This window comes from Delphinapterus leucas, chromosome 11 (genome assembly GCF_059928025.1).
Source record: "Delphinapterus leucas isolate spDelLeu-1000000601 "Yukka" chromosome 11, BTC_Dleu_Yukka2, whole genome shotgun sequence".
Classification (NCBI taxonomy): Eukaryota; Metazoa; Chordata; class Mammalia; order Artiodactyla; family Monodontidae; genus Delphinapterus; species Delphinapterus leucas.
In genome coordinates, this window is record NC_143139.1 from 12116963 (window position 1) to 12261141 (window position 144179).

The 144179-nt window shown below is 38.7% G+C and overlaps 1 protein-coding gene across 1 annotated transcript; it reads right to left on the reverse strand.

The window, feature by feature from the left end:
• Nucleotides 1-4866: 4866 nt before the first annotated feature.
• On the reverse strand, nt 4867-107640 carry RERG (RAS like estrogen regulated growth inhibitor). The gene is made up of 4 exons (XM_089920352.1): nt 107170-107640; nt 16968-17024; nt 8208-8281; nt 4867-6657 (listed from the first exon to the last, which is right to left on the reverse strand). Exons 1-4 carry the CDS (start codon nt 107228-107230, stop codon nt 6250-6252), a joined length of 600 nt encoding a protein of 199 aa, XP_089776478.1. The 5' UTR covers nt 107231-107640; the 3' UTR covers nt 4867-6249.
• Nucleotides 107641-144179: the final 36539 nt, after the last annotated feature.

Here is a 144179-nt window from a genome sequence, read left to right on the forward strand (position 1 = left end):
TGTTTGCAAACCTTTCCTCCTTCACAGCTCCCTCCCGCTGGTGCGGGTACCGTCCCTATTCTTTTCTCTCTGTTTATTCTTTTTTCTTTTGCCCTATCCAAGTACGTGGGGGAGTTTCTTGCCTTTTGGGAGGTCTGAGGTCTTTTGCCAGCGTTCAGTAGGTGTTCTGTAGGAGTTGTTCCATGTGTAGATGTATTTCTGATGTGTTTGTGGGGAGGAAGGTGATTTCCACGTCTTAGTCCTCTGCCATCTTGGTCTCCCCTGAACATTTGTTTTAAATAGTTTTCAGGATGGCTTTCTTTGATGTGCCCTCCTTGCTGAATTCCCAGCTGAAAGATATATTTCTTTTTCTGCTCAACATTTTTGAGGTATAATTCACATACAATAAAGAAGCTAATTTTAAGTTTACAAATTGACGAGCTTTAGAAAATGTATGTAGTCATATAACTACCACAGCAATCATAATATAGGCTAGTTCTGTCATCCTAGAAATGTTCCCTTGAGACCCTCTGTGGTCTATTCCCACTTGTTACAATTAATGTAGTTAAAAATATGATTACGTTTAAAGCCACCATCTAGCTCTTATTTTCTATTTATCCCATCTGTTATTTGTTCCTTTATTTCCTCTTTTTTCTGCCTTCTTTTGAATTGTGTATTTCTTATGAGTCCATTCTATAAACACTATTGACCTATTAGCTACATCTCTCTCTGTTTTTGTTCTTGCTTTTGTTTTTAATGGTCATTCTAAGATTTATAATATACTCATTCAACTTATCACTGCCTACCTTCAAATAATATAATTACATTTTATCAGCCTTTGTTCCACTGTACATATGTGTTTCCATCCAGTACGCCCTACCCTTGGCTGCTTTTAAAATGTTCTCTTTTGCATTATTTTTCAGGAATTTGATTTTGATGTTCCTTGGTGTGTTTCCTCTGCTTTTTTTACTTGGTGTCTACTGAGTTTCTTGGAGCTGTGAGCTTATAATTTGAGAAAGTTTTCACTGTTATTTATTCAAATACTTTCTTCTATCCCACCATCCCTTTCCTTTATTTCTGGGACTATAATTATATGTATGTTAGATTGCTTGATTTTGTTTCAGATGTCACCGATTCTTTGTTTATTATTGTCTTTTTTCCTCTCTTTGCTTCATTTTGGATTGTTTCAAGTACTATGTCGTTAAGTTCACTGGTAATATTTTTTAGGATCTCATCTGATGTTAATCCTACTCAGTGTTTTATTATTTCAGATATTGTATTTTCCATCTCTAGAAGTGACAATTAGGCCTTGTTTATAGCTTTCATTTCTGTCCTTATAATGTTCATGTCTCTTTCTACCTTCTTAGGCATATGTAGCATATTTATAATAACTGTCCTAAGTTCCTTGTTTGTTATGCTGTCATCTAGCATTTCCTGGTATGTTTCTATTGGTTGATTTTTCTCCTATTTATGGGTCATATTTTCCTATTTCCAACATTCATGGTAATTTTTGACTAGATGCCAGACATTGCAATTTTTGTTTTGTTGGGTGCTGACACCACTTGTTTTATATATTTGAAAGTTGCTAAGACAGTAAACCTTAAGCAGTCTCACCACAGAAAAGAAAAGGTAATTATGTGAGGTGATGAACATGTTAACAGACCTTATTGTGGTCATCATTTGACAATACACACATGTATCAAATATCATGTTGTACACCTTAAACTTGCACGATGTATTGTCTGTTATATCTCAATAAGGCTTGGGAAAAAATAGACACTGGGTTCTAAGCACTAACAGAAAATCTTCCTTCTGATTCTATTTTTAGACCCAACAGTTATACAGTCCCAGAGTACAGTAATGTCCAAACCAAAAAATTTATTCTTAATTTTGATCACCCCTGGGAGTATCATTATTCCAGTCACAAAGAAGCAAGTTTACCACCCTTACTACATGGTAATGCAGGGTGAACATGAACTTTACATGAAAATAAAGAGCAAATGCTCTCTGACCAAAAAAAACACAAACATGTTATAACAGGAGTAATTATATTACCAGGCTCAAATTTTAAAATACCATGGTTCTAGAGCATGAACAAACAAACAGACCAATGAAACAGAACAAACAGTCTCAAAATAGACCCATATATGTGGGAATACAGAATTTGCTAAATGTAGCATGTCAAACCTATGGAGAAAAAAATATTTGTCTTTATTTTTTCTCAGACTGTCCCAATAAGTTATTAGCTCAGGACAACTTTACTCTGAATTCAACTTTACTCTGATTAAATTTGGCCAAGTGAACTGACGAGTTCCTTATCCTCAAAGTGAGCATAGGCTGTTTTAATAAGAAAGCTTGTTTGGTATCATACTTAGAATGCAAGATGTTGTGTTTATCTTTGTATATGTACGTATTACATATATTATTTAAAAGAAAGGTCCTGACTAATTGGTCTCTTCTTTCTGTGCTGTGAGGCACATGAGTACAAACACAATATATAGAAAAAAGTCTTTTGACTCTTGAAAGAAAAGCAATTACCAAAAAGCAAACGTTGGTAGTGGTAGTGTGATGATAACAACTTATCATTATTGTTCAAGAACACACGTTTCCATCATTAAAATACTGTGTGAAAAAAACCGACTTGTTTATAATCTTCATTTGTGGATAAACCTGAGGCATGAGAGGAATAACTAATTTATATTTGTGCAATCTCATGTTCTTCTGTAATTACCACTTGGTACTTTTGCCAGTGGTTCTATGTTTTAACAGGTCTGGATTTGTATGCATATGTCTAAGGAAGATGCTGGTGTTGGTGACTGTGAATTTCACTTCCTTAGTGTTTGACTTAAGGTAGCATCCAGGTATCACACTAGGCCTCCTTAGGAGCGTGCTGTTAATGGGCACTGGCTGAGCTTCATCTCCAAGTATAGTACGAGAGAATGAAAGAGACTATGTTTCTAGAAGAGGACATTTTAAAAACAATTTTACTCTGCTCTCATTTTCCCTACCCTTGTCTAAATGGACTGAAAATGAATTACAGCTAAGTTACCTACTTGGTCCTTTAAGATGCAATTACCTAAACTTGTAGCTCTATGAATTTTTGATATTCTTTCTTACTTCCAAATCCTTTATCCTTTTTCTTTCTCTTATCCCTTCTCTCTGCTTCCCTTCCCTTTTCTTCCTGAAGAATGATACACGTGGCTCTCCAAACTCTTTTAATTACTATACTTACCATCACCTTTCATGTCTCCATCTTTTGGTTCCACGCTATTCTTTTTGCCTAGATATTTTCACCATCTTTCTTTCCTGGATAACTTGTACATACAGTTGGCCCTTGCACAACATAGATTTGAACAGCATGGGTCACTTCTATGTGGATTTTTGTTTTCAACAAACATACTGGAAAGATTTTTGGAGATTTGTGATAATATGAAAAAACCTGCCGACAAAACTCATAGCCTAGAAATATCGAAATAATTAAGAAAAAGGTATGTCATGAATGCATAACACATGTAGATACTAGTCTATCCTTACATAGGCATAAGGTGAGCGATATTTAACATAAAATTAATAATGTGTTAGTTTTCTTACCATTTTATAACATTGTGTTCAAAAAATTACATTACAGTACAGTATACTGCTCTCTCCTAATTGAAGAAATTACCTGTCAGCCTATCGTCATGGGTAAGTGTTTTTTTAAAAAATGTAAATGTTTCCAATACTGTATTATGAATATGACTGTAATGCTGTATGCCATACTGTTATAACCATTCATTCATTAGTGTATAGGCTAGGCTATCGTGAAGTAATCATTTTGATGACACTAGGCTACCATAAAGCATTCTTATTGCAGCTTCCTCGTTATCCATGCATGAAGTAAGTATGAATTTCTTTTTCACATGGTCTTTCCATTTTTGACATTTAGCGTTAGTAATACGTATTACATCTACAGCGTTTTGTATCATATAAGACAATGTTGCTGTAGGTGCTGACAGATGATTCATCTTGTAAACCGATGATGTAAACTTACGGTATTGATAAGTACCGTACAGTATTGTAAAAGTATTTTCTCTTCCTTATGATTTTCTTAATCACAATTTCTTTTCTCTAGCTTAATTTATGTAAGAATACAGTATATAATGCATATAACATACAAAATATGTGTCAGTCGACTGTTTATTTTATTGGTAAGGCTTCTGGTCAACGGTAGGCCATTAGTAATTAAGTTTTGGAGGGAGTCAAAAATTCCACACAGATTTTCAACTGTGTGGAGAGTCGGCGCCCCTAATCCCCGCCATTGTTCAAGGGTCAACTGTATTCTTCAAGGTTCAGCTCAGAAACCATCAAATGGACTAACATGTCAAGTTACATGCCCAGTTTATCTGTAAATATTTGTTCATGAATGAATGAAAGCATAAATGAAACAAGTCTTCCCTACATTTTATCCTTCCTGTGTCTTCATTCCACAGCTCAAGAACAAGAGCCATATCTCAGCCTACTAATATACCATAGTGGATCATAGTATGGGCTCTACTGTCTGACTTTGCCTCTCTGGGTTCAAATCCCGGCTCTGCCCACTAAATAGCTGTGCAAACTTGTTTTCCCTTGTGGCTCAGTATCTTTATCCTTACAACTGTGATCATAATACTATCTCTTGCATAGGGGTATTGTGAGAATATGATGAGATAATACATAAGGCGCCTAAAGTAGCACCTAAGCACTCTAAAAATGTAGCTATTATTATATTCAAGTGGTTCCAATTTCCTGACCCACCTCCACAGGACCTTCACAAGAACAGAGCTGTTCAGGTGCTTCTTTTCTGTATCACGTTCACTGATTCGTCAGCTCTGCAATCCAACAATCTCTTGAAGTCTCTCCTAAAACTACAAACTTTTTATGTTATCACAAGAAAGACTGCCTGAAGGTGACAGAATGTGAAAGTTATGCTTTTTATTATATTCACGTAAAATAGTCAGTTACACTGAGTTGTCCAAATGCATTGGTGAATTAAAGCCTCCAACTCTTACAAATTTTTATACATATATCTATGCATTTATAAATACACACATATGTAAAAGATATATATTTTCTTCTAAAGTAAAGTGCCCAAATCTTGATATATGGGGGCATAATAGGGAAAAAAGAATCATAAAGCTTTATCAATTATAGACTGTACTTTCTCAATATAAGAATCTGTTTTATACGCATTTATTCAGGTATAGGGAACTCTAATCACTCATTCTTTTCTGAATTCTCCTAAGTGAATTAATTTATCTGAAATATTAGAAGCCACGTAGCCAACTTAATGAATCAGAGGCTGGTTCTTCTTACTGTGCCTGCCACAAAGCCTGGGCTCCCCAACGGAAGAGTAGTTAAGCCTCATTCTTAATTTTCCTGTTGTTTTGAATGTTGTCTTTCTTCTAAGATGATAAGCAGAGGGAGAAATGAACCAGACACCTCTAATTCCAAATCCTCTATTAGCATTCAATAAAGTCAGGGCTTGGTGAAAAGATTCCTTTCGTCTTTACATCGCCCTGGGCGTGGTGAGAAATGGTCCAGGAGGATTTGAATTGAGGGGTCCTGCTGCCTTTGTTATAATTAAATCTTGTTGGAGCCACAGAAGAAGAATTAGGGTGCAATGATCAATAGATCAAGGAGAGAACCAACTCAAATTGAAATGAAACTCTCTATGACAATGGAAAACTTTGTGAGAGCATGTTTGAATTTAAGAACAAAACAAGGGTTAAAGAAAAACTAGATGATTTAAGATAATTCAGAAAAATCCTCACTTCAAATAGAAACTAAGGCTCTATTCCCTGGTCCAACATCTTAAGTACTCTTCCTGTGTTTTCACTGTATTTTCTATTGTCTTAGACTTTTAGGGTGATCATTTGTAGACTTTGACAAGGAATGGAATTTACAAATGCCTTGGAAAAGACTTCCACCTATCGAAGCAAGGTGAAGATGCCTAAAAATAGCTTAATGCGAACACAGCCATTGCAGAATCTGGTGATTACATGTTCAAACTGCAAAAGAGCATATTTTATTCAAGCAGGCAAAAGAGAGATTGTCAGCACTGAAATTGCATTAAAACACTCTATAACTTCCCAACATATGGGAGGCTGGGACCAGTGGGAAGCCCAGATGTTTCCCAGAGTCAGAACAAGGAATGGAGTATTTTATTTGGGGGGAGAAAAAGGGAAAAAGGGCAAGAAAGTGTTTCCATTTACCCAACCCACCTGAGCAGGGCCTTCACAAGAACAGAGCTGCCTAACTGCTGATTTTGGTGAGCATCTTGTTAATGGCTTGCTTGACGTGCGTGGTGGAGCTGCGTCGCCTCGTCTTGCCCTGGACCATCCTCCGGCGACGTACCTCTCTACACAGCTCGTAGAATATCTCGGTGATGTTCCCTTCCCCGGTACAGGCAGAACACTCATAAAAAGCACATGCCAATTCTGTGGCCAGCTTCTCCCCTTCTTCTGTACTAACCTGTCTGGAGTGGTCCAAGTCAGCTTTGTTTCCAACCAAGATGAGAGTCACATTCTTGGGCTTTTTGATCTCATCCAGGATGTTCTTAAGTGGCAGCACTTCCTCAAAACTTCCTCGGTCAGTAACGTCATAGACCAGCACAAAGCCTTCCCCCCATCGCATGTGTCCTTCCCTCTGAATGGTGTCTTCCTGTTGGCAAGGAAAATACGGCAGTCGGGAGACCTGGCAGTAATTGCCCTGTATAGATGCTGCAAATGCTAACGGTGATCCCTTAATGACTATTCCTTATGTTCAGTGTCATTAAAATTTCTTGGTAGTCTGCCTGAACAAGCTGACCTTCTCAGTCAGTTTGGAGTGGAAGCATTACTTAGGGAACGAAACATTTTCTAACTGCATAGAACCTAACTTTCGGCTTCTGATTTTTTTCTTGCCACATCATTAAGTGTGTAATCCCAAGAATTATAAAGAAATTATACTCTTAGTTGAGCATATTGCCTCTGAGACTTTTCATCACAAATAAAGAATTGGCCGGTAGGCAACAGACAAGTAGACCTTATCCCATCCTTTGAGATCAGGATTAGAGGCACGGCATAGTGAACTGGTTTTGATTTTTTTTAAAAATTTTTTTCTCTCTTCAGGTTAGAGACAATTAGCCCCCAGGACAGAAAAACAGTGAAAACTTGTATAGAGAGTCAAATTCAAAGTCTGGGGATTTCGGCTTCTTTTTCTATCTCAACACCCTCCAAATATTATGCAGTCCCAATAATGACAGAACCTCATTTGCAGTGATTCTCAAAGTGGGTGATCCCTGCTTCCTAAGAAGGCAGCATGTGTGATTTGAAAATGCATTGCCTTTATAGGCTCAAATGATTTCTGCAGGCAAGTATTTCCCTGCTGCCTCTCTTTAGAATCAGTGCTGGAAGGTGAGAGCATATATAGGGAGCAGGTAGTGATGAGAAGGAAAACTGTATAATTAGCTGCAAGCATATTTCTTGAATTAAATACTTTAATTCAAGTCTTCTTGGGATCCCAAGTAACTGAAAAGCACCATGAAATCCTTCAGCTGCCTAACCCTCATTCTTAGTGGTCATGCCTAATCTTGGGAACCAAACCTACCTATGAACTTGTTTATAATTTCAGAACGACTGGCTACAAAACAAATTTATATTAGTTTCATTTTAAAATAAATTACTATTGTTCAGTGATGTGGCTCAAATTTTCAATCGGATGTGCTAAGGTCTGAAAAGAATATTACAGAAGGGATTCTTAAAATGAAGTATTCCAAAAAAAGATTCTAAGGTCATATAAGTTTAGAATATAATATATAGTAAATTTCTTAAAGATTCACCTTATACATAAGCATATTAAGGCTCTGAGAACTTCTCCAGTAATGATATCTGTTTAACTTTATCACAGCATTCCAATGGGAGTTTTGGGAGATCTCTCCAACTCCACAAAATATAGGTGGGCAATTCTATTCTAGATGATATTATGTGAATGTTATGATATTTTCAAAACCCCTTTGGAATACTGGGTAATTTACATAAGGATGCATATGCAAATAAGTTAATACTGTTGCAAATAAGTTAATATTGTATTTAAAATAACTAGATAATTAAATTTAAAAAGTCTTTAGGCATCATTAGCTAATTATAGGAAAGTATCTTAATTTTGTTCATATTATGCACATCTCATTTTTTATTTGATCCAGAAAATATTTTAGCTTATTCCTCATTCACCTGGCCAGCAGTATCCAGTATCTCCATGGTGACAACTTCATCATCAATGGTTGCTTGGTGTCGGTAGGTTGATTCTGATGAAAGGTGAAAAAGAAGGTGAAAAGGTAAATAAGTGCATGATTTAATTTGATGCTTAGACTTACCAATTATTGACAGGAGTATGTCTGTTTTTATAGCATAAGGGAATGTGCATCCCAGGAAGTCTTTGCCTCTTATTTTATTCTCCTATGAGGCCAGCTTCCTGATGCTCTCTTCCTTCTAGAATGAGGCCTCTACATCCTAAAATGAGAACGTGATTCCCACAAGTGCATTCTACCTTCATACTCCTAAAACTCCAGTTTCTGGAATCATGTTAATTCCTGTTCCAGACAAGATGGCATATAGACAGAAGCTGTTCATTTCTATCTAGACCTCAACCCTAGGAATGTAATAAACATTAGAGGGAAGTGGATGGCTATCCATGTAAAAAATGACTGTGTAAAGCTATGAGGGACCCTTGGGGCAGTAGAAGGTGGTTGGACCCCAGTGACTGGGGGTTGGTGAAGAACAGTTACCCAACATGGAGGAGGGCTGGGCAGCATGGAGGGGAGAGGGAACAAAGCAGAGTTCATGTTGCCTCTTCAAGGTAGAAAAATGGCAGCAGTTCAATACCAGCCGGAGGCTGGTAGGATGATACCAGAGTAGTCCCCAAGCTCTGCTGGAGTCAGGAGAAGTTAGCAGGGCCAAGGGCACCAGATGGCTGAGTGTGCCCCTGAACGTGAAATGGAAACCAGAAGTTAAAATGGTGCTGCTGTATATGAAAACTAGAACAACTGTCATAAAGCACTCAATAACTGATTAAGTTGATGAAGTTCAGGTTGAAGAACTCTCCCTGAAAGCAGGGAGTAAATGATAAGTAAATGATAAGAAGGGAGTAAATGATAAGTAAATGATAAGTAAATGATAAGAAGGGAGTAAATGATAAGTAAATGATAAGTAAATGATAAGAAGGCAAATGTGAAAGTAAAATATAAGAGATATGGATAATAGAAATAGACATGTTATTTTCTACTATAAAATCAGCCTCAAAGAGAGAATAAAATCCATAGAAGAATGGAAAATATTCGAGGTTGTAGTGACTGAGAATTTCCCAGGATGAGAGGCATTGAACAACTTCATATCAAAAGGACTGACAGTATAGAATAGATAAACAACAAGGCCCTACTATATAGCACAGGGAACTATATTCAATATCCTGTGATAAACCATCATGGAAGAGAACATGAAAAAGCATGTATATATGTATAACTGAATCACTTCACTGGACAGCAGAAATTAACACAATATTGTAAACCAACTATACTTCAATAAAATAAGTTTTAAAAAAGAACTAACAGGACACACAAGGAAAAAAGTCCCATGTCTCAACCTGTTACAACAAAATGTAAGGATATCAATGACAAAGAGGAAAATTTTAAAGGATCTAAAGGAAAAAAGCACATCACCTACAAAAGCATGTGATTCAGATTGACCCTGGGCTTCTCCTCAGCAAAACTGAATTCAGGATCCTAATGGAGTCAAGCAAAGCAATGAAACTACAACGAAAGCAATCCAGAATTACAGTTCTAGATAACAACAATATATCAGGTTGGAGGTGGGGGAAGAGACCAGAGGCAGGTTTGAGTGAGCTAATATACTTGTCTTACTCCAAATGATGACATGACAAAAAGGAAGAACTGAAAAAAGTGAGCAAATTATTCAACTCAACTGTTAGAAGAGGAAAACAGAATAAATCCAAGAAGATATGAGGAAAGAAGTAAAAGAGAAAACATTAGATAAGGTTGACAAAACCAAAGCACGGTGCTTGAAAAATTTAAAGAAAAAAGGGTGGAGGAAAGGTAAAAATCTGGCAATGTTGACTAATAAATTAAGAGAGAAAGTGCGATCAAACAAAATTTAGCATAAAAAGGGGAAATAATTACACATTCTGGTGAAATAGTAATAAAAATAAAATAATATTATGAACTGTATACCAAACAAATTTCAAACACTTGATAAATTTTGTGAGAGAAAAAAATACACAGATTGTTGCAATGAGAAATAGAACACAAGTAGATCAATAGTGGGTAAAGAAATTTAAATGCTGATTGTAGATTTCTCTTTGTCATAATGAAATAACTACACTCAATTGGCTTTATAGGAGATTGCTATTAAACATTAAAGAAGCTGTTCTAGAAAAACAAAAAAAAAGAATAGCTACCCATTACACAAACTCCAACAAGAAGTATTGCAAAAGTAATACGAAGAGAAAAGAGAAAAAATTGTAGCCTAATTTTATTCTTAAACATAGATTCAAAAATTCTAAATAAAATATTACCCAGTTGAATCCAACAGTGTAATAAGAAAAGTACATCATAAACTAGTAGAGTTTATTTCAGTAATGCAAAGTGTTTATAACTATTAGTGCAATTAACACATTAAAGGACTAAAGAAAAAAAACCACATGATTACTTCTATAGGTAGATCTACAGCATGATAAAATGTATATAAACTTAAAGTATATGCATATATAGAAAAATACTTTTTTCAAAAAATATGTAATAGCTAGCACATACCGCTTATCATTTGAACACGAATGGTTCTAAACGCTTTACTTATGTTAACTCATTTACTCCTTACAAATATTTCATGCAGTATGTATTACTATCAGATCCATTTTATGTGAAGAAACTGAGGCACAACAACATTTAATAAGTTGCTGAAGGTGACACAGGTGTTAAGTGGTAGGTACAGTTGAGACTGGAACCCAGAAGATTGGCTTTGGGAATTTAGGCTTTGAACCACCGTGCTAAGTGGCAACCATATTAGATTATGTACCTATGGGAAAGAGGAGGGCAGTGAATGTCAGAAGAGGGGATGCAGGAAAAATAAAGTGAAATAATATAAAGGCTTCACATACACATGACACGGTGCCAGGAAAACAGCAGCATGATTAACTGAAGTATTAATTAACTCAATTATTTGCACTTCAGGTACCCAAATCACTAACCAAGCAACTAACTAAAACTTAGAAGTTTCTTTCTCATCAGGGTAGCCAGTAAACCAGTGTTTTTATTTCATTTCCTCTCTATCTGTCTCATGTTTCTGACTTTCATTTCTTCTGCTCATCAACTATTTTACAGTTCTTTTCTGACCACGGTTTTAAGTAACTTTGTTGTAAATCAAGTCTCCTACTCAAAATAGAAGCCACAGAAAGGAAACTTAGCTAAGCAGCGCTATAGCCAAGCTAGCCTTCGACCTGCCATCAGTCGCGTGTAATGATCATTGCCATAGGCATGGCCCATTGCGAATGTATTTTCTGAAAAATAAAATTTTAAAATGAAGTTTTGTTTTGTTTTGTTTTGTTTTAGACTCCACATATAAATGATAACCTGGCCATGGACATTTAGGGTGCTTCTATATTTTGGCTATTGTAAATAAATGTACAGTTCAGGGAATATAGCCAATAGCTTATAATAACTTTATATAGTGTGTAATCTATAAAAAATTGAATCACGATGTTGTACACCTGAAACTAATATACTATTGTGAATCACTATTCCTCCATTTTAAAAAATGAAAATGGGATTATGTTCAATAGATTTTAACAAGTGTATTTTACGTTACTGTCATTTTCCTATAATACGTAATCCCTATGTGGTATGTACAATGATTCTCAATTCTAGATCACTCCATCCCCCTACTCTTCTATGTTAAATGGGAGATTATTGTTTTGTCTAATTGAATGCTCTAAAATACCATTTACAGTAGCTACTCATCTAGAAGTTTTCTCTCAGTTATTTCCTTTTCATCTTCAGTGCTCCAGCCTGAAGAGGAGAGGCCAGAGGGCAGCACACAGCTAGGATCCATGCCCTTTTTGTTTCTCTCTCCACTGCTCTGCAGTGACCTTTGCGCTGCCTTCCCTTTTGAAAGGACTGGCATCAGCCCTGGAGCCTGGAAAACAAGAGTTCTGGGCTCTAGCCCATCTCTTTGCACCAAAAGTTGTCTGACAGGGACATTTTTCTCAGTTGCCCCCATGATAAATAGGATATGTATTTCAACCACAGAAGGTCACAGTAGGGGGGGAATAAAATATAATGAAAATGGTATGAAGTTGTGCGATTCTTTGGCTGTTTGTTAACCGAAACGGAAACGTTGAAAGGCAGGAAATGAGGGAATGTTAGCCACAGACAGAGCAGCGGGTGGTAGCAGTGATTTCATCTAAGCTGAACACTGGTTTCATGCCATTTGAAGCATTTTTTTCTTTAAGCCCCTTCTCTCTCTCATTAGGAACCCATGTCTACATGTAAAACAGTGGAAACATTGCTTACAGAGGCAAAACCTTGTACATCGTGTGCTAGAATTATCCGAAGATAATTCTAAAAAATGTACTAAGTACTTTGGAGTGAAATTCTACTATTCATTCTAAAACATGAGAATAAATGTGTATGTGTTTGGAGGGTGGAAACACTTTTCTTTTTTTCATACTAACAGAGAATGATAATTTTTAGTCTTTTTTCTTGAATGTTAGGGAGAATGATTGTTTAAGAGATACTTTGAAGTGAACCAAATATTGTATACTGTAAGGTCAATATTAGTTTCAAGATGGAATTAGGCATATTAAATATATATATATATTAAACATATATCTGAAGTTCGCTGTATATGAGAGATACATGATTTATAACCTATATTCATTACCATTTTATAAACAGAAGTATATTTTGTATACTAAAAGAAGCTGATGCTCAAAGGGATGTTTTGTGTGATTAATCCTTTCACTAATTTAGCTCTTCTGCAAATTTCAACATATTAATATGGACACTTGGCTAGTACAGTAACAATGACAGTAATGTTTATTTATGCTATAGTGGGAATTGTACTAACTGGAGTTCTATTGCTGGTCTAACCACAAACTAGCCACGTAATCTTGGATAAATTTACTTCTTTGGACTTGCTTCCTTATTTGCCAAATGACGATCTCAAAGTTCCTTGCTGTGCCAATATTAAATAGTTCTGTGAGTTGTCTGAGCACCTCTGCTTTAGTATCCAGTTGAGAGCATTTGTTCCGGGTGTGTCTCTCTCTTAGAATGAGCCTTTCCAAGCAGAGGGAATTGTAATGCAGGCAGGAAGAACCAATCTCAAAATCAGAGTGTCAGTGTGTCCAATATGTCTCCCACTTCCTACCCTCACTCTTGTCTGAGCCTTTACTAACCAAGTAGAGACACCATAATCCATTCAAACACAGAGTAGGGTGCCTCCTAGGTAGTAGTAGTCTCTCTCTCTCTCTCCAACTGCCCCCAACAAGCATAAGTACACGTACACACACAACTGTACACGATCTAAGCCTTTGTCTGTGTTCTCTACCATGATCAGCATTTTCTGAAGGTAATATGACTCTCAGAGGTAGAGATTCAGTTCTTTTTTTGGAATCTAATCAGAACACAGAAGCTGTCCTGCACCCAGAACACTGCTGCCACCTCCATCAATCAGGGGTTTTTCCTGGTTAGGTGGTCCAAGTCCCAAATCCTATAGGCTCCAGCGGTGGTTTTCGAATGCAATTCACAGACCAGCTCTGGCCTCTGACAAAGATTTCACTGGTCCGTGGCGAAATGAGAAAAATTTAAGGAAAACTAAAATTGTCCAATGTAAGGGATTGAATTTTTTCTTAGATTATATCCTTCAAAACACTTGGAGGCTAATAATATTTCCTTCTTTTATGAAATGTAAGTGCCACCAGAATGTTTAATTTTCCCTCAGCCTCTGAGCCTCCATCCCTAATTGGAATTCCTGTGATAGTTCCTCTCCTTAAAAAAAAAATATCTAAATTTTGGGAATCACTTGCTATTTTCTTTATAGAATTATCTGAAGCAAGAATTATCTGTAGCAAGCATTTGCTTTATAGAATTATCTCAGAGCAATAGATATTCCAGTGTTGTTAACATGTTGAATGGTGTTCATCATCTTCAGCATCTCATGGAGCAATAATTCTGTTACAGGTTGAAAAAAGGCCCCATGTTTTGGAGGAAGGCTGTGCATTCAGAATTCAAAACTGTCCTTTGCAAATATGCCATTTTACTTTCTAGGTAGCTTTCCCTTTGGATGGTGGTTTTGAAACTCTATAATAATAGTATGAAGTTACATACAGGAAATTCTTGGTTCATCTTGAATCAGATGGATTGGAAACTCCTGTAGGCTAGAACATTAGTGACTTCTAGTACATGAGTGTACACACACACACACACACACACACACACACACACACATCCAGTTTCCAGGGTGACTGAATGAAAGCCTCACCTGGGAGTGAGCCATCTATCTGATACTCCTGAAGTCAGATGAGCACTCTTGTTGCCTAGCAACTGCAATCCTTTTGGAGCAGCACGGTACAAGGTCACTCAATAAAATTTCATTCTTCTTTTTTTTTTTTTTTGCGCTACGCGGGCCTCTCACGGTTGTGGCCTCACCCGTTGAGGAGCACAGGCTCCGGAAGCGCAGGCTCAGCGGCCATGGCTCACGGGCCCAGCCGCTCCGCGGCATGTGGGATCCTCCCGGACCGGGAAGCAAACCCGTGTCCCCTGCATCGGCAGGAGGACTCTCAACCACTGTGCCACCAGGGAAGCCCAAAATTTCATTATTCTTAGTGAAGGAATCCCGAGTTACAGATAACTGATGCAGGAGATTTCTATTAATAGCTGTCGTTTTTCAGAAGGAATAAAACCAAAGGGAAAATGGTTCCAAGACTAATTAAAAAGTAACATTAGTTACTAGAACATATTCAGAGAGAGCTCAAAAATTTTATGAGATCATTTTTTAGAAGCTTCATCTTTCATTGAGATGTACTGGTACAGTTAAATAAAATTAGTATTTTTCTATTAAACTCCCATAAATTATCAAGATTCTCAGGGACTATAATCTTTATAAAACTTAGATAAGTAATAAAAATATAAGAGGAGAGTAAGCATTTACTTAGGTGGGGCAAACAATAGATAATGAATGATTTTTTCAAACCAAGTGCATTTTTAGATCCACATATATCATCTTAAGATTAGATTGTGGCTATATTAAAACATGTCAAAAATTATTGATGTTGAAAAACATTTTATTTAAAAGCAGAAACAGAGATGATTAATGAATGTAGAGACATGCTGTTCTCTTAGATTCAAAGATTAAATATCTTAAAGCTGTGAATCTTCTCAAAGTAATTTATAGTTTTAATGCAATTCCAATAAAAATTATGTCATGTTATGATAGAGTTTTAAAAATTGACCTGGAAGAATAAACTAGAGATAGTAGCCAAGATAATTCTGTAAAAAAGTAAAGAAGGAAGGCTTTCTCTACTGGGTTTCACCATGTTCTCAGGAACATACAATTATCAAAAGAGTGTGGTAGTGGCATTGGATGTGAAAAGCAAATCTAGAACTGCCTCCTCACATGCATGATCCCATGTATGAAAAAAAGGCAGCATTGGAAGCAGTGGGGAAAGGTGGGGATGGTTAAGTAAATAATAGGAAGACAGTTGGTCAACTATTTGGAAAAGATGTTGGGTCTTCACCTTTTACTTCTCAGTAAAATAAATTCTATAGATGAAAAAGTTAAAGATTAGATAAAATATAAGATCACTCTCTACCCCCTTCCCTGTTCAGTTTCCCTTTGTAATGCTTATCACTATTTGACATGTATATATTTGTTTTTTGACTCTTCTCTCTTCATTAGACTGTAAGTTCAACCAAAGCCCATGTTTTCTCCCTCTGCCTATTGATTTATCCTCAGCACCTAGAATCATCATAGGAGGCATTTAATACATACTTGTCAGATGAATGAGTAAAAGCAATGAAAGGAGTCACAAGAGGAAAGAAAGCCCCCTTTTAAACTGAATGTGTGTAACCTTGTAGTGATAAACACAAAAACAAAAAACAAACCAGGAATCACCTTGCCCCACTTCATCATTCTGAGTAAGGCCAGCTCCGTCTGGGACACTGTGCCTGGTAATGAAACGATGTATGCCTCTCTCTCTTCATATGGATTTCAAAGACGTTGACCTTTACAAAACCAACTGAGGTCCCGAAGCATAACAAACAAAAACTCAAAGGCTTAATTCAGAGTCAAATCGTAGCTTATTTGGAACCCATGGATTTTCAGTGTTATTCTGAAGATGAGAACTAAATAGATTACGAATAAGTACTCTGCTTTGGACTATGAAAAATACATGTGACGAATACCTCATCCATCCACTGCTACTTTCAAGATCCAGAGATATCAATTTTTGCTGCTTTTTTATTTTTTAAATAGGCTTAAATCAGATTCATTGGATAGAAGAGGGGGAGAAACATAGATTATTTATACATTTTCCCAAAATGAGCATTCACAAGTTTTATATTACTGTTATCCTTTCCTCCCCATGCCATTCTCTCCCACACCCAATTAGCCACGACCGCTGCATCCTCTTTCTCCCACTAGAATGACGCTACATTTACTGATGGAAGAGCATCAAGTTGTACCCATTTCCTCCTTGTCTCTGGTTTGACCTGATTTCATTCTATGCATTAAAATTCCACAGGGTTCTAAGCACAGATGGCATGCAACGAACATCCATCTTCTTACAGGGCTTCTTCGCATGATTTGATAAAGCACTTCCCAAATAGCTGCAAGATGCTTAAAAACGTTGCAACAGAAAATGTCATTCTCTCTTTTGGGTCAAAACTTTGATCAGAGAGAAGGATGAAACAAAATTTGACCTACCGAGGGTGGGATCATATTCCCAGATGAACCGTTTGGTCAGAAATCTCACTACAAGAGCTGTGGAAAAAAAGAACAACATTTCAATCAAATTTGTTAATTTTCTTATAGTTCTTACCCTCATCAGGAAAGAGAAATAGCCCATACAACTATATGTGTTTTATGTTTCCTGGGCATATAAACCCAATATAAACCCGATATATCGATTTATGTTTATACAGATATTTTTAAACTTTCATATTGTGGCCTAAAAATTGGTGTAATGTTTTAATGGTTTGTTGTGCATTAATGAACATCTTAGATTTGTTCCTTTAGTCACGGAGTTAAAAACATCACAATGTGAAAATGCGCACATATACAGTTTTTAGCAAAACAATGAATGTAGCCGTAAAGCATTACAATATGGATGTCTAAAGTTTGAATACTGATAATGATTGATAAAGACCAGTTAAAATGTGATGATTTTTACTGTAATGAAAAGATATTTGTATTATAAAAAATATTCAAAATTACAGACTTTATTAGTGAATCACTAAAGCTTCTCAAAAGTAAGGTCAATGAAGTACTTACTGTCAGGATCTGGAACTATTCTATTCACTTCACTTGCATGATCTCCTCGACCAGCGCTTCACCCCTGAGAGGCAGGTACTAGGATTGACCCCATTTTTCAGATAAGGAAACTGAGGCTCTGAGAGGTTAACTCATTTAACTAAGCTCACCTAGCTAGTTAGTGGCTGAGTCAGGATGTGAATTCAAGAGGCTGTTTCCAAAGCCTGTACTTTCTCCATTGTCTAAACTGAATTTAAGGCCAAGGCCATCTGGCTAATATTTAACTAGAAGGTGAGTCAGAAAAAGAGCGATGCTTGAGAGAGGTGGATTCTATTGTCCTTAAAAAACCGATGGGACACATGCTGAACATTTTCTTATTCTTGTATTATAGTTGAAAACAATGGTTTTTAATCTTAAAAAAAACTTTTTTTGGAGGAGAGTATCACAGACAGTTTAAAAATAGAATGTAAACTTTGGACCCTTTCCCTGGAAAAATGTATATACACACAGTCTAGTATATAATTTCAGCAGGCTCACCAGCCCTTTGAATACCCTTGATGGTCTTTCTGGGATCCCACTGACCCTAACTAAAGAATCAATGTCTACTGTATTTTATCATTTAAAAATGTCTATTATGGTAGTTTTACTGAAATGCCTTTTATGTAGTAGTCTATAAAGATAATCCTTGGAGAAAAAAGACTATTTAGTTGAAAGTCACCGTCAGTCTCTCCTTTGTCCATTGCCTCTGTTAAGATCAACAGGGTATATACCCTCCTACCGCAGTGGTTTATATGAGAGATCCCAGTGCAAATTGCAATGAAAACCTCATAAAACAGACTACAAGTAAACGTGCCTTGGCTGGAGACTGAAAGCAGCAATGTTCTTTCTAATTACAGAGTGTGAGGCCGAATTTGAGCCAAAATATTTGCAGTGCCTAAAGTAGCAAGGCCACTGACCTTATAATACTTCCCACGGTGAGTGTACGTGTGGTTTGATCTTCAACTTGCAGAGTCTGTCACTGTCCACTCTCTTGAGACTGTCTTTTTTTTTTTTCATGTAAGAAACTGTAAGCCCTAGACAGATATTCTTCTGTTTTTCAATTGTCAGTGTTAGTCAACATAACTGCTTACAGTATTCAAAGAGTTTCACATTTTGTCAGAACATGGAGTTTTAACTCAAAATGTTGTGACCTAGAAAAATTCATTTATCTGGCATTTCAAGCCATGAGCTATTAAAATTAACAAAATTTTTTACATAACTGAAGTTTGAAGTACCCCAGTTCCCAGACCATTTAAATTTAATCATTTCGCAAAGAAATCTTTATAAAATGTTTTAGACAGGCCATTGCCTTTCAAAACCAAGTATACCGAGTAGAACTAAATCACTCTTAAACGTCCGGATCTTAGTTAAGAATCTTGATTAGTGCCCTGTGTAGTTATGTGGCGATACTTTTAGAAGCTGTAGAGTCATTGAGGCAAAGCAATTCTAAAGCGCTAGGGCTTTTGCATATTTTTAATTTTTGGTTATATAAATATAATTTTTCATATACACGCATATATAATATTTTCCTCCCTGAAATACCATGGCTTTCTCTCTCTTTTTTTTTTTTTTGGCGGTACGCGGGCCTCTCACTGCTGTGGCCTCTCCCGTTGCGGAGCACAGGCTGCGGACGCGCAGGCTCAGAGACCATGGCTCACGGGCCCAGCTGCTCCGCGGCATGTGGGATCTTCCCGGACTGGGGCACGAACCCGCGTCCCCTGCATCGGCAGGCGGACTCTCAACCACTGTGCCACCAGGAAAGCCCCATGGCTTTATCTTTTTGCTACGGTTTCCGAGACTACCTTTAATAACCTATCTATAAATGTACTTTGTTACTTTTATCATTCCAAAGATGGATAAGCCATATTAACAAGCTTGTTAGAATTTTGCCTAATATTGGAGTAAATCAGTTCTGGGGTTTGGTTTTAAACAATTTGTTCCAAGAATATAAAAATGATTCTGGTGCACCTTTGAGTTATCATTTTGTTGTTGATAACGTCATACCTGCTGACTCCTGGGTTTTGGGCTTAGTTTCAGATTGTCACCTTGCAATGGGCAGTGCTGCTCGGCTTAATCAATGAAATCAGTCTACACATTTTTAAAGGGATCTACATCTTTATGTCATGGTTATTTTAACAAAAGAATCATACATTTAAAAAAAATTCAATCTACTTCAAATGCAGTAAAAATCATCAAAAGCCATTTTGAAAAATGGACATGTCATATATTCATTTTTTGAAAACATGTTTTCATCTCTCACAGATTATTCATGGAAAAGACAAATGCATTTTAGATATTATTAAGTTTTCAATAATATCATAATGTAAAATTATTAGTCAAAAGAATGCAAATAATTTTACATCTTTGGAAATGATATCTGCTAAAGGCTTTATTGTTATTTAAATTGTCTGAGGTGCTTAAGTGACATTCACCATTTATTGATGCAATTACAAAACTTCACCAGTATTATTTCATCCCTAGTTTTATTATAATTTTATTATGAAATATAATTTTCGTATGGGATATATCTTACCAAGTCTCACCTCCTCCACCATGACTACTCTCATCACATGGTTTTACCTCTTAACGATAATACAATTGCTTTCTCAGTGGTGTCCCTATTTTAACTGCACCCCCAGTACTCCCTTAAACTACTCTCCACACAGCAGCCAATGACTCTGTTAAAACTTGAACGAACTCTCACATCTTTTCCCCAAACGTTCGCTGACCTCATCTCATTGAATAAGTATTTTTCGAGTGACTTCTCTGTGCCAGGTTCTGTTTTAGGTGTTTGCAATAATCCAGTAAACAATTGAGACAAAGATCTCTGAACTTACCAAGCTTATATTCTTCTAGGAGGAGACAGATAAAAAATAAAAATAATAAATAAATTACAATAGTCTGTTAGAGGTGTTAAGTGCTATCAGATAAAATAGGAAGAGCAAGGTAAGGGGGATTCAGTATTGGGAGATGAGGGTGTGAGAGTTATTATTTAAGATTGGGTGACCAGGGTAATTCTCGGTGAGAAGGTGATAGAAGAAAGAGATGAGGGAAGATATGTGGGGGGAACAGTGCTTCAGGAAGAGGGAACAGCCAGTGCAAAGGCCCTACAGCAGGAATGTGTGCTTGATATGCTCAAGGAATATTAAGCAAGCCAGTATGGCTAAAGCAGAATGAGCAATAATAAGTATAGTAGTTGATTAGGTTATTTCCTGTCTGTCATGATTATCAATATAAGCTAGTTCCCAACAAAACGGAAAATTCACTAAGTAGAACTTAATCGAAAGAAATATTATTAAAAGCGACATCAAGATAATAAATAAATAGGATAAAATTCTGTTTATAAGCAAGAGTTAGATGGGAAAGTTTCTATATTAAAATAGCCATACTATTTCTAAAGGTTAACAAGACTGGGATAGTTTTTCAAAATAATTGCTGATGTCATTATCACGATGAGGCAGACATCTGAAGTACCAGCTTTAATGACTAGAATGATATTTTTAAATGAAAATTGATTGGATGTAATCTGTGCAATAAACCAACTCTTAGAAAGAAGTGAACTTTTCAAGGTAAATGAAAACTAACACACATGATATTCTTATACTTTAAAAAAATTTAAGAGATAAATTCAAGAGAGATTCAGACAGAACTTTCAAAGGTTACTTTTTAGACTCATATTCTTAAAAAAAATCCTGTTATAGATGTCATTATTTTTCACTTATACAATCATGAAATAACTTGATTAACAATCTGTATAATACAACTGTGTTGTAAGATACTTAAGCATATGAGACCCCCTAAATATTTGTGATCATTGTCTTTTCTCTAGGTCTCTTAAAGATGTATCCTTATTATTAAAAATCTAGTCTTTTTGTCTGAAAGGAACTTTTATCTCTTTACTGATGCATATTGAATGTGTTCTCAGTTAAAACAGTCTCCAATTACCTGTCCTTTCCAAACTCTGGCTTTCTCATCTATAATATATGGATAGCAATATCACCTTGTGGCTCATAGTTGATTCTTTTGCTTCTCCTGGATCCTCATATACCTCTGCAACATGAATTTCAATCATTTCCCATAGCACTCCTTACATCACCCCACCAGACTGATTGTACTCCTTACTAACATCACGCATATTCATCTCTTAATGCCTCTAATCACATTGTTACTGCTGCCTTGAAAGTCCTTATCTAATAAAATCCTAATCATCCTTCAAAATCTAGTTCAAATATAACCTCCTTTATGAAACCTTTCCTTTCTTTCTGTATCAGTTAGCAATTGCCATGTAACAAATACAACCCCAAACTCAGTAGCATACAACAATAAGCATTTATTATGGGAAAATTATCATGTGCTTATAGAATCGTGGTCAATTGATTATCTTGGGAAAAAATCCAGCTGAAAAGTGTTTAAAATAGTTAGGTCCGAATTTTTAGGATAGGAAAAGAATTTCTGCTTCAATTGAGAGTACTTCAAGGAACATTAACTTTCACCTGCCCATTTCGACTAACTTTTGAACTTGCCTTTGATCCTGGTAACACACCCAGTGAAAACCCTTAATTTCATATTATGCTAAGATGGTGCTCATTATCTCCTACATTCATATCGTAATGAAAAGTTATTATGAATATGTATTAAGTGATGTATATGGTTTTTATTCGGTAACCTGCAGGACTTTCATACAAAATATATTTATTTTTAAATTGTAAGACCAGGTAACTTTTAAATACTTTTAAATGACCTTCCACAAGAGTCTATTAAATTGAGAGCAATTATTTCATGAAGAGTTTTAATTATGCTATGAAAAACAAACAAAAACTTTTGTTATAGGAAAAGAAAGCAGATATGGATAATACTAGCATAATCAGAGTCCATTCTGGGTTGTAAGTATATTTACTGCCTGTTATCTGAATTATTTTTCCTATTTTTTTACAACCAAACTTCTCAATGTTTAATACACATGTTAAAGCTTAAAAACCATGAAAAAACATTATAGTAAACTTACACAGTATCCCAAATGTGAAACTTCTCAAAATTATGATGCATAGAAGATAGAATGTCTCTCTTTTCCTCTTCTTCCCGTTTCTACTTCATTACACTACTTACAGTGTAACTACTTGGCCAGCAAAAAATGTGAAACAATGGTATACATTACCAAGCTTAAATGGGCAGCAAGAGTCAACACTAAATTGCTTTCAGTTTGAATTTTATGAGTGATAGGGAAAATGTCACAATAAGTAAAATATGTGAAAAATCATGAAAAAGAGAAAGAGGAAAGAGTTTAATACCACTTGGGAATGGTTTCCTCACTTCACTAAGCACAGCCTCAATTTAAACAATATCATAAAAATTATAATGGGAAAACAGTAAGAAAAAAATCGTGCAGTTTTGTCGGTATTGTTATCCACCTTCCTTTATTGAGTGTGTGCTATCAGGTCAGGTGCTGTGCTATATCTTTACATGTATATGTTTACTCTTCATTGCCCCATAGCATGGAATCTATGCATGTGATTATGTATATGGATACACATATTATAGGTATGTGTGTACCTCAAGGAAGAAATTGAGGCTCAGATTATTTACATTTCTTCCTGAAATATGTGCCCACTCTTGTCTGACACCAGTGTGTCACCCTCTCTCTTTTAGTGGAAGCCCCTCTTTTTACAGATGAGGAATTTGCCACTAGAAAGCTGACAAGTCTTATTGGTATACTCCTCTATTGTTACTAGACTCTTAATTTGAAAAATTTCAGGGAGAAAGTTGTATGTACTTTAGAAACAGGGTCTATTTTGAAGAAAATATATTGTTTAGTCACCCAACACTGCTTTTGTGACCAAAAAAGGGATCAAAACCCTGGTGAAAATAAAGCCTTGAAATGTCTCTAGAAAAAAAGTGAGTTTCTAGACGCTTCTGAACACTCCTGGGCTTCTTTTCTTGCCTTCGTGTGGGGCACTGACCCTACTCCTTTCATTCTGTAATGCGTGGTGTTCTAACACACAGGGAGAAAATGTAATCATCCTGATGGTATCATTTGGCTTCATCGGAACGTGGTTTGCTGTATGTTTTTTCAAGGTTGCTTTCAAGGTTAATAATTATTATTTTAAATACAATGCAGAGATCCTTACTCATTTCGAGTGTCCCATAAATAATTTCAGGCTGATTTCTTTTTTAACTTTGCACCCAGGAAAGTCCAAAGAAGCTAAAAACTAGTCAGCATATTAAGTAGGTAACCCAGAATGGAACTAAATCAATGAAAGGGAAAAAGAAAGATGTATTTAGAAAGCAATAGACTCATAGATAATGTTACTATTCACCAGAGCATTTCTACTTGTGGTAACCAGTGAAGGATCACCTCCTCTTTCAAGCCTTCCCTGGCCTTCCCAAGCCGTTAATCACTCCCTCTGTGATGTGAAATTGTCACTTGTTTCTTCTCTATTATAAAACGTGCACAGCTGCCTTGTAAATTATTCACTTATACTACCTTATGTGTTACAAATTGTGAGTGACCTGAGATCAGAGATTAAGCCTTGTTCACCTTTATCTCCCATGGCTGGCATACTGCCTGATACATGATATGTGCTCAATAAATATTTGAAGAAACCAATGAGGAAACAATTAAAATCTGGATAAATTATTTGGCCCCCGTATTACTACTGTACTCAGGTTGGTACTCTAGTGTGCTTTTATTATCTGAAAACATCTTCTTTACAGCAGAACTTCCAGTGAATATATGGCACCACTTCTCAGGTTCAATGCCTACTTCAGATGTCTATTGAAAACCTGATTCGTCAACCTACAGGACCCTCCAGGCCCCTTCTCTCGGGCCAGAGGAAACCACAGCCCCAGACCTCATACTACTATCAGCTCTAAGTTTAACTCCAAACCTTCAGTGTTCATAAGCGTCAGGGAAATAAAAATGAGCTTACTTACAGAAATAGAGCGAATTCTACCTTAGACCTGTGGAGATAGTTTATTGCTGAATACATTAATTTTGTAGAACTAAGTACCTATTTAATAACTATATGAGCTGTTGGATTAAAGTATATACACTCTTAGAAAATACCATTAAGTAGATTTTAGTTGTGATTTAAATAAAGACACTAATGGAACTTCTGGAATGCTAACTCTCAAAAGGGTAGTTTGTATTGAATATGGACTACAAGCTTATTTATTTCTCATAAACACTCTCAAAAGTAGGAATTAATGTTCCTATTTTACACATAAGAAACCTGAACTGAAAAGTAAATAAACTTGTCTATTTTGCAGAGCAGTCAAGTGACAGAACTGATTGAACCCAGGTTTGTTTACTTTAAAATGCATGCTTTTTCTAATGTCCAATATTTACCACTGTATTTTAATATTTCTATGGATATGATTTAATTCTGAATGGTTGGAATTGTTTTCCCTATGAGCTTACATCTGACAAAGAGGCATGCTTTGAAGAGTGCATTTTTTGTTCATGACTAGATTTCTTCATCCTCAGTGGAGGGAATATCCATGACCAGAAACCATGGCAACACAGAAAGAGAATATGAATTTCAAGATGCAAGAAGGAAATTTTATATAAATAAGATTTGTGTTTTTCTCTTGAAAAGGTCTTTAAAAGATGGAGCAAAAGAAAAAAACAAGTGTGCAATGATACAGACATAAAGTAGTATATGATAAGCAACTGTTTTCTTACTAGTTTCCTCAGTCATTAACAAGTTCCTTCTTTCAACAACACAGAATAGAATGTCAGGAAACATTTTAGGCAGTGAAGAAGACAGCACAGAAAATAAGACACGGTTCCTATTTTCGAGGAGCTGAGAATTTGCACTTTTGCATGTTCCAGGAAAAATCAAAAGACATGTGGGTAATTTAGAATGTTGTCTAAGTCCTGTTATGATGCCTGGGTAAAAGAAGGAAGGCCAGAGTGAGGTGAGTCTAACCGACTTAAGTGCCTCAAAGCGAGAAAACCTTCTTGTGTTTTCCAGAAGAGAAAGTGTAATAGACAAAATCAGAGTAATATGTATAAAGTGTCAATCCTATGATTGCTTCTGTTCCATCTTTCAGATGGATGGGGTTTGGCTAAAATACAAGAGGAAGTTCAGTTTTACCTTTTTCCTTCCCTCACCCTGACCTCAATCATCCTCCTGTCAAATCAAGCCTCCAGATAAAATTTCCCTATTCCCCACCCCCTGGATCTGACACTTCTGGTCTTTTGTACTTTATTCCTGGGTCTCTCTTCAACCACCAAGCCCCAAGTTCATGTTCTTCCTTTTAGCAGGCTTCTCTTTCTCTGACTACACTAGCCTCCCCCAAGAAACTTGGGCCATTGTGCCTCAAATCAAGGACTGAACTATGGAAATCTCAGCACAAAGATTTGATCTAGAAGGACCTGTGGGGGACAGCACAGCTCTTTGAAGTTTGGGCTTAACAGCTGCAAGTATGGCTGAAACCAAGAATGTGGCACTTTGGAATCTCAGGACCCCTAGTCAAAGCAGACTAAAAGCCCTTTCTTCACTGAAAGGTTATGGAAATAGGCTGCCCTGGAAATGAGATGACAAAAAAAGCACCCGGAAATTGTGTGACTTGAAATGTCAGATCTTTTTTTTTTTTAATTTTTAATTTTTAAACATTTTATTGAAGAGTAGTTGATTTACAATGGGCTAATTGTTGCTGCACAGCGAGGTGATTCAATTATACATATATATTCTTTTTCATCCTCTGAAATGTCAGATCTTAAGGAGAGGGGCTCAGAGCAAAGATGTGTGCACAGAAATCAGATGTCAGATTTACTGATATCTAAATTTAATATTTTCAAATGCTTCTTGTATGGCTCTCTCATTAAGTCTTTCTCTCCTCCCCACATATATGAGATTTACACACATTTATTTAATCATTAAATATTTATTTATCACTGTGCTAGACATGAAAGAAAGCAAGACAGAGGATTCCCTAAGCAAGATCTTTGCAATGACTTCATATTAGACCTAAATTGTGAGCTAGGTCTTGGATGAGTTGAAATTGCTAACTTAGGGAGAGTACTGTAAGCAAAGAGCATCATGTTCAAAGGCCTCCCATGAGTCATGGGAGACCCTGGTTCATTTAGGAATCACAAGCCGTTCAGCGTAGGTTGAGTGGTGTGTGGATGGAACTATGTAGGGGGTAGGCTGTGAGGTTCTTCACAGCCCAGACTTTGAAGGAGCTTATATGTCACATTGACGAGCTTGGATTTTACAGTGAAATCTATGGGCACACACAGGTTCTGAGTAGGGAGATGGCTCAATTTGAGCTGGTTACCTATGGAAATTGTTGTACAAAGTGTGAGAGAGGGATTGGTCTATATGGAATAAAAGTCTGAGCTATTCTCTGAGGCAGAATATAATGGAGAAATTAGTTAAGTGCAAGTGAGGTTGGATTTGAACACGTTGAACATGAGACATTAATGAAAACATCCAGGTAGAGAAGTCTCATCTCTCCATCCATCCACCCATCCACCCATCCACCCATCCATCCATCCATCCATCCATCCATCTTCTATGCTTCTATTTATCTACCCATCTATCATACATTCAACATTTATTTATTAAATGCCTGTCATGTCCCAGTCACTGCTAAGCACTGTCCCATAGGCAGCTGACATCATAGCATGAAGCTGGAGAGAGTTGATAATTGCTAGAATGATACTTTCTAGTGATTGGCAAATGCAATGGGCATAGTTAAGATGCTCAATGTAGATAAAGAAAAGAGGACTTAGCACAGAAGTGCTATCTATCTTCAATGTCATCTCATGGTGACTTCTCTTGATTCTTATGTTCTCCTCCTTCTCAACTCCTAAAATTTCTAGCTGAACTAAAAAATTTAACAGATCTAGTCAGGGGACAAAAATTTGTTCATGTAGCCATAGTTTCTGAAGCAGTCCCATCCCCCATCCCCTACTCCCTGCTCTATTTCCTGTGATGGTCAAAATAAATTGACATAAAAAACATTTAAGCCCCATAAAAACATGGAGATTGAGCAATTTAATGGGAATTTTAAATTAATGCAGTATCAAAGTGGTTGCTTTATAATGCCAGAAGTTCAAATGAGATGTAAATTAGTTCCAGATGGGGGTCTAAGGATTGCTTTTAAATTATTGTTTATTTAAGCCTGAACATTTTGACTTGTCCTGCATTCTGACAAAAATATCACTCTGAGAAAGAGTTACAGAATTAAAGTCAGTTCTCTGTGCAGGAAATTTTTAAAGATAAATGGTGTAATCTCCAAGAATTATTAGGGAGATGCTTTTGTATCTGAAAACCTAGCCTTGGAGTCTAGCTTCAGCGCATTTCAAGTCTTGAAAATTGACTTACTTTGGTATGGAATGGTAAGGTAAGGATTTGGTACTGACAACAGTGCTTTAGGATGACAAATGAGAATGGGAAAAAAGCAGGACCATGACTTATAATTCTTAACGTGTTTGATAGGGAGTAGAGATTTGAGAATGCTTATAGAGTATGTAAAATCAAGAAAAAACTTTATATTAAATTAAAAATTAGCTTGTATGTTTGAATAACAATAAATTTTCCAGAATTTAAATTGAAAGTAGAAACAAGAGAAATTAACTTTGAAATATGGTAATCAGCTGATTTGGCTTTGTCTCTTCATTTGTTTTTGAAGGTTAATAAGTCAAAAGCTATGGATTCTGTGCCCAGGAATTCGAACCAGTTTTATATAAGTTGGAAATTATTATTCATTTTAATTATAATTCAATTTAATTATAAGTGATCCTTAAGAAATAAATTACCAGATTTCCTAAGCCAGAGTTTTAAATTTAATAATTTATAATTATTTTCATTAAAATAATATTTTATACCAAGCCATTATATTTAAGAAGAATTACCTGTCTTGTATTAAGTATTTTTCTAAATTTTTCAAGAGATTTGGATATAAAATTCTAATTTTTAATTTTTACTCTTTTTTGGAAGAGGAACGTGTATGGTGTTAATGTCTGAATTTCTTTTCCTAGGCTTATATTACGAGAACACACAAGAAATTGGCAACTGGAAACATATGGAATTTGTTGGAGCATAAAACTGATTCAGAATGACTAAATATCCCAGACAAGCAGAGGAATATCTCATATGATCCCCACTGAATGCCTTCTTTTACAAAGAACCAAGGATCTTATAAGTTATTCCTCTCACACATGGCCTCTGCTCCAGACTTATTTTGGTTCCTGCCTATATGGGCACAAATGGATTTAAGAGGCTGTGTCTATGACTCTGGTCTTGAAGACTTAGCTCTAGCAACTGCGTGTCTCCATTTGTAGCCCCATCACCACTCCTATTGCTATCTTCATAACCTCATAAGATAAAAACAAAACATGGAGCCTTAAAAAAGTCAGAGTTTGTATGGAGAACTAGAGCTTGGCAAAATAAGACTGTAAGTGAGAGGAATTGTCAGAGATTGGGTTGGAAAAGGGCCCACACTATGAACAACCTATAAGCCAAGCTAAGATATTTCTACTTATGCTTAAGATGGTGAGAAGCCATTAAGGTATTATAAACACAAAGATGACATGATCATCTTTTTGTTTTATAAAGGCCACTGCTATTTCAGTGCCAAGGTAAGGCTGGAGACAGGGGGACTAGTTAAGGAGCTATTCCAGTACTACAGAAGGAAAAATTCACTCCTACCCACCAGTAAATGTGTCAAGTCATAATTGGAATTATACAGTATATAGTCTTTTCAGTCTGACATCTTTCACTTAGCAATATGCATCTTAATTTCTTCCATGTCATGTCCTGCCTTGAGAACTTATTTCTATTTATTGCTGAATATTCCATTGTATGGGTATACTACAGTGTATACAGTCACCAACTGAAGAACATCTTGGATGCTTCCAATTTGGGGCAATTATGTTTTGGCCATAAATATTCACATGAAGGTATTTATGTAGACATAAGTTATCAGATAGTTTGGGTAAATATTTAGGAGTACAATTGCTGGATTATAGTGAGACTGCATTTAGCTTTATAAGAAACTGCCAAACTGTTTTCCAAAGTGGCTGTACCATTTTGCATTCCCATCAGAAATGAACGACAGTTTCTGTTGCTCTGTATCCTTGTCAGCATTTAGTATTGTCAATTTTCTTTTGATGTTTTTTTTTTTTTTTGCCATCCTATTAAGTGGGCATTGTTATCTCACTGTTGTTTTCTTACAATTCTCTAATGACAGATAAGGTTGGGAATAATCTTTCATGTAATTGTTTGCTATCCATATATCTTCTTTGGCGAGGCATCTGTTCAGATCTTTTATCCCTTTGAAAAAAATAGACTTTATTTTTTAGAGCAGTTTTAGGTGTTCTGCCTTGCCATCCCTCCCTCTCTCCTAACTCCTGGCTACCACTAATCTTTTTATTGTCTCCATAGTTTTGCCTTTTCCCAGAATGTCATATAGTATGAGAGTTCCTGTTGCTCCACATCATTGCCAGCATTTGGTGTTGTCACTGAGATTTTGGCCATTCTAATAGGTGTGAATGGTTTATCATTGTTGTTTTCATTTTCAAATCTGTAATGACATATGATGTGTAACATCTTTTTATATAATTATTTGGCTTCTGTGTTTTTTCTTTGGTGAGGTATCTTCAGATATTCGGACCATTTTTTAATTGTGTCGTTGTTTTATTTTTGAGTTTTAAGAGTTCTTTGTGTATTCTGGATAGCAGTCCTTTATCAAAATATCCTTTGCAAATATTTTTGCTCAGGCTGTGCCTTGTCTTCTCATTCTCTTGACAGCGTCCTTCACAGAGCAGAAGTTTTTAATTTAGAAGTTTTTAATGATTTTCATCAATCATTTCTTTCATGGATTGTGCCTTTGTTATTGTATCTAAAAAGTCATTGCTATACCCAAGGTCACCTAGATTTTCTCCTATGATATATTCTAGGAGTTTTATAGTTTTTCATTTTATATTTAGGTCTATGATCCATTTTGACTTAATTTTTGTGACGGGTATAAGGTCTGTATATAGATTTTTTTTTATGTGGATATTCAGTTGTTTCAGTACCATTTGTTGAAAGACTATCTTTGCTCCATTGTATTGTCTTTGCTTCTTTGTCAAAGATAGTTGGCATTATTTATGTGAGTTTATTTCTGGTCTTTATTGTGTTCCATTGATCTATTTGTCTATACTTCACCAATACCACACTGTCTTGATTACTGTAGCTTATAGTAAATCTTGAAGTCAGGTAGTATCAGCTCAACTTTGTTCTTCTCTTTCAATATTGTGTTGGTTATTCTGGGTCCTTTCCCTCTCCATATAAACTTTAGGATTAGTTTGTCTATGTTCACAAAATAACTTGCAAGGACTTTGATTGGGATTGTAGTGAATCTTTAGGTCAAGTTGGGGAACGTTGTCATCTTGACAATATTGAGTCTTCCTATATATAAACATGGAATTTTTTAGTTCTTGGATTTTTAATATCAGAGTTTGGTAGTTTTCCTCATATACATCTTATACATATTTTATTAAATTTGTATAGAATCAATTCATTTTGGGGGTGCTAATAAAAATGATATTATGGGGACTTCCCTGGTGGCGCAGTGGTTGAGAGTCCGCCTGCCGATGCAGGGGACATGGGTTTGTGCCCCGGTCCGGGAAGATCCCACATGCTGCGGAGTGACTGGGCCCGTGAGCCATGGCCACTGAGCCTGTGCGTCCGGAGCCTGTGCTCTGCAATGGGAGAGGCCACAACAGTGAGAGGCCCACATACCGCAAAAAAAAAAATTATATTATGGGCTTCCCTGGTGGTGCATCGGTTAAGAATCTGCCTGCCAATGCAGGGGACACGGGTTCAAGCCCTAGTCCGGGAAGATCCCACATGCCACGGAGCAACTAAGCCCGTGTGCCACAACTACTGAAGCCCGCACTCCTAGAGCCCATGCTCCGCAACAAGAGAAGCCACCGCAATGAGAAGCCCACGCACCACCATGAAGAGTAGCCCCTGCTCACTGCAATTAGAGAAAGCCCATGCGCAGCAACAAAGACCTAACTCAGCCAAAAATAAATAAATTAAAAAAAAATGATATTATGTTTTCAGTTTCAAATTCCACTTGTTCATTGCTGGTATAAAGGAAGGCAATTGACTTTTTTAAAAATTTAATTAATTTATTTTTATGCAGTATGTTCCTGTTATCTATTTTATATATATTAGTGTATACATGTCAATCCCAATTTCCCAATTCATCCCCCCCCCCCATTTTCCACTCCTTTGTGTCCATACGTTTGTTCTCTACATCTGTGTCTCTATTTCTGGGAAGGCAATTAACTTCTGTGTTTTAATCTCATGCTGCAACCTTGCTATAATCACTTATTATATCCAGGAGGTTTCTTTCTTTTTGTCTCTTCTTTTGGATTTCCTACATATATGTGATGGCATTATTTCCTTCTTTCCAATCTGTATACCTTTTATTTTCTTTCCTCGTCTTATTGCATTGGCTAGAATATCCAATACAGTGTTGAAAAGGAGTGGTGAAAAGGTCATCCTTTCCTTGTTTCTGATCTTAGCAAGAAAATTTCTAGCATCACACCATTAATTATAATGTTAGCTGTTGGGGGTTTTTTTGGTAGATATTCTTTATTAAGTTATTCCTCTCTATTCCTAGGTTGCTGAGAGTTTTCATCATGAATGAGTGCTGAATTTTGTCTAGTGCTTTTTCTGCACCTATTATTGTGATCATGTGATTTTTTTTCTCTTGCCTATTCATGTGATAGTTCCATTAGCTTATGTCTAGGTAAGCTAATCTTGGCTATAATTTTCTGTATTCACATGTCTCTCTCTAGATTTCAGGATATGGTATATTGCTCAGCAACTTCAATTTTTTTGATTGGACCAAAAAAAGTAATTGATTTTGTTTGTTCAGCTTTTTTGTTGCTGTTGTAAGGATAAGAGTGATGATTTAGAAGCTCTTTACATTTCAGGGTTGAAATTGGAAGGTTGTTTAGATATTTTACAGGATAAGTAGGTTTCAGAGCTTCTTCATCTTACTGTTATTTCTGCCTTTTCAGTATTCTCTCACTGTTCTTTCAGCTCAGCCATATGTGATATATATTCTAGTATTTTTCATGTGTGCAATGCAAAATGGATTTCACTGACCTACATTGGCATCATAGGACTTAGAAACAGAGTTCAATTAACAAGTATTTAATATTTCACCATTAGTTTTATTTAGTTTTTTCTAACTCTTTCAAGTTACTCATATTCACCTAACTTTAGACATATACACATATATATGATTACATACTCTTAATTATCCTCTACTAATAAATAAAAATGTGTTAAATTTTTTCATATACTCATAAACCTACATGTGTTATCTTTTAGTCTTAATAATCCCAGAGTCATTGTTTTCTTCAAATGAGCAAGTTATACTTCAGATTCACTTTGCTAGTCTTATTTTCTTTTCAACGCAAATGACACAAGGATATTCTCTTGCTAGCAATTTCTCTAACAGTAAATTGTGAGACAAGACCAATATCTAATATCTAGAAATTAATGAACACAGAACAATGTTTCTATGTTGCTCACTAGGGTATTTTATAAGAAGATTTCACTTTATAATTACCTTTGTTCTGAAATAAATTAATTTTAAAAGCTCACCAAATGATTGTCATGTTCATTTATTTATTATATACATGATCCTAATATGTGTGTATGGCTGATAATGCTCATGTGGTGTAATTTGAGTGTCAACTATGGATTATTTGGTGGTGAATTATCAACTAGTTCTCTTTTTCTATTTTAATTTTTCTAGTATCTTCTCTGGATAATAATAATAATATTTGGGGTCTAAAGGAGGAGAGAAGAGAGGGAGTGTGGGGGGAGAAGAAATTAAAAAATGTAATACCAGTCCCTCTTGTTAGATAAAATTAAACTACTAAAAAATTCACTGGCGTGTAAGGACATTGATTGGAGGCAGAGACACATCAGAAAAGAAGTGATATGATCTGAGTGCTCTGCAGATAATAGACTATCGGGAGTAGGGCAAGGGAAGAAGTAGGGAGAACAATTTGGAGGTTATTGTGATATCTGATATCATGACAGCTTGGACCAGGGAGGAGCCATGGAGGTGGTGGGAAATAATCAGATTTGCTTTTGGACTGGCTACAGAGTATGAGAAGGAAAGAAGGTTGGAGGATGACTCCAAGGTTTATGACCTAAGAAACTAGGAAGATGAAGTGCCCTTTCCTTACATGGGGGAAAACTATGAGTAGGGAAGATTTTAGATGAAAGATCAGGAGTCAGTTTTGAACAAGATAAGTTTGTGATATCTTTAGGACATGCAATGGAGATGTGAAGAGGTAGAGGATATCGGAATCTGGAGTTGAGGGCAGAGATACAGGCTAGAGATGTAAATTTGCAAATATGTCAATATAAAGATGGTATTTAAAGACACGAGACTGGATGAAGTCACCTGAAGACCGTATAGATATAGGAGCACCCTGAACTCTGGGGCACCTCTAACCTTTAGTAGTTGGGTTGATGAGGTAAAAGCAGTGAAGGTGACTGGGAAGGTGAAGTAGGAGGAAATCGTAAAGGGTTTAGAATCATGGAAGCTATGCAAAGAAAGTCTTTCATGAAGAAGAGACTGATCAACTGTTTCAATGTTGCAAGTAAGTAAGAGGAGGACTGAGAATTGCATTTGGCTGTGTGAAATCACAGTATGGATGGCAGCTTGATTGGAGTGGGCTCAAGAGAATACAGAGGAGAGGAAATGGAGAAGTAAATGTAGGCTTTTAAGCTATTATGAAAACGTTCTGAATCACATAAAAATCACAGAGATGGACCCATTTCAAACATTTATCAGTCATCATTTTGTTTGACGATACCATTTTTAATCACAGAAATTTAAGATGTTTATTTAGTAGTTTAAATGTGGAATGCCACAGAAAGAAGAGTAGAACAAAATGAAAGAAAGTTGTAAAATGAAAGAGGGGGACAATGTTGTGAAGCATTTACTCAAGTGGGGTTTTTTTAGAAGATTTCTTGGATTTTTTCCCCTTTAAATTAGACCTTGACCTTCACTTCCGCAAGGGAAGGTAAGACAGAGCACAAATATAATACCAAGAGAAACCAGACAGTTATTCCTGGATTTTAGCATATTCCAGTGACCAAGATTTTGGCATTAACAATTAGATTCTAGACAGAACCCCTTGTCTATCCCTTCGCCCTCCAAACACCTCCATCCTTAGATCCCTGAGATAAGCACTCTTTCTAGTCTAGGAAGAGAGAGGTCAGAGAGAAAAGTAAGTGAAAGAAGTGCTGATGTGGAGCTATATCCCTTTCCTCTTCGGCTGAGCCAGAGATGTTGCAGAAGGGGCACAGGAATTCCTGGTTAGCTTTAGGAGGTTTAGAACAAAGGGACGCCTCTCCTCCGCAACCTGTCTTGGTCCTGAGAGCCCTCTCCAGACCCTTCGTGACTAAGGAGGAACAGTAGCAGTAGCTCATGGGATGAGTGGGCAGATGCATCTCAAACAGGTTCGCAGAGCCACTGTCCAAGTAGGACCCAGAGCACATACAAAAGCTTGCTCCGTGGCTCGGAAAGTGCCACGGGTGTGTCATCAAGAGCCAGTGGACCTGAGCACATCCTATAGTCTGATGAGGGGATTTCAACAGCAGATGTGCTCAAGATCATCAGCACAGAGGGATGGCCCTGCCTGAATACCAAAGCCAGCAGACACCTTCAGGGACAAACAGTGAAGAACTTCCAATGCTTGCGGGAAGCCCCTGTAACTTCCACTTCACACAAGGGAATACATAGGCAGCAGCAAAACCCCACAGTGGACCATAAGTCCACTACACAAAATCTGAAGTTTCAGAATAAACTCATAAAAACGGACGATTTTAAGTTCATTCAGAACACAGAATATGATTAGAGATTGAAATTAGGTAGTTTTAGAAAAATGTATACCAACCACCCGAGCCCACAATTACACAGAAAGTGTGTTTACAAGCTCTTTGGGAGAAATTGCGGTATAGGGAAATACAATACACTGTACTTGAAATGGTAAGAATTAGGTTTGGGTCCCACCTCTGTAACTTTCCAAAGAATTTCAAGCAAGGTAATTATGCTCTCTGAGCTCTAGTGCTCTTATTTGTAAAAGGAGAACAAGTAAATATATCCTACAAGACTACTGTGATTATAAAATGCCACATTACATATAAAAGTGTTTTAAAAAGTATAAATGTTCCAAAATAAAGGGTAAAGAAAGTGACACCAGATTCTGCAATGTACCAGGCTCCTTGTACTGGTAAATATTATATGTATTTTGTGTTGTATTTAACATATTATATGTAGCAATTATATGTAGCTATTATATTAGTTTATATTACATTATATTTCTGGCTTGTCTGGGAGAGCCTTATTTTACTGCTATTGCCTTGGCATAATTTTTTAAAATGCAGCTTTTACACTCAAAAGTATTTTTGGTTTGGATGATAACTAACATGGTCACCCTGCATATACTTTCCAGATCCTTGCAAGGTAAAGTAGGTATTTTTATTTTCTTTTCATAGGTGAGGTGCCTAAAGTTTAAATGGCTTGAGCAGTGTATCTATGCTCTCACAGTTGGTTATGCTGCTGTATGGAAAATCAAATCTAAGCCCACCAGCTTGAAAGGTCAGTCTGTTTTTCTATCTACTGTGCCCTCATGTAAGGTACAATGTTACTCTTTTGATTTACCTAAGAACTATGTGTATGTAAACAGAGGCAATTTCTCTGAGGCACAGAGGAATGGACCCACTTAGACTGAAGCAGCAAGTCAAAAGCAGAGTGAAGGCTAATCCTTGAATTCCTGAGCAGGCAGCTTCCCAAATCCTGTTTACCTTTAGGGATTTGGCCTTTGCGTTGGATTGGCAAACCGTTCAAAAACACGCAGATTAGCTTTAAGCAAATCAACTTAAAAATATTACATTAACAACCCCTCTCTTCAGTTTTCTTTTCTTTTTTATTTTAGTCAAACATTCTTAAAAGAAAATCTCTATCTCCCTCAAATCTGCCTTTTCCTTGGTATTCTAAAGCTTTTGTGTCCAGTTTGTAAATCTAATTTAGTGAAACCTCAAAAAAAAAAAAAGGTTATGTTTACTTCAGTTAAGCCTGGAGTAAGGTTCATGCCAGATCTCATTTTAACAAAATGAATTCACTATCCCCTAGTAAACATTGGTTGAAAGTTATAATTATACTGGTGACCAGAAAGACTCTGGCTGTGGTTTACAGAATTATTTGACCTTAAGTTAATATTATAAATCAAAAAGATGAAAATCTGGGCCTGAAAATGAACATAATTCATATTGTAAACTTTGCTCAAAGAAAAAAGCCTTTTGCAACATTCTTTAACTAAACTGTGTCTTTACAAGCCAAATGAGATGAATATTTGGAGGAATGGTCTTTAGTTAATTCAAACTGAAATAATCTGAATAAAGATGGAGGAAAAGTGGAATCATTTTATAACTGTAATTGTGCAGATATATTTATTTTTCAGAATGGTGAGTGCATAAATTAGCATCCTCTTATACAGACACAAGACGGGGGAAACTGAAACTTTGAAAAAAAAAAAACATGTAAATGTAGAACCTGTATCTGAAATTATGCCCACTGACCCAGAATACCTCTATCAAAATGTGATGAACTATTTAGCAACATTCAACAGAAAACAAAGCATTGCTCCAGAATAATTAACTGAAGAAAAGATCTGAACACATTAGATGGTAGACTGTGAGAAATCCATGTATTAAAATGCTGAACAAGAGAAACCACTGAATTGTTTTTTACTTGGAAAAATGTGTGTTCATAAAATTGGGGCTGAGCCTTCTACCTTTTCTATACAAATGTGTCTCTGGAACCAGACAGCATGTCTTGGAGTTTTGATGGATAATAGTTGTCTGTGTACATGAAACATGTCAAACATATATGTAAAGTACATCAGGTTCCCTCAGAATAACGTGGAGGTGCGTCGGGATCTGAGATCTCCTCTCGAAGAGAGAGTGGTTAGGTAGATCCAAGAAAACACTGCCAAAGTTTTGTGAGTGCAATATCTTCTTAGATAATTGAACTGAGAGGAAAAAGCCAGAGGGAGCAGTTTCCAGAAGACAAGGCTACAGGTGCGTTCAAAACAAATTGCAACTGAATTGTAGGTAATAAAGTCAAAGAACACAGAAGGCTAGGCAGACTGGCCATCATGGGGACTTCGGGGGTTTCCAAAAGGACCACCAGAAATGCTAACTGGAATAAAACAAGAAGAGGTGAATAAAGAATGTAGAGACCCAAACCAAAAATGACCTAAAAAAACCCAAAACACAAAACCAGCAAATGATGGGGAATGCCAGTGATGTCAGCACAAGAAGCTTCATAAAGAATAATCTTAGCGTATTAACAATTTAAAGAAAAAGCTTTATGTGAGGTGACTTGATAAATCAGCCATTGACGCCAGGGGCAGAGGCACTGAGGGGACATGAAGTGAATTAAAGAAGGTCACTTTTATTAAAACTACCGATTCCATAGGTATTTAGAGATTTTTTAAAACTCATATATTCCTGCTCCAATATTAATGTGTCTATTTAGCTCTGAAATTTTGCTCTCTACAGTGAACATCAATGCTCTGGACAATGGTTCCATGAAACTCATTAGTGGTCCTTTAACTGTTATTATTGTCCCTAAAAGTAACTGAGAAGAACAAGGCACTGTTTGTTTATTTGCTCTATATTAAATTCTAGAAAATTTTCTCCTATTTTTTTATTAATTCATCTCAGGCTTTCCTTATGTAAGCTGAATTCTGTCACTTAATTCTTAGCATTTCATTAGAATATTAAAATGTATCATTATTATTTAAAGCAAAAAAATATGTACCCACATCTATTATAGAAAAAGGAAGCACCATGTTAGGCACTGTTAGTGGGGGAGGGGAATGAAATATAGACACACAAAACAGAACTTACACCCAGGGCTTTGCAGTTCTGATGGGGAGGTGGATGCTCACTAGTACCAATAATACAGGGCAGAATGTGACCTGTGTTACACATTGGCGGGGCAGAGTTCTCCTCTGTAGAAGAGTATGGGAGATTTAACGCTAATGCAAGAAATTCCAGTTTTAGTAATTTATCCCCAAAGATGTTTTTGACAAATACAGAAAGGTATGCGTACCTAGGTGATTCCTACGTCAGTATTTAGCCTATCTGTACTGAACATTAACCATCTTTACAGGAAATAAAATATTTAAAAGTGTGTATACATACTTATGTATATGTGTATAAATGATACCTAGGGCCAGCCTACAGACCCTTACTATCCCCTTCTGTGCCTGTGGCAGACATTACTAACTGATCATGGCATACTTTGCTAGTGCTCTCACCATGGCCTATGAGCCTTCCTTCTTGACATATTGATCCTGAGAGTTGCTACCAATTGACTGAGGTGATGCAAGATGAGTGCATTTTATCATCCAGGATATAGGCACATCCTTGTGCCATGCTCCTCGGATCTGTTGTCGTCCTAGGAAGCAATGAAGGGAAGGCAGTGCAGGTGGAGATCTGAGGTTTCTCACTTTTGCTTCTGCCACAGCAGCTCCTCTGGTTAACATTTTGCACTTCAACGTAAGATTTCTTTGGGGCAATGGACTTGTTACTAAGAATTTGAAAAATATTAAAACTTTCCAATGTGGTCCCTTTCTGTCTTCCTACAATCTTCCTAATTAATAAAGACAAGATCTCTGATATTAAACAGCTGGTTCTGTGTGGAAAACACAGTTTATGGATGACCGTATAACATGCTTCCAAGCACACCAGCAAGCGAACTATCTATTCCATCCATGAGATACTTTGCTGTAAATACCACAGCTGTGCTTACTCTTTTTATTCTTTTAATTTCTTGATATTTCATTCACATTATGGTATTTAACTATGTCAAAAATGAGTTATTTTTATTGTGTAAGTAAATTTAAACTTGTGTACTTTCATGCTGCAGCGCAACTAAGCCTGTGCGCCACAACTACTGAGCCGGTGCTCTAGAACCCACGAGCCACAACTACTGAGCTCATGTGCTGCAAATACTGAGGCCTGCGCGCCTAGAGCCCATGCTCAGCAAGAAAGAGAAGCCAGCGCAATGAGAAACCCACACACCTCAACTAAGCGTAGCCCCTGCTCACCGCAACTAGAGAAAGCCCGCACAGCAACAAAGATTCAACGCAGCCAAAAATAAATAAATAAAAATAAATTTATTAAAAAAGAAAAACTCGTGTGCTTTGCAGGAGCAACTAATTATTAACTGATCTTATTTTTTAAATCCAAAAATTATTTAGATCAAACTATCTTTTGTTCTAATGGTTTTAAAGATAAAAAGTGGCCTCTAATTCTCTTATATAGGTTAAAAGTTAACTCTCTAAAGAGTGTAAATTGCTACAATTATTTTGGAAAAGTATATGGCAATAAATACTAAAGCTAAAAATATGCTTACGCTATGACCCAACAATTCCACTCCTAGGTATTAATCCAATGGAAAGGATTAATCCTTTCCAATCCAAAAGTCATGTACAAGCATTATTTTGGTAGCAATATTCATCATATTAGTCCCAAACTGGAAATCTTCCAAATGTCCAAGAGTAGAATGGGTACATTCTGATGTGTCAATGGCTATAATGCTATATAGTAACGTGGATAAATCTTGCAAACGTAAAACTAAGTGAATGAAGTCAGACATAAAATGGGTTGTCCTGTATACTTCCATGGATGTAATGTTTAAAAACAGGCCAACCAACCTATATGTTGGAAATGAAGTTAGCAGTGACTGTTGGAGGCATTAGAGACTGGATGCAGGCACGAGGGCACTTTCCAACGTCTGGCAAAGTTACGGTGCTGACTTCCCAGGTGATTTCACTGGTGAAAATTGGCACAGCTTTAAACTTATGATTTGTGCATTTTTCTATATATAGCTTATACTTCAATAAAAATTAAAGAAGCAAAGTAATAGTTAACCCACCACTTCCAACCACATTGAAAATAAGATGGCAAGCTCAGGCTTTATAGATAGTCAGATCTGGGCTAGGATTTAGGTCTAGGGGTAACATGCCATGTGATTTGGACAAGTCACTGAGGTTCTCTGTTTCATGTTCGTTGTCTGAAACAGGGCAAGAATATCTAACTCATAGGATTGTTATGGTTACATAACAATTACAGAGTGCTTCCCAGGTACAGAGCGTTCAATGGCATAATGAATAAAGAAGAATGTAGTATAATGTCTAATATATCATCACAATATAGTAATAATAACATCTAATAATTACAGAGTGCTTCCCAGGTACCCAGATCTGTTCTAGGGACTTAATTTTCTCCTAAAAACCCTGGGGGGCAGGGCCTTTACTTGACAAAGGAGGAAACTGTAGAACAGACTTCAGACTCATCCAAGATCACACAGCTGTTAGGGGAAAAAGCCAGAATTAAAATTCAATCGGGCTACATACTTAAGCACTGTATTATCTTGTGTAATAAGAACCTAATAAATCGTAGTTATTACTATTACAAGAACAAATCCTGGCAGAGATATGGGAGGCTATAGGGAAAAATTGACTTTGGGCTAAATTGCTGTACTCCATGAGGCAAATGGTGACTCTCGGGTTAGGCTTTGAAATTCTGTGCTAACTAAATAAATAGCTTCTATTATTGTTATGCAATTAGCAGACCTAATTTGAGACAGAAAATGAAAGTAAACAAATGCCGTATTATCATTGCACTTTATGAATTGAGAAAACAGCTGCGAAGAAGGTTAATGACATGCTCATCTTCAGTCCATTAATGCCTGTTCCCCGAGGTTATACACTCCAGGGAAGCAGGATAGATACCTTGTCAGGCTACATCTAAAATCCGTCTTGGCTTTGGTGGAATTCCAGATAATTTTTTTGCCTCTGTCTTTTCAACATTTCCTATAATGAACACACTTTATTTCACTGTGGAAAACTCACTTTAAAAATAAAATGAAGTACAAACAAAGACCAATCTCTGTAAGGCAATAAGAACCACATGTCTTGTAAATGGAAAACATGCCGATTTCTCCTTTGTGTCTTGGAAGCAACTTGCCAGACACACAGTCCACAGCTTTGAACTGTTTACATAAACACACTCAAGCCAAGGGTTTGCACGCAACAGTTAAATTGCACCCACACTGGCATCTGATAGACTTGGAAGGGTAACAACTGGTATTCACTTCAGTTGAATTCACCTTAGGTGTCTCTTACAAACCACACACCAGCAATATTTGTAGTAGACTGTAACATCCCAAGTCACTGAAAGAAAAGCCTGTTCATGCTGAGGTGGGGGAGTGCTAAGTGGTAGCTAAAGGTAAAATAGAGTGTCCACGAATTGAGTGACGCAGAGGGTCGTTAATCCACCAGGGGGCACTACCAGTAAAGGCAACAATTTCTCAGGAAAAGTGTCCAGCCCTCCCACCCTCCAACTGTGTTTTTTTTTTTTTTTATAAAGATGTATGAAGTTTATTTATTTATTTTGGCCACGCGGAGTGGCTTGCAGGATCTTAGTTCCCCAACCTAGGATTGAACCCATGCCCTCAGGGCCCTCAGCAGTGAAAGGGAGGAGTCCTAACCACCGGATGCCAGGGAACTCCCTCACCCCCCAATTCTAAGCAGAGAAAGCTGATGGGATTAGGTCAACCTAATTCCATTTTATTCTGCTTGCTCTTTCTGCATGAATCAGGTGAGGTCTTTCCTCCCTGTGAAGGGATCATAGACTATGGGTTACCTTTACTCTTATGACTCAAATTGCCATCATCATTTGATTGTAAACATGTCATTTTACAATAAATGTCGAGTGTCTCCCATGGGCTAAGTCCTGAGCTTGTCACCATGACGATAATAAATTAACTACAAGACCACCCTCTTGCCTGCAGGTTGGAGAGAAATAGCTTCTGAGATAACCAAGAGGCACATGAAATAACCCAGGAACTAAAAATATTAGAAGGTTGGTGTTATTTTGTTTTGCATTGCTAATTACTGTTGTTGAGTGATGGGAAAATTGGCCACGGTCATTTTGGAAAGCCATCTGAGGAAAGCAGAGAAGGATGTACTACTAGAATAGGCAGAAAGGAAAGCAGAAACCAGCATTAGCAAAGTCACAGAAGTAGAAATTTCATTACTAATGGAAACTAATGCCTTTCGTTTAATATTTCTGGCTGTCTACATTGATTTAGAAAACTTCTAAATGCACCAATTCACCTACTTTAGAGACCAAGTGATATATCTGTCCCACCTACTGTAATAAGTGGGCTTTTCATGTTTTCTGAAGCTGTTATCTATAGTGTTTTATTTTCCCTAACAGAGTAGGCTCTGAAGCAAGCCATCTCTGGGAGAGAAACAAAGTAGGGGTTTGCTCCAAGAACAAAGAACACATGACATCACCCCATTTGTGTCACTGAAATTCAAGTCATGTAGCAGTGCCCTAGGGGTGAAGTTTTGTTTTGCGGTACGCGGGCCTCTCACTGCTGTGGCCTCTCCCTCTGCGGAGCACAGGCTCTGGACGCGCAGGCTCAGCGGCCATGGCTCACAGGCCCAGCCGCTCTGCGGCATGTGGGATCTTCCTGGACCCGGGCACAAACCTGTGCTCCCTGCACCGGCAGGCGGACTCTCAACCACTGCGCCACCAGGGAAGCCCCCTAGGGTTGAAGTTTAGCACTGACAACCTGAATTGAGAAAACCAACCCGGCTGGAACACCTCCCTGTGGTTTCCCATGTACTAGGAATAGAAATTTGCAATGAACAAATATAGTTTTTAGAATTTAATTTTCCCATAGTATTGGAAATTTAATAGAACTTTTTTTGATTGGAACCAGATTTATACACATATTCTTAGATACTAAAGCCTAATACAATTTTATTACTATTTGGAGGAGAAAAAAGGATTCTTTTGTCATAGTAACTCTTCAGAAATAACACTGCTTTTCACTTATATTAAATTCTCTACTGTTTATGTTATGCTACTTAGGAAAATGCTATTTTCTTGTTAAATTAATATGTGTGGACAAGCATTTACTCACCACACATCAACATGACCTCCTTATAAGTCATCACTCCTAATATTTATGGTCTAAGAATGAGGTAGTTTGGGTGAGTCACAGATTTATACTTAGCCCAGAGATTAAGAAAAAAATTAACACCACAATTTCCCTTAAGTAATGGAAAAAATTTGACTTGTTACACATTTATTTTCTGGGTCAGTGTTTTTCCAGCAAGTCCACAGAGCCCTAGGTTTAGCCCAGGTTTCTTTATGTTTTCTTGAAAGGAAGAAAGGGGGGAGTTGTGATGGATGCTTAATTTTAAATTTGATTACAATCGTATGCTACTTTAAGAGAACATATCTAACCGTATCTAACCATCTAATGTGACGGTTATTATTCTGAAAAATATGAAGCAGTGGTACAGACTTTGAATATTACAAATGAATGAAACTGAATTAAGTTTCCCAAGTAGCAGGGCCCCAGACATGTACTTTACTTACAAAAGAGATCCTTTACTCACTCTTTAAACATTTGCTTATCCAGTATAAAAGAGGGAGAGTCTAGTGTTTATAAAATGAAGGGAGAGCGATGAAATTCAGAAAAATGCCAACAAGGTCTATGAGAAAACAATAGGGAACCATAGTCCCTGGAAGACGTAGGAATAATTGAATAGCATTGATAATTTACAGAAAAAGAACATTCATGGTGCATTACTTTTGGCATCCTATCATCTAAATAAGATGTCTAGAATAAATAAATTCACCGAAGGCAAATTATAGGATTCCCATAAATTTTACTAATAGTTACAAATTATCGTCTCTGGTGATTTTTCGAGATAGATATTGTTATGGGTTGAATTGATATTGATATTGAAGTCCTAACCCCCAGTGCCCTTGAATATGACCTTATCTGGAAATAGGGTCTTTGCAGGTGATCAAGTTAAGATGACATCATTAGGGTGGGCCCTCATCCAATATGACTACATTCTTATAAAAAGGAGAAATCTGGACACAGAGATAGACAAATACAGAGGGAAGACAGTGTGAAGACACAGGGAGAACACCCTCTGCAAGCCAAGGAATGTCTGAAGCTACCAGAAGCTAGGAGAGAGGCAGGAATAGATTCTCCCCTGCAGCTCTCAGAAGGAAACAGCTGTGCTGCTGACACCCTGATTTGACTTGCCTCCAGAACTGTAAGATAACACAGTTCTGTTGTTTGAGCCACCTAGTTTGTGGTACTTTGTTATGGCAGCCCCTGGAAACAAATCCAGATATATATTCCTGAGCCCTGTCTTTTGGCTTGCCATTTACCACTGAGTCTCTCTGGCCATCAACAGAGCACAGAAGTTGTGTCCAGATTGCCCTTAGATTCAACCACCTGATCCGGTTCTGGAACATGTCACACCGCCATTCAGCTAAGGCAAGTTCCTTTTGGAACTGGCCAGAGCAAAGCAATTAGGAGGGCGATTCTGTTGTAAAAGCTCACATATTGCATTATGAAGCCAAACAAATTCTATTTTTATTATTATTCCTCATGAAGGAAGCAGTGGCCCCCAATAATTAGAAAAGAATCAGGGGTTGATTGTGTTTCATTTTCTTCAAGGAAAATTTGGCCAAATAGCTAGAGTAGTCTGATTTGTGAAAATTTTGCAGAATGTAAAAAACACTGGAACTGGACTTCCCTGGTGGCACAGTGGTTAAGAATCCACCTGCTAATGCAGGGGACACGGGTTCAAGCTCTGGTCCGGGAAGGTCCCACATGCCACAGAGCAACTAAGCCCGTGCACCACAACTACTGAGCCTGTGCTCTACAGCCCGCGAGCTACAACTACTGAAGCCCACGCGCCTAGAGCCTGTGCTCCACAACAAGAGAAGCCACCGCAGTGAGAAGCCCGGGCACCGCAACAAAGAGTATCCCCTACTCTCCACAACTAGAGAAAGCCCGTGCAAAGCAACGAAGACTCAACACAGCCAAAAATAAATACATAAATAAATAAACTTATAAAAAACAAAACAAAACACTGAAGCTACCATAGACATCCACTGATGGCCAGAAGTCTTCTGGTGCTTCCATAATGTGGCAGTTCATTGGTCCCCTGCCCAACAGGGTAATAATGTAGATTAAAACTTGCCTCAGTCACACTCAGAACATAAATGTTCACGTTTATGAACATTACCTCTGATATTGTTTGGGTCAGATGAAGACTTAAAAACTTGCATGCAAACAGAATTTTTACATTACCGTTTTTAAGATATATTAAACTTCAGAATGGGTCTGCCCTAATAGTTGATGAAGGAGCCTTGGAGAAGCTAATTTAAATGTGATGATAGTATCACACATTTTCCATTTTTGAAATATAAGTTACACATGCTTAGGCATTTAGACACTGATGTCACACTGTCTTGATCCTTGCTCTATAGAGACTTGGGAAAGAAACTGAATAGTATATGTATAAAATGATCGGTTATGATGAGAAACTCAGCTAAGACCTATTCAGACTGCATAAATGAATAAATAATAAAATAAAATAAAGAGACCAAATAAGGAAACCTAAATGAAGAAAATATAAAGCGAAAAGAAAAAACAAACAAACAAAAAACAAAAAGGAAAGGAAGCAGGCATTGTATTTAGAATATATAAACATCACTAAGTTTTTTCGTCCTTCATTTTCAGGAAGGGTCTATGATGCATTGTAACTATCAGAAAAATATGCACACACCTGGGGCCACTTCTGTAGGTGTGACCAGAATCTGCCTGTTGGAAAATAAAGGATGAAAAAACATGAAATTAGAGAAAATGACGCATAAAAGGACAACTTAAGTTTCCAGCAAAGTAAATATATGGCTAAGTTAATCAACCCTCCAGCAAAGTCCTCCTGGGATGCGTTTTCACAGGAAAATGAGGGTGGAGAGGATCACAAGAGTCTTGGCTCTGATCTACCCCCGTGGCCTACTGACACGGGCCCAGCTCCCCAGAGCACTGGGGTCGCACTGGAGCAGCTGCCGGAAGAGCTGCTTTCATTGAAATTGAGTAGGAAGGAGTACAGGCAGTGGGGCTGGGCAGAATAATAACTGCCCAATCTTCTGGGACCTGGAAGGGGTGAGAGCTAAAGGGAGGAGGTTCCTGAAGCACTGGGTAGGACACGCTTGGTAGGACCTAACAATCATCTTGTTCTAGCATTTAGAGCTTTTCTCCATTCCTGGGGTCACTGCAATTTTCCGGGGGACTCTGAAAGCAGCCAGTTGTTAAGCCACGGTATTCCCCACTCAGGCTATGAAGGGGTTCATGCCACAGAGCAGAATTCCTAACTATTTTCATGCCATGGACCATTTTGGCATAGCCTGTATATCGATTCTCAGAATAATATTTTATAATATATAACGTAAAAAGTGTAATTACAAATAAAACCTAGGTTGAAATACTACTATTAAAATATTGATGTACTGTTTTAAAAATATTTAAAAACACAAATTTTTGATATAGCAATTGCATGCTTCTTTGTTAACATTTTAAATAAGATCTAGTCACGAGTTTAATTAATAATTATCTACGAATTATCATAATTTCAAGTAAATTATGAGTATAGATGACATTTTGAAATTTCAGCTGCAACTGATATATATGACTGAAAATATCTGTGGTATCTATGGGTGACAGTTACCGGTATTGCTAACAACGCTGTGCTTTGTATCAACATTTGTAATGGAAGGCAAGGCTAAAGTTCGCTTAAATGAAATTTAAAGGTTAGTGAGAATGAAGATGAAATGTATTCCCATACAAGTTGACAGGCCCTCTGAAGACTGCTTGGTGGGTCTGGACCTCAAGGTTAGAAACATTGCTGTAGAGGTTTACCCATCCTGATACAGAAGTTTACCACAAATGCCACATCAGTCTTCGAGCAGTTGTATTATGATTACCTACTTCAAAAACGTGTTAACTTAATCTCTATCTTTCTGGTGATTAAGAAGTCACTTCAAAATCTTGCAGTATGGGGCTTCCCTGGTGGCACAGTGGTTGAGAGTCCGCCTGCTGATGCAGGGGACACGGGTTCGTGCCCCGGTCCGGGAAGATCCCACATGCCGCGGAGCGGCTGGACCCGTGAGCCATGGCCCCTGAACCTGCACGTCGGGAGCCTGTGCTCCGCAACGGGAGAGGCCACAACAGTGAGAGGCCCCCAAAAAATCTTGCAGTATAACCGAGAGGTAACAGTGTGAGGATCAAATACTATTGGCTTGTAGGTTGGAGGAATGTTAATGAAATCACTGGGTTCCGAAAACAGATGATAGTTTTCATATTTTCTGTCTAAACCAAGATATGCAACAAATTCTGCAGGAGTGGATGACATTATCACTGCACCATGTGTCCTCGGGGGGGGGGGGGAAGAACAAGTAGAGCAGGGTATTCATTACAGTTAATAAAACAGGATAATTAAAGCCTAATGAGACTCTGAAGTCAGGCAGCATTTCCTTCAAATCTCAACCCCACCGCTCATATTTGGCAAATGATTTTAACTCTCTAAACTTCAGTTATCTGAGCTGCCAAATGGAGATAAAAGTAGTGCCCATCTCAGAAATATTAAGGGATTACATGAGAAAATGCACGGTAATGTATTAAACCAGTGCCTGCCGTAAAGTATCCCTCGCCTGTCGTGAAATGAGAAAAGAAGGACCAGCTACAGATTAATAAACATCTCTCACCCTGTCTTTCCTTTCAGCTTCTTTTCTTGGACCTGCTCTAGGGTCTTCCCTTTAGCGGATGGGCTGTTTTTCATTCTGACCTCTGGATCTCTTCGGTTCAAGAAGGCAGGAAAAAGAAAAGAGGCCACTTAGATTGCATTTGAGAAAGATGCACAGGACATAGCAGAATAGCTTAAAAATATTTGCAGTCAGCAGATAAGAGTGTAGGTCTGGTATCAGCTCTAAAATATTTTGTAATTTGGGGAAATAGTTTACAATCCAGCCACCCCCAGTTTTGCTTTGCCAAAATGTCAGCAGGGACATGCAAGAAGCTTGAGAACTAGCAAGTAATTTTTCATACGAATTCCCACTAGCCGGGGTTGACTTGAAGGATATAATTTATGGCCATTCTTGGGAAACAACCATATTCCTGTTTCATGAAAATATGGTACTAAAACTGATCAACTGCTTCCTGTCCCTGAAGTGGTAGCTCTAAACTTACCCGGAGTGTCCCATTTTTACTCTTTTTGGCTTCCACCTTATACTTAAGGATGCAAAAAGTAAAAACAAAACCACAGAAAAGAACTCTAACTCCAAAACACACAAAGATAACTGATGACTAGGAAATGAGAACTTAGGCTGCTTATTTCTGGAAGCTGGGCTTTTCTTTCTTATCATAGTGAAATTCAAATGATGGCATCTGCTGATGGGGAAATTTTGCTTTCCAATTTTTTGGGTCACTTTTTGGGAATATATTTTCAAACCTAGAAAAAAACCTACAAAAACAGAATAAATAACCCTCATATACTCTTTATTGAGATTCACTCACTGTTTACAATTTGTTCCATTGGTTCTATCATTCTCTCTTTCTCTTTATATGATATATAATATATATAATTTGCATTTTTCTTTACCATTAGAGAGTAAATTGGAGATATTGTGCATACTTACCTCTAAGTATTTCAATATATATACTTAATAAGGATATTTTGTAATGTAACAAAATAATTACCAATATCAGAAAACTTAACAGTGACACAATAATGTTATCTAATCCACAGTCCTTATTCAAATTTCTTCAATTGTCCCCATAATGCACTTTATATTTACTTTTTTTTTTCCTGGTCCAGTATCTAATCCAGGAGCAAACATTAAAATTGTTTATTATACATCTCTACTCGCTCTTAAATTGGAAGATTTCTTTAGTCTTTAAAAAAATATATTTCAAACCTTTGACATTTTCAACGAGTACAAGGCATCTTGAAGAGTATACAGTTTTTGAATACGGACAAACTAAAATGTCCCTCAACTGGATTTGTCTAGTATTTCCTTGTGACTAGAGTCAGCTTATGCATTTGGGGGCAGAAATGCAACAGAAGTGACAGTGTGTCCTTCTCTGTAAATCATATCAGAAGACACATGTTGTTGGTTTGTCCCATCGTTGGTGAAGTTAACTTTAATCACTTGATTTAGGTGGCATTTTTCAGGGTAAAGTTGTTATTTTTCTGTTTGCAATTAATAAATAATTTGTGAGAGATCCTCTAAGACTATGTAAATACCCTGATCCTCAACAAACTTTCACCCATTACTTCCAGCATCCATGGATGACTCTTACCTTAATCAATTAGTACTACAATGGTTCCCAAGTGGTAGTTTTCTAAATCTGTCATTCTTTCTACACTTATTGGTTGGTATTCTACTGTAAGTTATTGTTTTTATCAACATAGACTCATATATTCTTATTTTATTCAAGGTTGTAATCCATTACTATCAATATTTTGTCCCAGAATTGTCCAGCAAGTGCCCTTTCAAGCTGGCTCCTGTGTCCTTTTGACAGGCCCCCATCATTTATTTGTTGAGCACAACAAAAATAGTATTTCATTCTTTTGAAAAATTTGCTGCCTTGCTATACAGAAATGAATCTTTGGTTCTTACATAAAGATGATTCATTTTACTTTTACAGAAAGGAGAATAATGATTAATGATTGATTTAACTATGTATATGTATTTTTTAAAGTACGTATTTGGCTTTTCAGGATTTGTGGTTTCTTTATGTCAGTTATTGATTTCAGGCACTTTATATTTATGGACGCAAGAATAAATCAGGCCAAAGCCAAAACAAACAACAAAAAATTCTAACCAAGTTTATCTTCCTGAGAACGGAAAAATAGAGACTTGGTGGCTTAGAGACTTAGCCGAGGCCTTAGACAGCGAAGGAAAATTGTGATAGTCCATTGTTCACATAAGAAGGAAGAGAGCAGTAGAGATTACCTTAAATGTTGGAAAACGAACAGAGAGAAAAATGCTCATAGCTATTTTTCTTTGTATAAATCTGCAAATATGTTTCATTAGAATGGCGGATGTACTCTCTGTAGTTGAGCAGGTTTTTTGGGGTGTTCTATATATATAGTAGCACATTTGTGTCATTTTTGTTTTAAATCCTTTCCTTGATACTGTACTGAAAGAAATAGTGTTAGATTGTACGGATTTCACTAATTCTCAGTCTGCAGCACTGTGATCCTTGTTGGGGAGCACAGTAGCCTTGTTGGTCCCAGGCCACTTCATGAGCTAGAATGCAGCACATGAGGACTGAAGAGATGCAAGAGATGTGCAGATACCACTGAAATATGGCTCTTTAAAGCCCACATATTTGGAAAAGTTTGTAAAGCCTCCATCCATAAAGAAAACATAAAAGAACCATACAGTAGAAGGTATGCAGAATTTGGAGTGTGACCTCAGAAATGTCTTTTAACCTTCAAACCACAGTTTCATCATCCCTAAAACAGGTATGATAATAATACTTACCTTACCTATCCCACAGGTTATTATAGTAAAAAAAAATCTGTACAATAAAATACTTGGCACGGACAAAGAGTCATATTAATTATGATCACACTTCATTCAAGGACATTTGAGGACATTATATTGAGTGTTGGAAATTAAGAATCCATTTGCCCCCATCACATGGATGATAGCATAGTGGAGATGAAAATTTAAGAACTGAGTTGGAAAAATACATCTTGAGATGCTCAGTAAGCATTAAAGCCTAAAGGAATAATGCTTCTTGCAAGTAGAAGCATCACTGAATGTTCCAGTCTATCTGGTATAAAGTATGCCACTGCATCACACAGCAAAACCTTCATATATGGGCAATTGTAAGGAAAACCTCATAGTCAATGAAAGTATATTCTTTGGAGCCCCTCTATCTCCCCTTGAAGCACTCTCTTATCTCAGGGGTAAGCTAGTTACTGAAACCCCCTTGTAAAGTGCACAGACCTGCTCTCCATACTCTGGACCTTCTTTCTGCCTTCTTCCCATTTATATCTTGCCTCTTCAGGAACTAGCCAGATTCCCTTCACTCAGTGTGAATGGCTGATGTACTCAATTAATTCTCCTAGAAATACATGCGTTTTAGAAGAGATTTTAGGGATTCATTCATTCATTCAATAGATATTTATCAAGCACCTATTCGATGTTAGGAGTTTGGACTCTGACCATGCAAGAAGAAACATACAATCTCTGCACTCTGTAGTTACAGTTTGGTGATGGAGAGAAATAAACAATCAATAATGTCAATAACAATCATAATAATAACAGCAAACCATATTGTTGAGCACTTACCAATTGCCAGCCACTGTTCTAAGTGTTTTACATAAAAAATCCTCCCCCCAAACACGGACGTATATGCAGTTATTATTCTCATTTTAGAATCTTAAAAATTGAGTCTTGTGAAGCTTAAGTAACTTTCACATGGTTATTACCTGGCAGAGGCAGAATTTAAAACCAGTCTGGCTCCAGTAGCTCTTCTCCTTGGTAAAGAGAGTAGAGGGCATCATAGAAGCAGACTCTAACCCATGCTAGAGGTAGAAATGAAAAGCTTTCCTGAGGAAGTGTTGAATAAACTGAGATTTGAAAGATGAGATACTATCTTAATCAAAATGAATCTCATGAAGCTTTAGGGGTCCTCACATAGGACAATGGCAGGGGAATGGGAAGAGGAAGGTTTGAGGGCAAAATAATCCAAATCTCATAGTTGAAATGTTTAACTACTCTGGTTATGCACAAAATGGACCAAGGCCCATACATAACCCTGAAAAGGCATTGCCACCAGGATAAAACATGGGTGGGTCAATCAGAATAAAGGAAAAATCAGGGGATCAAGTCTTCCAGTATACCAAAGCTAAGATATTCCAAGCTAAGAAGAGTGGGACAGCTTGGGTTTATGAATACTAACTACACAAACCGAACATGCAGAATCAAAAGCCCATTGGTCTTTTCTCTCACACTTAGCACTGCTTCTAGGGCAAAAGGATAATATTAAGCATGCATCACACATTAAAGGAAAAAAGGGGTAATATGGATGGGAGTATTGAAGTGGGAAAAGCCAGCAGAGAAAAGTTTTTTCTTTCTTTGCTCATGACAATCTCTTTTGTTCTCAAGGAGGGAAAATAAAGCATGAACAGTGAAAAAAAAAACAAAAAACCAAATTTACTATACAGTTATAACTTTATATTTATGGGCTCTTGGAGATTATCTAGTCCAATTACCTTATTTCACTAATGTGAAAATGAACCCAGAAATGAAAGTCTTGCTTCTGGTCACACAGCTAATTACTGGCACCATGAATAATGGAACCCAGGACTCCTTATAATGTAGTACCAGACCTTGGAGTCCTATAATATACAAATGTATTATGAAAAATTTAAATTCTACCATTAGCAGTAGCTTCACAGAATGATATTCATGGTAAGCCTAAATTTTTGCTAAGAATTTTGACAAACTTTGCTGAAACAATACAAGTTATTGTTTTCTCTTGAGCCCCTGGCTGTGTTAATGAGGATCCCTAGCTTCATGGTGACATGGCATTTCTGCCCTTTGTTGAAATATGACAGATGTAGGTGGAGATGAGTGCTTTCTTTTTGCTGTGAGCCAACAATGCCAGAAGCGCTGTAGAAACTCAAGCAGACATTACCCTTGCCAGGTGGCCTGATATTCAGATAGCAGAAAGGAATAACATAGTTGGAAAAGTGGATGACCCAGGCTGTAGGGAAGAAAGGATGGGAATTTACATTTATAATTTTATTTTGTGACTCATTGAGCCATTTTTCCTAGGTTGTATTTTAAACAATGCCAGCTAATTTTAAGTTGAATATATAGATTTGAGATGAAAAGAACACAATGACCCCAAGGAACTAAAATTCAACATGGATGTGAACAATAAGGCTAGAAAGGGGAAATGTTTCCAGTAGAGGATAGGACATAAATCTGACACAGGGGAAAGAGAGTAATTTAATAATCATATGCTCTCTGATGCAATTCCACATCTGCTCAGTGGAAGTGTACCCTAGGGTCCTGCCAGGAATACAGAAACCACCATCGATCTTTCAAACTGAAGGCACTTAATAGAGGGAAATTGTTATCCAAAACAGTGGAAGAACTGAGAAGCCGGTCAGGAGATGGGGAGGCAACAGCAGAAAGCTATAACCACAACTAGAGGTGATGGGACAGCAGGAGGAAGTGCAGGGCCTAGCGTTTGAAGACTTCCAGAAGGGGCTGGAGTCAGTGGAGACCGCCTTGTGGGAGATGGGCTCATAGAGGGAGGGGCTTTTTTGAGGTAATGAGAGCTCAAGAGGAAATGTTGATACTACAGGAAACACAGCAAGGAGCAGAGAGAGAAAGAGGGAGACATATGGTGGCTTTCCCTCCTTCCAGCCCTTCAAACTTCTGTCATTGCCTCATACTGGCCAAACATACCAGGGAGGCAAAGGACATGGGAGCCTAGGAAATGTGGTTTCATTTGAAACAGAGAAGAGCAGAAAAAGGGCAGAAATGAATCTGAAATTACTCAGTTTGTTGACCAGAACACATAGCAGAGTTAATGAAGTCTGACTCTAGCAGATCCTGTTCCATTGATCTCTGAGCCAATCCTAAGTGAAGCAAGTTTTCCATTAGGACCTCTGTTGCCATGGGGTCTGGATTTGTCCATCCTCCTCTTTAGTGCTTTTGAAGTAAGCTCCAAACTCATTGTCTATTTGCCAAACTTTAGAGTTTCCCTAAACAACCAAAGTGTTTGGTCGATTATAAAGTCAACCTCCAGCTCACCACAAGAGTCTACTCTGATCCTGAAGCATTTTTCTGAGACTCTGAAAGCCTGTTAATAAGCAGCTCTTATGAACTCGTTCTTCTAAGGGATGTGAGTAAGGCCTGAACCCTTAAATTTGGATGAAGATACTGATCCAAAACGAACAGATCATCTGGTGTCTAGGTGCAGCCACCTATGGGATGTTCTTGATCACCACCAGTGTGTCCCCAGGCTCTGTGTCCCCACCCACCAGGTTGAGTCTCTTTGATATGGTCAATAACAGAATTTCCCAAGCAGCACCATGCCTTCATCCAAAGTCTACCAACCTTGGGGGCAATACAGCCTCGATTCAGTTCTCTGCACTTGGATCACCCCTGGTCCGCTAAGCAGTCAAATTGAATTTTCCTTCTCTATCTGTCCTTCAGTAATTTGCCATCCACGAGAGAGATTAATTAGCACAAAATAGTCAAAGGTGTATGAGAATAAGATAGAAATAAAACTAAATTTCCTTGGGAAACTTGACTTCTTGTCCCTGGAGAGAATCGAAAAGGGTGTGATTGAAGTTTTCCATTGAAGTGCTCTCTTCATAAAGCCAGGGTGCCACTTTGAAAATTTAAATATAAGAGCAAATAGCAAATAATCTTCTTGGCACTGAGGATCAAGGTCTCAATCTGCTCCACCAGAGCAGACTCTGAGCTAAGTAAAGAGGGGGAATGAAGTGTCCCGAAACCCCCAGTGGATTTGAGGACACAATCAGCTCCTCAACCACTTTTCTTCTCCCTTTGGCACTTGAGAGCTGAAGATGAGAGGAAGGCTCCTTGCTTCCCTGCTGAGCCCTGGTGGCATTAGTCATGGCAGGGCAGCAGCCACTCGAAGACTGCAAATTACAGCCCTGTGCCTCTGCATGCAAACTGTCCCAGTACCACTCAAGAGACTGGATTGGAAGCCCATATACCAACCCCTTCTTCTAGCCAACAATCTTTAACTTCTGTCAAGACCTTTTTTCACTAAAATAAAGTTGCTCGGCCTCCAAAAATAACATTTTCAAACAACATAATAAACTGTACTTCCAGAAAATATACACTCTGTATCTCCCTAAGGGTCCTCGCAGAATGGATGATGTGGGATTCTGGGCTGCCTCCTTCCATGCACCGCCTGCCCTTAGGCAAATGGTTTTGCTGTCATGGGTGGTGCTAAGAGTTACCATGTGGAAGGTGCCTTCATGTGCATCATGCCGTGACCAGAGAGGCTTTAAATAACAGCCCCACCCAGATTTGCTATGCAAGCTTTCACAAGCAGAATATTTTCCTTCTAAACTGGGGTCATGGTGCCCTGAAGTTAGTACCGGGGAGACCCAAGAAGGTTAAAAAATAACAATAACCATAACACTCCCAACTTGGTACATTTTTAGATTCCCTGAAAATTAACTTTGCTTTCAGGGATCAGCTAACGCCCTCTCTCCAACATCCCAGGATTACTCTGCAATTTGCTAATCTTAGAACCATATCCTCTCCATCTCTCCCTGTCAATCTTCAGAGATAGAAGGAGGTGCTTCGATCATGGTCTGCTCCATGACTATAATAAGCTCCCCTGACCATCTCCTAGGTGTAGGTCACTAATTACAGGAGAACTGGGAGAGGATATGGTGCTGTACAGTCATGAACAGCACTGGAGATAATTCAGAACACTCATTTCTGTATGTACAGGGTGGAGAAGGACTTAGATCCATGAAAACCCATCATTTGTAATTTGGGCAATAATTCCAAAGACATCTGTATTGTTATTAACCTCTTCTGCCTTGGAAGAACCCTAACCCACCCCCAAGACAATGCCTGTCTCTTCTGGAGCAGCTGTTTTCAAAGTTCAGAATCACCTGGAGGGCTTGTAGCATAGAGATTCAGGGACCCCAGCTTCAAAGTTTCTGATTTGGTAGGTCTAGGGTGGGGCCTGAGAACTTGCATGTGCAAGATGATACTGATGCTGGTGTTCTGAGGACCACACGCTGAGATTCACATTCTGGAGGAGCCAGCATATATGCTGGCTATAAAATAACCTATAAAATAACCAGCATATATGCTGGCTATAAAATAACCTATAAAATAACCAGCATATATGCTGGCTATAAAATAACCAGCATATATGCTGGCTATAAAATAACCTATAAAATAACCAGCATATATGCTGGCTATAAAATAACCTATAAAATAACCAGCATATATGCTGGCTATAAAATAACCAGCATATATGCTGGCTATAAAATAAACTATAAAATAACCAGCATATATGCTGGCTATAAAATAACCTATAAAATAACCAGCATATATGCTGGCTATAAAATAACCTATAAAATAACCCTCTAAATGTGCCTCAGAAACAAGCAGCCTCTTGAGTTGATTCTGATGGCAGCTGGAATAGAAAAAGGTGCTTTTAAAAAGGTGGATAATGGATATAAACTTTTAAGATAGATGATATTGTTATATAAATTACATCCAAATAATATTATTTTTTTCATGTAGACTTCAATTTTTAATATTTTTATAAAGACACAAAATCACCTGGTATCTTTTGTTTGTTTGTTTAATCTTTTTACACCCCTCGGGCTATAAAAGTGAATAATGTTTTAATTGGTTCTTCACCCAAATCAAGGACAAAGCCTTTCAGACTGGCAACACAAATTTACAATTTGTCCTTTGAAAGTTGAATAAGAATTAGAAATTATGCCCTGAGAGAAGGTAAGGTCAATTTTCGACCTCATTTTCCCCCTTCATTATACTTGCAAGTTTGGTTTATGATTGCTTCTCATCTAGTTAACCAGTTAAGCTCTTAGCCCTTTTTGTTGTCACACACAGAGCTCCAAGCCTCCGCTTTAATAGTACACTGCACCTAAACAAAATGTGTACAATTCCCTGATCTCCTAAAAAGGCTACATTTCCTGAGATTTACGTGTTGTTTTCATGTTCAATATTAATGACGTGGATGTGTCCCCTCTAGCTTCAATCATCCATCACAAACCAGAATGAAGTATAAGCTCAGTCCAGCCTCTGCCTCACTCAGTCGGCTTGCCTACTTAGCAAGCAAGCAACCCAGCAGTGAACGTATCCTATTCTGAGTCTAAAGACTCAGCCTCCATCCAGCTTTAATGCTCATCGGTTCCAGAGCCTCGACAGAGCCCTTGACTCACCAGACTTTTTCCATTGTAAAATGGAGCCAATAATCAGTGCCTGGACTACTTCACTGGGTTGTTTTGATGATCAAAATAAGAATGAGATAACATGAGTGAGTGCACTTTGGAAACTTGCCTTAAAAAACAGCAAGGTTTCCATCTTCTTGGTGTCATGTTATGGGTGCCCTGTATTCGCAGTGATGGATTGTTAGTTTGCCCTGGTCCCTGTTCACAGGCTGCATTCCTGCTCCAAGTGAGTGGTTTCTCAAATGTATTCTTGGAGACTGATGTGAGAGGATGACAGCTCCACACCCACTCAACCACCACGGCAGTGCTAACATTTCACTGCTGCAGTATGGGTAATAAAGTCACTTCCAAATACGTGATCCCTCTTAACCCTTAAACCCTGTACAGTTAATATTAGTTCCCCCAGTTTACAGATGAGTAAACAAAGGTGCAGATTCTTATTGTCTTCTCAAGTACAAAGTAAGGGACAGAACCCAGCCCTATCAAAAATCCATGGTCTTACCATCACTAAGCTGCTTTTCTTCTGGGAAACCAAATTTAAATAACTAAATGAACAGGTAAGTAGATAGGTAGGTAGACAGACAGGTGATAGGCAGATAGATGATACATAGATAGATAGATAATGGATGGACAGACAGACAAGTAGACAGATGGCCAACCAAAGGGTGTGTTCTGTTGATACACTGAAGTTTCCTCCTTTGTTTGAGAAGAAAATTATTTTAATGACTTTTGGAAAGAAACGGTTTGATTTAGTTTACAAATCAAAGGGATACCAAGGCAGGGAAATAAAGCAAGAGAATGGGAGTTACCTCTGGTTTGCCAGTGAAATGAACCATAAGCCCAGACTGTAATCTATAAGGTTTGAAGTGATGAGGTTTAAATGGCTTCAGCTCATGACAGGTTCAATAAGCGCCAACCTATAGAGACAGATCTATAGCGTTCCTTCTAGCTATAAAGGGCTCCCCCTTAAATGTGTACAGAATTTTATTTTTATGAGTTTCTAGTCAGTCATTCATGTGACAGCAATTCCTGGCCTGTACTAAACTTCCTCTTTTAATGATTAATCTCACTTCTTATGGAGAACAGGAGGTGGGAACATTAACAGAAGCCAGACACCGCATAAGCAATGGAACAAGGAGGGCACACACCAACACATCATCCACTTAAAAGTATGTGTGTGTGTGTGTGTGTGCGCGTGTGTGTGTGTGTGTGTGGGTATCAGAGATCTCAGCGCAGGAATTCTGAGGGGACCAGATATTAAGACCCAGCTTGCAAAGCGTTTTGTATTTTTAATTGCTGTAAACCCCATCGAATATAAAGTGAGACATACATATACAGAAATGGCAATCATAACTGAATTCAACTACTCTAATGATAATAAGACTTAGGACCATTTTAACATAAAAATACAACTTTATTTAAATAAAATTAATGTTCTAAATCATTTAAAAATAAATATTAAAAGAGTGAACCCTAATGTAAACGTGGGTGACAATGATATATCATTGTATGTTCACTGATTGTTACAAATGAACCACTCTGGTGTAGGATGTTGAAGCTGGGGAAGGCAGAGAGGGGGTGGGGTTTAGGAGTTTATATGGGAGCTCCCCGTACTTTCCATTCAATTTAGCTGTGAACATAAAACTGCTCTAAAACATAGTCTATTTTTAAAAAGAAATATTCATAACTTTTTCAGGTCACACTTTCTGGAGTTGTAGCCTTTAGGATCACTGCTATTAAGGGCATTTCACGAACAGGCAGGGGCCAGTGATTCCAATCTCTGAGTGAAATATGTTGATCTGAAGGCTAGACTCTAGTTGAACTTTTGGTCACAGACCTTTGTTCTGAATGAATGTGTTTTGTAGAGCATACGATGGGCAGACACATTTTAAGGAAGCCTGCAGAACTCTGCAGTGTTAAGGCACTCTGGGTCAAAATGACATTTCCAGCTCTCACTGAAGGTACCAAAACTTGCCCATATGCTCTGCCTACTAACTACTTTAGCTCCCCAAAGAGAAAATGACCCTAAACAATCACTTTTTAAAAATTGAAATCACTTCCCTCACAACCAGGGGAAGTAGAACCCTATCTGACTGACTGGGAGCCTAAAGCTCTGCAGACAACTTAAGGGAGATTTAGAAAATCTCAACTATATGCATAGGTTATTATTCTCTGTGATTTACCAACACAGAGGCTTTAATTGATGTATTTATTGGTTTTATCACTGCATAACATGAATGAAGATTTGCAGGTCTCTGGCTTATGAGGATCACTGCAGTGTGATGCCACTGTCTTGCTTTGGGGTGTGTGTATCCCTCTGTTTGGGAAGCTGTAATCAGGGCTGGTGATTGGAGCTGAAGTTTGGCCTCCTTGCTGCATTTGTATGAATTGATTAATACTGTTACTTTTTACTCTGTCTTGTGGTCTTCTGATTTCTCGCCACATATAAAGACCTTGAGATCATAGTAGTTATGATACATGGTAGACATTGAGCAAATGTTTTCATTGAAAGACTAATGAAATAAATGATGAATAAATGCCAGGTGAGTTCAGAGACCAGATAATTTGAATGACTTACAGGGTTTATGTAAGAACAGCAGATAAGGCTGGCCTCTGGATTGGAGTTAGACTGTGGGAAATCCTGCATGGCCAGCAGAGAAGCCTAAGGGGAATCGATAAATCGTTCTCAGTGGGGCAGGAACACAATGAAAACAGGAAATCACGCTTTAGTAAGAATGTGGTTAGGAGCGATGATGAGTCAAAGTAAATATACAATAGACACACCTACAAAGCAATTGTTCTCTCTTTTAATTTTATATTGTTACTAAATTATTTTGAAATGCATTTTAGGTTAACCTGAAAAGGTCTTGAAATGTCAATAAAATTATTGTAAATTATTCTGTTTCCTTGAGCTCATACAAATGAGTATTTTGTAAGTGATGTATTTCCACAGGAAATAATATTAACACATTTGAAGAGTGCAACCTACCTAAAATAATGGGAGTATTGGTTAAACATCCTAACGATAAAAATTGTTAGTAATTAATAAAATAATGATTTGTAGCACTCTAATTTTCATGAAGTATTTTAACATGTATAAGACCTAACACTTTTTGTTTACATTTTTAAGCTATATAATAGCATTTTAAAATTAATTTTTATTGGGGTATAGTTGATTTACAATATTGTGTTAGTTTCTGCTGTACAGCAAAGTGAATCAGTTATACATATACATATATCCACTCTTTTTTAGATTCTTTTCCCATATAGGTTATTACAGAGTATTGAGTAGAGTTCCCTGTGCTATACGGTAGATTCTTATTAGTTATCTATTATATATATATAGCCAGGACATGGAAGCAACTTAAATGTCCATCGACAGAGGAATGGATAAAGAAGATGTGGTACATATATACAGTGGGATATTACTCAACCGTAAAAAAGAACAAAATAATGTCATTGGCAGTGACATGGATGCACCTAGAGATTGTCATAATAGCTTTTTAAAAATAGCTTTATTAGAAGATTATAATTATCACAGCACAAAATTCACCAGTCTAAAGTGTACAATTCAATGTATTTTAGTGTATTCACAGAGTTGCACAACCATCAACACAGTCTAATTTTAGAATATTTTAATCACCGGAAAAGAAAACCCATGCCCATTAGCAGTCACTCTCCACCCCACCTCACCTGCCCCCAGCCCTATGCAACCATTAATCATTCTGTATCTACAGATTTGCCTATTGCAAAAATTTCATAGAAATGATATCATACAATATGTGATCATTTGCGCCTGGCTTCTTTCACTTAATGTAATGTTTTCAAGGCTCATTCATGTTATAACATGTATTAGTACCCATTCCTTTTTATTGCTGAAACTATTCCATTATGTAGATATACCATTTTGTTTATTCACTCATCAGTTTAAGGATATTTGGGTTGTTTTCATTTTGGGGTTACTATGAATAATACTGCTGTAAACATCCATGTACACGATTCTACGTAGACATATGTTTTCTTTCTATTGGGTGGGTATATAGCTAGAAGAATTGCTTGGTCATATAGTAACTCTATGTTTAACATTTTGAGGAACTGCTATTTTTTTTCCAAAGGGCTACACCATTTTACATACCTATCAGCATTGCTTGAGAGTCCCATTTTTTTTACATCCTTGCCAATATTTATCACTATCTGTGTTTTTCTTTATAGCCATGCTAGTGAGTGCAAAGTGACATCTTATTATGGCTTTGATTTGCATTTCCTTAATGGCTAATGATGTTGAACATCTCTTCATGTGCTTATTGTTTATTGTATGTCTTCCAGGGAGAAATGTCTATTCAAACCCTCTGTCCACTTTTAAACTGGGTTATTCATCTTTTTTATCATTTAGTGTAACGTTTCTTTATAAAATTCTAGATATAAGTCCCTTATCAGATAATTTATTTGAATGTACTTTCTCATGCTCTGAGTTGTTTTTTTCACTTTCTTGATAATATCCTTTGATGCATGAAAAGTTTTTAATTTTGGTGATGTCAAATGTATCTATTTTTCCTTTTGTAGCTTGTGTTTACATGTCATATCTAACAAACTACTCCTTAACCCCAAGTCACAAATACTCCTAGTTTTTCTTTTTTCTTCTAAAAATTTATGTTTTTAGCTCTTATATTTAGATTTATGATCCATTTTGAGTTAGAAATTTTATATGGTGTGGTACATGTCCAAATTCATTCTTCTACATGTGGATGTTCAGTTGTCTCAAAACCATTTGCTGGAAAGACTATCCTTTCTCCATTAAATTGTTCTCGATACTTCTGTCAAAAATCAATTGGTCATAAATATGAGTTTATTTCTGGGCTGTCAATTCTGTTCCATTGATCTATATTTCTATCCTTATGCCAGTAGCACAATTTCTTGATTATTGTAGCTTTGTAGTTAGGGAATGTGCATCTCCAATTTTGTTCTTCTTTGTCAAGGTCATTTAGCTATTATGGATCCATTGAAGTTCTGTGTGAATTTTAGGATCAACTTATGAATTTCAGAAAAAATGTCAGATGAAATTTCAATAGGGACTGCAGTGAGTCTGAAGAACAGTTTGCGGGGTACTGCCATATTGCCATCTTAGCAATAGAAATTCTCCCAATATGTAAACAGGGGTTATCTTTCCACTTTAATTTCTTTCAGCAATATTTTGTAGTTTTCAGGGTACAAGTATGGCACTTATTTTGTGAAAGTTATACCTAGGCGTTTTATTCGTTTTATGCTATTTTAAGTAGAATTGTTTTCTTTATTTCATTTTTGAATTGTTAATTGTCAGTGTATAGAAATATAACATTTTTGTAACTTGATTTTGTATTCTGAGATCTCAATATACTCATTTAATACTTCTAGTAGATTTTTGTGTGTGTGTGAATTCCTTAGGATTTTCTGTATACAGGATCATGCCATATGCAAACAGATATTGTTTTATTTCTTCCTTTCTAATCTGGATCCTTTTACTAAAACATACCTGTAAGTTGCCTTTTATATTTATCTATGCAGTTACCTCTACTGATGCTCTTTGTTTCTTCACGTGGTATCAAGTACTCCCTTGTGCCTTTTCAATTCTTCCTGAAGGATTTCCTTTAGTATGTTTTGTAAGGCAGATATATTAGAGACAAATTCTCCCTCAGCTTCTTCTTTTGGGGGAAGTGTCTTAATCTCTATGAAGCATAGTTTTGCTGGATATTGACTTCTCTGTTGACAGCCTTTTTCTTTCAGCACTTTGGTTGTCTTTCCACTGCCTTTTGGCCTCCATAGCTTTGCAGTAAAAGTTAGTTGTTATTCTTATTGAGGATTCATTATATACAATGGATAATTTTTCTCTTGCTTCTTTCAGAATTCTCTCTTTGTCTTTGCCTTTTGAAATGTTGGCTGTGATATGTATAGAGTGGATCTCCTTGAGTTTATCCTGCTTGGAGTTTGTATCCTACCTGGATGTGGAGACTAATTTTTTTTTTTAAATAAAATTTGTGGGGTTTGGGGGCCATTATTTCTTTAAATATTTCTGCTTCTGTCTCTCTTCTACTCTGGGATTCCCATTATATGTATGTTAGTATTCTTAATTGTGTCCCACACATCCCTGAGACTCTATTTATATTTCTTCTTTCTTTTTCCTTCCTGTTCCTTACACTGGATAATCTCAACTGACCTATATTCAAGTTCACAGATTGTTTCTTCTGCCAGCTAAAATCTGCTGTTGAGTCCTGCTAGTGAATTTTTCTCATTTTAGTTCCTGTAACTTTAAAACCAGAATTTCTATTTGGCTCTTTGTTTGTAATTTCTCTTTCTTTATTGATGTTCTCTATTTGGTGAGATATCATTTTCATACTTTCCTTTAATTCTGTTGACATATTTCCTTTAGTTATTTGAACATATCTGTAAAAGCTGGTTTAAAGTTTAAACCCATGATCTGGGATCACTCAGGGACAGTTTCTATTGACTACGTGTGTCTGGATGATACTTTCTTATTCCTTTGTGTGTCTCATAATTTTTTGTTGAAAACTAGACTTCTAAAATAATATGGAAACTCTGAAGTTAGATCACTCCTTCCCAAAAAAGTATTTTTGTTGTCATTGTTGTTATTATTTTTGTGTCATTGCTGTTGTTGCTGTTTGTTTGTTTTATAACTTTCCCAGACCAATCTTGAAAAGTTTGTATTCTCTGTAGCATATAACAGCTGAAGTATCTGTTCAGTTAACTTATTGATCAGCTAGAGATTGGTCCGAGACTTCTTTAAAAGTCTTGAAAAAATAAGTCTTCCAACCTTTTTTGTCAGACTTTCCCTGTGTGTTGGGACATGATTTCAATGCCCAGGCAGTCAGTTTATATCTCTGCCTTAGACTTCATTTTCTACTTGCACAGAGCTTCAAGATTGGCTAGAGATGAGAGATTTAGGCCCTTTCACATCTTTTCTGGGCATGCATATAACTTTGTACATGAATACAACCTTCTAGATCCCCAGGAACATGTTAGAGCGTTTCAAAACCCCCTATGGATGTCACTTTTCCCTTATCTTCCTTTTAAGTCTCTAGTTGCTTGTCTGTAATGTTAAACAATCACTACTGATTTTTTTTGACAAATGCCCTGGGGATAGGGTTTTTCCTCCAGCAGCTGTTCTGAGTCAGATCAAATAACAACACCCTGAATGGGCTTTTCCCCAGGCTGTGAGATAAATCAAATGATGACAATGCTCCATAGGTAGAACTTTTTGAGGAGCTCCAAACCCAACCTGACGGCCCCTGCATTGACTCCAAGGCTGCCATTTTTCACAGCTATGTGGTTGTGAGGCTGGTTTTCAAGGTTACTGTGCAGAGTTGGGAAGAGAGTAACAATAGCAGATCAAGTTAAAATGCCACAAACCCTATAGTTCTTAATGAGGTTCAGCAGTTTTTCCCAAATAAACTATTACCAGATTGTTACAAGACTTCAGTTAATTTCCTGTGGTCTAAAAAGTTGATTTTGATGGTTTTGCCATTGTTTTCTTTGCTTTTATGGGAGGGTGAATTTACAGATCTCCTCATTCAGCCATTCCAGAAGCCTCCTACCATTATTTATTCTTAAAGAGAAATGTAATTTGATTGAAACTTTTCATATATTATAAGTGATTCTTGATCTTTGTTTTCATCTAATTTATTTAGGTGATTACACATTTTAGTTCAAAGTTCATGAATTTATGACATGTGGCGGAAACCTAAATTTTCCTACTTTTTTCCAGTCCCTTCTTTATATCACATAGTTCCTCATATTATAAATAATATTAAATCTCCTAAGTGATCCTCCTTTCTTTCCCCTTATTTTGACTGTGTTTCTTATCACTGGTACCCAGAACAGAACACAATATGCCTATGCTATCAGACATTTGCAGAACATAGGAGGGCTTTTCCATCTCCCCATAATAGGTATTATGCTTCTATTGCTCTTATTTTTCAGTGTACACACTTGCTTGAGTATGCGAACATGCACAGATCCATATCAGCTTAAAATAGGACACCGAACAATGAAAATTGTAAAATAGATGCTGAAAAAGTTAGTTTTTCTTTGTTGGAGGTCAGGTACTTAGGTATACTGCAATTTGAAAATGGTCAGAAGGCTAGTCAGTTTGACATCTTTCAAACTGCCTACCATGATACATAAATACTTTAGGAAATAATGGAAAGAAAAAAAGTCCACCCATCTTTCATGATTATAAGGATATAATTTAAAATACCAGCACACACAAAATTTTACTTGGTACTTTCTTTTGTATTCTTTAAAGATATTTTAATTAAAAAAAAAACTACATTAATCTAGTTTCTTCTTCTGGGTAATGCATTGCCTTAGAGAACTTTTCTAATAGTTGATCTTTCAATAAAAGAATATACTCCCATTAACTAACTACCCCTCACACCCCTTAAGTACCAATAATACAAACAAAAAGGGTAAACACATTTATTTGTAAACACATTTATTTGAGGGTGGCTACACCTTTCTGATAGCTTATTAAAATGTTATCATAATGTGTGAAAATGATTGATTTTATTGAAAACGTCATCACTTGGTTTTTCTACATCTAAATGATATACAGGTGTTCATAATCCTTTCGATTGCTTTCAAATAAATTTAAGAATATATTTTGGCATGATAATTTCTAATTTCTTAACAATTTTAAAACTCATATAGAAAAGTCCTCCCTCTGACTTAGCTGACTTGTTTACGAATTTCTTCTGAAATTCATACCACTGCTTAATAGAGTACCTCACAGTGTATTTCTTTCTGATAAGTCCAAGGGCTCCATGTTTGATCATGAAAGGCAGCAAAAACAATCACAGTATTTTAAAATTAAAGACACCTAAGCTGTCAGCTTAAAGGAACATTTGTTATCAGTCTCCTAGTCTATAAACACATTGGCTACAGCTGAAAATCTAGAGTAGAGACCAAATATATACATATACATATATATATATACACAATATATATATTGAAAGACAGAACCTATAAAGGACATGAGGAATAAAGAAGCAAGAGACAAAATGAGACTAAAATTGTGATCTCTCTTGATTCCATCTCTTTCTTTTCTACTTGTATCATCTATTATTTTTGCTGCTTAAAAGCATGATATTAGGGCTTCCCCGGTGGCGCAGTGTTTGAGAGTCCGCCTGCCGATGCAGGGGACACGGGTTCGTGCCCCGGTCCGGGAAGATCCCACATGCCGCGGAGCGGCTGGGCCCGTGAGCCATGGCCGCTGAGCCTGAGCGTCCAGAGCCTGTGCTCCGCAGCGGGAGAGGCCACAACAGTGAGAGGCCCGTGTACCGCAAAAAAAAAAAAAAAAAAAAAAAAAGCATGATATTACACTTTACTGTTTTGCTGTATTAACCAGAAACCCAGAGTACATACAACAAAGGGAGCTGGAAGCATATATTTAGACATTTACATGCTATCATCCCCAGATCTGCCCTTTTCAGCTTTTTTTTTCCCAAATAGTTTGAAACCCTTCCCTGGATGACTGAGGGAACAGATTTCACATTTTTACTGCTATATTGGAGCAGGAAAGGGGAAAGCTAAATGGTATAATGGAGGGATACACTGCAATTCTCTCATTTTGACTATGTGTTAAGAACTTGATTCTATAATGAAATAAGTTCAAGAGTAGCTTTAAGCTCTCTAGAAACTCACTAACTACACTCTTCTTATTCATTTCAACCATTCTTCTGACTGAAACATTGTATTTTCCCACTCCACTTAAAATGACACCATTGGGTTTTCTGCAATATTTACTGTTATGTATTTTGGGAGACTGTAGTAAAAATGTGAAGACTGGGAGCTTGGCAGTAATGAATAGACTTGATATATGTTCTGCAAAGTTAAAGTACGAGAAATGATCAACAAAATATCAAGGAAGGTACACAAGACAATATCCATCTATTTCTTTTCTTTTCTTTTTTCGTTAATTTTATAAACTGTTGTTGTATTTGGGGAGAGAATATGCTTTGGATTCATGAAGGCCTGGACTTGAGTTCCAAGTTCATCTCTTACTGTGTGATCTTACGCAAGTTACATATTATATTTGAGCCTCAATTTTCTCATCTGTAAAATATGGATAATGAAACCTGATGTGAGGGCCAAATCATAAACATAAATTAAATGACTGCATTGAAACGAAAGTTTGACCCCTACAAACCTCCAAGACATTCATCTAGGACATGTGCATAGCGACATTCTCCAAGTTCCTCAACTTACGTGGAGATTTGGTAAAGGGACCATCCTATTAGAGATGTGAAAAAAACTATGCTTTCCTGAAGAAAAGTTATTTATTGGTAAATAACTGTTTTCTTTTCTGGAGTTACAGTTGTATTAAAAATCAGGTCAACTCTTTTATCTCAGAAGAGGTGAATGCCTACAGTAGAAGTTTCTTAATTAATTACTAAAAGTTTGTGTTGAAATTATAACTCTGCTTTCTCTAGTTAGTGTGTTGCTTAAAACGCAATTCTTTCCCCATGCCCCTGTTAAATGAAGATTTTGGACATCAGAAATGTGAAAGGAAAAGACAGAAGGGAAGGGAATTCCCTGGCAGCCCAGCGGTTAGGACTCTGGGCTTTCACTGCTGGGGCCTGGATTTAATCCCTGGTCAGGGAAATAAGATCCTGCAAGCCACGTGGTGCAGCCAAAAAAAAATTTTTTTTTAAATTTAAAAAATTCAAGATGGAGAGAAAGAAAGAAGAGAAGGGAAGGCAGAGAGCAAGAGAGAATGTGTGATTATGTTGGGGGAGGTGGTGAGGAAGAGAGGGCGGTAGGAATGAGTGTGTATGTGTGTTGGCCGGGGGCTGCTGTGGGTGGCTACTGCTTAGCTATCCTGGGACCAAGGTAAACCCCTCCATTGTCCTAGTTAAATTTGTATTATATTAATTAAATACAACTGCTTCTAAAGACAGCAGCGATTTTCTCCTTACCTGATCGGCCACAACTTCTTGCAATCTCAAAGGCAGTTTAGAAGGAAAGGATCTCCAAAACCAATGTAGTTCAGAAGGGCTGAAAGCTAGGGCTTGGCACTGCTTTTACCTAACTAAATTGAACTGTAGAACTACATTAAGGACTCTGCCATCAATCACTGTTCAAGTCCAGGATGAGAGCTCTGTACCTGCTCAAATGCAATCTTCTGCCCCACCATGCTACAGTTAAATGTAGAGATTTTCTGAATTTCCATCAAAAAAATTCTGAAGTGTCTGGCTTATTCCGCTGAATGCATTATCTTCCATATTTAGGTTGCATCGCTCTCCAAAAAACTGTTAGGAAACATTTGCTTGCTGCCACGTAACATCCAAAAATATCAAGGTATTAAGAGAAGTGTGAGAAAATGCCTACGGGTTTTCTTATTCCAATTGCCATCTCTGAAAGCCACAACAGTGATTCATGGCTTTTGTCGGAGAAAATTACCAATCAACAGAGAAAGCAAAATGAGGCACTGAGGGATGCAGGGTGGGCAGTTCCAGTTATAGTCACACTTTATCGCAGCTTCTACACTGCACAGCGGGAGCTTCAAAAGATCGTTTCTGGACTTTGCATGAAGCGCCTAGGACAGCACTTCACAAGCCTGGACACAGATCTTGAGGGTCAGTGGCCAGGCCAAAGTTGTAATGTAATGCAAAGCAGATGGGTTGAGTTTAGTAGTTTGGGGAAGAAGAAAGAAGTGACATGAAATTCACCCATATGAACCTATCTGGGGAGATTTCCAGTGCAAGAAAATTAAAGAAAAAGATAACAGTATTTCTTAGCTAGGGATTTAACGTTTTCTAAACTGCAAAGTCAAAAAATCTCATGGAATACTGTCCTTTCCAACAGAGAGGAATTCCACATGAAACCTTGGAATTTTACTGCAAAGTACTGATATAAGAAGTGAACAAAGGTCTGAATTATCAAATTATAAATAAAGATGGGTTAGGAGTGATAAATTAGGAGTTTGGGTTTAACATAAACACACTACGATATATAAAATACATAAAAAACAAGCACCTACTGTATAGCACAGGGAACTCTACTCAATATGTTGTAATAACCTATAAGGGAAAAGAATTGGAAAAAGAGCTACACATACATATACATGTATAACTGAATCACTGTGCTGTTCACCTGGAACTAACACAACACTGTAAATCAAATATACTTCGAAACAAAGATAAAGATGCAGCCCTATTTTCAGTGTGAAATGAACCCACAAGGCATATCCACCGTGGATCCTGAGAGCCCCTGCCTTGGGCCATTCGGCCCCTCAGGAGCCTTCTTCAAACTACTCCTTCCTGTCCTGGAGTGAGAGGTGGGAGAGCTGGGGCCCTGAGTGGGGAGGCCTGAGCTCCTAGCTGAGACTCTGGCAGGAAGAGGAAACCTGCCTCTCTGCACAGTCCTGACAGCCCAGCTTCCTGTAAGTAGTAGCTCCACAGACTGTGGCCAAGAATGTTCAAATGAAAAGCTCCACGCCCTTAAGGCAAATCCAGTAGATCATCCCCAACACCCTGTAACTGGAGGCACAGGCTTTGAGACTGAAGTCACACTGGCTGAAGGTGATAGGAAGTATGTGGAGCCCTCCTGTCTGCTAGGAACTAGGTGACTGAACAGCCATCTGCTCCTTGCACTACTCATAAATATCCGAGGTGGCTGTCTGCCTCACTCATAGGTAAAAGCCTCACTCAAGACTCCATGGGGGGGCTTCCCTGGTGGCGCAGTGGTTGAGAGTCCGCCTGCCGATGCAGGGGACACGGGCTCGTACCCCAGTCCGGGAAGATCCCATATGCCGCGGAGCGGCTGGGCCCGTGAGCCATGGCCGCTGAGCCTGTGCATCCGGAGCCTGTGCTCCGCAACTGGAGAGGCCACAACAGTGAGAGGCCCGCGTACCGCAAAAAAAAAAAAAAAAAAAAAAAAGACTCCATGGGGACATATCTTCCCCCTCTGATGTGGTAAGGGACGGAAGGGGAGGCCCCTAGCCTTCTGGGTGGAAGGTCGTTAGGCAGACCATGGATTATAAGAATATTTCATAAATTCCCAGTCTCAATTCTTCTAATATGTACAAAATGATTAAGAGTGACAATTCTATTGCATCCAGACATTCATTTTTTCCACTTATTCTTTTTCCCTTGGGAAGAAACCAAACACAGATATCAATAGCTTTGAAAATTTGTTTTTGGTTCACCTTCTGCATCTGAGACTCTGGTTTCATTTAGAACCAGCACATACAGAGTAGGCCAAAGAAAGCCTTCAACACTCGCAAGGCAGTGGAGGCCCAGAGCGATTCCCATAATGACTGAGTCATGAGAATTTAAGTCAGGAACCCAACCTCCAGTAAGGGAGTCTTCTTCTTCCTGAAGAATCTTAATGATCTGAACAATATGTGAAATATTAAGCTAGAACACTTTTATGAAATTTCGCATCCAATTCAAAAGCGGGCATGGGGTTTGTTTCCTTCCTCGTGTCCACAGGTATGCCATTTATCAAGATGGCTAATCGCTGAGCTTTGCAGACTTAAAGACAGAGCAATAAGTAATTGTAGGGACACAGTGTAGGGTGTTGGGAGCCAGGGCTGCTAGGTTTCGAATCCTGGTTGTGCCACTTGCTTAACCTTCTCTCCTCAGCTTCCCCGTCTGTAAGCAGGGATACTGTTAACTATTTCATAGAGTTGTTATGGACTTAATTAATATACATAAAATGTTTAGAACAATTCCTGGAACATCAGAAGAGCTCGATAAATGTTAGATTTTATTATTATGTCTGGGTGAACCTACTCTTCATCCCATACAGGAAGAAAGGAAATGATAAAAGCCTGCTGGGGGTAGCCCTCTAAGCTTACTTCAATGAGGAGAGAGTAGAGAATGGAAGAAAGAAGGGGAGAAGTGAGGTCACACATACAGCCAGGTGGAAAATGCCCTTGGGAGGTCGTTGCAAAGGTGCGGCCAAATGGCTCTGCTATTCACACAGTAAATTCTGGAAGAATGTCTTTATGGCCACCAGGAAATTCAATCATTTTCTCTTTTATACTTGGAAGAATTAAATTTCAGTTTTGAGATAATTTTATCTCAGAAGAAGAAAACAACTGGCAGATTAATCTTGAAAAAGGTCTGGCTTCTTGCTAAAAGAACTATCCATCCACACCAAGTCCCAAGGGTTAACCATAATGAAATCAAAGAATAGCTGTTGGGTAGTAAGAATTTCAGAGGTAAAAAATAATCGAATATTGACTCCAAGATGTAAGATCACATCATAAGGTACACGGCTTATTTCTTCTCTCCTCATCTAAAGCCATTAAACGATATATAATTCCAGGAAAAGTGAGTCAATTGCTAAATTGCAAAACATGTACTTTCTACACATACACGTTGATTCCAGAACAACACCAATGTCGAGTGATATAAACTGTTCGTCTTGACTTTCTGACTTAACAATAATGATCTTTCACTTCCTGATGACCTCAAAATATTTTACAGACATTATCTCATTAAGAAAGTAATAAAGGGAGATTCGTGTCCAAACATTATGAAAAAGTGGGATGGAAGCTATGTGGGTTGGAAGACATAAATTGCAATGAATGTAATAATAATAACTTGAAATATAATAATAGTAACATGTAATAATATATAATGTAATAATAACTCATATCATATCATCTTTAATGGTTTAAAAAATGCCTTTTCAGTCATGATGTCATTTAAATTTTAACATAAACCTGTGAGATAAGTGGGAGAACGTAATAATCTGTGATCAAGAAAGCACTATAGCATTCAAATTGACTAATCAACTTAGTTGAGAATTTTAAAAAGTAAATGCTAAATAAAAATAATTTTGTTTACAAATTTAAACGTGTAATGGTATACTCATTCCCCACTTTGTTTACAACTCAAAAATTGGTGTCATCTTCCGGAAATATATGCTGATAAAAAAAGCCTTTCTTTTTAGCAGCCAAAAAATTGTAAGCATCTATCTCAATTGCTAGTGAAAGAAAGCCAGTGAAGGCATGAAATATGGTATTCGATCCAAACTTCTTGTTCAGGTGTACAATTTCTAACCTAGGAAGAATATTTTCCCTGATGTTATGTAAAGTTTTATGCCTTACAGCATGTTTATTTTACAATGTGTCATTCTGAGATTTCAAAAAATTATAAAGCTATTAAGATGTTTTCTTTTCTTTAAATAACTGACCTGCACATATCATTTTAGAAAAATTATTTTATTACAGTTTATCCTAAATCCATAAAAAGCACAGTTCTTACACAGGCCCATGAATAGCATAGAAAGAAAAAGCTCGTCCTGATTAACCCTAAACTCACACATTTCAGGATTAGCCTGCCATGAACCCAGCTGGGAATAATGCCCAGTTTTATTTCAACTATGTATCTCTTCATCTTCCCTGCAGAGCCTAATGAGGAGCCTGTAAGCAAACACTTAATATCTCTGTCCTCCTATCAGATTTTTGTAGGAAGCCAAGTAACTTTTCCAAAAGTAAAATGTGTGATGTGAATTTATGGAAATCCACTCTATACCGCTGTCACTCCCCAATTCCCGTGACCAAGACACCCACATCAAACCCAGTGACACTTAGCAGTCAGAATATGGTGCTGAGCACAAATCAGGGAAGGGAAGAAAGGGGTGAATCACAACACCTTTTATCCCATTTCCTCACACACACCAATAGTCTCCAAAGGGATGCAGGGAGAAAATATTCAAACTTCTGTTTCTATTAATTTTAATCTCTTAAAAATGTCTACATTTTATATTTTTTTATAAGGCAAATAATATATCAGTACCACAGTGACAGGTGATTAAACCAAACGGGCCCAGTCCAAATAAAAGGGAAAGATGTTCCTTTGTACATAGGACTAGCTTTGCAGGAAAGCAGGTGTTATTTATCCTCGAACGGAAGTTGTTTGCTTTTCTAAACTATCGGCTTGCTTCTTCTTCAAAAAAGAAGTATGACCTGCGACATGTTTTTCTAGAGAAGATACAATAAGCCAGAATGTCTGAAACTTTTTAATCCCTATGCGTGCTACGTGATCATACGGGCCTAATTTATCAGGAATGCACAGAGATCCAGATCATTATTACAAGCTGTAAACCTGGGAAGAGAGTGTGTTTGAACTGATGAATTTAATAGCATCCAATGACAGCAAATCATAATGACAGAGGGTGTGTCGCAAAAGCAGTCAGAGGGGAATTATGAAAAATGCCTATTACCAAGTCAGTTTGGGGGTGACCGTACTTCTTACTTCTTAAGTGGGCCAACCCTCAGGAGTTCTTTCAGAATATGAACCGAGGTACTTAAAATGTCTCCCTTAACTGGCATGATCTGAAATACCACAAGGAAGAACGGAGGCAGGCATAAAATGATATTCTGTTTTAGATGTAATTTTATTTTCCCGTAACCTAATATAACACTCGGATGGAAAGTGACAGAAAAGCAGCTCCAGTAATTTGTCAAACACAGACCAAACACTGCACAAGTAGCCTCCATACAATTCCCCCAACGCTTACTTTATCCTTAAGCCGGCAAAGTCTTAGGGAAGGGTGCACGCCCCTGATCATTTTTTTCCTGGTGGCTATGTTTATATAATATTCATTTCCCCCCAAACATTTAGATCTTATGTTGATTGCCACAATTGCTAGACTACACACAAATTGAATCCAAATCATGCAGTGTTTCAACAAGTAGAATATAGAACACGAAATATTTAATTTCTCTGGTCCAGCGGTATGTTCCATATTCCTAAAATAGTGCCCGTTAACAACCTAAACCTCAAATGCGTTCCTTAAAAAGGGATAGTATGAGCTGGGAGAGGATTCTGGGAGCTATAGCTTGATATTCTAAGATCTTCATTATAATCTCCATGGTAAAAACTGTGCCTCTTTCTTCCTTTTCGTAGGGAGGGGGAAAGTCTCGAGTGATTAAATTACCTCAGTTTGTCTGATTATTTTTCCATCTATATAATCTGGCCCTGGAGGATTCAACTGGAGGTTTCCCCTGCACGCTTATTAGAGGAGTTCATACGTACTAGAGAAAAGAAGTTGTATTGTTTCCAGATACGTTGCTGAAATTCCAGAAATTGAGTTAAATGAAAAAGAATTTAATCTTGGTGACTTGATCTTGGGTTTAAAGGACTCAGACATACTAAAATAATCTCTACCGATCACTCTTTTTAATGGAAACTAAGACTGATTGAACAACATACAGGAACTTTCAAATACACATGTAATATTCTATTTACAGTTCTATAGAGTAGGTGTTAGTTGTTCCCATCTTACTGGAGATAAAACTGAGTCTCAGAGTTTAAGTAACTAGTCTAAGGTCATGGAGCTGCATGACTGCAAAGCACATTAATCCCAGGGCTCTCTCTTCTACTTCACCTATGCCACCTTTACTGAGTTGGTTCTAATAAATCAACAACTTCAGTAAAATGCCTGTTCAGAATATTGTGGTCAACAAACACAATATAGTCACAGCAATGAGTCCCAACCTGTGCAAACCCCTGCCCCACACATCTTCTTGAATGTAGAAACTGTGACTGGCTTCGAACCAATGGAATATGACAAAGGTGATGGGACGTCTGTCCCATAATTATGATGTTACATAAGGCTGGGATAAGAGGGACTTCCTTGGTGGTCCAGTGGGTAAGACTCCACGCTCCCAATGCAGGGGGCCCGGTTCAACCTCTGGTTGAGGACTAGATCCTGCATGCATGACACAACTAAGAGTCCACATGCCACAACTAAAGACCCCACATGTCGCAAGGAAGACCCCGCATGTCGCAACGAAGTCCCCGCGTGCTGCAACACAAGGTACTACATTAAACACCTGTGAAGTTTAAAGAGTTAAACTGCTTCTTCTATGGTAATGCACTTCTGAAGGAAGCAAAGTCAATCTCCTTAATGATATTCATCTGTGCCAATCTGTAAGGCACAGCGCATCCACCCCCTCAAGGAATGCTGATGAAAGATGAGCTTTTAAATGTTTCTCTCTATGGCATGCAAGAGTTGCAGAAGCCATCAGCAGCATATTGGCATTGCGTGTTTCAACATGAATCCACAGGCTCTGAGGTTTGGTTTGGAAGTCAGAATTCCTTGATTTCCAAGATGGTAAGGTAAATCAGAGTTAAAAGTGGTACTCCTTCTTAATCTCCTCTCTTCTTTCACTTCCTGTCTTCAAATGTGCAATAAACGTGCTCTCACTTGTGGGAGTGATTGTTACCTTGATCCTTGCGGATTCTTCCCTTTACCATATGATGCTGTGAAATTCTACATTGACACTAACGATTAAGTCCAGTGCAGCAGTTTTGGGGAATGCCTACAGGCCTTTATGTGCTGAACGGCCAATGTCCTCATGGGAGAATCTTCTGTTTGCTTCGATAAGGGTGACAGTATTCCGGAACGATCAACTGTCAGAAACAGAGGCCCCCCTTCACGCTACTTCCCTCCCTGAATCACCATTTCCTGCCACAATAGTTTTAGAGTTGTCTTACTACTCTGAGAGCATAATATATTAATCTGACAGCAAGGATGAGCACACACAAAAAAGTAGTAAAAACAAACATTCATTCCCTGGAGCTACAAATTAGTCGCTCCTGCCTGTTCTGAAGACCTGTAGGTCTGATTAATCCAGTGTTTGGAAACACTGCCCTGCGCTGTCATGCTCAGCTGTGACGAGCTGGGACGGAGTCAGGTAATGAGCGAGACGTTCAGTGATGCAACTGGAAACAGGCTTTGAGCCTTTACTGTGGGCAACGAACTAAGCTGGGTTCTGTGCTGGGCGATGGCCCTCAACATTGGCTTCTCACCGAAGTCAGAAGGGCAACTTTAAAAATTGCTGATGCCTGGGTCTAGGATGTGGCTGAAGATTTTTTTTTTTTCGGTACGCGGGCCTCTCACTGTTGTGGCCTCTCCCGCTGCGGAGCACAGGCTCTGGAAGCACAGGCTCAGCGGCCACGGCTCACGGGCCCAGCCGCTCCGCGGCATGTGGGATCTTCTTGGACCGGGCCACGAACCCGTGTCCCCTCCATCGGCAGGCAGACTCTCAACCACTGCACCACCAGGGAAGCCCAGCAGAAGATTTTTTTAAAAGCTCCCACATAATTTCAATATGCACTGACAGCTTGAGAGTCAGTGGAAAAGGGGAGCAAAGTGAGTATGAAGCTCCTCAGGAAGCTTGCAATTCAATTCAATTTAATGAATTAAAATTTGAACCCTCAATAAACAATCAAAACATTTTTCCTTGGACTTCCCTGGTGGTCCAGTGGTTAAGACTCGTGCTTATGGGCTGCAGGGCGTATGGGTTTGATCCCTGGTTGAGAACTAAGATCCCGCATGCCACGTGGCAAAAAAAAAAACCAAAAATAAAAACACAACACTTTTCCTTGAGAGGCTAATGGCATTTGACCCCCTCTTTTCAACTTCCAAGTTTCTTTTCTCTGACTACCAGGTAATCTCCACCTTCGGAGGCCTAGCTCTCCATGTCTTCCTCTCCTTTCTGACTCCTGACAGCATTCTGGGCAACTCCAACCTTTTTTTTGCGAAAAATGCATTAAAAGAACTCATTTGTTCCCATTCATTCAAAAAATATTTATTGAACGGCTACTCTGTTCTGGGTATTGTGCTTGGCACCAGGATATAAAACAATATAAAACAAAACCAGTTAGTTCTGGCCTTAGTAACTAGAATCTAGTGGGAAGACAGATGGGCCTTTCAACCATCAGCATACTTTTTACCCTTTTCAAGGTAGGTACAAAGTTCAGGAGGAAAGTTACCAAAGGAGAACTTAAGTCTGATTATGGAAGTTGTAGAATGTTTCACAGGTAGAAACCAAGCTAAGCCTGGAAGGATAAATATTACTTTGCCAAGTAAACAGTCAAAGAAGATAGCTTCTTCTGGTTAGAATGAAAAACATAAATAAAATTATAGAGGCATGAACAAGAATTGTGAGTACTGGATCATCTGCTGTGAGTCTGTGAGAACAGAGGGCACATGGAACAGAAGCAAGGTGTAGACCAGCGTCATCATGCTAAACAAGGTCTTAATTATTTATTAGGTTCTTGGGAAGTGTCACACATTATGTGTGTGCTCTTCTTTCTTTTTTTTTTTTGTGGTACACAGGCCTCTCACTGTTGTGGCCTCTCCCGTTGCGGAACACATGCTCCGGAGGCATAATTATTCTCATTTATAGATGAGAGAACTGAGGCCCAGAAAGGTCAAGAGCATTGCTGCAGGTTTCAGGCATCAGTGCTAGTTCTTATCCAGGTCTTACTCCAGAGCCTATGCATCACCTGCTCCATGTAAGGAGAAAGTGAGACGGCCAGGCAGGTACCCAATTTATAACTGTGTAATCACTTGGCCTCCAGTGAGAGCTCTTAGTCATTTCTCATCACCAATTTCTCCTTTGGAGTTATGAAACTAATAACCTCTCCCCTTAACAATCCCCTCTCACAATGGTCTTGGCTGTGACCTAGACATCAAGATTTGTAAAGCTCCCTTACCTAATTCTAACCTGCACCCAAAGGCTGAGAATCAATTGACAGAGGACATGAAAATGGGTAGGGAAGTTCCTTAAGGAACTTGCAGTTCAACTCAGTGACCATCCACCCTGGGAGCCCCTCATTCCCCTAGATCTCCTCAGATGCCACTACCTTCCACTGGGGGAAGACACTTCATTTAGTGTCAGGAAGCCTCTTAAGTGTGTATGAAAGCGATGGCATCACTTTTGAGCAATAATAAGGTATCTTAGGGGAAAATTCTGAGGTTGGACTCTCTGGGGACAATAATGATTTTAAAAGATCTTCCTGTATTATTATCAAAGTGTGGTCTCTGTTACCACAATTAAGAAATCACTAGCATGATGACAACATCGAGAAGTGAAAGGGTTGATTTTTTTCCTGTTCAGCTTTGACAGCCATCAATAGTGTCTGGATGTCTGCTGAGCCGTGCACTCAAGCCAAAGATTAACCCCTGTGCGGGAAACATAAAAAAGCAATGCACGTTAAATTCTAAAGTTTTAAATCTTTGTCTGAGGAGGAAAAGGTTAGAAGGAAAATAAAAAATCGTGATATCAATCTGATATATGATTTAGAGAATCTGTCTTGGAGTCAAAGAGATGAGGGAGAAGAGGGTGGAGAGGAGGAGAGTAGGAGGAGGGAGGGAGGGAGGGGGAAGGGGAAGGGAAGGGGGAGGGGGGAGAGATGGAGAAGAAGGAGGGGAGGGGATGCAGGAGGACGAAGGGTGCGGGGAGAAGGTGAGGAGGAACGGGGGAAGAAAGAACGGGGGAAACTCCTTGATTCAGAAGGAGAAGAGGAAGAAACAAAAAAGCCGAAAGGGCTTCCCTGGTAGCGCAGTGGTTGAGAGTCCGCCTGCCGATGTAGGGGGCGTGGGTTCGTGCCCCCGTCCGGGAAGATCCCACATGCCGCGGAGCGGCTGGGCCCGTGAGCCATGGCCACTGAGCCTGCACGTCCGGAGCCTGTGCTCCGCAGCGGGAGAGGCCACAACAGTGAGAGGCCCGCGTACCGCAAAAAAAAAAGACTAAAGATCAGAGGCTACTTTGTCACAGCCATATGGGATAAGTGACAAAGAACAGGCCCTGCGATTAATGAAAATAAGCTGCCGAAGTACAGGACTGTGCAGAAAATAACAAAGCATTTAATTTTACAGTGACAGTTGCAGCTCTGGGGATTTCCCAGAGATTAATGGAGCAGCTGGGAAGAGTCGATGGCCCTGGGGATGGCCAAAATGATGCCTGTCAAGGAATAATACCCAGGAAAAGCCTCTTGTTAGCTTCGCTATGAAGCAGAAAATGGAGGAGGACTTGGGTGCTTGCTTTTGCTTTCTTCTTTTTCTTCCTATTAAAAAACATTAACGCAGGGGACAATTTGGCTTCAATTCAGATTCCTACAGAGATCATTAGACTGCCTATCTCCTCTCTCACTCTTCAAGTCTCTTAACTATAGGTAAAACTTTTCCACTACCCCAGGCTAAATTGGGAGTTATGACCAGGATAATTTTTGAGAAGGTGGGAAAGAAGTAACAATAGACTTTAGGAAAAGTGGGATTTCAAGAGGTGGTAGAACCAGCGTTCCAGTCAACAAGTAGGATTAAGGCACCATGATGAATCCTAAGTAAAAGGCACTACTCTTTTGGGAGAGCAAAGCTTACAACGAACCTGAGAGTAAATGTAGTATTTAGCACAACCAAATGCTAAATATGAATATATTAATGCAAAATTTAAGTATGATTTGACTGGCAGCCAGAAAGTTCTTTAGGTCCGGGGTTTTAGCACTATTACTAATTTGCTCATACTTCAATGACCAGCCATAACAGTTAGCTCTTAAGTGTGACAATGTTAGGTACAAATGGGAATTAAGGTCATACACATATACTGCTTTTTCTTGGTCTTTTGGCTATTTCTAGCAGCAAAATGAAATACTCTGAGACCTTGTTTTTTGTTTTTTTGCGGTACACGGGCCTCTCACTGTTGCGGCCTCTCCTGTTGCGGAGCACAGGCTCCAGACGCGCAGGCTCAGCGGCCATGGCTCACGGGCCCAGCCGCTCCGCGGCATGTGGGATCCTGCCAGACCGGGGCACGAACCCGCGTCCCCTGCATCGGCAGGCGGACTCTCAACCACTGCGCCACCAGGGAAGCCCCGAGACCTTGTTTGCATTGTACTAGGGGAACTACATTGAAGTAAGATTTTATCATAATTTTATAAGACTGCATATTGTTTTCCTCTGCATTATCAGGAAATAAATACCAAAGATACAGGAACCTAGAAAACTTCTTCCCACCAGAGTAAATAAGGATAAAGAACACTGGGTTCTAGAGTTACAGAGCTAGAATGGGTTCTTGGACGAGCAGTAGTATTACTATAAGGATGAGAAATAGATATACAAAGAGCTGGATAACTTACTTGCCCAAGGTCACAAGGCTAATTAGCGGCAAAGTCAAGACCATAAATTCTGCCCCCTCCTTCACCCAATCCAATGTTCACGTACTTCCGCCAGTGTTTTCTTATTCTCACATGGCCAGAGTTAATGCCTTCTCTGAGGAGATGTCTATCTTTCACACTCTAACAGAATAGGCTTTTGACAAAGGATAAGAAAGCACATTCTGCTCAGATATCCAAGGTTGGGTAACCACTGCTACTTGGAGAAGGTCACAGTGTCTCTACAGATATATTGAGGAAGTTACACAAACACATAGACAAAGGTTTTGAATCTATTAACATTCTTCTTTGATCATCGTGCATGAAGAGATGCTCAGAAAGGAGGCAGTACAAGTACATCAATGAAAAGGGAACGGTCTTTGGGATCAAATCTTGCTCCAGCACTATAGCTCCTACTCTGAACATGTCACTAATTTTTTTCTGAACTGTGGCTTTACAAAGAAATGAAGGTATCCTTTACACATTCAGTGTGGAGATGAAAATGAGACACCATTTAAACTGTATTTAGCACACAATGGGCACACATAATGTGTGCTTACACCAATGTCATATTAAAACTGTACTTAGCATGTAACGGGTGATCAATAGTAAGACGTTATTTGCTTTTCCTTCAAAGGGTTTTTCTAGCCCCAATTACAGTTCTTAGAGAGAAATAAATGTTCTACTTGAGAGAAGGAGGAATCTATTAACCCTTCCATAGCTCTCCGCTCTCCACTGGCAGGAGTTAAGAGAACACCCCAACCCCACATGTTCTTTCAGAGTAAAGAGATCAAGGGATCTCTTGACATCAGCCACCAGAAGAAGCCAGGGTATCCCACACTGTCCCTCTTCCCGATAAGTCAAACAGAACTTTCTTTGTTGATGGAGATGTTCTGTATTTGCACTGTGCTACCTGGATTACTGAAATAGTCTCCTAACTGGGGTCTCTGTTCCTACCTTTGTTTTCAATCTCTCTCCCCCAGTGCACACCGTATTGTATTCTTAGTGTAGAAATCAGAGTAGTGTTAGTAAACATAAGCCATATCATGTCATTCCTCTGCTTAAAAAATTCCAATGGTTTTTCATGTCATTCCAGTAAGAGTTAAAGTCTTTACAGTGACCTAAGACCCTATGTAGTTTCACCATCCTCAAGAGTCTCCTTGACCTCTTTCTTCCTCCACTCCTCTCTCTCCAGCTAAACTGGGCTTCCTCTTTGGTGTCCTTTCAGACATAAGATCTTTGCACTTGCTGTTCCCTTTGCCAGGAATGTTCTTTATTCAGATGACCATATGACTCACTCCCTCACTTTCTTCAGATCTTTGCTTAAATGCAGTCTTCTTCCTGACATCTGCTCTGATCAGTCTATTTAGAATTGCAATCCTCAACACTCTGTTTCTATTCCCATCTTTATTTTTTTCCCATCACAGCTATCATGCTCTGACATAATGTACATTGCAAATATTCATGTTCTTATTATATCTCTGACCCTTTATAATGCAGATTCCATTGTTCTTAACTATTTTGTTTATTGCCATATTCCCAGAGCCTCAGACAGTGACTCGTATATAAATATTGATTGAGTAAATGATTCTACACCTAGACTGTTAGGAAGAAAGGGCTTCTGGGAGAGGAATTTTCACAATAAGTGAGGGTTATGAAGTGAAGAGTTTGGTAAATCCCATCCTCAAAAATTTATGAATAAGGCAGAAAGCCACAGTTTCCTATTTATCACCTATTTCATCAAGGATACAGACCAGAGATCTTGACATTAAGAAATCCATATGATTTCTTAGACTCCATACATCTCCACATATGCTCTTTTCATAATCATCTATCCACTTCTTAATATTAATTTTAAATGTTACTATTCTTAGTAAGAGAAAGACAGGGAGGAGTTGGGGGTGCATTATATAGAGTCTGGCTTAGGGATTAGATTAGGGGGTTCAAAGAACTGCAAGAATTAAAGCAGCTTTTGACACCTTAAGTAAAGCCTGAAAGACCTTCCATCCACAGGGCCTATGGTAAGGGACATAGGAGAGCGCAAAAAGGCAACTTGGGTCTACGATGGGTCCTCAGAGATTAAACAGTGGGAAGACCTTTAGGCTGCTCCAAAACCTGAAAGCAAATGTCACTGGTCATGGGTTATGTACACATCATAATCCAGGGTTGTCCAAAGGTGGTAAGATGTTCCTTAATTTTTAAGTTAACCCAGGTTCTGGTACTAGAGCCAAAGAGAGTGTTTGATATTCGGAACCTCCAGGTTTAATAGCTGAAAAATATAAGGATAGGTAAAAACAAGAACAAGATCCCTGGTTGAAGACCCTGATAATGGACAGAGCTAAAGATAGGAAATACAAAAGAGGGAATAAAGGCATCTGGAGCAAGTGTATTCATTTTCTGTGACTGCATAACAAATTGTCACAAACGTAGTGGCTCAGACACCCTTTAGTATCTCGTAGCTTCTTGTCCCGCCACACTGCTCAGGGGCTCCCCGGGCTGCCACCAAGGGGTCAGCCGGGGACTGTGGTCTAACCAGAGGCTTGACTTGGGAAAGATGCATTTTCAAGCCTCCTCGGGTTGTTGGTACAATTCAATTCCTCATGGTTGGGGACTAAGATTCATTTTTTTTGCTGACTGTTGCGGGGAGGAGGGTGTGTGTTAGGGGGCTCTGAACACCTAGAAGTTACCCATAGTTCCTTGCCACACAGCTGTCTCACAACAAGGCATCTTACTTATTCAAAGCCAGCAAGGGGAGGGTGTCTCTCTCACTCCAGTCTGCTAAGACAGAGTCTTATGTAATGTAACTTAATCAGAGAAGTGACACCCCATCACCTTTGCCATTTTCTATTGTTTAGAAGCAAGTCACAGGTTCTACGTGAATTCAAGGGGAAGGGACATGGCTCATTAGGGGTCATCTTAAGGTGTGTCTGTCACACTCACACAAGCATCATCGTAGATCCCCAGATAATCATATTTGAGTCACAGGCCACTGCCATACATGATAGCATCAATCTATGTGTAGCCTAAGAAATGACGTATGGAGTCTAGATGTGGAATTGAACATTCTCCACAGTAAATCTTCCCTCTCCCTCACCACCCTCATGCAATCAAGCGTTGACCTCTGTTAATTATGCCTTCCTGAAACCTCTTAAATCTGTCCACTTTCTCTTTAAAGCCCTCACTGTGGTGTCAAGGCTATCACCATCCCTTGCTGGGACTGTTGTAGTGGCCTCCTAGTTGGTGTCCCTACCCCTCCACCTCTGCCCCACCTCCCTGTATAATCTGGTCCTCACAAGGAAGCCAGAGTACTTTTTCTAAAATATAAATTTGATAACATCACTCCCTGATTAGAGCTCTTTACTCATTGCCCCTCACATTTTGGTTAAGTTACAAGCTTCTTAACATCATCTGGTTTCTGCTTACCTTTTTTTTTTAAAATAAATTTATTTTATTTATTTTTTTTTGGTTGTGTTGGGTCTTCGTTGCTGTGCGTGGGCTTCCTCTAGTTGCAGCAAGCGGGGGCTACTTTTCGTTGTGGTGCACAGGCTTCGCACTGCGGCGGCTTCTCTTGTTGTAGAGCACGGGCTCTAGGCGCGCGGGCTTCAGTAGTTGTGGCTCACAGCCTCTAGAGCGCAGGCTCGGTAGTTGTGGTGCTCGGGCTTAGTTGCTCCGTGGCATGTTGGATCTTCCCGGACCAGGGCTCGAACCCAGGTCCCCTGCATCGGCAGGTGGATTCTTACCTTTCTAGCTCCCCTTGAGCTTCAGGATCCAGCCAAGTTCATTATTTCTTTGTTTTTCCAAAGTTCCACGTTTTCTCCTGCTTCTACTGTTGATACACTGTTTCTACTGCCTGTTACTTCCCCCCAACCCTGCACTCCATCTTTACCCAATCAGTTTGGCTTGTTGGCACTCATCTTCAGCTCTGTGATCTCTGACCCCCCAAGCCTAAGTTAAGCGTTGCTTCTGTGTTTTCACATAGAACCATGTACTTTTTATGCTGACACTTACTGATTTGTCAGGAACTGTCTCGCCTGTTAGCTGCTAAATCCCTGAAACGAACACAGTGATTCAACCTAGTGGCTTCTGAATAACTGTTGAATGAACAAATGCCAAGTTTTCTTATAAGCAGCTCTCTTGCCACTGTCCCGGATGCCTTACACTCATTTATTTTCCAGTGTTGAAAAATATAGACAGATAACTAAATGTCACCGATGCAATAACTTTTCATTTTGAGATAAATTTGGACTTACAGGAGAGTTATAAAAATAGAGAGTTCTGTACACCCTTCACCCACATTCATGCAATGATAATATCTCATGTAACCATGGTGCAATTATCAAAACTAAGAAATTAACATTGATACCATACTATTAACCAAACTACAGATTTTATTTGGATTTCGCCAGTTTTTGCAATAATGTCCTTTTTTTTTTTTCTCTTCCAGGATACAATCTAGAATGTCACATTGCATTCGGTTATCATGTCTCTCTAGTCTCCCTACATTTTGTGACAGTTCTTCAGACTTTCCTTTTCACAGCCTTGACACTTTTAAAGAGTACTGGCCAGCTCTTTGCAAAATGCCCTTCAATTTGGGTTTGTCTGGTGTTAATCCACGGTTAGACTGAGGTTATACATTATTGGAAAGACTGCCACAGATATGATGTACCCTTCTCAGTGAATCATACTATGTCGATATGCCTTGCACCTAGTGATTATTATTTTATTTCGTTGTTTTCTTATTTAATTTCCCCTTTAGTACTCGGTTAAGGTGGTGCCTGCCAGGTTTCTTCATTATAGCGTTACTATTTTTTCCTTTGCAATTAGTAAATGTTTATTTTAGGGGAGATCTTTTGAAACTATGCAAGTGTCCCGTTTCTGCTTAAAACTTTCACCCACGAAATCCATCCATGGTTGCCTGCATAAATTACTCCTGTGATGTTATAATGTTCTATTCCTCTCATTCATTCTATATTTATTAACTGGAATTGTTTTGTAAAGAAGACTTGTTATTTCTTCGTTTTTATTTAGCTGGTTGTTTGTTTATATCAGCGTGGACTCAAGGAGAGCCATGTTATCCATTGAATTATAATCAATACTATTATTGGATTTATGTTGTTATCTGCTTTGCTCGAATTATTCCAACTCTGGCCATTGGGAGCCCTTTCAGGTTGATGGATATATTTCCCTCCTCTCTCGTTTTCCAGCACTTTCTTACTTTCTGGTGCCACAAGATGTTCCACATTCATCTTTCACTTGCCTACCCCAGCCCTGGAACCCCTTCTCCAAGGAATTCTTGTTCCTTTTAGTGGAGAATTATACCCGCCTCTCTGCCATTGTGACAGTCTTATCTGTGCACTCATTCTCACGCTCCCACGCGGAAATCCCCTCTTTTATTTCCCCCAAAGAAAGACACACTTAAAATGACAGTTTTAGAAACTCTGTGGGTCCAGGACATAATAATGGAGACACAGCAATACGGTGTAGCGGAAAGAGCGCTGAACCTAGAGCTGGGAGATGTTTCTGATCATCTGGCATTTTGACTCTGGGTCTGGTTTGGAGAGAAAAGTACTGTAAGTACGGGAAACTATAAATACCATTGCAAGTGAGAGAAATCTGCCTCCGAACGCTTGGCTATTACTTCCCCTGCATTCATTCTCCTGTTCCTGAATTTCAGAGGTAGGCAAACGACTCAGGTTATTATTCTATAAAAAGGCATGAATCGGGGAAAAGAGGCTTGCTTCTCTTTATCCTCAACTTTCCCACCCCTCCTCCAAGATAATTTGAATCTGAGATTTTTGCTTTGCCAACAGGAAGAAAGGTACGTACCTTTACAAGAACAATCAAAACGATGACTCACAAACTCGGTGCAAGGATTTAAGATTATTTCCCTGTTTTGAAAAGCTTCAGAGGATTATGCTAAATTATATGCTGAAGGGTGAAAAAGAGACAGTGTGCAGCTGGACTCCCACAGCTTGCCTGACACACACTTACAGGATCCAGGCTGGGCTCTAAACAACAAACCCTGACTTCCTTCAATGGCACATTCCAGGCCTGCCGTGAAGGAAGGAAAGGCAGAAGACATTTCAGCAGGATTGTAAATGATCCTTTCGCAGTCACTAGAAACAGATCTCTTGAAACACCCTTTTCCTACCCCCTCTCACATATGGTCTGCTGCCCCTCAGTTCCCCAAATCTATACATTCTCCCCTCAGAACGTATACTTTTGAAAATAGGTTTTATTAGACTGTTTTTAATAAGAGAGAAAAAAAAAAGTTTTCTGATCTCCTGAAAAAAAAAATGGTGTTCAAGTGAAATCTGTATGAGGAATGCTTTACTCTTTTACTAGTATTTCATTAGCTCAGATTCATGCACAGTATGTACAGTCTTGGTGTCGTTTAAAAGCCTGGAGCCCATCTTTCCAAGAATGCTACACATGACGTTCTCTAGGCAGTTGCCAAGAAGGAAGTTCTACTTTGCTTTATTTTGTTAAAGCAATTCTGTTGACAGCAGGATCTTTTGCTATGTCCGTTTTTCACCCTCGGCTTGCTGCAGGATCCTGGGTTGCTGGTCTGACCACTGAGAACTTGATGAAATCCACAGAGAAAATCGTACCGGTGATGTTATGATTTTGCCACCAACTTGAAATCCACTACCTCTGCAAGACCAATTTCCGGTTGCCAGATGGCATGGGGTAACGTATGTCAAGGAGTCACCCCTTCACATCCATCAGAAAGGGAGAGAGTTTTTGGTTTGGTTTGGTTTTTGAAATATCTACCTATATTATCTTCCAGAATACACTTTGTGGAAAAGTTTAATGCACGACCCAGAAAGCTAGAGAGCCTCTCAAATTAATGCTTGCCAAGTGACTTGGGTCTAGCCCTTCTGCACGTCATTATCATCTTGGCTAATGAACAAATAAGGGATGAAATGGAAAAATTCTAATTAGCCACCAGGAGATGGTGGCAGAATTGAGGAGATTCCCGCACTGCCTTCAGGTGTGTTGCTTTGGATAAGGTCCAGTATGGCTGAGGGTGAGCCTAAGGTGTCAGAAAAGGCATGAAGTGCCAACACTACAGGATCACCTCCCCTCCCCTTCCCACCTCAAACATAAGGGGCGATGCCTTGAATGCCAAGGGTGCCTAATTAGGAAACAAAGAGTTGGATCAACAGAGGTCATTGGTAATCTCTGAATAGGTTTTGCCCACTCATTTTTTTTTTTCTGCTAAGTAGGTGGCTTTCACCCTGCCCTACGAATGACTGTGTATCCTGGTTCTGTAGCCACCCACGGGAAAATCTCCACTTACCTTGTTAATGCACAGCAAGGTTGGCTGTGGGTTATTTATTCATTTTCCTCCTGTTGGTTTAGTTAATTACCCAAATCTATCAGCATTTTTTGGTCTCAAATTGAACTGAGGTCAAAAGAAAATCAGTTCAGGAAGGTGGGAGGAAACAGCGTCGGCCGCCACGTGGCACCAAACTGAGGCACGCAGCTACCCAGAAGCACCATCACTGATGATGAAGGCACTGTCCATACGCCGTCCTCCTCCCCGGAAGGTTCACAGCTTCAGTTCCACCCTATGTTCCTGTCCCCAGATCATGGCTTAACTTGGACAACGTAAGGCGAAGAGCCACTCAGTCGGATGGTTTTGGGTTTTGTGTATCGTGAGCCACATTACAAGCTAAACGGACAAGCACATGGAAGGGATGCAGCCATCCGCCCATGAAGCTCAGTGCGCTGCAGACGTGCCCCATCCAAAGCTGAGTGTGTGAGCCCTGACTACCTGAGCAATACAATCCCATCACTTCCCGCCTCCTTTCAGGACATTTAAAATCCGAGAAAGGGGGGCTGTTCCTCCACAAGTTTACATAAGTGAGACCTCTCTAGTTAACGATTTGGTGAACAGGATTCATCTTAAGGCAAATGAGAAAGAAGCCCAGGAGAAGAAGGGGCACACCGCCCATCCCAGTGAAATGGTGTAGAGGCAGAGCTTTCGTTTATTTCTGGGGGAAAAAAAGAATATTTCGTTCTGCCCAGGCAGAGCTTTTCTGACTGAAGAGTTGACCCTGGCTCCTTGGATGGAGAGAGTTAACATTATCAGCTTGTTACAAGGTTGGCACAAACATGCTAGAAAATGACACCTTGTCTTAATCATCCTTTTCCCCTGAGCAAGTATTTCTCAAACAGATGCAACCCCACACTTGGGCTTCATATTAGCAACACTGCTCAAGTTTTAAACCCTGGTGGAAAGGTCAATCACGTCTCCTCTGCTACCAAGACTGTGGACCTTGCCCCCAGAATATACTAAGAATCAACTCCAGTAAACACATTGAAGGGAAAGCTTTTGATGATCTGTGAGCGTCTGGTTTACACTAAAAACAAAACCCATGCCACTTCTCTGGGCTGAGAAATGGTTTCCAAAGACCGTTAGAAATGGCGACTCTCCAAGTACTGTCAGTAATTCATTCAGAGAAAGGTATTTTGTACATAACTCTACTGCAGAGGAGAGGTTATTCTTCAGCATTCATAGCACAGTTTATATTTTAGAAATACTGTGTAATCTTTAATTGTTGCCTCTGAAACAGAACAGTCCTAGGTGAGAATGAGAGGAGAAATAAGAAAGGTTAGGAATGAGGGAGAAAGGTTCTAATCGTAAAACAGCCGAACCTCCTCATGGCTGGCATCTTGAGGGATCCCAGGCCTATTGGACCACAGACCAAGGGTGTCAATCTCATGTACAATAACAATCGCTTACATTGGCTGAGCACTTATTCGTTGTCAGGTGCTGTTCTAAGTATGTTCATGGATTCTTCCACTTAATACTTACAGTGACAACTGAAGCAGTCTTTTATTCTCCAAATATCTATTTAGCACCTACCATGTGTCAGACGCTAGTCTGGGGGCTGGGACTATTGCTCCGATCAAAACACACGCAAATGCCTGCATTCTGTAACTTACATCCTAGCGCAGCCAGGATTTGAACCTCAGCAGTCTGGCTACTGGGCTGTAAAACCATCCTAGTTATTAGTAGGTGTCACAGAATGCAGCCTCTTTTGGAGACCAGTGAGAATCTCTTAGATCACGAAGAGTTAAATGTGAAACTCCTGGGAGAGAAGCACCTGGGAGAGAAACACCTGGGAAAGAAACACCTGGGAGAGATGTGCTTTCTGTGACTGATGTGGCTGGATTGCTCTTCTCGATGGAAATAGGAGCGGGGCCTGAAACTGAAAAGAGCTGGCGTTTGGATTCAGCAGACCCAGGTTCAAGATCTGGCTCTGCTATATATTCCACAGATGCTTGGGGCAAGTTGTTAAGCCTCTCTGAGCCTCGTCTGGAAGAGAGAAATTATAACAAGACCTACATTCTTTGTGTTGTGGTGAGCTATTCAATGAGATAAGAGAAATAAAATACTTTGCCAAGTGCCCGGAATTGTAGAAAGTAAATTATTCTTCTTATTTGTTTCTTATGGACCCGCAAAGCCAGACAATAAAATGTCAGAAGCCGATTGAAGTCGTCTTGGAACGTCAGCCCTGCACTGTATAAATGCCTGACTGCACGGACTGAGGCAGAGCAGAGGTCTCTAGCCCATGTGTCTTCAGTGTGTGTGTTCACGGGCACAGGCAGTGCAGAGAGCAAGATGCAGTGCACAGCATCCTGTGTTATCCAGGGGCACCAAAACGGAGCTCCCTGTATCAAGGAGCCTGAGTCTTTTATCCTGTGTCCCCAGCTTTGCTTGCTTTAGGTCTCTGTCCACAATATGACCAGGTCACGCAGGGCCCATAGAAAGCAGAGATGCCTAAAGGTCACAAACCGCTTTGTCTCTTGGTCTGGGTGCTCCACCCCTGGGGCCTCAGCTCTCTTTCCTTTACAACCCCTGGATCTACTTCCTTTGCTCTCTATCTTCCTGTCCTCTCTCGTAGTAAGGATGCTTCTATTGATCAGTCCATACGGTCTGACCTGTGAGCAGCCTCCTTTGGGTGTAGTTCTCAAAGGCACTCCCCTTCTTTACCAAGAGGGGTGCAGGACTCAAATCCCCTTGGGTCATGCCCACTCAAGTGATCGCTCAATGCAATTCTCTAAACTTGGAAATTGACCAGTTATGATTCTTCGGGATATTGATCATCCCCATCCATTTGGTCGCCTTCAAGGCTGATTTGGGCTCCATTCCTTAGTTTCCACAGATGATTCTGAACGTCAGGGTAAGGGGGCAAATGTCCGCACAGACTCAGAGACCTCATTCTGTGAAATACATATTGATTCTCAGCAGGCTCTTAGTGTATGAAATCAAAGCTTCTGGGAGCCACACTCCATTTTCACGAATAAGAATCCAAATGGTCACAAGTTTAGTGCCCTGAAAAAAACACAAATTTGCCATCTTACGCTTCCATAGGTTAGAAGTCTGACACAGGTCTTTAGTGCCTCTCTGGAGGCTCTTGGGGAGAATCCATTTCCCTTCCTCCTCCACCTTCCAGAGTCTATCCATAATCCTTGGCTAAAGGTTCCGTTCTTCTGTCCTCAAAACCAGCACCATTACATCTCTGTGACCATCCCTTCTTCGCCACACTTCCCCTTGACCTCAGCCTCTGACCTCAGCCTGGAAAGGTTCTTCAATGTCAGGGAGTCATGTGATTAAGCTGGACTCACCTGGAGAATCTAGGACGGTCTCCCCATGTCAAGGTTCGTAACTTCAACCACGTCTGTAAAGTCCCTTTTGCCCTGTAAGGTAACATATTCACAGGTTCTGGAGATTAGGACGTGGACATCTTTGTGGTCATTATTCTGTCCATCTCGTTCCTCTCTCTGGACCCGCAAGGGAATTCCACTTGCAAATATATTCATGCCGTCCTAAGATCCTCAATATTCTCAATCCTTTACAGCATCTACTCAAAGTCCAAAAATCTCCTCAAAATCTCATCAGCTCAAAAGTCCCAGATCTCATTATCTACTTCAGATAAACCAGGCAAGGCTGAGGCTCTAGATGGCAACATAAGGTAGCCTTTTTCTAATGTGAATGTTCTGAAATAATTCAACTGTTTTTATTTCTATAGTTTACACATTTTGTCAAAGGTTTCCACTCCTGATGGCATTCTGAGGCGTTTATTGAAAAGACCATGAGTGTTCTTTTTTTTTTTCCTGCATGTCCCACTATGTCTACTGTATGCCATTACAATCTTCCCATTCTGATTGCAACTCTCTACTCCCAGGGCAGAGCTAGTTATATGTTTTTCTTATATTCCTATATTCTAGATTTGCCACATATGGAGGAAAAAGCTAAACATGAGACTAAATAGAGACTAAGTATTAAGCCCATTCGTATCTAAAAGTTTTCATGTGTTTCAAATGTAGAAACCACTGCCATTCATAACTGATTGAGGTTCTGATCTTCTGGACTAGCATTCTTAGCCAACACACACACGCACACTCACATACACACTCACACACACTCACACACACACACACTCACATACACACACTCATCAAATAACAGTGGAGATGTTTCAATTATCTAATTTGATCTAATGGCTAGTCCAGTATCTTGAAAACGTGGAGCATGAAGAATTCAGTTTTGTTTCTAACTTTATCGATACATCTTTATAGAAAGAGCATTCCAAGATTAAAATGAACTTGATATTTCTTGGCAAGTTCTTTCTTTTTGTTTGCATGTGTCCCTCAATAAAACGAAACCCTTTCACTGTAATAAAATTACTCTACAGTAATTTTTAAGCCATTCAAACCAGAACATGTTAGAAATAAAACCTATCGATATTGTGAATGCTATTGGAACTGGGCACAAGGTACACAGGACTAAACAATAGTCTTGGCTGAGCACACAGACAAAGGCATTTGGGAAATTATAATGAATATCCTGAAGGTGACCAAATAAGATAAAAGTGTTCACTTACTAACTATGGCAATGCTACATTGCATAAATAAAAGATAATACAAAAGAAATCTTCTTTCATTATGCCTTAAATAAAACCCATTTACAAAAGCTCATGTTTTCTCGTGGTGGTTGGCTTGAGGAATTTCTTAATTTGTACTGAACAGCATCTCCTTTTGACTGACTCTGAAAAAAATGACCTAAGAAAACGATATGTAGAGTTTCTGCTTTGCCATCAAGGCTGTTTACACCAATTATACACCCAAAATAGCACCACCATAATGTAATTTTGCATAATGAATTACGGAGTCAAAAACAATCATCAATAATGATGACAGGGGTCCTTTGCCTTTATAAGAAGCGTCGTACTCTTCAATAATATTTATTGACCTAGAAGTCTCCAGCAATAATTAATCATGAATTATTCATAGCAGATAAAAGATTGCCAGTTATCTGATGGGATCCAATCTGCCCTCATAAAATGTTTGAAGCCTTCTGGCATTTTGCCCCGTGTAGGAGCCCGATTCTTCCAGCTATTTGGTTCACAAGAATATCTTGCATTTCAGTGGAGGAAAAAAACACCCTCTTATTGTGGTAAGTAATAAAGCAACTCTCTGCGATCCAATATTTTTAACACAGCCCATCATTTAAAATTTTTGACTTGACTATATATTTTCCTTAATGTTGACATCCTAGGACTTTCACATTTTTAAATAGCTTCTGAGTTTTGCTTTTGGGGCTCTTCCAGGTCAAATTATTAATGTATCCTCCCTTCCCACTGAAGATGTTTAACACGCTTCGCATTTTTTCACATATTCAGTGCTAAGCTCGCCCATCTTTCTGTACAACTTCCGCCTTTCTCCCGTAACACCTCCTTCGCATACAGCTGTGCCTCAAAAGCCCAATAAGTGGTTTCAGCATGAAATCATAGGCAGAATTTGGAATAGAAGTATTATTTTAAAAACTGAGCTGAAGAAAAGTGTAATATAAAGCTAGAAGATCTCTTGGTAGTTTAAGCACCGTTTCCTCTGTTCTGGTTCCTCATTTTCCCTAGTAATGGTTCCAGTGAAGTAAAGTACTTTTCATGGATACTGATTAATCGAAATGAATGTTCCCAAGTAACAAGGAAGAGAAGACGAGAGAGGGAGAAGGGAAGAAGGCAATCGCTGAGCATCTACAACTCTGCATTGGCATTTTGTTGGAAATTTTCCGAGTACTGTGGATAAAAGCACAGACACCAGAGGCAAACTGCCTGGGTTTGAGTCCTAATTCTGCTAGAGTCTCGTCTCTACCTGTAAGGCCCTGGGCAAGTTATTTACACCCTCCTCAAGCTTCTCATCTGTAAAGAAGGGATAATAACAGGGCCAATTCATAGAGGAGTGGTTATGATTATGTGAGTTCATATGTGTCAAGTTTTATAACAGCGGTTGGCTTATAGTCAATGCTATAAACATTAGCTAATTATTGCAATTGCTGGTTATCATCAGATCTCATATAGGCTTGGCGTACAGCAGCCCTAATAGAAGATGGTTATTATCTTCTGCATTTTATTGAAGACGAAACTGGGGTGCACTGAAGTTAAGTAAGCTGACCACACACACAGTTAATATATGGCCTGTCAGCCTCCAAACCTGTGTTCCTGCCACTGAAGGGAGATGAAGACTGAAAAGCTGGCTCTGGGAAGCTTTATAAGGGCTTTTCCTACAACTGAATCAGCAGGATGCCCAAGGCTCTTCACCCTCCCTAAGCATCAATTAGTTCCTATCCCTTTCATTTATTACTTGGTTGTCCTTTTTCCCCTCCTAATTCCAATATTAATGACATATGTGAATTGGTATGAAGAAAACATCATAATTTTGAAAGATAAGAAATGAAAGGGAACCATAAAAATCTCACTGAACGTATGGTATTTCAGTCTCCCACTGCCTCCCTCAAAGCTCCCCAAGTATTTCCCACTGATTTCTCTCCCTCTTCTTGACTCTTATAGCATTTATGGCCTGAACTCAACTGCTAGAACACTGTCTTGTGTACAGTTTAAGACACTAACTTGCACAGATCTCAAAAAATAAATTTCTGATAGTAAATACCTTATTGAATTTCACCTTTTGAAAACCCATGATGAGCTTCATTTGAATAAATCCCCTCTGGCCAAGGATTGACCAATTTGAGCCTCAACAAGAATAACTACAATAAATTAAAATGCAAATTATGACAACATACAACAACAAAAAACACATAAAGATGAGGGTGCATCACTTTTGGAGAATGCTAAGGAACCAACTTATTATTTTGACAGCTGATAATAGAGAGTAAGAATTAAACAATTTTTCTGTCTTTCCTATATAAACTGAACCTCACAGTAGCAACACAGTTGTTAAGAGGAAGTTTCTCCTTATAAAAATATTCCCGCTAATAAGTAAAGACTGATATGGAACACTTCCATCACCACAGAAATTTCTGTTGGAAAGTGCTGTTCTAGAAAGTCTACTCTAGACAATGAGCTTCAATTGCTACCAGACATTGAGTGACAGAAGTATACAATAACACCTTGCAAAAAACAAAAAAAACAACAACAAGAAAACCTGAATAAAATGAAGCCTCTGGATCTAACCACCAATTTCCTGTATTTACAGGAAATACAGGGGACAGAGGACTGTGTTACACAACGCCCTGGGGATCCAGATGGCAAATTCCAGTTTGCAGGACACTGCTTGGAACAAATGATGCACTTTTCTTAACAAAAATAATACCCAAAAAAATTGATGGAGGAGGAAATTTAAATCTCATAAATTCCATGAATTCCATATGTAAGGCATGTATCAAACAAAATTACAGTCCATAGCCTTTATTAAAAGCCTGTTTCAAACAGACTGTAAAATAAATAATTACTAATTTTAAAACAACTGAAGTCTCTCCTTCTGTATTGCTGTTGTCTTTTCAAAAGGGTCCTGAGCCTGAATTGAGTCAAAAATCAATCATTCTAATATTTACAGCATAGTTGTAACCATGTCATACAATTGATATAATGTCTATGTCAGTTTCCTGGTTTTGATAATGTATTGCGGTTATGTGAGGTGTTAATCATTGGGGGAAGCTAGGTGAAGGGTACACAAGAGCTCTCTGTTTGTTTTTGCAACTCTGACAATTTTCTAAAAATATTTCAAGATGCAAATTTGTCAAAATCAATCATTGTGCTGGAAACCATCACCAGCTGATTTCTAGTTGCAAGTCATACAGGCCCAACAAAACACTAAGGTCCCTGAGACAAGGATAATCATATAATTCTTTGGACTTCCCCCCAAATATTGGCATTTTATTAGGCATATGGCAGGAGGATGAAGAGGGTGGAATAATTGGGAACATAGGAGGAATTTCATAAATATTTGTAAATTGATAAGTGGGCAACATTAAGAAATCATGGGTTAACTTTTGGGACTCAAGGATTTAAATGTATGGTTACTGTGCTCTTGATTTCACCTCTTTTGGAAACTGCTAGAAAAACAGTTTCCAATTATAAAATATATGAATGGAAAAATAGTCCCAGGCATTGGAACAGATAACCATTACTCACACTACTAAGTGTGGTTGAGTCTTCCTTTAAAACATCTAGCTCAACACATGTTGCCAAATGACTAGGAAGCTGGCTCAGTTATTAGGTTCAGTTGTAATTTACAAGATCCTTAATGGAAAAAGAAGTCAAATACTTTTCAGACAGATAAGTATTCACAATTTTATTCTTACTTTTTAATTTTTGGCTTCACCACTTAAATTACTGTCCAACAGCATAAAGCAAAAGAGAACTTTAGAAAACATTTTAAAAAAAACCTGGAAATGCATCACTGAGAAAAAGATGTTATCTTTCTATCCAAAACAGTGGAAACTTATGAACTTTTCTCAATATCGTAGTTCTGTCTACACAACCATTGCGTAAGTTTTATAAATGCCACTGTCAGCAAGCAATTGAAAATTGTTTTTTTCCAAATGTTGGAGAAAGAACAACTATCTTATATTAATTAAAGCTAATCTACACTGGCTTTAATTGACTGATGGAGCATTGTGTTAATAGGCTCAAGTTTATTAGGTTCAATTCCTATGTGGCCTACTTAGCTTCTGTCAGTAGAATATTTGGTACCATGGTCTTCGACCATGCTTAACTCCCAGACTCTTAACACTGTAGTTTAGCCCAACCCACCCCTACTGTTGCCAAATAGCTCAAAGTATCATCTTAAAATCAAAGCTCAGCATGTCACAGTTGTTGAGGTTTACACTTTTTTTTTTTAAACAAAACTTATCTTACTATGAAGCGAATGAAAAATTCTAGTCTTAAGGAACCACAGGGAAAGCTCACATTTGCTCTGCCCCAATAGAGTAATTTTTGGCCTAGTCTACTCCCGCTAGAATGTTAACTTCATGAGTGCAGAGACCCTGTCTGTTTTATCTACCCTGGTATCATTGGTACCCATGACAGTGCCTGGCACTCAATGTTTATTACATGTAGCTCACAAAAAGCTGTATGCTTTTCCAAAGCCGAAAACACCTATTTCAAATGGAAACTGAATACTCAGCAAACTTAGTGTTTTCCAAAATGTGGTCCTCAGACTAGCAGCATCAGCATCCTCTGGGAATTTGTTAAAAAATACAAATTCTCGGGCTTCCCTGGTGGCGCAGTGGTTGGGAGTCCGCCTGCCGATGCAGGGGACACGGGTTCATGCCCCGGTCCGGGAAGATCCCACGTGCCGTGGAGCTGCTGGGCCCGTGAGCCATGGCCGCTGAGCCTGCGCGTCCGGAGCCTGTGCTCCGCAACAGGAGAGGCCACAACAGTGAGATGCCCGCGTACCGAAAAAAAAAAAAAAAAAAAAAAAATTCTCTGGCCCTACTACAGACCTGCTGAATCAGAACCTCAGGAGTGCTGACCTGAAATATATATTTTAACAAGCCCTCCAGGTGATTCTGAGGCATGCTAAAGTTTGATATCTACCAGTATAATCTAAGGAAGAAAACTCTTTCCAAAATTCAGCTCTGATTTGCATCACATAAACTCAGCTATTTCAGCACAGAAACATACATATCCTGGAATGATTCTCTGGAAAATGACTTTCTGTAAAGACTAGATATGTGGGCCAATAAAAGTTGATCACTGTTATGCACTTTATATAGCAAGATACCTTGAATCGTAAGACAAGACTGTGTGTAAGTCTTCCCCCCAGACAACCTATTTTATGGCAATTCTAAACAGAACTTATTTAATGAACATGGAAGTAACGTGATATGGTGTTAATGTCCCCACACCAAGAGTCAAAGACCTTTGTTTTTCTTTACTAGCTGAAAAGTATCCAAAAAACTCACTGGGATTCCTCATCATTTCAGTGAGCTAAATAATACCAAAGTGGAAAATTCTATGATTCAGTAAGAGCATCCAGGGCCTAAAATGTTCCAAAACCAACATATTTCTAGATGACAGAAAGAAGAGAAGGATGATACACATGCTGTATCCAAAAAGCTCCTGACAAGCCAGAAGTATAAATTAAATTTAACAAAACAGTATTTTAGAGGATAAAAATTAACTTCTACACCTGAATGAAACATACACATACTCAGGTACAAGTATGGGAAGATTTGACTCAGCAACAGCGTATATTTAAAGAAAAAGACTTCATATGCAGTATACACCCCATGAGCCAACACTGTACCCACTGTCGCCCTGAAAGCAACAGTGACCTTAGAATGTCTTAGCAGAAGCCAAGTATCTGGTATCAAAACCACAGCTGTGCTCTGATCTGGTCTGGGCATCCCACATCTGAAATGCCTGCATTCATTTCCAAGCCCTACACTTCGTGGCGTGCACAGCTGGAGTGGAACAGCAAGGATGATGCTGTGACCAGAAACCGTGATCTCTGCAGAGCAAATGAAACCACGGTGAGGAACCAGACAATGGAAAAGAAAACTCAGGCATGGGTGGAGGCATGCTGGTTTATCTTCAAATATGTTAAGGGCTGTCATGAGGAAGAAGAATTTAAAGTGCTCTGTGGAACTTGAAGGGGTTAAAGTCAGTGAGCAGAAACTGGTGAACAGCCTTTGGTTGCAAAAAAGGTAAAGTAACAGACAGGAAGACTTGTGATAGTTTTATGTGCCAGTTTGTCTGGGCTCTAGGGCCCAGTTATTCAATCAAATATTACTGTAGGAGTTGCTGTGAAGGTATTTTGTAGATATGGTTAACATCTACAATCAGTTGACCTTAAGCAAAAGAGATTAGCCTGAATGATGCGGGTGGACCTTAGCTGATTACTGGAAGGCCTTTAGTGCAAAAACTGAGCTTTCCCAGAGCGAAAGGCATTCTTCCTCTAGCTTGCAGCATTCACTCCTCCCTGACTTTCCAGACTGTCATCTTTCTCTACAGATTTCACTCTTGCCAGCCCAAATAAATATAGAAAGACGTAATGTGTGTGTGTGTGTGTGTGTGTGTGTTCTACTGGTTCTGGTTCTGTTTCTCTGGAAGACTGTAACTGATACAGTTGCCCAAGGATAGAATGGTCTATTTCTTCTCATGCTGAGTTTCTGTTACCAGAGATATTCAAGTGCAGGAGAGGAAACCACTTTGGCAACAATAAAGAGACCATTTAGAAGATATGATTCTTGATGGAATTATATAGCACATATAGACCACATACTCTATCTCAATTTATTCACTTTATTGAGGAGCCAGTCTTCATCTGCTCTGGGAATATAATAATGAGCAGAAATAGTTACTACTCTGCTTTTTTGGAATGTACATGAATCCTGTACTATGTGCAAGCTATTCTAGAACACAAAGTTGGCGCTCAACAGATACTTGTTGAATGAATAATTGAATGAATGAATAAAAACATAGTTTAAGATTATAGGGAAATATATAGATACATATATTTATATATTTTTGAGAAATGTTTCTATCAAAAATATGTAAATGTTTTAAAGCTTTAATTTTTTAATAAGGATAAGATTTGATTACCAAAAAATTCTATAACATGCCATATTTCCTTCTCCAGTAAGGCATAAGTCCAAATTATTTTCCTAAACTCTTCTCCTTTTTTGACCCCCTTACATACTGAGCCTAAAAAAAAACACCCTGACTTAATGTCTATTCATTTCACACATTTGAAAGTGCAAATTCCTTCAGCATAGAATCTACAACCTCTGGATAGTCTGTAACGTTATACACTCAGTGGAGGAACCCTCATAGCCAACTACTGACCTGAGCGTGTTCATCCAGCCTCCAGTGATGGACAGCCGGGAAACCGACCATACTGCTTTTCCAAACACGAATGTTAAGGAACGCAGGGGAAGAACTGCACAGATTTCAATAATAAAAGCATGATAGTATTAGAACCATATTTATATCACACGTGTAACTTTTCAAAGTACCTTCACAGCCTATCCGACCTGCATCACTGCTAAAAAAAAAAAAAAAGCAAATAAAAGTATCATTTGATGGATGAATAAAAAGAGAGAGTCATGGATGGGATGAAGGTGAAGTTTAAACCCCAATCCTTTCACTCGGTTCGGTTGGGTGCTTTTCTTTTTCATTAGATCATACTGACAGGACATGGAGCATCATAATCTCTTTTGATAACAACGGAAAATGTACCCTTTAGTAGAAGATGATTCATCGGTCTTCTTACTCTTGATCCAAAGCTATAACAAATGGAATACTGCATTACAGGGGAACTTTCCTACATATACAGGGTGCTGAGAATCTTGGTTGTATTGATTGGCAACTTACCCCGTACTCCCAGGGGGCTTTGCCATGCATTGATAATTCACTGATTACTGGAAATTTCTTATGAAAATAAAACCCTTTAGATTTTTTTTTACAAAATTCATATTACAAAAGTCTAATGATCATTTCATTTCCTAATAAAAGGTGTTTGAAAGGAACAGGGTGATACAAAATGAAAACACTTAGTAGCAAAGTTGCAAAAGCCTCGCACAGTCATAAACTGGGATTCTAGACTTGGGTGCGGCTCCAATAAGTTGGGTGATCTAGGTAAGAATCTCTCTCATGTGTATGTATAGGAGCTTTACCTATTTGCGTATTCCAAGCTGAAATTACCTATTTCAGGCTGCCTTGTCTTCATAATATAACTACTTTCATTTTTAATGGGATGGAAGAAATTATGGCTGTTTTTCTGAAACCACATCAATTTTTAAAGGCAGCTGGAGCAATAGGGATGCGTTTGCACTGGAATTTTGGCTTCAAGGCCAGTACCACCTTGAAAATTTGGCTGATTTCCCCAAACCCATGAGTTGGAGAAATACCAGTAATAAAAAGGGGAATTACAAGGATGATTTACAATTTTCTTCACTCCCTCCCTCAAATTTAGTCTTTGTTGCGAAGAAAACAAGTCATGATCAAAATGGAACCAATTGGTAACTGATAATTAAACTACAGCAAAATATTTCAATAAATAAATTAGCCATCAGATAAAAATTAAGGACAATTGAATTTTGATAATATATCCCAGCAGAAAAAAGCAGAGACAGAGATATGTCCTTTTGACTTTGAAAAACAGTTCTTGATTTTGTTTTGTTTTCCAGTATTGTTTCTTTCCTAATTATATTTTTCTTGGGAGAAAAGCTTAAGAATTGGCCACTGCCAGCCTACAAAAATGTTTACCCACCAATAAACAACTGATTTTGATTCTTTTAATTTTTCTTTCCTCTTCTTTCTTTCCTTTCTCTTTCTTTTTCTAAGTCTTTATATGCACGATTCCTCATCTTTGCTTAACTTCCTGGGCATGCAAGAAAAGTCTGCGTGACTTAAGCCTAGCACAGAAGTCTGACTTTTTGTACATATCCATAGGTATACACCTGCAGTTTGAAAACACCCTTTTAATCCTCTTGGGGTGGAAGAATCAAATGAAAATAAACTCATTTCGGCTGTTTGTCTCTTTTTGCTTTTCTATCTTTGCAGGTAAAGGAAGGTATAAATGCTTGAAAGCCACAGGTAACCACATCACGGTATTTTATGACAAGAGAACAGCTATTTTTCCAGCATTATCCTAACTTGTCTCAATGCCACCTTCCTCCCTTTGGCCCAGTCCATTAAAAAACAATTATTTCTCTAACCACCATCTACATAGGAACCAATGGACCTGATTTCTGGTAATCTTTAAATTTCAACAACCACTTAGGAAAGGCTTCTTCACACACACACACACACACACACACACACACACACACACACACGTTTCCAGGAGCTGTGGAACTTCTGTACCCACCTGAAACACAACCTGTCCCTCTTTTTACCTAAACAAATATTTAAAGAAAAATTACCATGAATATTATACTGTATAATCTTAGAACAAGAATAAACGAGAACTTGAAGAGCTGCTTGGCAACGTAAGTAGGTAGAAAGTGAGGTCCAGGACCATTGCCGGTGCTCACATTCATGTGATGCACACAGCTGAGGCTATTTCCTCTGCTCGTGGTCCTGAAACTGGACCCAAAGCCTAGGCATTATTGAAGCCACAGATCAATTTGCTATATCTTCCTGAAGAGTCCATTTTAGTCACCGATTTGGGGATAAAATTGTTTTTATATTCAAACAAACATAGACATATTGTGGATTAAAATTTGCCTATATTTCTATAAGTAATAAAACATGCAAAACAATTACATGATTGTAATGAAATGCTTGCATGACCCAATCCCCTAGATCTTTCTCCTCCTTCTTTTAGAAGTACTTTGAAGACAACGTTTAAGAAGCATCATACTACACCATGAAGTATAAATGAAGGGAACGAACTGGTATAGCTACTTGGGTAAAGAAAAAGTTCTAAAACACAAAGCTGAGCTCTATAGCATAAGGAAATTGACCTACCTAAGATGCTATTGATATTGTCTTTATTTAATATATATGAGATCTCATAAACATAACTCAGCCATAAAGAAACATATATGTTAAAGCAGTATCTGGTGCTCATTGGAAAAGTCACAATTAAAATCAGAATTGTCCCTGCCTGTCTCACTTGAAAATAAAATGAAAAAGGCTTTTAAAAACTTTTAATAATTGAGAGAGAGGGGGAAAAGCAAACAAGAACAAGAACAAGGAAGAAAAAATAAATCTCTTTGTGCCAAGGGAAACGGTATCCCATGCTTATTTGTGTTTGGCACCCAATTCATAGCCCAGCAACCTGAGTCTAAGAACTTAAGCCTTCACGGATGAGTGCATCAATTGGTTTTGAATCAGAGAATAGCATTACTCCATTAACTTTGAGACTATCCCTTTCAAGAAATATATTTAGCTATGGCACACGATATTTCAGTCCTAAAATGAGAACGTCAACTGTGAAACGCAACTGAAAATTTCAGTTGTTTTTCTCTCGACTCCTCCCACTTACTACACATTCGAATAATGTGAATCCAGGAAGCATTTACATAAATATGGTGTGCATTCTAGGTTTTATGGCAGGTCTTTTTGCTTTCATTACTTGGAGCCTGCCACATTACAGGCTGGCACACACGAGTAAGGAAATCTATGCCCTACATGCCATGTTATTACTGGCTGCCTTACCCTTAGCCAGAGAAGGGAAACGTTTACTCTGCTGGGGCAAGAGAAGAAGCAAAGGGCTGGGAAAACTTGGCTCTCCACTTTGAAGATTCCACACAGTGTTCCCCATGCTGAACCAGCAAGCTAGCCAAGACAGGAAGCTCACTTGAAGACAGAACTGCAACAACTGCCAAAACTAGGCAAAAGGAAGAAGAATCCTCCTGATACAAAAGACCCTGTAAATACTGCAATATACATACACATGTATACACATACCCGACATGTTTTGTAATTAACACATTATTAAGTTTCGCCTGTGCTGACGCTTCTAATGTCAACCTGTCAACCAAAGACTTCTGGTTAACGTTAAATTCTGTTTTAAACATGGAAGGCTTATCTGTTACCTGGGCTTAGGAAACCATCCACCACATACCAGAAGCACTTTCAAATTTAACGGTGTTAATTTATTGATGACACCATAATACTTCTGGCTGTTTTTCCAAGATTTCCAAGATATTAGCCAGGAGAAGTATTGTTATGATCAGCAGCGGTCAAGCTGTAATTGACATAAACCAGGCTCTGGATTTAAGACAAAGAGAGAGACTGAGAAAGTGTGTGTGTCTGTGTCTGTGTGTGCATGTGTGTGTTTAGGGTGTGCTGAGCAAGCAATACAAAATTTTTTCTTATAAGCTTTCTGACTTTTACTGAAAACCCAAATATCCACTTGAATGTAGATATATCTTTTTTTTTTTTTTTTTTTTTGCGGTACGCGGGCCTCTCACTGTTGTGGCCTCTCCCGTTGCGGAGCACAGTCTCCAGATGCGCAGGCTCAGCGGCCATGGCTCACGGGCCCAGCTGCTCCGCGGCACGTGGGATCTTCCCGTACCGGGGCACGAACCCGTGTCCCCCGCATCACCAGGCAGACTCTCAACCACTGTGCCACCAGGGAAGCCCATAGATATATCTTTGATTGTATGGTTTCATTAGACAACTTACAAATGAAGAAGAGCACACCTTGAAAAATTGTAATAATTTAAGCTAATATACTTGAGCACTTACTACGTGCCAGGTACTGTTCTAAGAGACTTGCGTGTAATAACTCAGCCAGTCGAAACAACAACTCTTTGAAATAGGCACTATTACATCCTTCATATAATTGCAGAAATTGAAAATTTAAGTACCTTGTTAAAGTTGCTAAATTCACACAGCTAATAAAGTGTAGAACTGGGAGTCAGACCTAAGAGTGTGACTCCGGGTCTCCTGTTCTTGACTCCATTAGCAAATGGCCAATATGGTCTTATTTACCCCAAATTCCAAATTGGTATTCAGCGTGCAGGAAAACAGATGGGTCAGGTAAGGCTTGAAGCCTCTGAAGCAATTCACACAGACCCAGGTTCAAATCAGAGACGCTCAAGTTTCTACCACTCCAAGGTCACAAGCTGCCGTCCCTTTGCAGGAATGTTTGGTGAGAAATGGATTGTTTGAGCCCACGGGTGGGTCAGGACCATTTGGGGGAGGCATCTGAGTAAGTGAGGAGCCGTAGTTACAATCCAGCAGGTATAATTTCTTGCAGACTTAAAAAAACAAAAGTTACTTATGAGACAAATTGAATCTGTACAATAGGAAGGCGAAGGTGGGATACGATGGTTAGGCAGAGATCTCCATATTAATTAAGAACTAGTATAAACGTGAATTCACAGTCTGGTTTCAAAGTTGAGAGATGAGATATGAAGTACTCTAGGGTTGTTCTCACCGAACTATGGGAAAAGGTCTCAGAACTGTCTCCCATGCATAAGTCAAACCGGTCTACTTTATAAACGGGAGGTGTGGTTACAAGGTCTCAGGAAAACAGTCTCATGTTGAAATAGGAAAACACTGTTTATAGATGACAGACAAAAAGGCAATTGTTTAAAGGCATGTGGTCTATCACTGTCATTTTCACCTAAATGAAAATAAACACGCACGGTAGAATGTATATAAGGTGGACAGGAAAACCAGTCCAAAGAAGAGTCATTAACCAAGAGTCATCGGATTTTCGAGTTGGAAAGGACCTAAATGAACAAGTTCAACTTCTGCCCTTTGCATAAATTAAAACCAAGGTCAACAGAATGTGGCCTCTGTGTGCAGGTGTCATCTTCAGCTCTGGGTCTGAGGGCTTTCCCCTAGGGAGAGGGTCCGCCATGAGAGGACAAGAGGATGGTATGTAGAACCTGAGAGCCCCAATCTTCGAGAGAGGTAGGCCAGTAAAAAGCAGTGCACGAAGATGGCTGCTTAGGGTCAATGGAGAGGTGGCAGGAAAGCCAAGAAGTGTGATGTCATGGGAACCTGGGAAGGAAGGAGTTTTAGGAAAGCGTAAGTGGTTATGTTGAAGAGTTCTAAGAAGACCAGAACTGAGAAAGATTCATTAGATTGGTTGGTTATTGATCTGTGGTGACCCTCACAAAAGCAGTTTCAGCAGCATGATCACAGTGGAAGATTGCCATGTTTAAGCAATGAATGGGAAGGCCAAAAAAGTTAAGACAGTGAGGCAGAACCCAAGTTCAATAACCTTGGAGAAAAGAAAAAGATGGAGTAGTGGACAAAGAAATGCTCGAGGGGAAAATGTCAGTAGAGAATGAGAAGAATCCTTGAAGAAATAATTGAAACAACTTGGGGGAAGACAAAGGAAACTGAGGTCTAACTGAGGTCTAACTGATGGATCAGCCTTGACGGAAGAGATACCCAGTTTGCTCTGAGATAATACAGATGAAAAAGGGTGGGTATACGGTACACAGAGTTAAGTGGTTCTCTCCACTGGATTTTTATTTTTATGTTTCCCTTTTCAAATGATGCAGAGTTTATTTTGGTAAATGATATAAGGGTAAAAATTCCCCTTCCCTTATTGCCTGTGTTAAATTTTGCATGCATGAATGTTAAACGCTGAGCTCTAAGTCTAGATCCCTCGGTCGCGAAAAATTTAGACCAGCTCTTGTTAGAACACGTCTTCCCACACACGGCATCGCCTTGGTCCTCCACTCACTGGAACAGTTTCCTCACTCTCCAGAGCCTTCCACCAGCTACGGAAATTGTTTGTTCTCATGCCATCAGGAAACACTGAGGAGATTAACAGGGAGGAGTTTGACGATCTTCGATCTCCTGAAGGCTGGTGGTTTCTTAGCCTTGTCAACTATCTTTTTTTTTTTTTTTGCTTGGTTTCTGCCAGAGGCCAGAGCAAGTGGCAAGCAGGAGGAAAGGGTGATGGCAAAAAAGAGCCCTCTTGAGAAAATAAAAAGAGACAGAGAGAGAGAGAGAGAGAGAGAGAGAGCGAGAGAGACTTAGAACTTAGAATAGGGAAGATTTATTGCTGAAATTATACCAGAGAGCCGGTTTGGAAAGAGAGGTTGGTCACAGAATTCAAAGCTGCTCGTGCGTGTTTAAGATTATGTGGATGACTTGTACTGGATGATCCGAATGGGTTTCCCTCTACAAACACACACCTACTAGGTGTCTGTTTGAGTCCTTTGCTGAGAGCCAAGAGCTCAATGGGCAAAGTCAATTATGAGTCTTTCCTCCAGTGAGAGATCAAAGCGACGTTGTCTGAAAAAGCACGTTGCCCTGATATTTCAGCAACACGTACTTAACATTTAATTATAAAATCTGAGATCCGTTTCTCAAATTGGATTAGATACATTTTCACTTCCACCATTTCACCCTTCATCTTAAAGGTCTGCAAACCTTTACTGAGGTGTGAAATACAAAAGCCTCTGAATTACCAACGTGGGCCACAACTGGATCATTTAAATTCACCCCAGAGGTTCTGGCAATAGCTATCTTACTTGAGGTCACACACGCCCCAGCTTTCACCAGTCCTCCCCAATTTTAGACGTGTTGGGTGATAATACAATTCTGTTTCTTGTAAAGATATATCCCCTCGGCAAGCGTTTACTCAGCACCCAACACATGCTCGACATTGAGCCAGCTGCATCAAGACTGACGAGATATTACATTGGCCCTTCAAGATCTCATACAGAGAAAAAAAGAGCAAATGTACTTCTTAATTTCTACAATCTGATTTCTTTGGAAGTTGAACATCCTTCCTCAGAATACCAAGACCTGTGTTGTATCCATTGCCTTGTGTATTACCAGCAGAGCTTCTTTACCATAGAGAAGCAAAAGAGGACATAAAACCTGGTTATGCAAAATGAAAATTTCAGATAAAGAGAAAGAGGCTTCATCTAAAAGAGCAACACAGGAGAGCAGGAGAGAGAGAGACACACACACACACACACACACACACACAACCACCACAAAAATCTTACCTGACTTGCCCACGCCTGCTCTCCCAAATATTGCCAGTTTGACCTCTGAACTTTTAGCCATGCCGGCTGCTGGTAGGCAATTCACTGTGGTTCAAACTAAAGAGCTGAGAAGATCTTTTTGGTTCCAGCCCTTGGTTTCACCATATCATTGTAAATCAGCAATCCTTCAACAAAAGAGATTTGGGAATTCATAACTGACTGGAGAAAGAAACTCATATTTATTGAAGCATCTCCTACGTGCCAGCACCATTCACTCGATCAACATCTTTCCTGGTGATCTTCACCACAATCCTGCGAGAGGGTTCTAGCAATACACTGTAAACCATTCAACTAAAAAGTGATAGACCTAGGACTTGCACATAGATCTGTTTGGTTCTAAACAATGCATTTTTATACAAGATAGCATTTTCAAAAGTACTTCCTCAAAGAATGTTTTTTGTCAGTCATTGATAACAAATACTTGGCTGTGAATACGTGTATTTACCATATGTCTGCAAACATCCAATATACATACACACATGGGGAGAGTCACGTTTGGAACTCTTATTTCCCTTTGGGCTGAATAATACACATTCATATTAGTGTATCCCATTGTAATATGATTGAATTTGCATTCCAAGGTTTAAATTTTATCTCGGTTCACACTGGATCACATGGTTGAGTCATGTGACAGATACCCATGTTCCAAAATTGATATATAACATCTAGATAATATTTTTATATTTTTCTGGGCACAATGCCCTGGTACACAAAAGATAAATGACATGTGCTGACTTCTGATTCCTTTTCTATGACAACCTCAAGTAAATTAGTTTATGGTACTGTCCTGACACTTGGGAAATGACATTATATACAATGTAAGCACATTTTATATAGTTGGGTGCTTTAGGAAGGACACCTAGGTCCTTGGTACCATGGAAATGTAAAATTGGAAAAAGCCTTGGAGTCAATGGAAAAATCCATCCAGCCTTCCTTTTTGATCACACAACCATCTAACAACCATCCTGGGTCTAATTTATGGCTTCCAGGTATGGGGGGAGGAGAAGCATTATATCACCTTTTTCTTTTCTTTCACTCAGAGCCCTTCAAGTAGCCAAGCAGCTATTAGGAACCTTTGCCCCATTCTAGATGTCTACTTTCTAGGAAAATGAGACCCAATCATCTTCCCTGGTTCTTCATGGGACATCTGTTCTTGTTTATGTTTTTTTGACCCTCACCTTCCCTCCTGACCATGTGCAGCTCTCTTCTCTGGTATTTGCCATTTTAATCACTCTAAGAATGTGGCACCCTCTGCATTCGCCCCTTGAGATACGACCTGACAAATGGCCCAGCAAAAGTTTCATACGATTCTTCCTCTTCTTCATCTGGCACTGTAGCTATATTTCAGTACACTCATATACGATTCTTCCTCTTCTTCATCTGGCACTGTAGCTATATTTCAGTACACTCATATCAAGGCTCCCATTTTTCACGTGAATTGCAGGCTCCCCTATTCTGAACTTCTGCTATCGATGTTTTCAACCTAAGTACAAGACTTCACTTTCAAGTCTGTTATCTGAACACATGAACTGTTCCTGCCAGAGTTTTGGCATCTACAAATTTTCAAAAAGAGCTTTTCCAGAGAAAGAAAAAAGTAAAAGTCTTTCTGAAAAAGTGTTTCTACAAAGACGTTAACGTGTAATCGTCTCCTTCATTACGCATCTAAACTATGGACCTGTACCTCACAAATTTTGTATTCGCTGATTTCCACAGTGCCAGAGCTTCCTCCGAAGGACAGAAAGGTCAACAATAACACTGGCTGTTGTTTACTTCATCCCAATAATGAACAAACTCCCTAGTGATCATTAATAGTACAAAACCCAGAAGCTTTTACATCTGTAATTTGTCCAGTCCCACACTTTTGGCTAAAGATAAAAAGAATTTCATTATTTGTCATTTTATATGCATTCATTACGAAAAGGCCTCGGGTAAGCTGGGATGAAGTGAGAGAGTGGCACTGACATACATACACTACCAAATGTAAAATAGATAGCTAGTAGGAAGCAGCTGCATAGCACAGGGAGATCAGCTCGGTGCTTTGTGACCACCTAGAGGGATGGGATAGGGAGGGTGGGAGGGAGGGAGACTCAAGAGGGAGGAGATATGCGGATATATGTATATGTATAGCTGATTCACTTTGTTATAAAGCCGAAACTAACACACCATTATAAAGCAATTATACTCCAATAAAGATGTTAAAAAACGAAAAAGATACAATCTAAAAAAATTTGAAAATCAAAAAGAAAATAAAAAGAAAAGGCCTCTATGCTTAAGGCTCAGTGGTTCATCACAGAAGCATCACAGAAGCATAATCTATCGAGATGTATTAACTAAATAAATTCCGAATAAGAATGGCAAGCATTTCTTTGAAACATAGAACATGCAAGTGTCTGGAGCTTGTGTAAACAACAATTTGTTATTTCATACAGAACTGTTCATTCCCATGCACATAAAAATCCAAATAATTTACTATCTGATTTACGCCTCAAGAAAGTAGCCATCAAATGTGGTTTAAAAAAAACAAAACAAAACATTTGTTAAGTTTTTCAGCAACTCCCAAATGGCCTCAGAGGCATAGGAATTTCACAGAAGAAAGAAAAATTGTGTAGGCTAAATTTTCCATACATAACCTAATAAAGATGTAGCTAGTTATTGTAAATCTTAGGTTATGTTTAGAAAAATCCCTTAAAGGAAGACACAAAACTGACATATATCCTTCAACATTTTCTCACATGAAAATGTGAAAAGTTACATTTGATAAAGATAGAAAAGAAAGATAAATGTGTAAATTCTTTTAATAAGGGACCTGTTGCCAAGTCTTTGATGTTCAAAATAATTCATGATCCAAGAGCTTCCATAACACGGATAGAAGAAAACATTTTTTTTCATGCTGTTCTGCAGAAATATTCTGGCTGGGTCTTGAAGCTGCCATCCACTTTTTACGTGGACAGTGCTTTATTAGGGCAAAAACGTCTCAGTTCTCGTCACTCCTAAAGCTAAAATCACACTTAGGTATTTAAGAGATTAAAGGTTTTTCCTAAACATAAAGGTACCAAAAGAAAGCTTAGAAAGAAGAAGAGAAAAAAGCAAGACCCCAAATTCTGTGTTACATTAATGCATGCATTGATTCATCCCGCATTTATGCTAAATGGCCACCTTCAAGGAACTTACAATTCAATAGGCCTATGACATTGAGTTCACTAATAGCCCTATTTTCATATTTATTTAAAAATAATGATTTATCCATAATAAATCAATCCCAAGACTATTACACTTATCAAGGTCCATGCTTTCTATTTCCTTTTGGAAAAAAAAAAAAAGGCAAGCATCTTTATACGGTAATAGTTTTGTAACTTCTATATTTATGGTCTCATCAAAATAAAGTGCAGGTGTTTAGGGAAGCAAAGAATCTAGTCTGATCGTGGGAATGAGATTCTCTTTGGGCCGCTCCTTCTCTAGCTCTGAAATCAAGTTTTCCTGGTCTCATTGTCAGAAATTCTCCCTTATCACAACGCAGCACGCACAGGAATGAGGATGATTGTACGAGACCCCTGGCTATACCGTTGCTCGGAAAGCAACAGGTATCCTGGAATGATAAACAAACAAGCCCATCGTGGACTGCAGGTCACTTGCTCTCGACCTAGGAAGCAAATGCAGCCTAAGTCAAAAGGGCATTCTCGGTTGGTCTCAGCTCGGACGGAGGGCGCTGTCAAGCTCTGGGCGCCGGCGCTCACATCTCTCTCTCAGTGACCCACAACCCCCGCCTGGGAGGACCCAGTGACCAGGAGGACCGCCCCAGAGGCCGAGCGTTCAGGGGCTCGAAAGGGTCTGCAAGAAGCAATCCCGAAAGAGCCACCTGGGCACGTGCGTGACACTCACCTGTTCATACTCTCCAGGCCCGGGAGAGCCGCGGTCCCCTTGCAAGTTCGGAATCGGTCCTCCGGGACCGCTAACCCTCCCACGCTGCGCAGCCCAGTCTGCGGGAGGCGGGGGGGGGGGGGCGTTTCCCAGCTGATGGGCTGCGATCGCGGGTGGGAGAGGCGGCAGCTGCGGCAAGTGCTGGCGGAGCGGCCAGGATCTCCTCGCCGCCACTCGCTCAGACTAGCCGCCGAGGGACTGCGGCAGGACGCGAGCTCAGCCCGGAGAGGCCGCCAGGATGCTGCAGTGCGGCGCTCGGGCGCCCCCTACCGGGGCCAGCGCCCGGCTCTTCCCGCGATGCCGCCCAGGCTGGTGAGTACGAACATCCAAATATCCGCCTTCGCGCCGCACCGGAGACAGGCTTCCCTTTGCCCCTGCTCAGTTCCCGGCCTCTAGGTTCCCACAGAAGGACCTCTTTCCTTGGTCAAAACCTTGCGTGTGAAAGCATTACTAGGTGATGTTTTCTATTCCATACTTCAAACCATCCTCACAACGTCCCTGAGAGACACGTTTAATTATCCCCATAATACCCGAGAGGAAACTTAGAATAACTTGTCCAAGGCTAGTAAATGGTTGGGATGAAATCCAGACTGGATTGGAAACTGAGATGCTAGAAGAGACATAAATAGTGAATTCAACTGAAATTCATATCTGTATATTTGAGAAAGTTCCAAAAGCTTCACACTGTCCTTACAAGGTCAGCATTTACAACGTTTGAAGTCATCGTCCATCATCCTCAAAGCCTAACAAAGATGGTTAATATTCGTGCTGTGCCTTTCACATCGCTCATCTCATTTGGTGTTTTATAACCTCCCTTGAGGTAAGCACTAGTATTTAAAATTATTAGCCTTTCAGAGACGAGGAGGTGAGTTTCAGAGAGGTGAAATCATTTCCCAAAGACTGAGAGACCTTTGATGAGAGGAGCAGGAAACACCTACATTATTTTTTTCCTTTGAAACCTAGGTGTTCTTAGCAAGATATCAGGTGGCCTCCAGAAAACCACCGCATAGAGCAGACCGGGACCTAGGGCTGAGTGAACAGTCTTCAGCGTGTCCTTGATGGAAGAGATGTAGCCAGGGAGGCAGTTTCCGGGGCCGGCTGACCTGGAAAGCCACTGCAGACGTGAGTTGTGGGCCACGCTGACCGGAACAGCTGGGTCTGCGGCAGAGGTAAGACTTGCCTCTCTGTGCAGGAGTAGTCCTGCAAATTCTTGGAGAAAGCTCAAACACTGTTTGCTCTGTGACTTAAAAAACTACAAATAGAACTACCATATGACCCAGCAATCCCACTACTGGGCATATACCCTGAGAAAACCATAATTCAAAAAGAGTCATGTACCAAAATGTTCATTGCAGCTCTATTTACGATAGCCCGGAGATGGAAACAACCTAAGTGTCCATCATCGGATGAATGGATAAAGAAGATGTGGCACATATATACAATGGAATATTACTCAGCCATAAAAAGGAACGAAATTGAGCTATTTGTAATGAGGTGGATAGACCTAGAGTCTGTCATACAGAGTGAAGTAAGTCAGAAAGAGAGAGACAAATACCATATGCTAACACATATATATGGAATTTAAGAAAAAAAATGTCATGAAGAACCTAGGGGTAAGACAGGAATAAAGACACAGGCCTACTAGAGAATGGACTTGAGGATATGGGGAGGGGGAAGGGTAAGCTGTGACAAAGCGAGAGAGAGGCATGGACATATATACACTACCAAACGTAAGGTAGATAGCTAGTGGGAAGCAGCCACATGGCACAGGGAGATCAGCTCGGTGCTTTGTGACCACCTAGAGCGGTGGGATAGGGAGGGTGGGAGGGAGGGAGACGCAAGAGGGAAGAGTTATGGGAACATATGTATATGTATAACTGATTCACTTTGTTATAAAGCAGAAACTAACACACCATTGTAAAGCAATTATACTCCAATAAAAATGTTTTAAAAAATGTGGTATTTCCACATGTACTGACATAAAAATATTTCCAACACAAAACAGGATATAGTATATAAAATTTGACATGATTTATGTATAAAACCCTATATAATTTCTATGTGGTTACACAAACATGCACACATGGCTTCATAGTAAATATATGAAGGCTGTAAAGCCGACAAATGAACAGTTACCTGTGGAGAGGTATCTAGGGTTGGTGTTCATAGATAAAGGGGACATTAGGTTTATTTATAATGTTTTAGTTGGTTTTATTGAATTCATCTTATAATGAAGATTGTGTATTATAATTGTTAGAAAGCAAAAATTATATTGTTCTTTAAAATAATAATGAAAATACAAAGTTAATATTGATACATGCGTTCTGGAGATGGTTGAAAAAGCCTGTTCAAGGAAAATGGGCCCAACAACAAAACCATCAGTACAAAAAAGGATACATGGTCGGCATCTACAGAGTTATATCTGTAGAGTTATATCTCTTACATGAACGCTGCCAAGATGCCTCAGACGCTCTTCTCCTGCGGTGGTGAATGATATTTCAGCCAGCTTGCTTACGAAAAGTGATGACAGGAAGGCATGAAAGGGAGTAGAAAGACGCTGTCACTCATGTCTGAGACTGGGAACGGGAGCTGTGCTGCTGACAGTCCTGCTGGTCCCAGGCATGTTAGTGCTACCACAGGGCTGATGGCTCAAGGGGCTCACTTTTACAAAAGCCTGACCCCAGTACAGCCCCCTTTAGGTGGCCTTATTGAAAGTATCCTTTTCTGTATTTCACACACAGTTTGCCTTTATTCCTTTCTTTCCTTTAGCCAGAAGGTAATATCAGGAGATAGCACTGCTGGAGCAAGCACCAAACTTTACAATTAACTTCTTAATATAACATGGAGCTCAGAATTTCAGAGGCAGGCAAAACATACAAACCAAGAAAAAGCTATTTCTAGGTGTTTACCAAAAACATTGGAAGAAAGCAATTTCTTTTACATTTTAGTAGCTTAAAGATCTGCAATTAAAGTAAACTTTTAACTAATACAAGAGCTGAGAATCCTTTAATTCTGATACAAAGAAGCGACTGTCACATCTGAGAGTGGAACCTAAAAGTAACCTAAAACTGGCAGAAGAACATCAATAGAATCTGGATTATGTAATAAAATAAATTTGGAATCAAGGAGGAAAGAGCTTGTTCTCCTACTGCTCATCTTTTACTAGTTGCCTAAAAGGAATGAATTGGGAAGTAACATCAACTATCGGGCAATATAAGCAGATTGATGTGTAATTATTCCTAATTTCATAACGTAAGACAGTCATTCTTGGATTATACATTTTTGTTTTCATTATAAAGACTCAAGTTAAAGAAATGCCTCAGATAGGCCCAAGTTAAGATGCTGCAAATCAGGTAAGCAAATCTTTTATCAAAACTAGGTTGAAAAAAATCTTAAGCATCTGAAAATATTCATGGTGCTGTACATCGTATAGTCTGATGAATGCACAGTGAAAGAGGGCAAATTTGATATTTAGAGGTTTTCAAGTGTGCTGATTCTGGCTGGTGGAAGAGAAGAGGGATGAATACCCGAGAAGAAGCTCTTACGTTAGAGCATGAATCTATTCTTACAGCATTTTACCAAACGCTATGAAAATGTTTACCTCGTATGAACTGATCTGTCGCCCCAGCCAGAGAGCTTTCTCAAGGACTGGAGTTACGTAGACCAGGCAGGACAAGCCAAGGTGAAATAGGAGGATGTGAAAGTCTAGGGAGTTGTTCAATGAAAGAGGTACAGACAGGCAGGTTTTTTTCAAAGTCAAAATATAGAAGCAAGAGTCCGGGACTGGGAGACAAGCAGAAGCAAAGGCTGTTTGGCACTAAATAAATATATACATCTCTTTGTCAATTGTTTATTTAGGAATTCCATCCTCTTTTCCACTCCCCCCCAGATGTCCAGGTGCCCGCGCTGTCCAAGTCCACCATGCTCTCAGCTACGATGACACTCAAGTCTGTGTTCTCCAGTAAGATACCCACACCATTCACGTCCCTAGTTTAACTCCCAGAAAGTAAGTATATTTCTCTTATTTCCAACCTTTCCAAGGGACAGCTCAGGGCTACTTGAACATATAGAAGCCTGGTTATAGTCACCCCATGGCAGAAAGGCTGGGATACCAAACTTAGGATTGTTGCCCTCTGTGGCATATTTCACTAGGCATACCTTTATAGTGGGGAGACACCATCAGCATAGAATCGACTTATTTAAGAAAATACCCACACATATTAAATAATCGTTAAATATATAGACAGGATGAGACTTGTGTATCTGCAGACACAGTGTTTAGAGCGCGCATCCTTCTCCCATGTCGGAGTCAGGGATTCTGGTCCTCCTCAGCCCTGTCCAGAACCTCAGCCTGGCTTGCTACTTCTAGCTGTCACTTAACTATGTTCCTAGATCTTCACCTTTCAAGAAATACTTTTAAAACATGACTTCCTGCCTTCCCTGGTGGCGCAGTGGTTGAGAGTCCGCCTGCCGATGCAGGGGACACGGGTTCGTGCCCCGGTCCGGAAGGATCCCACATGTCGTGGAGCGGCTGGGCCCGTGAGCCATGGCTGCTGGGCCTGCGCGTCCGGAGCCTGTGCTCCGCAACGGGAGAGGCTGCGACAGTGAGAGGCCTGCGTACCGCAAAAAAAAAAAAAAAAAAAAAAATTTTGACATCCATCATTTACCATTACCTGGAAGCATTCCATAAGGGCTGACATTTAGTCTTAGGAGACTAGGGTGTTCCTTTTCCAAAAAGCTTTCACGGTTGTGATGAGGGAGGTTTTCCACGGTCCCTTCCCTGCTATGGTGAGGGAAGCTTTGCAGGGATGTAAAATTCTCTAGCAACCTTGATGGGATATGAAGAATTTGAGACTTGGGTCCTTCCTGGAAGACATTGTGCGTTACTGACCTAAACCTTCACTTTATAGTGAAGTGACTTTTATTTTAGAGCTACCTATTAAGTATCCTCAGGCCTGAAAGTATCCCCAGGCCTGCCCTATATGGAGAAAATCCATCACTTGCTACTTTTAATATGTTATGACAATATACTTATGTTAGTTTTGGTTCAGGGAATAGTTTTATCTGTGGGGTTAATAGCAAGGATTTGTTAATGGCAGGGACAGAACATGGAACTATTTAATTTTGCGTTTTCATCTCTGAATTAGATAAATCCATAAGGTTTTAGACAGTTGTGTGTTTCTACATTTTGATATAAAACAGCAGGCTCAAAATCTGAAATACAGGTAACAATCAGGCTAAAGTACTTGCCAGTTTCTTTTAGCCACAGATGCTATCTTGCTCCACGGGAAAAAAAAAAAAATTAGTATAGATGAGCTGATACATGGTAAATTATAAGCACTTGAATGAACATACACAACTTAATTGGGAGGCAGATATGCATTATTCTCATTTTAAAAGTAATAAGAGGAAATAAGTGATTTGCCTCTTATGCCCAGCAAGTTACAAGATGAGCTCCTATAAAGGTGTCACCAAGACACATTATTTTTATTATAATGCAATAGACTTCCAAATAATTGTCCTCAGACTGTAACAACTAGATTATCAACCTCATATTGCCAATGTGAGTAAACACAATAATCTCCAATACACAGACAGCACTTTTATGATGTTCTAATTTCTTTCACTCTACCATTAGCTTCATTTTAGAGATAAAGAAAGGGAAACCCAGAATATCTTGTCTACATTTACAAAGTTGGTAATTATTGGATGCTACTTGGTTAGATGTTCTTAAATATAGAATATGGATTTTATTTTGTAAAATATATATTTGAACCTTTAGTCTTTTACTTCTAGGTTATCTGTATCATTTATTTATTTAATGAACATTATTGAGGCTCTAACATAACCAAGCACATAACTGTGCTAGATTCTGAGGATACTCCAGGGAATAATTCAGTCACAGTTCATTGCCTATAGAATTTACAGCATGTTGGGGGGAAGAGAATATTAAACAAGTTTTAATTCTTATGAAACACTTTCAAGGTGTTTTTGTCACCCTTGCACCCTAGTTAGTCACAGATATAGTGTGTATATTTGCACTTGCATTCTGTGTTCTACGACCTACTAGTAGACCGAGATACATTGAATATTAGTTTGGTGGTAACTTCTCTGAATGAACCAGCTCATCAGCTACACATAAAGAGGGCTGGTGGTGTTCAGGAGACAAGGATTGAAATCAGTGAAATGGGAAGGCTCTGAGCCTGAACTCCAGTGCAGAAACCTGGAAGGATGAACATGAACAAGAATACAAAGGCAGGAAAGGGAGTTGGGGTATGTTTTTAGGAGTAAATTCAGCATTTGCAGAGGCAGAATCCATGAGCTACATTCAGTAGAAGAGAGCAAGGGATGGTTAAGACACGGCCGGAAGCAAAAGCCATAGTCAATCTCAAAAGGACAGTTGTGACACGGAAGGTAAGCTGGCTGGCGGATGCTGCCTTTAATGCAGTAACTCAAAACTTCCCTTGAGAGACTTCTCTGGGGCTCTTCTAGTCCAAGAGAGGAGAGTACTTCCCGATAGAGTCCATCTCCTGAATACAACTAGGACTCAACTAAGAAAGCCTTTTCTAATTCCAATGAAATTAGGAGGGGAAGAGGTGAATCTTATTTTTCTCAGCAGAAAAATATCACCTTCTAGGTAAAGACTAACTTTCGTTGGATAAATATTTTAATAATGTGGTTGGAGAAGAGCTAAGATTCTCAAAAGGTAAGTGGAGCACCAGAGGATAGTTGATAAATTGCCTTTTTTTGTTTTTTGCGGTACGCGGGCCTCTCACTGTTGTGGCCTCTCCCGTTGCGGAGCACAGGCTCCGGACGCGCAGGCTCAGCGGCCATGGCTCACGGGCCCAGCCGCTCCGCGGCATGTGAGATCTTCCCGGACTGGGGCACGAACCCGTGTCCCCTGAATCGGCAGGCGGACCCTCAACCACTGCGCCACCAGGGAAGCCCCCTGAGTAGTTCTTTAAGTGAGATCATTTAAATTTTGGGTGGAATCTGCATTTGTTGGGACAATAGAAAATAATTTAGAGATTTATGGGGAAAACATCAAGAAAGACACCTATTGGCTGGTAGCTAAAGAATCACTCTTGAAGAAAAAATCTAATGGCGATTACTATTAAGTTGTTTCCTATGAGCTGTGGAAGTGAATTTGCTCTTTTAGTTCCCCAATTAAAATCTTCATTGCTCCCTAATGCTTCTGTGAAGTCCATTTGACTTTGGAGCACATGACTGAGTATTGAGTCCTTGTTAAACTTGGTACAGGAAACAAAATATGTTTTTCAGATGGAGAGCTATATATAAATTACAGTATTAATAAGAATAGATGTCACTTAGCAGTACTATGCCCTAATGCTTTACTTCCGTTATCTTATCGAATTGAATCTTTACCCCAATTATATGATTTAGTGTACAGTTCTGGTTTTAATTGCCTTGGCCTTGAATTGACACATACTACTATTTCTCATCTTTCATTGGCAAAACTTAGTTACGTGGTTACACTAGATATAAAGGGAGCCCAGAACTGCAGTCTCCACCTTGACAGCCTCTTCTCTACTTTGAAACAGAGAGCATACATTCGCAAGACAGCCAGCCAACCTGGCCACATCAGCCAGGTAAGTAGGATCCCTCTCATGTAGATGAGAGAACTGAGTGCCTTCCTCAATGGCACACAAACAAAAGTGGAAGATCCTCCTCCATGCCAGGTATTTCTTAGATGCTGAATGTTCACGTTTTAATTTAAATTTAAGGCAAAGATTCTTTAAGTGAAATAAGTTAGATGAAATAAATTTAAGTTGGCAGACCCAAATACCAGAATTAAAAGAGAGCAGAACCCACTCAAAGGAATGAAGGAACAGCCTCTTTATGTACTGCTGAGGAATGAACTACAAGATACGTTGATAAATGGGAAAGAAGGAGCAAACCAGTACGATACAATTTGTATATTTTTAAATTGTCTTTATGCACACGCACGTGTCCTCATGCATACCTAGACAAGGCGCTGGTACAGTGGTTTCTTCTGGAGAAAGGAACTGAAGGCTTGGAGAGGAACTTGCCTTTCATTATATACCATTTATACTTTTTGAATATTTTATTGCGCCTATGTAATTACCTATGAAAAATTTAAGTTAAACTACAAAAAGTATCAGAAGAGAACATAACCCTTTGAGAATTGCTGCCCTATCTCCAGGATGGAGAAAACTCTTTAGTACTAACCTTCCACCCACACTCTTTTGGCTGGTGTGGGAACCTACATGTATATACCACTCCTGACTCCCTTTGACTTGAAACTGTAGTGATTCCTGGCAACCTTCGGGGCATTGACCCTGGTCCCATGGCCAATAAACAACTCTGACGTGGTTCCACTTCCCCACTTCCTGGCAATTGAACCATCCAAGTTGACTGAGCACCAACAGAACCCGCATCACATTTACCACTTGTGCCTTGATCAACTCCCCTGAGACTGAACATCTAGCTAGACTTTCTGGATGACTGGCCCAGTGCAGCACACATGTAGAAGATCTGCAGAAATGAACCAAGATGTATAATAAGCAAATGAGTGATTTGTGGACAAAGGATAATAAGATTTCAAAAGTGAATTCCTACGATTAAGGATTTTAAAGACAATAAAAAAATCACTTTTTTCTGTTCATGTTTATTGGAGCAAATCGTTAGTGGTTTTTATGCCAACTGTCTAGTCAAGTCAAGCTTTACCTCAGCCAAAGCTGATTTTCCCAAACATGAAAGCAAACAACTTAAAAATAGCCTTGAATGGAAATAATTACTACTTTATATGATTAAGAAAGTATATCTTTTTGCCAGAAGGTCCCTTTTCTACTTGGCAAAGACCTAATTACCACTGCTCACTAGAAGAGAATTGATGCATTTGTTGAAATTTCTAGATTCCAAAGTTTAAAGTTGTTTACTAGAGTTTAGAAAATGCTAAAGGTTATCTTTCAGTCCAAAATGACTTCACAGACAATAATATTGTTCCAGTGATGGATAAAATATTGTTCAAGCCCTTTTGTCTTACTTTTGAGCCTTTTTTTTTTAAGGGAGAGAATGCAACTAAACAAATATGGAAATTAATCCTTAATCCTAACAGTTAAATCTTCATTTAAAATTATATATACAATAACTGTCTCCATTAGAAGTTAAATACTTTGAACCACAAAGTCAAAACAAAATTTATAATTAAAAGCTTCTCAGACCCTAGGCTCTATTAGGATAAGTTATACCACATTCTTTAACTAGAACATGATGCCCTGCTTAGAAGGCAGATGGAGAAATATTAATTTGACTTTTCATACAAACTCAAATTTTTCATGTTGTTTGGGGTATGGTACCCATTGCATACATTCTTTAATTCATTTGTATATTCATTCATGCCAGACAAACATTTTTAAGATTATTCATTTTAATTGCATTTGGACAGTAAAAGCAGTCAGTATACAATATGCTTATTCTACTTCAGCCTAAAAATGGATGTCTCCGCTCAAACGTCAACTTTGTGAACCAAATAAGAGAACCAGCAATAACGTTTAGTAGTTAGATATACGAGAATGAAAATGAATACTGGCTGCTTTCCTAACAGTTTTTTGTTCGGCTGGTTGGTTTTTGTTTTTTTATTTTCAATTTTGATTTTTTAAATTCTCCTCTTAGTCCCACAGAACTTTAAAACTGAAATGTGCCCCCTGGTGCTTTCCATTTGTTAGATTTTATTACTGGTCAAATGAACTAAAGACAACTGACTTCTATTTAAAGGGTTGTTTCATGAAGTTTTTGGTTCACCAGCACTTTTAATCTTAGTATCAATTACAGTATGTCCCAACATGAACTAATGCACTAATGGATTATGTCTGTCAAAGAACAGGAACTAAAGGAAGCTTCATCTCTGGTGGAGAAGGATATACTGCGGTAAGACTTTGCCTTTTTTCTTCAAAATGCTGTGATACCAAACATCTATCTTTCCCTTCATCTCTGTGCCCTCCCCGCAAACTCCTTTGCAGGTTCCTCGCTACCTTACTTCTGGATACTGAAGCTCCTTGGGGCCCTTAAATGGGTCTCTCTGTTTTCTCTCTCTTCCTAAATTTTCTTAGGCAGTCCTATCGTGCAAATGCTATCTCCGTCTCTGTGCGCATGATGCCTACATTTATATAACACTATAATAACTATGACATGTTCCTTGTCTGGAGCAAAGGCTGAGAGCAATGCAATACTGTGCAAGGATCTTAGAGGAGAGGCTAAACCAGGTGGGAAGGTCACGCCGAGGGACTGTGAAACCCGCACCACCCTCCTTAGACTGTCAGCTGCCTTCAGAATCTATGAAGGAAAGCAGGGAATCCATTGGAGGATGCAGCAGCCAATAGCACAAGTTTCTTTGGAGTAAATTGTCAGTGTGTTGTATATTTCACCCTTGTTCTCCACCAGCCATGAGGGTGGGAGGTATTCCCTTCTCACTTAAAGCCTGTAAGTCAGGATCTGTAGAACCATTTAGAGTTTAGCACACAGGTTTTGAAACACACGACTGGTATTGGAGTCCCTTGAAGGACAAGAGCTCCGTAAACGGAGGAAAGAAGGTGGGAGTGGGGTGAGTTGCAAGTTGACAGACTTAGAGGAAAGATGTATGTTTTCCAGGTGTCAAAGGTGAACTTCATGAGCTGTCTTGAAAGAGGTGACTTCCTGCTTCTCAAGAGGGCTTCCTGCCAGAAGTGAGGTGACCTCTGCATGCATTGGCTTGGAGTGTACCAGCTGTTCACTTTCACCCCACCCAGAAGGCACGGATGCCACATTTCAATTATACCAGTTATTCCTTCTGTATCCCACCAACCCCTTGAAATCCTGCAGAGACCCAGAACCATCCTATGCTACTGGAAGAGTTAAGGTCAGTCCCCACTCTGGGGACTCAACATCCATTTCCCTCTGATTCTTTATACCCTTAATTAGTAGCACAGAGGTGGGCAAACACTGGTGACGAGCCCATAGAACCAAGTCCTAACTGTCAGGCTCCCCTCATACCTACTCCTCCCCCCGCAACAAACTCTGAGGCTGATTAGGAAGGAAGAGAAAAAGAAAACGGAGGTTACGTAATAACCACATTGCCAGGTTCCAAGAATCTCTGAAATCAGTTCTAACTCTGTTCTTCCTAGGATCCACGTATACGAATACATTTCCAACTGGAGCCTGTTTAGTTGGGTTTCTATCACCTACAAACCAGAAAATAGTGACTCCTACTACTACACATAAACCAGAGGGATTTATCTAAATGCAAACATAGCCAAGGACCGAGCTCAACAGCAAACGTACCAGGAGTGCTTCTTATTCTAATACGTGGCTTTCTGGCTGCTGTGGGTGATTGTTTGTTTGCTTTGTTCACGTTTGTTTTCACTTATGTTTGAATAGTACAGCGCTACTAAAAGCATGGTCCCTGACAGAATAAGTACAGAAATTGAGAATTGAGAGCAATTTGCCATTGACATAACTTTCAAACATATGATCAGTGAACTCATCTCACTGAAAAAAAAAAATAGACCAGTTTGGGTGTTTTCTTTATATTTCATTTTCCTAGTAATTCATTCTTTTTTGCAACAGTAGCAGTCTATGGGAAAGAAAGAAAGAGAGAGAGAGAGAGAGAGAGAAGAAAGAAAGAAAGAAAGAAAGAAGGAGAGGGAGGAGTGAAGGCAGGAAGGAAGGAATGAAAGAAGAGGAAAGAAAGCTAGCTCTTTACCACAAATAGTTTGAGTTACTGCACTAGTATGTATTATATATTCTCTGTAAACTGACTGAAATTCTTTTATATAAAGTGGTAGAGGATAAAATAAGTACACAAACATGCAACTTCACAACTTTGATTCTCTTAACTGGTGAATTACTCTTCCTCCCACTGATGTTCTCTTTGCCACCCCAACCAGCTATATGCACCTACTCTTTTCCCCACCTACCTGGCCAATTTCCTCATCACTTTACTGCCAACCACCACAGCTGTCTTCAATTGAGTTGCTTGAAATGCTATTTAAACTAAAATGAACATATATCATGGTTCTTAAATAAAAATGCTCTTGTGTCCCACAATAGATCATGATCTTAAATAAACTTTTATGCCCTAATGACTTGTGCCTAAATTCTTTTATAGTTTATCATAAAATTGCATTCGCACCTTTTCAAGTCCAACATTTCACAGGTTATATATAGGGCTTCTTTCTTTAAGCTTCAGGAAGATTAGTGAACTAGCTTGCATTAGGAAAAGCAAATACTAAGAGAAACAAGGAATAAAATGTTTACATAATGGTGGTGTTACCCATTTTTCTGAGTGCAATCACTTGGAAACTCTCCTTCTAATTAAAAAGAAAGATAGACAAATTAAAATTGGTTGGGTTTATCTCAATTTGATTGTAGTGGTTCATTCAATACATACCAATAAGAAAATACTTTGTTAAGGATCAGCTGAAGGATTGCCTTTCCCTCAATCACATTTGGCTTCTTATCAATGTTAGTATGGGATTAGTTTTCTTTTCCACATGGAGAAAATATGCCAATGTATTTGTCTACAAGATAATAAACCAAAATCCGGAAACATTTTTGTCCTTATATTTGGGTTTCCCATCCACTTGGTTAAAGATTTGGCTAAAACGAAATCATAGAAAATAGAGAATGACCAAGGGGTCGGGGGGATAAACTGGGAGATAGGGATTGACACATACACACTACTATATATGAAATAGATAACAAATAAGGACATACTGTATAGCCCAGGGAACTCTACTCAATGCTCTGTAATGGCCTAAATGGGAAAAGAATCTAAAAAAGAGTGGATGTGTGTATATGTATAACTGATTCACTTTGCTGTACACCTGAAACAAACAAACACTGTAAATCAACTATACTCCAATAAAAATTTTAAAAAGAAACGAAAAAGAAAACAAAGAATGTATTTAGAATTTTATGAGTTAAGAAATCTTAAAAATTTTTAGTAGTCAGTTTAGTGTATAGAAATATATTACCATAAGCTGTGAATGCTTAACGCAGTTGAAAGATTCTAGAAATCAGGGAAGATAAAGACAGGACAGCAATGAAACAGAGAGGAGACTTGCAAAGAGATTGTGTGCGCACATGCATGTGTCTGAGCATCTGTGTGAGCGTGCATGTGTGTGTGCGTGCATGCATGTGTCTGAGCATGTGTGTGAGCGTGCATGTGTGAGCGCACATGCATGTGTGTGTGTGCGTGTGTGTGCGCATGCATGTGTGTGTGTATGAAAGTGAAGGAGGAAGAGAGGTTCATGGAAGGAGAGGAAGGCTGTGGAGACAGCTCACAGCAATTTTTTTCGAAAGTTTTAAAGAGGTCCAAACATTCTTTATCTCCTCATCCTCCAATTTTACAACATTTTCCGTTTTCTCCACTTCCCCTTGTTCATTACCACTTATCACCTGAAAACGCATCACCAAAGGGAGAAATGCAAGCTGCCTTTCTGATCTCACTGCCGTAGCAGCATTCCGGGACTTCACCAGCAAGGAACTGAACACAGAGACCCTGCATCCTTCCCATCCCTTCTCCTCTGCTCACTTCCCATCTCCTTGGCATCCTTCCTTTGCTGCCTCTCCCCACACCCCACAACCTTAAAAAACAGACACTCAAGAGCGAGCTATGGTGAAGGTTGTTGTGAAGAGATTAACAAAAATACAGACTTTGAGTCAAATATTATTGCCTTAGAGACCCACGCACTAACCTACGGGATATCCTTTTCATCTCATACTCTCACCAGGCATTTCTGGAACAGCTAATGTACTGGACTGGCAACGTCTTTCCTTTCTCTACTTTGCAGTTGTGGCAGTTTACCTTCTCCCTCCCCCAAGCTGAGAGTTTATCATTGAACTGGTGGATGGTAGGAACTGTTACAAGGCCAATCGATCTTGTGCTTTATAAAAGCCTAGGCTCATTAAAGACATTATTTTATGCTTCCAGAATGTGGAAGGGAGAAGAAGTATCTTTGCAGGGAGACAGTGAGGGTGAGAGTGGGAAGAAAGACCCCGGCATCTCCTCAGGGTGGGAAGAGGATGCTTTCGGGCCATGCCCTGGGGCTCTAGGCACTTGAGTTTCAGCACCAGCAAAGACCCTGTGCCTCAGTCGATGAAGGAATACCACGGCTGGACTTCAAAGGACCATGAAGACTTGTGAACAAGGGGCATCTGAGCAGGGACCAGTGTGGATCCCATATTGAAAGTACCTTCTCAAATAATTGCTTTGCATAAAACCCCAGGACCTTTGCATAACCCTGGAGGGCTATCCAGAGTTTAGCAAGAGAGATTGGTGGCACAGGAGTTTAGCGTTGGATTTAAACTAATTTCAGCAATAGAAGAAACATGGTATTTCTTGCACTGAAATGTGTGCCCGCTCTATAAGTATCATGACTACAAAGAGATACAAATAACAAAAAATACTTCATCATATGATATATATGTATATAGATATATACATATATATCATATGATTATACAATCATTATAAACATTACCTCTCAGGATTGCATGTGGGAATTAGAAACCTTTCCAAGCAAACCTCTGTTTCCCCTTTAAGTGTCGTGAATGTTTAAAGTCAGGAATTCTTCTCTAACTTGTGTGTTTGCAGAATTCTAATACCTATGCTTCTGATTTTCCAACTAGTTAGAAACTAAGGAGAGCTCTTTGCTTTCAGTTCTCTGACATGACTCGCAGTGGAATTGTATCTAAAACAGTTGCCACCTTGACTCTTTGAAGTAGGACTACAATCCTATACCAGAATGTGAGAGCCGAGTTTCCTCACAAATCAGTGACAGTGAACCTGCAGGGTCGCAGCAGGCCCTCAATATGTATTCTGTCTAATTCTTGATTCCCCTGATTTAGTAGTGTGTGTCTGTGTGTGTGTGTATGTCTGATGGGGGATAATTCCATTTATTTTTCTATAGCATTACCACTGATCATATTTAGAAATTTTCCTGTGTCACTGACCCCTCCATTCCAGGAATATGTTGTTTCTCCTCTCCACACTAGAGTGTAGCAAGGGAAAAACTTAGCTAGCAATTTCACTCGGTGGTCTGATAAGTTCTCATAAGTGCCTTGTTTATAGCAGAAGGACATAAATGCATATTTACATATATCACTGGCAAGATTTCCTTTACATATCTGATGGACATTAATTTGGACTTAACTAGTTTCCTATAAAAAGAAATTGCATGAGACCAAGGAAGAATATTATGTGTTTGAATAATTTTCTCTGCCTGCTGTAGACATTAAATTAAATTTATATGCTAATTATGACAATAATGGCCCTTTAGATGATTCTACACTACAAGCATCAACTGAAATGAGGTCCCTAGTTGGCACTGAGAAAATCAAAGGATCTTAGTCTGAGGGGTAAATATGTGATTATAGTGATTATATGTGAATTGTGATTATATTCTTCAATAAAGAAAACAGATTGGGATTTACAAGTTTCCTCTGAGGATCAATTAATGAATTAACACCTATTGAAGACCGATGGGGTTTCTGGAGCTGAACAAATTACTTCATCAACCTGCAAAAAGCATCACTAGTGAACTGAGCTGTACACTGAACCCAGCCGAGCACGGCCCTCAGCAGAGCAATTAAGCACATGGAATTTATCTTCACTGCGCATAGCATCTGCATTGTATATTCTGGAACACTATTTCTGGCTCTGTCACCTGCTAGCTGCATAATAATAACCAAGACAATCTACCTTCCCGTGTTTTAGTTTCCTAATTATAAAACGGAAAATCATTGCCCTGTCTATGGAGAGTCTCCAAGAAACAAGGAGCAGGAAATTACTTTTAAAATTATTAAACAGTCTACAATCATACAATATTATTTCTCTGTTTCATTTTTTTTTTCTCGAGACTTTCTCAAGGGGTTGTTTGTTCTCATGATTTCTCATTCCTCTTTCTTTTTCTTCTAAATCCTCATTCCAATGACCCCACATCACTAAATCAAAACAATGGCCAACTCTCAGTTTTCAGCTTACTTAGCCCCATCAGAGTATATGACACAATCAACAGGTTAGCCCATCTTCCTTGAAAATTTTTCTTTCTTTTTTTAAAAAATTTATTTATTTACTTTTGGCTGCATTGGGTCTTCGCTGCTGCACGTGGGCTTTCTCTAGTTGTGGTGAGCAGGGGCTACTCCTGGTTGCGGTGCGTGGGCTTCTCATTTTGGTGGCTTCCCTTGTTGCAGAGCACCGGCTCTAGGCGTGTGGGCTTCAGTAGTTGTGGCTCATGGGCTCTAGAGCGCAGGCTCAATAGTTGTGGCGCACGGGCTTCATTGCTCCACAGCATATGGCATCTTCCCGGACCAGGGCTCAAACCTGTGTCCCCTGCATTGGCTGGCAGACTCTTAACCACTGTGCTACCAGGGAAGCCCGAAACACTTTCTTCATTTAGCTTCCAGACATACTTTCTTGCTTTTCTCCCTAAATCACTGGCCATATATTCTCTAGAGGTTCTTATCCTTCTCCCTAATATTTATCCAAGGGCTTAAGACTTCTCTACACCTGTTTCCTTCTGTTCTCTCTACACTTATCTAATACCATGACTTTAAACGCCATGTCTATTCCGATTACTCCCACAGCAGTCCAGACATCCCTTGCAAACTCCAGACTCATATTCTACCGATAACTCCAATGGGTTATCAATATATATATATCAGATCAACATTTTTTACACCTTAAATTTACACAGTGTTATATGTCAAATGTATTTCAGTTAAAAAAAAAAAAACATTGCACCAAGTACCATAGCTAAAGAGAAGAAACAAAGATAAAAATTGTGAAAGGAAAAAAATATTTCATTATTCACAGATGGTGTCACTGTGAACACAGAAAATCTTAAATACTCTAAATACATTATCAAATTAACAGAAGAATTTAGTGAAGTATCTGGATACAAAATGAATATATGAAAAATCAATTTTTTCCTATACAACAGAAGAAAACAGGGAAAAAAGTATCACTTACAATAGCGTTAAATCATATCAAATTCTGAGGAACAAATAAAAGATGTACAAAATCTCTATGGAGAAAATTAGAGTTTTTATTGAAACTCTATAATAATTAAATTAATTAATTAATCTAATTAATTATATAATTAATCAGTTAGATAATTTAAAAGACCAAAATTAAAAAGAGAAGTAGGCCATATTTGTGGATACAATATTTTACAGATATCAACTTTATCAAAATTGACCTATGCATTCCACGTAATTTTATTCTAAATTTTGTATGATTCTAAAATATATCTGAAAATGTGAAGAGCCAAGAACAGGCAAGCCCTTCTGGAAGAAAGAAAATGTTAGACCAGAACAATCCTTTACCAGATATCAAGATTTATTTGAAGCAATGTTAATTAAAAAGGTATTCTTTTAGCACAGAGAAAGGCAACAGAGACAACTGGAACTGATCAGGAGTTCAAAAACAGGTCCATACTTACATCGATCTGAAATATGATGGAGACAGCATGACATATCAATGGGGAACTGGCAAACTTTTCAACAGATGGAACTAGGACAGTTAGTTGGATGGACACACACACATACACACACACACAAGGATATTTCCAAGTAGATAAAGAACATAAAGACGAAAGGCTAATCTATCAATGTTTAGTCAATAACATAAGATAATATCTTCATGAAGTCAGGGAAGAAGAATATTTCTGGAATATGCAAAAGTCACTAAGTATAAAGGAAAGATCTGTTAACTCAACCACATTCAAATGAAAACTATGCCATGCATAAAAAAAATTCTAAGGAGAATAAACAGATAAGCCATAGAGAAGGAAGTTCTATTTGCAACATATATTTTAAACAAAGATCTTGTATACACACACAGATCCTAAAGTTATTAATGAAGACCCCCCTCCCAAAAGAAAAAATGGCGACAGAGACTTCAACAGCTTCTCTTCAGAAGAGGAAATCCAGTTATCTGTTTGGGCTGAATTGTTTCTCCCCAAAATTCATATGTTGAAGTCCAATACCCAGGATCTCAGAATGTGACCTTAAGTGGAAATAGGGTTGTTGCTATATGTAATTAGTTAAGATGAGGTCGTACTGGAGTATGGTGGGCTCCTAAATCCAGTACGACTGGTGTCATTATGAAGAGGGAAAATTTGAACACAGACACACACAGGAAAAACACCATGAGAGCATCAAGGTAGAGATGGAGTGATACATCCATAAATCAAGGAATGCCAAAAATGTGCCAGTAAACCACCAGATGAGGAGAAAGGCGTGGACCAGATTCTCCCCACAGCCCTCAGAAGGAATGAATCCTGCTGGTCCTTGATCTTAGACTTGTCACCTCCAGAACCATGAGATCATAAATTTCTCTTTAAGCCATCCATTTTGGGGAATGTCATTATAGCAGCCCTAGCAAACTAATGTGTGGTCAATAAACCTAGGGAAATGTGATCAGACTAGTAATTAGGGAAATGAAAATAACAATGATCTATTTCTACACATCGACTAGACGGGCAATAGTACAAGATCAATTAATAGTGAGAATATAGAACATTAGGAACTGTCATACACTTCTGCTGACAGCTATTTTCAAACTAGTTTGGAACAACACTTTGATATCATCCAGTAAAGTTAAATGTATACATAACTCCCCTCTTAGGCATACACCCTAGGAATTAATCAGTGAACATATTGACTTCTCTGCACCAGGATACATACATTAAGAATGTATAATAAGAAGCAAAATGAGAAACAAACTCGATATAGATATATAGATATAGATAGCAAAATAAATAAACAGATCAGGACAATCTTTTTCTTCATTAAGTCATATCTGACATACAAACTTATATTAGTTTCAGGTGTACAACATAGTGATTTGATAATTTTATACATTATAAAATAATCACCACTATAGTCCTGTTACCATCCATCACCATATTAGATCAGAATATATTCATACAATGAAATACCTTGCAACAAGGAAAAGAAATAAACTAAAGATACATAAAAGAACAAGCATGACTCTCCCAAACAAAATTTTAAATATCTGATGGGTATGATTGCCCAGGTGTTTGCTTCATAATTATTAAACTGAATATATATATATATATATATATATATATATAAAATGTAGTTTTCTCTGTTTAATTCTATTTCACAAAAAAAAATTCTAAATTTTTTTATTAGGCAGAGAAGAGTCATTCGACCACCCTTAATTGCACAGAATCTGAAGGGGTAAAAATACGATAATAGTAGCAATGAGATTCTGTTTTAGGAGAAAGAAGAAAACAGGTATTTGGTAAGGAGTTAACAAGTACCTGCTGCACATATGCTATTCATTATTTGAGATAGCTTGAGTGCAATTATAGTTTTAAAGGTGTGTAATTTTTATACAACTATGTGCATAAATGAAAGCCAACTATTTCATCTGATGGTCAACCAAAAATAAAAGGAGATCTGTTTGAAAACTTGAAGTAGAAATTTGCTACACTGAACTTACTAAGAACCAATATGTCCGTGGCTAACTTGACTCATTTCTAAAGGATTTTCAGGAGACAGTGTGCATACTTTAGGGCTAATCCCTGTGTGAGACAGATGTAGACTATCCCACTTTGTGGATTTGGCTTTTTACCCAACTTGGCATAGTGTTCTGGAGGCTGGCTCCTGAAGTATTTCCTGACTGCTGAAATCCTGAGGATATAAAACAGGCTTACACTTTTCAGGGCTTGTCATTGAATTTTCACCCCTTGCCCACTTTTTCTAAATTCCAGAGGTTTTTGGTAATTCATTTTTTGTAGGTTGTCTGAGTCGACACTTACCCACCATCCCCTTCTCCCTAGTAACCTTCTCTCTAGGGGTGGCCTCATGGGAGTGGAGAGAGACACATGCAGAAGTCTCCTATGTGGGGCTCCTTGGAAAACTTGCTTTCTTGGTACAAAGGGACCTTCTCTTTGTATGGAGTTCTGTAGAGATACACTGGCAGATGTATCCTTCCACGATGAAGCAGCAAGCTTGAAGACCAAAGCAAACATACCACAGATTGTGGAGCAGAAACTTGGATCAAACCGTGCTCCCTATCAGCACTGCTGAACAGCTGCAGGGACCACCCACCTCCAGGCTCCTGACATCACACACCATCAGTTGCAGAGGTGCATCTCTAAGATTAAGTATTTCCAGAACTATTAGAACGGTAAAATTATTTCTCTTCAGGGAGATAAACAGGCCCCATCTAGAACCCTGTCATATAAATTACGGAGTAACTGTCATTTGAAATTTGACTTAAAATCAATAACATACCTAGATAAAAGATAACTTCAAAAGCAATTTTGAAATAAACTCAGTGAATTATAAAATTGTAATATCTTATATATTTTTTAAAAAAACAGTGAAAACTAAAACTAAACAAAAATGCTAGCAATGAAGAGGACTTCCAATGCTGAAGAAATAACACTGGTTTCGAAGCAGTTGTTTCTGAAATTCATTCCAGATTTTTTTTTTTTAACCTTGAAAAAGTTACTTAACATCTTAGTCTCCGTTACATCATCTGTTAAATTAGTTAATAATTTCTTCCTTACAAGATTGTTGTTTTATGTGGAAAATAGCAATTCCAGTCCTGCTACATGCTACTTATTCAATAAATAGTGGCTATCACTGAAGTTTATAAAATCACTTTCTAAGGTCACTAGTTATGTTATCTTGAGGTTATTGATTTTCTTCCAAAAAAAAAAGTGGATTGAGTAAAATGACTCCCTAACATAACACGCAGTTGGCCCCTATCATAAACCCACATCACATCAATGGAGCTGTAGAGAAAGAATATCATCCCTGGGTTCAAGTCTCAGCTCTGACCTTGCCCAGCTATTTGACCTTGGGCAAGTCAGTGAAGAAACCTCAGAAATCCTTTTGTGTAAAACTCTGGAGTTGAGTGGGTATGATCTCTGATATGACCTGAAAATTCCCTTTGAATTTAAGTGACCAGTTACTTGAGGCAAAAGCACTGGGTTGCAATCATGTAAATGTAAGTAGCTAGTTAATTTCAGAGGAAAAGAGAATCTTAGAAAGCTCCTACTCACATGACAGTAAAAAATGTGACCATGCAAAAGAGCCCACAGCAACATAGCTTGGCTTAGTCTAGTTGTTCCTAAGGAAGCATTATGATGCCCTGTGTGTGTGGTCTGGGTCTCAAGCTAGTTGAACTGCTTAGAAGAATTTGATCTACTATGTTGTACATCTGGTTTATTTGATTTACAAATTCAGTGCTTAGCAAGATGTTGTTAGATCTGTATTTGGATATTTAAAATAAAATCTGTATCTGTCTTGGGTGATTAACCATTTGAGACAATCCAGATATATTGAAATTGTCATTGTAGTTTAATATGTCCAAGGGAATTTGATTAAATATGGAATGATGTTTGAAAAAAGTTTGATATGATATGTCAAATTCAAAAAAGCATCTTTTTCCAAATTCCTATATGTTAAAAATAAAATAAGATCTTATAGAAAAAAGAAAGTCTTAAAATTTAATTTTCAAATGGTAACTTTCACCAAAGAAATATTGATTAAAATCCAAGTATTAGAGAGAATCCTTGTTCTTGCACAAAGTCCCCATCTGTATTATCCCCTTCAGTATTTTTCTTTCTCTAGCTCTGGCTAACTCAGAGAAATTCCCACAGAAGAGGTAAATGATTCCCATTCTAAGCAGGTGGGCACACATCTTTGAAACAGAGTTTTATTCCAATGCCTGCATTTGTAGTGCCACCTAGTGTTAAAGAAGGATAATGACATCTTCAGAAGTCAAGCAAGGAATTATTAGGTATAAAATAAGCTACAAGGATACAACGTGGGGAATATAGCAAATATTTCATATAACTATAAACGGAGTATAACTTTTAAAATTGTGAATCATTGTAATGTACACCTGTAACTTATTTAAGTTACTTATTTAAGTTACTTATCAGCTATATTTCAATTAAAAAATTGTTCAAAATAGAAAACAAAAAACCCTCAAGGGTGGGGTCTAAAGCTCCCACTTTTCCCTCTGATGGTTTATGAAATTTTGTATTTCCTTTTTAATATCCCCATAGCACATTCTATTTGTGTCACTGACCATATTTCTTGGCTTTAGGATTAGAAAAACTTCTGCCTTCAAAGAGCTTGTGTTCTACTGGAATTTTTATTTCTATCATGGCATTTACTACAGTCAGTTCCTATTGAAATTTTATATATATATATTATATATATATGTTATATATATATATATAACATATATATATCCACCTCTCCTCCTGCCTGTGAGCTTTCTTTCCTCCAAAGTACTTCATTACTAAAAGGCTTTGCATAGAGTCAGTATTCAATAAATGCATGTGGAATCAAATAGGCGTTCAAAAATAATTTACAAATCAATTCATTTGATAATTTTAATGAGCTGGCTTTTCTCTTTAGATCTTTGGTCAATAGCTATTCTGTTTGTCTATTGTATGCTGGAAATCACCCTGCTGTGCACTTTCTGACTAGAATAAGAGGTAAGATGTGGAATTTCTCTTCCTTACCATGAGAATGATTTAATGCTTATAAAAGAGAATTGTAAAGTCTATGATTCTTAAAAGTAATTTGTTATTTCTACCATTTCTTATTTCTTAATTTATCAAATGTTATGTCCCAGATGAGAAAAAAATATTCAGTACTATGTTTTTTAAACATCATCTTCCACAAACATTATGTCATTTTTTACAAATATCACTTAAGAATCTCCATCTTGTGTACATCTCATTAAAAGAAATTATAAATTTTTTTAAAGAAAAATTAACAGTAGATGACCTGGAGTAGGCATAGAGATAGTAGAATTCTTTATTTGACCCCAAGAGTCCTGATATCACCTGTCATTTTAAGTAATCTCACTTCCTTTACTTTTATAAATATAAACAATCTCAAGTAGATTCACAATAAAGAACTTGGTCTGTATGGTTTTCATATATTTGAAGCTCATGTAAGTATAAGATGTAAGAATACCTTATGGTGTTTTTGTGCCTAAAACAATGTCTGCATCCTCACCCGTGGAATCTGTGAATGTATTACATGGCAAAGGGGAATTATGCTGCTTATCAACTGACCTTAAAATAGAGATTATCCTGGATTATTTAAGTAGGTGCAGTATAATCAAAAGTGTCCTTAAAAATGGAGGAGAGAAGCAAAGAGATGGCAACTTGAGAAGGACTCAGCCTGAGTTTGCTGGCTTTGAAGATAGAGGAAGATGTCAGGCAGCTAAGAAATGAAAGCAGCCTCCAAACGCTGGAAAAAGCTAGAAAATGGATTCTGCCCCAAGAGCCTTTAGAAAGAAATCCTGTCCTGCAGACTGCTTTATTTTAGCCTGTGACACATGTGTCAGACTTCTAATCTAGAGAACTGCAAGATAATAAATCTGTATTGTTTTATGCCACTAAATCTCTGGTAATTTGTTGCAGCAGCGATATTAAACCAGTGCATACCTAGACCTCCCACCAAAGAACAATATAAATGTTGTTATAAGTATAGTCTGTTAGATGTTAATTTTGTGTATGCTGAGTATTAGAACTAGACTCCAATAAATAGTCAAGGAAGGAATAAACAATCTAGTCATTCGATAGCAATGCTTGGAGAAGTTCATTAATTTGGGGTTTGCTAGCATAAAAATAATGATGTATTGAGAAAGGCTGAGAAGGATCACACCCTCCTTATGAAAGAAGAGTTACGTTCATTTCTTTTTTTAAATTGAACTCTATAGTTCATTGACAATATTGTGTTAGTTTAAGGTGTACAAACAAGTGATTCAGCTATATACATATATATATAAGTAATATATATGTATATAATATATATATAGTCTTTTCAGATTCTTTTCCATTATAGCTTATTACAAGATATTGAATATAGTTCCCTGTGCTCTACAGTAAATCTTTGTTGTTCATCTATTTTGTATATAGTGGTGTGCATCTGTTAATCCCTGACTCCTAATTTATCCCTCCCCCCTTTCCCCTTTGGTCACCGTAAGTTTGTTTCCTATGTCTGTGAGTCTATTTCTGTTTTGTAAATAAGTTCATTTGTATTATTCTTTAAATTCTACATATAAGTGATATCATATGATATTTGTCTTTCTCTGTCTGACTTCACTTAGTACAATAATCTCTAGGTCCATCCATGTTGCTGCAAATGGCATTATTTCATTCTTTTTTGTGGCTGAGTAATATTCCATTGTATGTACATATACCACATCTTCTTTATCCATTCATCTGTCAATGGACACTTAGGTTGCGTACACGTCTTGGCTATCGTAAATAGTGCTGCTATGAACATTGGGGTGCATGTATCTTTTTGACTTAGAGTTTTCATCTTTCCCAGGAGTGGGATTGCTGTATTACATGGTGACTCTATATTTAGTTTTTTAAGGAACCTCCATAATGTCTTCCACAGTGTCTGCACCAATTTATATTTGCACCAGCAGTGTAGGAGGGTTCCCCTTTCTCTACGCCCTCTCCAGTAGACTTCTTTATGATGGCCATTCTGATCAGTGTGAGGTGGGACCTCATGACAGTTTTTATTTGCATTTCTCTAATAATGCTCAACATCGCTAATTATTAGAGAAATAGTAATCTCACTACAGAACTGTATCTGTATCTATCTATCTAATCTCTCTTTACTTTCCCACTGTTGAAAGCTTTGCTTCCTTCAAAGTGTTTCGTTACTAAAAGGCTTTGTATAGAGTCAGCACTAAAAAATGGATGTGGAATTCAATAAGTGTGCAAAAAGAATGATGTTGGACATATATAATATAATATAAATGTAATATAATATAATACATAATTTATGAGTAATTTATTTCAAAACCTCAGTATATAAAGTAAGGTTTTTAAATAAACTTCTCATTCCTGATAAGTCAGAAATGAGTAAAAACTACGTAACAGAGAGAAGAGCTCAGTTAGTTTGCCTTTGCTTTTCCCTTTGCTTTTCTAAGTCATATTGACTTTCCCCCAATTTTCCTATGCTGTTCTCATTTGGTGTATGTTGTTGCAACACATTTTCCTGAATCAGAACCTTTACCACAATTTGTAAAAAATTTTATCATCCATCGTTTTACAGGCTTTGCTTCCTCCATGAAGCTCAGAAAAATGCTAACTTCTTACTTTGCCTGCTATCCCAGAATGACTGCTTTCAGCTTTTTTGGTGTTGCAGCTGTGTGCTGAATTCTGATCTCTGTGCTTGAGCCCTATGTCCCCGTGAGCTTACGATGAAGTTGGGAGAACAAAGTCCTCTAGTATACTGTCTGGTCAGGAGCGTGAGCTTTAGATTTCTGTTTTCATGGGACTTGGAACAAACTTTATTATCCTCCTTATCCTTCCATTTCCTCATCTATACGATGGGAGATATTAAAACACACCTCAGAGTGGCTGTCAGGGTTAAGTAAGAAAATGTATGAGAACTTCCTAGTTAAATAATACCCTCTACTATCATATTAATTGTACACTCTTAGGAGAGAATTTTTGATTATAGTCTAAACTGAAGAGATTAATTTTCCCAGAAACGTTGATGCAATATTATTCCCTGTGTGAAGCTATTAAACATTCCCTCTGGCTACAGAAGTTTAAGTGTATCAGCATTTAACCATTTCATTCTCAGAGTCACGTGCATTACAGATGTTTACCTGTGTGGGGCTGCCCAGGGAGATGAAAATTCCTGGATGTTCATATTGTCCAAGTCCAGCTTGATACTGCCTTTGCTTAAGTCCCACCCCCTTTCACCACGCAAACTTCCAAGTACCTTAAATGTTATAAGGAGAAATTGAAATAATTACCAAATAACTCTTATCAGTAACTCTTAGCTCCTCCAGTAGAAAGCTGGTCCTGATAAACAAGATATCCATGGTTACAAAAAAGGAGGGGAAAATTGTCAACAGTCTGCTAGACAGTTGATCTCCAGACAATACATGAGGTGGACAAATTTTGCTATCTTGTCTTAAAATAGCAAGCCCCTTTCTGATGTGTTTCTCTTATTCTCTGCCGTAAATGTTCCCTATCGTTTTCTTCATCTGCCCAGCATCCTCTTGTTACTCCTACTTTATTCTTGACAAAACATGCCCTTAGTAAATATCTGTGCCTCATTTCCTCTAAGGCTCAAGTAATTTATATTTGAAATAATGCAGCTGCTTCTCAAAATGTCACGTGTGTATCGCCTAATAAGAATCATTATTGCAAGATGTTTCATTGTTTGAATAGACCCTGATCTGTTTATTTACTCTGTTATCTATATCTACTTTGTTTCTCATTTTGCTTGTTAAAGAAGGCAGCTTCCCAGACTTCACACAAAATGATTCTGGTTCAGCAAGTCTGTAACAGGATGCACAGAAATCTGAATTTTTTTTTTTTTTTTTTTTTTGCGGTACACGGGCCTCTCACTGTTGTGGCCTCTCCCGTTGAGGGGCACAGGCTCTGGACGCGCAGGCTCAGCAGCCATGGCTCACGGGCCCAGCTGCTCCGCGGCATGTGGGATCTTCCCGGACCGGGGCACGAACCCGTGTCCCCTGCATCGGCAGGCGGACTCTCAACCACTGTGCCACCAGGGAAGCCCCAGAAATCTGAATTTTTTATCAAGTACACCAAGTGATTTTGATACACACTAAATTTTGAGAACAAATGAATGGGTTGGCATTTCTATATGGTATTTGCATCTTAACAACTAATGCAAATTTTAGGTGTCAAGTCCAGAGGAGAGAAGGCTCCTTTTTTAGGGAAGTAATATTCTTTGGCGTAAACAGTCCAGTAAACCTACATTTAAACTTCAGATCCACTACTGGAAAACAGAGAAAATAAAAACTACTTATTTCCTATGAGAATCAAATGAGGTCTTAGGTATATATCAAGTGTTAATAATAAATACCAACTTCCCTTTCTACAGTTGTTGAAATCATCTCTCATAAGGAGCTGCTTATACCAACTTTCTGAAAAAATCAGGCCAGTCAGTCAGTATTTCTTTATTTTATTATTATTTTTTTTGCGGTACGCGGGCCTCTCACTGCTGTGGCCTCTCCCATTGCGCAGCACAGGCTCCGGACGCGCAGGCTCAGCGGCCATGGCTCACGGGCCCAGCCCCTCCGCGGCATGTGGGATCTTCCCGGACCGGGGCACGAACCCGTGTCCCCTGCATCGGCAGGCGGACTCTCAACCACTGCGTCACCAAGGAAGTCCAGTCAGTATTTCTTTTCTTACAATGGCAGTGAGTCAGACTTTAGCTTATTTTCTGTTGTTGTAACAAAAATTAAAATGTAGTGCTACCAGGTGGAGGTTATGAGGACAAATGTGTTGAAACATAATTGTCTGACAAGGAAGAAACAGGCTTTTCTTTATTTCCTATCTTTACCAATTTGGGGCAGTTTCAATAACATTTTGTACCACTTCTTTGATAGAGAGTTGATTCACATTATGGTCTCTAATAAAAAAATCTGCTAACACAGCTGTTGGAAGATAAATCATCAGGCAATGGCATTATGGACACATGAGTTGTTACTGATTTCACTACAAGTCCAAAGTGTACATCTAAATACACTTAAGTGTCAGGTGTAGCAAGAGCTTGTATTTTTTTCTCTTCTATCAATCATTCATAGAGTCTTCTTAGTGAACTAAGATGGAAAGAAACGAACTAAGAACAGGAAGGATTTGTAGGATCTATTCAGTTCAGTTATCTAGAGAGGTGATTCTTACCTGAAATCATAGAAACCATCTGAAATTCCACCCAAATATTTTTGCTTCTCCTTCCAATTAGATATCTCCCCTCCCCCATTAAAAAATGAGTATTTAGTTTTATTGTGTCTGTGCTTTGAATTTCTCACGAATGACCCTAACCCAAGGAAGACATGATAGGGGAAATTAAAGATGGAATGATTTTAACAGTTCTTCTTTTGATTCAAAATATACAGTTATAGCTCTTAAATTTTGCTTTAAGGTAGCTTTTAGCTAGATTATGATTGCTTTTATTCTGGAAATTTTCCCACTTCCTATTTACTAAATCTTGATGAAGTACTGAGAATACTGGACTAAGAAAGGGGGACTTAGCCCAATTCTGACATCAGTAAACTTTGAGACATTGGGCGATTTATAAATAACTCTGGGTCTCAGTTCTTATATAAAACGGAAATGCTAACACCTGACCTGCCTCCCGGTCAACATTGTACAAAGAAATCATTAAGCCTCTATTTACTGAGTTCTAAAGTTTTATGGAAGCTTTGATACCTACCCTTCCATTACCCAGTGTGAATGGCCATGCCGGCTTCTGGCACTTTCTAAGAGGCTCAGGTTGATATGTGGTGCTGCTTCTATTAATGAAGAGGGGGATATTAATATCACACTTCAATATCAGGAATGGTGAGGCTAGAGGCTGGAATAAAATTAAAGTGTATTCAGGATCCAAGGGGTCTGCAACTGTGCTTCTTACTCAACCACAGCCACCATCTCCTCCACAACCTCTTCCTTGTAGTGCTTTTGGTTTTTCTGGCACCACCATTGCCAATTATATCTCAATAACACTGGAAAAAAAAATTTAATTAATAAATAAGGAAAGGAAGGCAGGAAGGAAGGAAGGAAGGAAGGGAGAAAGTCAATCAGGCTCTACATTCAGATCTTAGCTTCCAGATAGCAAAACACAAAGCACATTGGGTCATACTTCTCAGTTTCCTATAACTATAATGAAGTAAAATTTTCAAGAGAAATGTTCTTTTTCTGTAACTGAATCTAAGAGTTATTTATTGCATAAAACAGTATGTGAGGCACACTAGCTAAAACAATGGTCAATTCTTCAACGGCGATATTGTATGAGATAGAAATGTAAAACACGTGCATCTCAAAGTCTATAAAAGCTGAGGTCATGAATTGCATTGTAAGTGAAAACATTTCTACTGGAAACTAGTGAAAAATTTGTCATTATCTAGTGAAATACAAGGATGAATCTCAGGGAATGAAATGAAATTGACAGTTGATCTCTTCCCTGGCTTTGTCGCTATGCAATACCTCCCTAGAGCTGTTGGAACATTCTATGTCACCAGTTGGTGATTGGAATGTGCTATAACCACCAGCAGGTTGGTGGTTGCATTCTCTCCTAAGTGCCTGCAGTGCCCATGTTTTGTGCGCTTTGGAGGCCAGCTGGGCAGGGAGTGAAGCCTACATTCTGCTGAGAACATTTTGGAGACTAGCTTCTATTCTTATTTTGAACAAGGGTGATCCATCCCAATTCCACTTTTCATGGAGGAATCAATTTTTTCTTCATCCTCAACAGGCCAATATCAGAAATGACATTGGAGCCAAGAACAGCCCATCGCTTTTGGTTTCTATTCCTTCACCTTTCCCCTTTAACATGTTTCATTGTTGTTTATGGATTGAAGACCAGCTGGGTCTCTAGAAACCATACAGGAAGTGTTTATCACAAAGATTTCCAAAAGGAGTTTTCTGGTTATTTATGGCCAGTTTCAGAATTCATCCCTCAATTCTAATTCTCTGATGCTTTTTGGTGTTCCTCCAAGTATGTAGGGCCTTAAGCTATCCCCTCATGTTCCTGTACTTCACCTCTTCCTACACTTCATCATTTGAAATACTTTTCTAGACTATGATTAGCAAATAAGATTAGATTACATCAGCTTGGTGCTTTGTGACCACCTAGAGGGGTGGGATAGGGAGGGTGGGAGGGAGGGAGACGCAAGAGGGATGAGATATGGGGATATATGTATATACATAACTGATTCACTTTGTTATACAGCAGAAACTAACGCAACATTGTAAAGCAATTATACTCCAATAAAGATGTTAAAAAAAAGGTTAGACTACATTCATCAATATTAATGTGTCTGTTGTAGATGGTAAAGGAAAGGGTTCCAGACTTGTCAATGGTCCTATGCATTCAAAGAAGTAGGTTATTAGGTTCTCCCAAGCTGTTCACCAATTCATGAGTAAAAAAAAAAAGATATAAAAATCTAGCTATTTGTAAGAATTTTCACTTCCCTGGCTGGAGAAAAAGTGATGGTAGTGTCAACAGATTACATCCCTTTAAAATTGTCTCACGTGTTTGCCTTAAGTCAGCTTAACATAGATAACGGTCCCTCCTTTATCTTTACCATCTTTTGGGTAATCAGATCCTTCACCTTAGAAAAGTGACTCTAGTTATGATCGTTTAAAAGAGTAGAACCTTGGAGCTGCTCAAACCAATATTTTAAGATGTAAGCCTTTTTAGTCACTATTCATTGAGTGCTTGACAAATGAGGAGCACTGTGTTGCTGGCCACAGGAGAATGCAAAGATCTCGTTCTCATAAGGGAGACAAACATGTACCTATAGATAAAACTCCAGTAAGTTCAGTGAATGCAGCCATGGACATGTGTGCAACCCAGAAGTTAAATTCCTGGGAAATATAATAAGGGTTAGCTACTACATGTAGGCTCCAAGTGCCAATATGATATTGTCAAGACTCTCTTCATCTCTTCCTTCTGCTTTTCCTATGCATTGATCTTATTTTCAGGCAAGCTTTCTCTTCATGGCAGCAAGATGACTAACAATAGCTCCATCTTTTCAGCAAACATAGTAGAAAAAGAATACCTTTTTCAGTGTGTTTCTGTCAAAGTCCCAGGATGAGTTTGGACTGGTTTAGGGCAGTTCCTCGTCCCTAAAACCAATCACTGTGTCCAGGGGAATATGAGACTCTATTAGCCAGCCTGGTTCACGTCTCCCTGTGGTCAAGGGTAGAGTGAGCTGTATCATAGATGCCATGTGGACCTAGAGAAAAGTCGCTGGAAAGATACACTGAGAGAGCGTTACTGTCATTCTGTGAGAGGATGGGGTTCCCCCTCCCGAACACACCATCACAGGTCAGTAAGGAGGATGGGTGCAGAGGATGGGGATACAGTAGATCCCCTATACCCAAACCCTCAAGGTGCAAATTTCCAAAGACGTGAACGTGTGTTCGTGTGTCCAATCACGTAAGTTCACATGTCTGGCATACATTGTCACGTGTGTGCATTCCCTACAAGTGGTTGTGTTTTTGTGTACTTTACTGTACAGCAGTACTGTATCTTTATTTCAAGCCCAGGAGGTCCAGAAGCAAGCATAAAAGCCGATTGTGTTAGTTGAGTACCTGGGCTAACTTTGTTGGACTTAACGAGCAAGTTGGACTTATGAACATTCTCTCAGAACGGAGCTCATTTGTATATAGGGGGCTTACTGTATTGCAATAAGTTGCCAGCTACAGGAACTTCAGGTTAGCTTCAGTCTGACACCAGAGTGGAGCTTTGTGAGGTAGTTCTTGGGAAAATAGGCACATAACCCCTCAATTATAGGTGAATAAAGAGAGTGGTACCTACTTTTTGCCTAGAGAAACCTAAAGGCAGGAGGCTATGGACTTGCTATGATGACAGGGCAATGTGAGAGGGGACAAACTTCACCCCGACCATTTGTCAAGGCAAGGAGGCCCCCACGGGCCAATGAGATGCCCTGGAAGATAACGAGGACCCCAGTCAAAAAAATGCATCCTGCCAAAATGGGATGATAGTATAGACAGGCTGAGGACATACAGAGAGTGCATCACCCCAGTCAGAATCCGCAGAGACTGGTCCAGTCGGAATTGTGCACGAAGCGTGCAGAGTATTCAAAAAATTCATCAGAGCCCCACAGCAAATGGCAGCATTCAAACATGAGACGAGGTGGGGACCATCAACTGAATGACGCTAGTTGCATTTTTCTGGAAATACACCAACCAGTTTCCCTTCTACTCAGAGGGGCCAGGAGCAAAAGAGAAAATGGAGAAGGGGGAGTGAAAGGGTCAGGACAGACGATGAAAAAACAAAGCAAAACAAAATTCCGCTGCTTGGATCATTGCAAAGGGGTCTTGTCAGGGGGCCCAACAGCAGCTGAAATCCAGCCAACCCACCTTTAACCCACCATGACTGGGGGCTCCTCAAAAGGATTATTTTTAAATACTAAGGTGACTTTTGTGCTAGGTATGCCCTCATTCACACCCTTTTCCCCACTACGGGTCCCCATGCCCTGATTCAGGGCTCGGTGGGGTGAAGGAAATGAGTTTTGAACTGAAGGTGAGATTAAAGTTTTTATTTAGATTTGACTGAACATTTTCATACCTGAAAATTAATCATGTTCTTATAGTACCTAAAAGTGACTGGAAAACTATGGAATCACCCAAATTAGAATGAACAGATGGGGAAGAGAGGAGACAGAGCAAACATGAAAGTAATGGTTGGAAAAAAAATATGAAACTATGTTTAGGTTATGCCTTTCAAGTTCAGCTCATTCATTAAACTGTTTACTTGCAGGCATTTATGGTCTCTTTTCCCCATCTCTGGATTTATAAATTTGTATAAGTAATATATTCATCACTAGGCACTCACCAGGGGGAAAAAAAGTTTTATTTCTTTGAAAAACTAAAAAAAAAAGGCCCAGAAAGGAAGTTAATAATTACTGATGTATATTATGGATTGTGCAAAAATCCTCTTTATCCCCTTAATGTTCACGGAAATCCTAAGGCATGAAATTGTTTAACAGTTGAGGAATTTGAAGGTCCAAGATGGTGAGAGATTTGGCCCAAGTCAAAGCAATTGTAAACAGCGGAAAGAGAATTCAAATTTAGTCCTATTTACAGTAAGTCCCCTACATACGAATGAGTTCCGTTCCAAGGTGTTCATAAGCCCAATTTGTTCATAAGTACAACAAAAGGTAGCCTAGTTACCCAACTAACACAATCGGCTATATAGTACCGTACCAGCTACAATGCTGCTGCTTTTATGTTTGCTTCTGGACATGCTGGGCTTGAAATAAAGATACTGTACAACTGTACTTTATACAGTACTGTGCAGTAAAGTAGACAAAAGCACAACCACTTGTAGAGGACGCATGCACGTGACAATGTACACCAGACACATGAACTAACTTAACGTGATTGGACATGTGAACGCACGTTCACATCTTTGAAAGTTTGCAACTTGAAGGTTCATATGTAGGGGACTTACTGTGGGCCTTTAATTTCTGATACACCATCCTGTGA

Coding starts and splice junctions, on each gene's coding strand:
- RERG (XM_089920352.1), bottom strand. CDS start 107,230: ATGGCTAAAAGTTCAGAGGTCAAACTGGCAATATTTGGGAGAGCAGGC. Junction 17,025..107,169: donor AGCAGGCGTGGGCAAGTCAG/GTAAGATTTTTG, acceptor TTTTTTCCACAG/CTCTTGTAGTGAGATTTCTG. Junction 6,658..8,207: donor TACTGGATACTGCTGGCCAG/GTGAATGAGGAA, acceptor CCTTGCCAACAG/GAAGACACCATTCAGAGGGA.